The sequence below is a fragment of the Hypanus sabinus genome, chromosome 10 (assembly GCF_030144855.1).
Source record: "Hypanus sabinus isolate sHypSab1 chromosome 10, sHypSab1.hap1, whole genome shotgun sequence".
Classification (NCBI taxonomy): domain Eukaryota; kingdom Metazoa; phylum Chordata; class Chondrichthyes; order Myliobatiformes; family Dasyatidae; genus Hypanus; species Hypanus sabinus.
In genome coordinates, this window is record NC_082715.1 from 98,976,525 (window position 1) to 99,092,429 (window position 115,905).

General features: G+C 40.0%; 1 long non-coding RNA gene across 1 annotated transcript; it reads left to right on the forward strand.

Annotated features, from left to right (window-relative positions):
* Window positions 1-56,993: 56,993 nt before the first annotated feature.
* Window positions 56,994-90,814, forward strand: LOC132400318 (uncharacterized). Its single transcript, XR_009514223.1, has 3 exons — window positions 56,994-57,120; window positions 68,675-68,767; window positions 90,504-90,814. It is a non-coding gene; the product is annotated as an uncharacterized LOC132400318 (long non-coding RNA).
* The last annotated feature ends 25,091 nt before the right edge of the window (window positions 90,815-115,905 follow it).

Genomic DNA, 115,905 nt, shown 5'->3' on the forward strand with positions numbered 1-115,905 from the left:
TTCTTAATTATTGTAATTCATCCTTATACATATAAAAATAAAATGGCAACTGGGTTGGCTCCCAGCAAACCATTCCAAAACATTGGTCTCCTCTTTTTTTTGGTTTAAAATTGCATATTATGTGTGTCTATACCTCTTAAGTATTTTTTATATAAAAATGGCGTTCTTGTAACATACCACATTGTTGGATCTCTAGTTACTGGAGCAATTTCCCATCAGTTTTTCACTGATTCTTTGGTCCTTCGTTGTTTTACTGCGAGAGCCTGCAAGAAAATCAATCCGGTAACGTTTACATAACTTATTAAAATTTACTTTGAGCTTTGAACTTTGAACAGCTAGAATCAACCCCCAATATTTCTTCTTGCAAAATCAAGGATATTTATTGCTAACCAGAGTTTTGAATTAGCTCAGAATGCCTGGTCAATAATCTCTGGAGTAAATTAAACATAATTTAATTTGTAATTTATTTCTTATATTACTATAACCCTAACCCTAGGGAGAAATCATGGAGATTTTATTTATTGTGCATCAACCAAAAAAGGTAACAGGGTATAATCATTGTAAAACTGCGTCACATTGTAGCCTATAGAAGAAGAGTTTCCAGAAAATAAAACACAGAAATATCTGTGTGCGACAACACCCGACAACAATGGCCAAAAAGAAAAAGTCTTGAAAGTGGGTGGTCTTTGTTTATTACAAATTGCAAGTCAATGTCTGGACTTGGAGACCCTTATTTCCCACTTCAAAACTTTTGCTTTGCTTGCTGGTTCACATCATCTGCTTGCTGACCTGGACGTAAATGTTTCTCTGGTGACTTTCCAAAGGAGAGCAAGGTGCTGACCTGCTGTCCCAGCTAATACTTATACCTCAGCCATCACCACCAGAGATATCCTAACATGATCATTCATCTCATGTCCCTTTGATGCATTTGCAAATTGACTTCCTAGACAACTTCCAGAACAGCTGCAACTGAACTTCAAAGGTAACTTGTTGGATTGAAAATACAATGAATGTCTTGAAAAAGTACTTGATAACTAAAAGCTTGTCTGTTTGTTTCTCATACTTAAAGGCCTAGATCCCCTATCATGAATTAGGAACCATTGACAGACAATTGGGAAGACGGTGTTGACTGTGATGGATTTTGTTTCTTGAATTAAAACATTTTTCTATTTATGAATGTAAATGCATAATCCACTGTTTTTATGGTTTATTTCAAATAATAGCAAAAACATTTGGTTTTCCTCATCTAGCCAGATATTCAATTTTAAATTTCCATTCTCTTTGGTTGTAGATGGAACAGATATAGCTGATGCATGCCTTCAGCAGCTATAGCAGGTCAAGCAGAATCTGCCAAAAAAAGCTATTTCTGCACTATTTTAAGTTCTGAGGCCAATGAATTACACACATCCACACAGCCACATACAAACGTACACAAACACATAGAAACATAGAAAATAGGTGCAGGAGTAGGCCATTCGGCCCTTCGAGCCTGCACCACCATTCAGTATGATCATGGCTGATCATCCAACTCAGAACCCTGTACCTGCTTTCTCTCCATACCCCCTGATCCCTTTAGCCACAAGGGCCATATCTAACTTCCTCTTAAATATAGCCAATGAACCAGCCTCAACTGTTTCCTGTGGCAGAGAATTCCACAGATTCACCACGCTCTGTGTGAAGAGTTTTTCCTCATCTTGGTCCTTAAAGGCTTCCCCTTTATCCTTAAACTGTGACCCCTCATTCTGGGCTCCCCCAACATCAGAAACAATCTTCCTGCATTTAGCCTGTCCAACCCCTTTAGAATTTCATACGTTTCAATAAGATCCCCCCTCAATCTTCTAAATTCCAGCGAATATAAGCCCAGTCGATCCAATCTTTCTTCATATGAAAGTCCTGCCATCCTAGTAATCAATCTGGTGAACCTTCTCTGTACTCCCTCTATGGCAAGAATGTCTTTCCTCAGATTAGGGAACCAAAACAGCACACAATATTCTAGGTGCGGTCTCACCAAGGCCTTGTACAACTGCAGTAGAACCTCCCTGCTCCTGAACTCAAATCCTTTTGCTATGAATGCCAACATACCTTTTGCCCTTTTTCACCGCCTGCTGTACCTGCATGCCCACTTTCAATGACTGGTGTACAATGACACCCAGGTCTCGTTGCATCTCCCCTTTTCCTAATCAGCCACCATTCAGATAATCTGTTTTCCTGTTCTTGCAACCAAAGTGGATAACCTCACATTTATCCACATTAAATTGCATCTGCCATGAATTTACCCACTCACCTAACCTATCCAAGTCACCCTGCATCCTCTTAGCATCCTCCTCACAGCTAACACCACTGCCCAGCTTCATGTCATCCGCAAACTTGGAGATGCTGCAGTTAATTCCCTTGTCATTGATATCATTAATCATTAATATATATTGTAAACAACTGGGGTCCCAGCACTGAGCCTTGCAGTACCCCACTAGTCACTGCCTGCTATTCTGAAAAGGTCCTGTTTACTCCCACTCTTTGCTTCCTGTCTGCCAACCAATTATCTATCCACATCAATACCATACCCCTAATAACATGTGCTTTAAGTTTGCACACTAATCTCCTGTGTGGGACCTTGTCAAAAGACTTTTGAAAATCTAAATATACCACATCCACTGGCTCTCCCCTATCCACTCTACTAGTTCCATCTTCAAAAAATTCTGTAAGATTTGTCAGACATGATTTTCCCTTCACAAATCCATGCTGACTTTGTCCGATGATTTCACCTCTTTCCAAATGTGCTGTTATCACATCTTTGATAACGGACTCTAGCATTTTCCCCACCACTGATGTCAGACTAACCGGTCTATAATTCCCCAGTTTCTCTCTCCCTCCTTTTTTTAAAAAGTGGGGTTACATTAGCCACCCTCTAATCCTCAGGAACTGAACCAGAATTTAAGGTGTTTTGAAAAATTTTCACTAATGCATCCACTATTTCTTGGGCTACTTCCTTAAGCACTCTGGGACGCAGACCATCTGGCCCTGGGGACTTATCTGCCTTTAATCCCTTCAATTTACTTAACACCACTTCCCTACTAACATGTATTTCCCTCAGTTCCTCCATCTCATTAGACCCTCGGTCCCTTACTATTTCCAGAAGATTACTTATGTCCTCCTTAGTGAAGACAGAACCAAAGTAGTTATTCAATTGGTTTGCCATGTCTTTGTTCCCAATGATCAATTCACCTGTTTCTGATGGTAAAGGACCTACATTTGTCTTGACCAATCTTTTTCTTTTCATGTATCTATAAAAGCTTTTACAGTCAGTTTTTATGTTCCCTGCCAACTTTCTCTCAATCTTTTTTCCCTTTCTTAATTAAGCCCTTTGTCCTCCTCTGCTGGTCTCCGAATTTCTCCCAGTCCTCAGGTGTGCCACTTTTTTTTGCTAATTTATATGTTTCTTCTTTGGACTTGATACTATCCCTAATTTCCCTTGTCCATCATGGGTACACTACCTTCCCTGGTTTATTCTTTTGCCAAACTGGGATGAACAATTGTTGTAGTTCATCCATGCGATCTTTAAATGCTTTCCATTGCATATCCACCGTCAACCCTTTAAGTATCATTTGCCAGTCTATCTTGGCTAATTCACGTCTCATACCTTCAAAGTTACCCTTCTTTAAGTTCAGAACCTTTGTTTCTGAATTAACTATGTCACTCTCAATCTTAATGAAGATTTCCACCATATTATGGTCACTCTTACCCAAGGGGCCTCGCACCACAAGATTGCTAACTAACCCTTCCTCATTGCTCAATACCCAATCAAGAATGGCCTGCTCTCTAGTTGGATCCTCAACATGTTGGTTCAGAAAACCATCCCGCATACATTCCAAGAAACCCTCTTCCTCAGCACCCTTACCAATTTGGTTCACCCAATCTATATGTAGATTGAAGTCACCCATTATAACTACTGTTCCTTTATTGCACGCATTTCTAATTTCCTGTTTAATGCCATCCCCAACCTCACTACTACTGTTAGGTGGCCTGTACACAACTCCCACCAGTGTTTTCTGCCCCTTAGTGTTATGCAGCTCTAACCACATCGATTCCACATCCTCCAGGCTAATGTCCTTCCTTTCTATTGCATTAATCTCCTCTCTATCCAGCAATGCTACCCCACCTCCTTTTCTTTCCTGCCTATCCCTCCTTAATATTGACTATCCCTGGATGTTGAGCTCCCATCCTTGGTCACCCTGGAGCCATGTCTCTGTGATCCCAACTATATCATATTCATTAATGACTATCTGCACATTCAATTCATTCACCTTGTTACGAATGCTCCTCGCATTGACACACAAAGCCTTCAGGCTTGTTTTTACAGCACTCTTAGCCCTTATACAATTATGTTGAAAAGTGGCTCTTTTTGCTTTTTTGCCCTGGATTTGCCTGCCTGCCACTTTTACTTTTCACCTTACTACTTTTTGCTTCTACCCTCATTTTACACCCCTCTGTCTCTCTGCACTTGTTCCCATCCCCCTGCCACATTAGTTTAAAACTTCCTGAACAGCAGTAGCAAACGCTCCCCCTTGGACATTGGTCCCAGTCCAGCCCAGGTGCAGACCGTCCTGTTTATATCGGTCCCACCTCCCCCAGAACTGGTTCCCATGCCCCAGAAATTTGAATCCCTCCCCCTTGCACCATTTTTCAAGCCACGTATTCAACTGAAATATCCTCCTATTTCTACTCTGACTAGCACGTGGCACTGGTAGTAATCCAGAGATTATTACCTTTGTGGTCCTACTTTTTAGTTTATCTCCTAACTCCCTAAATTAACCTTGTAGGACCTCATCCTGTTTTTTACCTATATCGTTGGTACCTATATGCACCGCAACCACTGGCTTTTCACCCTCCCATTCCAGAATGTCCTGCAGCCACTTAGAGATATCCTTGACCCTTGCACCAGGGAGGCAACATACCATCCTGGAGTCTTGTTTGCGGTCACAGAAACACCTATCTAGTCCCCTTACAATCGAATCCCCTATCACTATAGCTCTCCCACTCCTTTTCCTTCCCTCCTGTGCCGCAGAACCACCCATGGTGCAATGAACTCAGCTGCTGCTGCCTTCCCCTGATGAGTCATCTCCCCCAACAGTATCCAAAACAGTATATCTGTTTAGGAGGGAGATGACCTCAGGGGACTCCTGCACTACCTGCCTACTGCTATGCTGTCTAGTGGCCACCCCTTCCCTTTCTGCCTGTGTAGCCTTTACCTGCGGTGTGGCCAACTCACCAAACGTGCTATTGATGACTTTCTCAGCATTGCGGATGCTCCAGTATGAATCCAATCGCAGCTCCAGATGCTCAATGCGGTCTGCCAGAAGCTGCAGTTGGACACACTTCCTGCACACATAGTCGTCAGGGACACCAGAAGTATCCCTGATTTCCCACATGCTGCAGGATGAACAAACCACGGGGCCAATCTCAGCTGCCATGACCTACCCAATATGTGCCCCAACTTTTGAGACTTTCTCCTTTGAAAGGAACTTACGCTGCCTTATCTCTCTTGGAGTGAAGCTCATCCTCTTCTCATCAAAGCCTCAAATCTTCACAGGCTGCTCTGCTTGAAATAACTCTCTATTTATTTGTTTGAGCTTTTCAAACTGCTTGGTCACCTGACCTCGATTGCCCAATCGGCTGCTTTCTGCTGAGTCTGAGCTATTCAAATCTTGATTGTCTAATCAACAGCTTTCTGCTGAGCTATTCAAATCTTGATTGACTTGATTGCACAGTCCAACTGCCAAAACTGCCAGAATCTCTCAAGTCAAAGCCTCAAATCTCCACTCCTTCACTGGCCCCCTCACTCACCGTACACACATAAACATGTTTAATAAGCAAATTGTTCAGATATTTGAATCATGCCATGAAAACATCACTAATTTGTGATTCTAAGTGGAAAAGTTTTCCATCATCTTCTAACTCATCTATCAGAAGGCAATGCTTTTCCATGCAGATATTCAGGTTGCATGTTGTTCACACATTAACACACAAATTGCAATTATAAAGAGGGAGGGCTATAACAGAAATAACAAATTAAATCTACATTTAGTTTCTGCGGTCATTATTTCAGATACTTAGCAATAAGCACAGTCTGATACTTGCTTTCAAAATATGCACAGATGGAGGATCTTAGAGATTAGGGAAATCCCCAGAGTCCTGGTCCAGTAAAATAGAAAACATTCACCAGAGTTCCCTGCTGATTGGAAGGATTCAGATAATTCTGCTCCTGCAGAATCTAACTTGGCAAAGGAGTCTATTGGAAACATCCTTGACTTGGACTAAAGAGCTATCAATCCTGATTCCAAGAGTAAACAGATGGGTTTTGATATTTGTGCAGAAGAAAAAAAAATCAAATGAAAATTAACCAGACTCATAATCATTTTATTTCATGCCAGTTTAGATAACTAATCCTATATTGTAATGAATGTTGTATTTTTATGAAACGATTGAATAATGTCATCATGTCCTATATGGAATGTATGAGACGAAGATACAACAGAGAACTTGTAAGAGGTTAATTATGAAGAATTTTGGTAGCTAAGAGAGAAACAAGTCTTCCATTTCAAGACGCAATGAAGAGAGGATTTTAATATAAAGATTTCACTAACAAGATAAAAAGTACAAGGATTTTGTTTTTGATAGAAACTTGTTTAAATATGGAATATTTTTCCACAGTGTTTTCAGGGAAATGTAGAAGGGTAGGTTTAGTTTTGCATTGCTCAGGCAAAGAACCAACACAGAAACTGGCAGGTAATGGCATCCTCCTGTGCTGTAAACATTAACAGCTCTATATGAACAATGGTTATGTTGTGTAAAAGAAAGACTTATACTTTTCAAACTATTTAGTGCGATATTCTAGATAGTTGAAAATACGCTTGTCAAAGTGTACACCAAGAGTTTTGTTTATTGAAGATACACTTTAATGCAATTCTAAGAAACATCATTTTACACTTGGCATTTTTAGCCTTTTGGTTTCCCCAAGTAGTAAAAACTTGCAACTGCTTTTATGCATTAAAATAGGGCCCATAAAGTAATAAACCAAACCAATGGAATCCAGATGGTTGAAATGCAGGATATTGACTTCAATATTCATGAGAGGAATTTTAGAAAAGGCTTTAATTGTGAATAGAATTTAATATATTATTTTTCTCTGTGAAGAATAGAACAGTTTATTAGTTTTAGAATAAAAATATATTTACACTTGTGTTTGGTGATGTATTACAATGAAGCAGAATCCTATAATTTGTATTGTTATTAATATGAATAGTACCTCATTTCTGCTGTCTTGCTTGCTGTGATGTAATTATTCACTGTATTTCAGTTTCTCAGAGAATCATAGAAATTTATAGCACTGAGTTTATACAGTACATAATTATATTAATAACTAATGTCCATTTCTAGCTCCTAGTTTATGGTCTTTACCATCAGATGCATCAGGTACATATCCAAATAATGTTTAAATTGGTCTGATGTTTCAGTTTCCAACACTAATACAGACATTGTTTAACAGAATTCTATGATATTCTAGGAGGTAAAGGAAATCTCAGTTCCACTCTATTTCATTCACTTGAAACTTTCCCCTCTTTGCTGAAGAAAGTAGTTTCTATTTCTGTATTTGATTCTTATAAGTTCAGACAGTGACCAATGTAATTGCTTTTCAGCTTCCTTAGTGGCAAGAGAACAACCCTAAACAGAATTTAAAATGCTCCATCCTTATGAGTTCCTTCCACTGCTGCCATACCCCTCCTGTATTATAGTGACACAAATGGTAGACATACCATAGCTGTGACACAATAACAGTTCCTTGAGAACAAAAGAAAATTTGGCCCCTTAAACCTGCCCCTCCATTCAATTATTATGACTAAACTCTCCCAATTCTTCCTTTCTTCTTCTGTGCCAGTTTCCCAAAGCCCTAAATTATCCAGTCTTTCAGAAACTTGGTGTTTATCTATAAATAGATCCAAAGAGCTAGCCTTCATAACTACATGAAATGGAGAATTCACCAGTCTCTTTCATGATGTTCTTGCAATAGCAATTTGTTCTTATATTCTATGCTTTTATAAAATTAACTTGTTCATGGAATGTGATCATCATTAGCAATTATGGTGGTCCCCAGCTTATGTAAGGGTTCCATTCCTGACAACTGGTCTGTACAGTGATATCACAGTGAGTCAGTAACATCTACTTCTGTAACATTCTGTACTCATACTGTAACATAGCGGTTACACTTTCCATTTTTTTTGTCTTTTATCCCCTGTTTCCACCATAATTAAATTCATGCAATATGTACTTCATTCAGTTAATAAATGAATACCAAATACACACTTATTGTTTTTTTTTCTCTCAGCTGAAGCTGGTAAAACCTGAGGTATGGGCATAACTGAGCAACACCCATATTACTCTATTCCATAGATATGTCTCCATTTATAAAGTGAAAGGGAATGGGTTTTTATTTCTACAGCCAGTTTTGGTTTCAGGTGCCCTTAACTTGGAGAACAGATGCTCAAAACAACTCCCAACCTGGGTACAGACGTGCCTGGATTTGCTTCTGTGTTCGTCCACGGGTGGCATTTTATTTCCCACCTGCCCTGCATATCTGTAGAGCATTCTCCAATATTCATTATTTATTTTTGTCTCAGCTCAAACTGATAAAACCCGAGTTACAAGCATAGCCAAAAAACGCTTATTTCTCAATTGTTAGGAACTTTTGGACTATTCTAGTGGTGTTTAGTATTGTAACTCTCTGGAGATTTACATAAATATTGCTGTGTAGGCCTAATTATTTAATGCTATTGTGTAGTGCCTTTGGGATGTCACCAGTTGTAAATATTACTATTGGGCCAATGTATACCCTGTCCATGTTCCCTACTCTTTCAGTTTCCTCTTCTAATCCAGCATATTTCTGGTGTTTAGCACTTACTGATTTCTGTAAGTTAGTGTGTTTTGAATGGCTGTCTCTATTAAGTAAGTTGTTCTTGCTTGTTTATCCTGTAACATTATATCCAGACACTTATTATGATTTGTCTAATCTGTAATAATACAATGGTCAAAATATAATTTGTAGGACTCTGACTCTAAAACCAGATCAGATGTACAGTAAGATATGGCTTCTTTTATGAGCTTTTATTTTAAAACAAGCTTTTGGTGAATGATGTTTGCCACTTGATAATGTCTGTGTAAGTAATCAGATTGAGTTAAACTGCTACAGGACCCTGTAATGTGGGAGGATTATTGTTTCTGCTTTCACTTGGCATTTTCTGCATTTATTTCTTTCAATTTGTTGGTCTTCTGTTATGTATTTTGATTTTTTTGTATTTTAATAATAATTATTAAGAAAAATGCTCTAACAATGTATGGCAGAATCTGTGTAAAGTCAGAATTCTGTAAGTCAGGTCATCTACTTTCTGAATGAACCCTTATAATAGATATTTATATTCCATATTTAATTGCCTAAACCTGAGGAAGTACTTAAGCACTGTCTATTTTGGTAGTCAGTAGTTACACAATGTTTAAGAATGGAAGGTTTCTCTTCCTGTAGTTGATTAGTAATCCCAATGAGTTTCTTGTCATCTACTATTTTATTCTTATCAGTCATTTCTGAGGAAAGCCATTAAAAACAGATTTATTTAATTACTTATATTTAACTTCTCCAACGGCTCTGTGAGGTTTGAGTTCATGTCTCTAGATCAACGGTCTGCTACTCTAGTCACAAATCCAGAACATCATAATTATCCTGTTACACTTATTATTCATTTTAATGAAGGAAACCTTCCTGATTGTATTCTTAAACAGTTTATTCACATGTTTTGTTACTTTCAGGATTTGTGGACATGTGTTTGAAGGCCTACATTTACCTCAGAATCTTACTGCTTATTGTGTAATCCCTGCCCTTGCTTGCTGCCCCCAATTATTAACACACATTGCTCTCATTTGAATTCAGCATCAACATTTTACTGACCTGACCAGCTCGTGTTCTTTTCTTCCGCACCAACAAATGCACTGTTGGTTTTTAACTTCCTTGGAAAATTTATTGCATTAATTGTTGCATTAATTCTCAATCATTAACATAAGTCTCAAGAAAACAGAGTGCTTAATAACAGAACTCTGCATTTGAATTATTGATCTAGTAAAGTCTACAAAAGCCAATCAATCAACTTTGTTAAACCTTTGTCTTTTTAAACAATCCTTCAAGCTAAGGATAACTTGCTTCCACTCTGATGATGTGAGTTCTGAGATATCTGATGAGGCTAATGTGGCAAACACTTCCACAGATGGAGCAGGAGATATGCTGATTCAGGATTGACAATAAATGGGCCCTTACTAGCAGTGTCCTGTACTGCAAATACTTCAAATAATATACTGAGCTCACAATATGACAGAAACAATACCTTTAATTCTCCGTTATAAAACCATGTATGCTCCTGAACTTGGTACTTCCTAATGAAAACTATTTCTCTAAATGCACTTCAAGAATTCTGCACCCTCCATGTTCTTTATAATGATTGAATTCCAACTGATGTTTGAGTAGTTACATTTCTGAAGCCGCTGTTCTCTTAATTTTATCTCAGAACTGTGCAATGCATTTACTCTTCTCACATTTTTCATTGTTTGAAGATTTGTATAAACTGCAGCCTTCTTTTTATTTTTTTTAGTTTCTACAATATTTATTAATCTTTTTCAAAGTTCAATGTAAATTTATTATCAGTTTAAGTATACTGCACATCACTATATACTGTCCTGAGAATCATTTTGTTGCAGGCAGTCACAGTAGAACAAAAAGTACAACAGAATCAATGAAAAGCTATACAAAGACTGACATCAACCAATGTCCAAAAGAAGACACAATGTGCAAATACAAAGGAAAAAAAAACAAATAATGAGAACATGAGCAATAGTGTCCTTGAAAGAGAGTCCAAATAACATGTAATCAGTTGGGGTGAGTGAAGTAATCATGCCTAAGGCTCCTGTGAAGAAGTACTGTGTTTTTCTCTCACTAACTATCTGGCACACTATGAGACATCAGTAGATATAGGGGAGATGCTCACATTTTGTAATCTTTCGAGCAAATGCTTCCTGTTTTAGCAGAAATTCCCCATTCTCTAAAACTGTAGATGATAAATGTTTGAAATTAAACAGAACATTGCTGGAAATATTCACCATGACAGACAGCATCTGTGCAAAGAACAACAGTATTAACATTTGAGGTGGATTACCTTTCATAATTTTATCTCCCCACAGGCATTGCCTGACTTGTTGAGACCTTTTAGCATGGTCTGATTTATTATATGTAAAGAGAAATTTATTTAGCTAGAGAGTGATGAATCTATGTGATTCCTTGCTGCAGGCAGTTGTGGAGGTCAAGACTTTATATATATTAAAGGCACAGGTTGATAGATTCTTGATTGGCCATGGCATGAAATGATATGGGGAGAAGGCAAGAGATTGGGGCTGAGAGGAAAATTGGATCAGCCCCAATGAAATGGCAGAGCAGACTTGATGGGCCAAATGGCCTAATTCTGCTCCGATGCCTTATGGTTCTAGAACTTGCAGAGCTCTGCTTTTGGAAATATCTTAATGCCACTGATCAGTTTAATCTAGACTCAGCTGAATGTCTGTGATAACAACAGGAAGTACTGGAAGGAGTCTGCAGATCAATCAGCTTCAGTTGAGAGAGAAACAGAGCTAATGCAATAGATCAATGAACTCTTGTCAGAACTGAAATAATGAACTAATGACTGAAATCTTGAAATTATCCCAAAAAACATGGAGGGAACTGTTGTGAGAATAGTAAATAAATATGGATAAAGAGACCCTAAATCTGATATCAGTGTATGCACACAGCATTCGCCAGCCTCATCTTACAATGTTCTAGGTATCATTCCATCATTAACTGCAGCCTTCATAGTCTGTGCAATTCATGTTGTGACTTCTGCCTTATTCACCCTTCCATACTTTGCAATGACACAGGTCCACTCACAGTATGGACTTCATTCAAGGCAAACCATTGCCTGCTATCCCTCTACACCAGGATTTTGCTCACCTCTATGGCGGTCATATGTGCCTGGAATAAGGAGAGTTACTTTAAGATCTGATGCTCTTCAAGCAAGCAGCAGGGAAAAAACAGAGCAGAAGTGACTGTTTCAGCAGTTGTATGAGGAACCACTCGGATCCTGTTTCAGCAGATCATTTGGCTCAAGATAGAGATCACATCTGTGATCAGGAAAGCTACAGGTCACATTTCACCACAGCAGTCAGGCCGCAAAACACATTAATGGTTCATTAAGGTGAATTACCTCAATTTTTGCTTATTTTTGTGGTACCTTTGTGTCATTATTAATACTATAAGCAGCACCTGTTTAGAGTACCAAGTGAAGAGGATGAATTCCGATTACTAGGCATAAATAGTACACTGGTAGAGCAGAAATAGTTCTACATTTATAGAGCAGAAATAATCATTCATTTATGGAGAGAAAATGTGTGAGCGGTATGAGTCAGTCACAGATTACATCATTAATGATTCTCTTACTCTGGCCACAAATGCATAAGGATGTTTGTGTGTAGATAGATGTAGTTAAAAGATATCTATTAATCAGTCTTCATCCATAGTTCATAGACTCAAAAATGCTCTGCTGTCGTGGTGATGCATTCTGCTCTGCTCTGAAATTAGTTTCGTTGTTACTTCAGTTGTACCATATAGCACGTTTTATGCTACTAATTGGGAGTGAAGTTTTGGATTTCATCGTATGCACAGAAATATTATTCATCAGTATTAAAATCAATAGACTTAAATGTCAAATTTTAGGAGGTCCATTGATTTTAACAATTACATTAGTTGAAGTACTGGCAAAAAAGTGCAGTAGCAGGTTTGTTATGATCTTTATCATTAATTTAACTGCCTATAACAACATGATAATTATTCAGTGACCTTATATTCATTCTCAAGTAAGTTAATAAATATTTTGGAATGAAATGCAGTAATAACAGATTCAGTCTGTGCAGGTCATTCGCACACTGGCTTTTATCAATCTGCTAGAGGAGAACCCTTACTGTTATTAATTTAGCAAAGGCATGACTGCTGACAGTGACTTCCAAAAGTATTCAGTGCATCTACACTGTGACAGTCTCAGCTTTTTTTAGACAAAGTATTTGTCTATTTGTTATACATACTAAAATTTCCATTGAATTCAACCACCTGCAAATTGACTAAGATGAAATTTGATTCAGTACTTACCTGTGCAATGTAATGATAACTGTCAATAGATTTTAATGAGAGGCACTCAGTGTAAGCAATATTGGCAGGGAAGTTGGGATCATAAGATAGCAGTACAGTGGGTTCAGAGATGATTCATGCTTTGGATTCAGAAACAATGAAGAAATGTCATTTGTTTCCAAGTCAAGATGGGGTGTGACGTGGAGGGGAATGTGCATATATACTGCCTTAAATCTGCTGCTTTCTTCTTTCTTAACAGCAGAGGTTGTTGCTTTGGAAGGTGCTGTCACAGTGGACGTGGAAATGATACACACGACAGCCTCAGTGCAATGATAGTGAATGGAATGAATATTCAGCATGGTGGTTAGGCTGCCAATCAGCAGGCTATTTTATCCTGGCTCTACATCTTCAATATCAAATATTCAATGAACAAACATTTATCTATCTCTCTTCAATTGTTACCAGACATCAATCATAGGATATTCCTGAGGCTACCAACTATGATAAATTCATGCAGCCAGTCCCACTGAAGAATTCTTGTGGACAGGAAAGTCAAAAGCATGTTTGATAAGCTTTCTAACATTTTAAATAATTTATAGCAATTAAAAGCAGAATGCAATACATATTTCAAGATAGAAGCTTGAAAATTGCATCAAGAACACAAGAATACAAGAACATAGGACCAGGAGTAGGCCACAAGGCCCTTCAAGCCTGCCACCATTCAATATGATCATGGTCTCATCTATATTGGCCTCAACTCCTCTTCTGTGCCAATTCCTCATAATCTACAATGTCTCAATCTGTCGGATAGATATCTCCCTCCACCTTACATACACCTAATGATCTGACCTGCACTGCCCTTATGAACAGAGAATTCTAGACATAGAATGAAAGTGATTAGCAGAAAAAACAAAGGTGCCATGGGGCAATTTTTTAACAGCTGGTGTTAATGTACTGCCAGCTGTAATAATAGAGGTAGTTCAATTGCAGTGTTGAAAGTGTGCTGCATAAATATCTGGAAGGAAAGAATTTTCAAGATTATGTATAGAAGATGGCCATTGGGACTAGGTGAATTTCTGTTACGTGGAGCCTACAAAGGACTTGATGGGCTGAATAATCTCTGTTCCTGCTGAAAAGATTCCCTTTCACTGTAACAATAGTTAAAATTGAAGAATATAGACTTAACCCTTCAGATAATTTCTTGCAGTGTATTCCGATGACCATAGCAGATGATCTGTAATTTTGCTCTTCCATTACAGTGGAATAATATAGTTTTAGTTTAATTGAAAATCATTATTTTGCAATTTATTTTTGTATTATTCATCACCAGTTTCTGATATTTGTTCTGATCATAGTCTTTGCCAATATGAGATCCAATTGGTAAACATTAAACCGTAAATCAATGCGAAGCTCTTCAACAAGTAGAGGTATTGAGCAAACACAATGATGCAAGAGTTCCTAGTGCCAAGGAAAGTAGACAGAGGAGGAGGTTGTATCCTTTGCAGCACAATTGATTGCCAACTTGGATTTTCTGGCTTTCAATGAAAGGTAAATCAGCTGCAGTGCGAGACAAAACAAACAACTGATCTGTGCACTGCCTTGTGAAAGGTTTCAGAGTCAGTAAGTAATTGTTAGACATAAATATTCATCAATGTGTACTCAAGTATTCCTTTTTAGGCTCCAGCTGGAGATTCATCCAGAACCAGCCAATTCTCCATCTGTAGATAAAGAACCATTTTATTGTATAGTATAAATCACTATATCATGTTCTCATAACCTGACAGCATTGAAAGTGATTCTGTAATTTAACAACTTACAGTATAACTTCCTCAAGTACAAAGTATATGGTGTGTGCTTTTATTACAGCAACAGAGAGCATGATGCCTTTCTAAAAAATATGAACAAAATTTTAAAAAATGATAAGTGGATTAGCTATTTGCCTAGTAGCCCTAAACATTCTCATTATCTTCTCATTCTTTTTTGATACATATAAAAAAAATGTTTAAGGTTTCTTGTGTCTGTGTTGCTGACTGGTGGGAGGCCACAAGTAATCTTAAAACCTTGTTAAATAGAAGAATAAAGAAAGGCTTTTGTCTTCCCAATATGTAATTCAGAAGACATTTGGCAAGTTACAAAGGTTTTTCTACTCTAAGCAGTCAGAGGGTATGCTCCAGTTTAGTTCTATGTAGGTTTGTCTATTTGTGGTACGCTGTGACTTGAATGAAGCTATGCTCATTAGAAAAAAAACAGCGAGGCTTCCAGGAGTGTTGGCAGTGTGCTTTTGTGATCAGAATGTAAATTCTTGTTGGTAAAAAGAAACTTCTGAGGACTCTAAAAAAAGATGATGGAAAATATTCCAACAGTAATTCTTTTCTTCCTACTCATGTCTTTGCAATCATGACACCATCAACATTGGTGGATTAGCACAGATGCTTTAAGCATAACATTGAACTCTGCTTCTCATCTAAGGACAGCAATTGTGCTTAAAGCATCATTAGTTAGGAGTTAATGTACCACAGAATGACACATAATACTTATCTGATATAAGTTATATGTAAAGTATATATGTTATATACTACAAAATAAATTCATGAATCCTTCAGTTCTTTTCTGATATCCTTTGAGACCATTACTTCACTGGAGCTCCACCACCACTACTTTAACATTTCCTGTCAGAGTCACATCACGTACAGTACCTAGTGTCACATTATGCACATACAATCAGTCTATGTATATAATCTAATCTTATGTATTTATATTTATTATGTTCCTTATGCTTATTGTTTTTAATGCTGCTTCAGATTTAGAGTAACAAATATTTCATTCCTTTTTACACTGTGTACTGAAGAATGACAATAAGCAATCTTGAACCTTGAACATTAGTGGGAGGTGTTTAGATGGACACACAGCTGTTAATACTGTTCTACTAGCTTAAGCAACTTCCACTTGCTGGGAATCATTCCTCCAGCAAACATCCTCAAGGGAGGCTTGACAGGAAGCACCTACAGAACTATCAAGCCAATTCAGAAGGGAGATGCCCACTATGACTCAAAATAGGTACAGAGGTGCTCTGTTCTGTCAAGTCAGAAGTGGTCAGAGCCCTGCAGGCATTTTAGGTTTTCAGTCACTGGCCTGATGTTTCTCCTGTTATTTCAGTTTTTTAAAAATTGTTATTTTGTTCTCAGGATGTGGTCAAGTAATAACATTTCCCATCCGCAGTTGCCCAGAAACATTAAGAATAAAACCACATAGTGGCTCCTAGAGTTGTGTGGGAGTAGGATATTCACTTCATTCATAATCTACATAGTTTTGTGGCAAACATCAGATGTATATCTTTATATCTACTTTATAATAATTTTTTGTTGCTACTGGGTTCATAAATGTGATTTCCATTTTATGCCATGGAAGGAATTGAACAAGATTTTAGTCCAATACACTTTGAACAGTGTTGCCACATGCAGCATATACTTGCCATTTGTAAGCTTCAGAAGTTGGTACAGAATAAGGGCCCGCTACAACCCCACGTGTATGGCTTCAGCGCTCTTGGTTTCCCCCTGATCTGCTGTTAAAGCATGTTCTAATGGTGGGGTTTGTGTAACCGTGGACCATGTTCTTCCTTTGCCTTGTACACATGGATCAAGCCTGATAAAAGTCATATTCTCTTTAGTAGAGCAAAGCAAAGTTTAGGCAAAGTGCTTTCTTATTTTTGAGGACTTGAGGGCTCTAAATGCTCCATTTATTTTCTGTCAAGTAGGCCTTATTTTATCAAGCATTTGCAATTATTCTTGTAGCGCATGAGGATATTGGATGCAATTCATCAACTTGCATTGACTTTCATGCATTCGTTAACACAAGCAGTTCTGCAGATGCTGTCAATCCAGAACAATACATACAAAATGCTGGAGGAACTCACTCAGCACAATGCAGAGGTCTCAGACTGAAGTTTACAGTTTATTCATTTCCATAGGTGCTGCCTGACTTGCTTATTTCCTCCAGCATTTTGTGGGTGTTGCTCAACATTTATTTTTGATTGATTGCTTAGAAAATACAAGTCCATGAAATATGAATTAGCCTAAAGGAAATGTAACAATGTGCTATTACTGGATGTGCCAAAAGTAACAGCAAGGCACAGTAACAAGTCAGACCTGTGATGTAGGAAGTTACTAAATGGAAAATGTCAAGCCTCAATAAAAAAAATACAAAATGTAAAAGTAACAGATCGCATCTTGGTATAATAACTATAGTTAATAAGATTCATATGATACTTACATAAAGTTCTAACCACTTGTTTCTGATAGATCATTGGTCTTTGGTGTGACATGGAGGCAACTTCTGATCTAGAGTTGTTGTGTTGTTATATCATCAGGAACACAGTAAAATGTTTCTGTCCCAAAGTTCCTGCAAAAAGTAATTGCGGAGCTGAAGGTCCATTGGGAAAGAGGAATGAAGTGTCCATAGATTCTTCGATATTGATGTTTAGTAAGGCAAGTAACCGAGGACAGAGCTTCCAGGTAAATATAATTTATTGATTATGAACAAAACTCGCTTTACACCAGTGCCCAACACAACAGTAGATCATGATCGTGACCATATTGTAGTCCTAGCTTTTAAAAGCGTATACACTGCTAATATCCTGTAAGGAAGAATCTAGAGGAGGGGAAGTTCGAGATAATGAAAGCAGTGAGCTGGGGTACTCCAGTCTCAAGTTTGGAGATCAATTCTGCGTAAGGTCAAACTGTGGGAATGGGATTTAATTTGTGGTGCGGGGATCCGATTATGTACCTGGTGATGGCCTTGAGTAAAGATGGTGCTTTGGAGGAATAAGACGATGGTCAGAAGTTGCATACAAATCACAGGAAGGCTTATAGTCGAAATGTTTCGTCTAGGGAAAATACTTGGGCTCAGCTGCCTCACGCCTATTGATGTAAAGGCAGCGACTTGATGGAATCAACCCTTTTTAGTTATCCCCCAGTTCATTGTCAAATTCCCTCGCTAAAATTTCTGTCATTCTAAACCATTTTCAACTTTAAAAACAACTTATTTGAGCAAGCTGTTGGTCATCTCAATGTAATACTTACATTTGTTGACAGAATGAGGCAACAGCTTCATTTATTCCCCATCCCTAGTTCCTACTGAACTGAGAATCTGACAGATTCATGATTTCACTTCTCCTCATCTGGCTCTGACAGATTTTATTTGACAGATTTCCAATGACGTCCTTTGGGGAGATTGCCACAACACTGAGACAGTTGTATTTATTGATCTCACCTGTTTTCAGAGGCCAGGTTCAGTAAGACTTGGGAACTCCTGCCAGCAGTGAATAAAAATAGGCAGGTGGTTAAAATAAAACATGCAGCCCCCTCATTATATTTAAACAATGAATATGTTTTCCACTAGGGGACTGGGCAACTACTGCTCATCTCACCTCCTTAAAACCAGAGTGGGTGGGTTCCATGAGGATTCAGTTCTTGTTTTAAATGTTATGTGCTAATTTAGCATTGGAAACTACCTCCATCTCAATGATTTTGGGAAGGTAATGTTCATTCCACTTTTTAAATTCAGCTATTACCATATCCCACTTTATCTTAGTCAAGATTTCTTTCCATCTATCTTCTATCAATGCATCTTTGATCAAATCATTGAGCACATTTACAAGAAGTGCTGCCACAAGAAAGCAAGACCCATCATCAAAAACCCCTATCATCCAGATCATGCTTTCTTCTTGCTGCTTCCATAGGGCAGGAGGCACTAGAACATTTGGCCCCACTTTGCCAGGTTCTGAAACAGCTATTACCCTACAACCATCAGGTTCCTGAACCAGCATGGATAACTTCACTCACCTCAACATTGAAACTGACTCCACAACCTGCTGACCCACTTTCACAGACTCTACATCTCATTTTCTCACATTTATTTATTTATTTCTGTATTATTGGCAAGATTTGTCCTCCTTTGCACATTGGATATTTGCCAATCATTGTTATGTATAGATTTTCATGAACTCTCTTTTTCTGTAAATGCTTCCAAGTAAACAAATTTCTAGGTGATATATAGTGAAACAGAGAAAATCTGCTGCTGCTGGAAATCCAAGCAACACACACAAAAAGCTGAAGGAACTCAGAAGGCCAGGCAGCATCTGTGGAAAAGAGTGCAGTCAATCTTTCAGGCCGAGACCAAATTTACTTTGAACTTTGATCTTGATAATGCTCAATAATTTCAGTTTGCCACTCTGAAGTCCCTAAATCCTTTGGAGTGGCTGAAGTCAACAGCACTGGGAATTTTACATTAACGATCAAAGAAGGTGCCGATAAGTATTCAACATATAATGGGAATTTACTCATGTTAACAAATGTGATCCAATGTTCCCTCTAAGGAGTATGTGCACACACATTTCACGCTACAAATGCACAAAGGAATTTAAACTATGCACAAAATGCTGCTACCCTCTACCTTGTTGGCATGTTAAGTATATTTCATGATTGCACACAATCACATTTCCTTTTCTTGTTTCTAATGCGGAGGGTGTTAACAATCTGGAGTTTGCAATGATTTGTCTGCAGATTTTAGAATTGGATTCTTTGTACTGTTATTATTGAACAAATTGTTAATTCATTATATTGAATTCCAAAGAAGCAAAGGATGTGAGGTGCAAAATGACTGCTAGTCCATTTAAAGCAGAATGGCTTAATGAAAATGCTACACCAAAAGTTCACGAGGTCAGAAACTTGCAGCTATGAGAAATATAGAAACTGCTGTGCAATACAGTAACTGGAGTGACCTGTGTGTATTGTCGTGATGCAAAAGTTGCTGGAGAACTTACATGTGAGAAGAAGTGGAGAGATATTTGGAAACTTAACTTTTAAGGCATCATTTAGCAAGCAAATCACATATTGACACTGCAAAAGTTCCAGTGAGAAAATTTTTCATTACTTGCAACAGGCCTGCTATGTACGTTTTGTGAGAATGCAGATGAACGAGAGCAAAAACCAGAGGAGATTAAAGTGTTTACGGACAGTTGAAATTGTTGAAATGAATACCTCTATACATAAAATTCAGTGTGGACATGTTGTTGTCACTGGGCAATATATTGCACAACACAAGATTCTTATTCTACTGGTCATTACAAATTAGAAGAAACATCAATGTGATCCAATAACGTTGGCAGGAAGAGCTCATGGAACATTCTTTTACACCTTATGCTGTTCTTAAACTCCATAACTAGACCCAATGGACATTTAGAAAAGTGAAAGGTAGCTTTTATTAAATTCTCAAATGTAATACCAGCATTGAGCAATTTGTGCAAATTACATGTGGATAATCGAAGAATAAATATTTCAGATCAAGTGACGATAGTAAATAGTAGTGCAAAGACATAATTTAATCTAACAGCAATTAGAGCCTCAGGATAACATTTCGGAGGAGAGACAATGAGAAGAGATATACAGGTTTTGGTGTTCAGAAGTTGAAGGAATTGAGCATCTGGACTGGTAAGGATTGGCATGGAATACATGTACATTAACCTGATATTGATAAAGGAAAAGAGCTGCACATACAGCTTGGAACATGAGTTTATCATGTGATTGCAGTAATGGAGACCTGACTTAAACATGAGTGGATTTGAAGTAAACATTTCTGGCTATAAAGTATTAACAATAAAAAGCTGAGTGCTGATGGTGTAAATCAAAAAAGGAAGTGCACCAGGCACTCGAGTCACTCTGTGCTAATATACAGGTTCTGAAGGAAATCAAAAAGGATGGTGGAATTTGGTGTTTATCTCAAAAAGGCTAGAACACAATGGAGGGAAATATTTCTTCATTTGCTCTGAACCTTGACCAGATCGTTGTTGGATCTCCAGATTCAGTTTTGATTATTTACTCTAGAAAGTTAACCAAAGAATCAATGAGCCCAGAAGCAGGTCCTTCATTAAGTTCTCATCTATGCCAATCTCATTTATGAGCACTTAGTCCATTCCCCTCTATGCTCTGGAAATTTAGATATTCATCTGAATGCCTTTTAAATGTTGTGAAACTCTGCCTATCGCCTCCACTACTCCCAAAGGCGGTGTTTCCTTAGATTTGCACAATTTTCCTCTGTTTTTCAATACTTGCAAGGCCCTACCATTCTTTGTATAAGTCCTACCTATATTAGACCTCTCTCTAACTCTATGATTGTATAGGCATCTTTAACTCTATGACCCAAAGAACATCATGAATAAATTCTTCTTCAGCCCTTTATCTTTTCCACCTATCATGTCCCAGCTTCTCACTTCAACCCTCCTCCCCAACCTATCTACCTCCCCTCTCACCTGGTTTCAACTACCACTTGCCAGCTTGTACTCCTTTCCCTGCCCCCACCTTCATATTCTGGCTTCTACCTCTTTCTTCCCAGTCCTGATGAAGGATCTCCATCTAAAATGTCATCTCTTTGTTCCTCTCTATAGATGCTGCCTGACCTGCTGAGATTCCCCAGCAGTTTGGGTGTTGTTTTGGATTCCCAGCAACTGCAGAATCTCTTGTGTTCATAGTCAGGAATAAATTCTATCTACCATTGCTCTATTAAATTGGACAGATAGTATCTCCCTCTAACAATGCCTTGCTGACTACCTTTGATTAATCCCTGTGTTTCAAAGTGTAGGGCAATTCTATTCCTCAGAATTTTTTCCAGTAACTCTTTTCCCAACACTGATACTATCCTCAGAGGTCTTTAGTTACCTGACCTATCCCTGCAGAAAAATTGCCTTTGAGCATACAGGAATCTGGGATCAGGAGCAGCAGCTGGATGACCTTCAGCTCGTACAAGAAAATGAGGAAATCATTGGTCAGGGTTACAGGGAACTTGTCACCGTTAAGTTGCAGGAAGCAGGTAGCTGGGTGTGTGTCTGGAAAAAGAATGGGAGGGTGAATAGGCAATTAGTGAAGAGCACTCCTGTGCTCAATAATAATAAGTTTGGATGACCTCCCAGGGGAATGCCATGGAGACCATGTTACTGGCACTGAGCATGGGTCCGTGGTGCAGAAGGAAAAGAGTGAGAAGAGGGGAGTAGTAATGATAGGGGACTCAACAATCAGAGAAACAGACAGGAGATTCTCTAGACATGAATGGAACACCCAGATGGTACGTCGCCTCCCAGGTACCATGGTCAGGGACATCTTGGATCGCGTGCACAGCATTTTGGAGGGGGAGGGAGAGCAGCCAGATGTCTTGGTACATATTGGTACCAATGACATGAAGGAAAAGCAAAGAGTTCTTCAGGAAAGAATTTAGAAAGCTAGGCAGAAAGCTGTGAAGCAGGATCTCCAGTATAGTAATTTCTGAATTGTTACCTGTACCACGTGCCAGTGAGGGTAAAACAGGATGCTTTGGTAGGTAAATGCATGGCTGAGAAACTGGTACCATGGTCAGGGACATCTTCAGGTTCTTGGATCGTTGGGATCTCTTCTGGAGGAGGTATGACTGTAAAAAAGGGACAGCTTCCACCTGAACCCGAAGAGAACAAATATTCTAGTGGGCAGGTTTGTTAGAGCTATTGGGGAGGGTTTTAACTAATTTGGCAGGGGAATGTGAACCAGAGTGAAAGGACACAGGATAGGACAGACGGTAAAAAGGCAAATATAGAGTACAGTTAGGTTGTCAGGAAGGGCAGGCAAATGATAGGTCAAAATTTCAGCCAGCAGAGTGGGTATCAGTGCATTAGGGATGCAGAATCAAAAAGGGTAGCAAGCACAGTGCTCAAAGAGTTATATCTCAATGCAAAGAGTATAAGTAATGAGGTAGATGGTCTTGTTGCACCTGCAGATTGTCAGGTATGATGTTGTGGCCATCACTGAATTATGGCTGAAGGATGGTTATAATTGGGATCTGAACATGCAGGGTTACACATTGGATCAGAGGGATAGGAAGGTCAGCAGAGGGGGTGGTGTGGCTCTGCTGGTGAAGAATTGTATCAATTCATTAGAAAGATGTAGCATAGGACTGGAAGACGTGAAGTATTTGTGGGTTGAGTTCAGAAACTGCAAAGGTAAAAGGACCCCAATGGCAGTCATATACAGGCCTCCAAACAGTATCTGGGATGTGGACTAGAGATTACAATGGGAAATACAAAAGGTATTGTTAAAAGGGCAATGTTATGATAGTCATGGAAGATTTTAACATGCAAGTAGATTGGGAAAATTAGGGTAGTAATGGATCGCAAGAGAGTAAATTTGTTTAATGCCTACAAGATGTCTTTTTAAAGCAGTTTGTCGTTGAGGGTACTAGGGGATCAGCTATACTGGATTGGATGTTATGTAATGATCCAGAGGTGATTAAGGAGTTTAAGTTAAAGGAACTAAAATATGATTGAGTTCAACTTGAAATTTGATAGGGAGAAAGTAAAGTCTGACATAGCAGCATTTCACTGGAGTAAAGGAAATTACAGTGGTGTGAGACAGGAGATGGCCAAAGTAAATTGGAAAGAGATACTGGCAGAGATGACAGCAGAGTATCAATGGCATGAGTTTCTGGAAACAATGAGAAAGGTGCAGGATAACTGTATTCCAAAAACAAAGAAATACTCAAATAGCAAAATAGTACAACCATGGCTGACAAGGGAAGTCAAAGCTTATGTAAAAGCAAAAGAGAGGGCATACAACAAAGCAAAAATTAGAGGGAAGATAGAGGATTGGGAACCTTTTTAAAAACCTACAGAGAGCAACTAAAAAAATAATTAGGAGGGAAAAGATGAAATAAGAAAGCAAGCTAGCAAACAATATCAAGGTGGATAGAAAAAGCTTTTTTAAGATTGTTAGAAATAAAAGAGAGATGAGAGTGGATAGAGGACTGCTAGAAAATGCTGGAGAAATAATACCAGGGGATAAGGAGATGGCAGATGAACTAAATGAGTATTTTCATTATTCTTCACTGTGGAAGACACTAGCAGTGTGCCAGGTGTTGAAGGGTGTGAGGGAAGAGAAGTGAGTGCAGTTACTATTACAAAGGAGAAGATGCTTCAAAATCTAAAAGTTCTAAAGGTACATAAGCCACCTGGACCAGATGAACTGCACATTAAGGTTCTGAAAGAGGTAGTGGTAGAGATTGTTGAGGCATTAGTAATGATCTTACAAAAATCATTGGAATCTGGTATGGTTCTGGAGGACTGGAAAATTGCAAGTGGAACTGAGGAGGCAGCATTAAGGAAATTATAGACCAGTTAGCCTGATCTCAGTGGTTGGGAAGATGTTAGAATCAATTGCCAAAGATGAGCTTATGGAGTACTTGGTGACACAGTACAAGATAGGACAAAGTCAGCATAGTTTCCTTAAGAGAAAATATCACCTGACAAACATGTTTGGAATTCTTTGAGGAGATTAAAAGTAGGATAGATAAAGGGGATGCAGTGGATGTTGTATATTTGGATCTTCAGAAGGCTTTTGAGAAGGTGCCACACCTGAGGTTGCTTACAAAGTTAGGAGCCCATGACATTATAGGGAAGTTACTGGCATGGTTAGAGCATTATCTGATTGATAGAAGGCAGTGAGTAGGAATAAAATGATCCTTTTCTGGTTGGCTGCCAGTGACTAGTGGTGTTCCATAGGGGTCAGTGTTGGGACCACTTCTTTTTATACTATATATAAATGATTTAGATGATGGAATAGATGGCTTTGTTGCCAAGTTTGCAGATGATACAAAGATTAGTGGAGGAGCAGGTAGTGTTGAGGAAACAGGTAGGATGCGAAAGGGCTTAGACAGATTAGGAGAATAGGCAGGAAAGTGGTAAAAGTGGAAAGCGGCACTGTTGGAAAATACATGGTCATGCACTTTAGTAGTAAAACTAAATGAAAGGACTCTTTCCTAAATGGGGAGAGGGTTCAGAGGAGGTTCATAAGGATGATTCCAGGAATGAAAGTGTTATCATATGAGGGTCATTTGATGGCTCCAGGCCTGTACTCATTGGAATTTAGGAAGATGAAGGGGGAATCTCATTGAAACCTTTTGAATTTTGAAGGGCAAGTAGGTGTGGAAAGGATGTTTCCCATGGGCAGAACAAGAGAGCACAGCACAGGACAGAGGGGTATCCATTTAAAACAAAGATGCAGAGAAATTTCTTTCGCCAGTGAACTTGTGGAATTTGTTACCACAGGTAACCACAGAGGATAGATTGTCACTTGCATTTAAGGTGGAGATTGATAGGTTTTTGATTGGCCATGGCATCAGAGGTTTCAGCGAGAAGGCCAGGGAGTGGGGCTGGGGAGGGGAAAAGAATCAGCCAATATTGAATGGTGGAGCAGATTAAATGGGCCAAATGGTCTAATTGTGCTCCTATGTCTTACAGTGTATAGTCTATGGAATCATTTATTTGGATCACTATTTCATATTGTTTTTACTTATAAGGTGCATCTCAACCTTCCCAAACGTATTAAGCAAAAGCAAAGTGAAAACACAGCATCTAAGTGGCTGGCTTGGTTCAACAGTAACACTGTAACAGTTAATCTGCCCCAGGGGCTACATTCTAATCTAATGGTGAGAAGGTGTTCTTTTCACAGTATCATTGCTGAGACTACATTTTCTACTGCTCAGGGTCATTATGAATTGCATCAGGTTGGACAGTGACTTGACTATCTTGTGTAGGACCTTGTAGGAAGCCATTACAACTGGCAACAGCTACAACCAACTATTCAGAAGCAGCAGAGGGAATGCAGGAGAGTGGTGCTTGCATTACTGACTGTGGCCAGACTTTTAATCCATCCCTACCTGTCCCTTTAATTGAGGAACTTACTAATCCATGCCAGCCAGAATCAACAAATCTGTTTGACCTACTTACACTACAGCTGGAAGAGACCAGGACAAAAAAGGCAATTCTCTTTCACTGCAAGCTGCTCAGTGGTGTCCTTGGCCAGTGAACTCTGGGGTTTGTCAAGCCCCGAGAGGCCTGGTCAACAAGTGTTATTATAGCATGGCAGTTACCACGTGGCTGGAGGTCTACAGGGCTAAGAGCAACATTGAGTAAATTCCCATTTCCACATCCCATTTTACCATCAGGCCACTGGAAAGGATACACTTTGTCATCAATGCAATCAAAATCATTAATTCTTTTACCTTTGTGGTTTCTGAACTCAAGATACCGTCATCAATGCAGGGGAGAACTTTGTTCTTGATGAGTTCCCTGTTATCCTGTCTGAGGGGTAGCATGTGACATCCAACGAGTGGATAACTCTGGTCAGTATGTGCAAGGAGTCAGTCAAGGAAATGGACAGCCTCAAGGGTTGGATGCTCCTAAGGGTTTGAGGCTCGGTAGTGCTGCAGGGCTGTTTAGTATCACAGCTCGTAGAACTGCTTGCTGCCTCACAACATTATGATACCACAAATTATTGCACAAAACTTAGGAATTAAAGTGCTTAGGAGCAATTATAATTCTGGGCATGCAGCGCTATACTCCAGTCGTGCAGCTATATCTAATTACCAACCTAGTGGCTGCCAATTGGTGACCATGGCTCCCTGGTTCCTAGGAAAGCCAATATATGATTACCTGACATCTGGGCCAGACCACAGGGAACTGGGGAGAGGGAGAGAGTGAAGAGAGGGACACAGCAGAGGAGAACAGCAGGATTCAAAATACACATGATTATTGCTGAGCCCCCTGCAGTTTTGTGCAAACTTACAAGTATGAGTGTTTGAGTTGCTACTGAGTCCTCTGAACACAACTATCACCATACAGTCATAAAACAACAGAGCACAGAAAACCCCATTTGGTCCACCTTATCTATGTCAACTACGGTACCTTTGCCTATGCTTGGCCTATATTTTTCTAAAACATTTTCCTCTTGTACTTACCCAAACATCTTTTAGGTGTTATTATTTCATCTTCCTCAGCAATATAACCACCATTCCCTGCATGAAAAAATTACACCTTGCTACTTGTTTTCTTCCAAAGAGTATGCAAAAATTAAGAATGGCTTTATTCATTTTTACTTGGAAAGCTAAACTTGTTTTTTGTCCAAAGGTAATTCAAATCTGTACCTCACCCTTGACTTCTTCCCATTCACTAAGCTGGGTAACCTTTATCTCCCACTAGTACACAGAAATTGGGCATTGGAGCTTGCCAACTGGTTATATATCCCAGCAGATTTTCTTTCCAGTGATTTCAGCCCCAGTCTTTGCTGCCAAGTTGCGCAAAGTAAGAATTACTCCAGCAGCTTTAAGTATTCTTTTTTTAATCAGAAAGTGATTTAATTCTTTACTGTTAGTGCTTTCAGGTAGAGTTATATAAACCCCATTTTTCCGTTGTAAAAACTACAATTAACATATCAAAATTAAATCAGCCTATTCACCTCCATTGGTCTTTTCCAGTCTTCAGAATGCACAGGAGCCCCCTCCACTACTCTCCTATTTCTTTCTTCCACATGTGCTTAATCAACTTTCTCATAAATACGTGGAAGATTGATCAAAAACTGAACATTTGTTGCCCAGTTTTGAAAATGGATAGACGGGATTAAATTCAAGAATTGCAAAAATTTGAAAAGAGCAACAGCTAGAATCTGTGGCCTTTGGGTACCTGAAGTGCCAAAAATTTATGCTCTGGTATGTAATAATTTTAATGATATTAAAATAATAATTTTAATGATACAGAAGCTTTTTTAAAGAGCACAATTTTGACAGCAACATGATTTGTAAATTATCTGTAATTTATTTTGCAATAATAAACTGAGTTATGTGCCTAACTCCTTTATACAATCTCTATTTTGTGTTTGTCCCCTGCTGTCTTTAAGTTGGAAGTTTTTTAAAATTTGTAAAAATGCAGCCAGTTAGAGAGAGGGAGAAGAGCTAGAGTGATAATTTGCTAGAGTCAGATGATGAATTGCTTCAGATTCCTTAAGTGAGGAACTGAATGACATTGTGTCTTATTTATCAGACTTCTGTTAATGACCAAAACTTAAACTGGAGATGATACATTGAATGTCTAATAAAAATCTATATTTGGATGACACTGGTTATCAAAAACTTGCATATAATCTTTCTCTTGAAAGGATATCACAGAGATTCTTGTCAAATGAAGTAATTAGTAATAATCACTTTTCAATAATGTAATTCTATTAAAAAATCAATATGCCTGTCACATCTGGAAATCATATCTTCTTTATGTACTGTAAGTGAGAAAGGGTTTATTCTGTTCAAACCATCATGGTTATCAAATGACATAAAAGAAGAACAATGAAATTTCCCCAGTGCTTTTGGCCAACATTTGTCACTCAGTCAAAAGAACTGTAGATTATCTGCTTGCTTTTGCTTTGCAGTTTACATGTGCAAACTAGTTACCACATTATCTTACATTACCATAGTGACAACACTTCAAAAGTTCTTCATTAGTTGCAAAGTGCATTAAAACATCTTGAGTCTGTGAAAATAAGATTTGCCTTTCTATGAGATTTAATTTCATGCCTACAATGTTATATCTGTATTCTGCTGATTTTAATAAAAGAACTAGGGCAAAATCTTTTATGGCAATGCAAAAGGAAATTTTCTACTTTGAGAAACTTGTGGAGTACAGACATGGAGCAAACACTGTCTAAAGTCCCGTTGTGTGAGTAGAAAGCATGCAGTTGAACAATCTCACCACTGTGCATCAATCAGTATTCAATTACAGAAAATAGAAAAAAAGACTTTCTGTCTGCTGGCTACTGTACTGCATTAATAAATGCAAACAAGGAATGAACAGTCAGGTTAGCTCTACGCAATGGGGATTTGAAACACTGCAATGCATTGTATCTGATGTTAGGGAAGGAAGTCTATCAACTCAGACCTGTCTACACTACCTTATTACCCGTAAATGTATTACGCAATTTAGGAAAAAGTCGTGTCAAGACAGCATATACTGTGCAGTACACAGGCTTTTGCAGGATATGTGTATTTTCTAAAAGTGTTGTCTAGCTGTTACTCCAAAATGTATCTAATGATCACCACCTATTATAGGACGTTATATGTATCTTCAGCTTTATACATTCGTAAATAATTTCATTAGGTTTGATTACAATAATTGAAGTGTTTCAACATCTGCATTAGTTTGAAATGCTTTGTAGGTAGTTTTAATTTTCCTAAGGTTTAAAAAAATGTTCAATAACCACAAACAGCATAATTAACAGTAACTGAGAATGGCAACTCACTGTTTGCTGTTGAACAGAATGTGGTGGATGATGTAAATACGGGCAGTCATCCCTAAAAGAGGCATAATGTCAAGAATTTCTGACACAAGATAAATGTTCCTGCTTACCTTTTGAAATGGCTGTGACTTGCCACTTTACTGTAATGGCCAGACCAGATTCTGTTCTTATTGGAGTATAAAAGTGAGTCAGATTTTAACGTCTAGTAGTTTTCTAGCTACCATTACAGATTTTAACTCCTATTTCTAAATAGATGTCTTGAATTAAAATTTCTTAGCTACCAGACATGGACTGGGCATCAAAATGTAATTCAAAAACTTAAGCCCCCAAACTACCATATCTTGTGACATTTGTATACTGCTGCCTTTTGGAGTATCATGAAGTGCTGGTATTTCTGCAATATTCATTCTATAATAAATGTTTAGAATACTCAAATCCATCCATACTTGCAGTACATTTTTCTATCCACCCTACAGGAGTAAGATACCTACTCGTCTCACTAGCTTATGTGATTAAATGCACAATACAGAGAACTACAGATTCCGCTGGGCAACATTCTTTATTCACATATTAAATAGCCTCATAAGTATTCAGAAGAATGGGCAGGAAGTGCGTGCTCAGTATAAACTGAATGCAAGTCACCAACATATTCCCTTTGAAATTTTTACTCTGTACGCTGGATCTATTGCACTGAATTTTATACATCTCTGTTATGAAAAAAATATTCTAATAATTACCTTATTTATGTTCTGCATGATTTTGTACACATCTGTCTGATTCTGAGCTCAAGCTCTTCTGTTTCATGTAAAACAAATCTCATCTCTCCTCGCAACTGATTCATTTCAAGAAACATCTCAAACATGATTTGCAATCAGTTTATTATTGTCACTGTGAAAAGATTTGTTATACTTGTCATCCATAATAAATACATCAAGGTAGCAGAAAAGGAAATGCAATAACAGAATGCAGAATATTACAATTTAATTTAAGTTATAGCGTAGCTAGTCAGATAAGGCACAAGGGTCTGATAATGTAGATTGAAGATGAGATAAAGGGTTCATCTTCTATCGTACAAAAGTACCTTTCAAGAGTTTTATTACAATTGTGTAGAAGCTGTCCTTGAACCTGGTGGTATGAGTTTTCAAGCTTTTGTATCTCTTTCCTGATAGAAGAGGATGGAAAAGAGAGAATAATTGAAACATTTCATCTGGAATGAGATGAAGAGTCCAGATGGAAGATCTTGACCTGAGACGTTGTCTGTTCATTTCTCCCTAATGGTCTGCCAGCCCTGAGTTGTTCTTCCAACAGCTTATTTTTTTGCTCAAGATTCCAATATTTTCAGTCTTTCTCTCCATAGAACTGGGGTGCCAATGTTTAAAAGTAATTTGTTACTGAAACTTGGTGATTTTTTTTTCTCTTAGAGTATCAGGTGTCTTGATCTCTCTTCCTCAAGGGGCAGTGTAAATAGAGAATGTACGGAGGTATGCAGGATGTGGAGCTGAAGCTGCAATTTGATCGGCCATGATCTTATTAAGCGATAGAGCAGAGAGGAGAGAAGTAGCATAGTCCTGTTCCTAATTCATACATCTATATGAGCTGTAGATGAATGATATCACAAGTACCTTTAGGTTTTGCATAGCTGTTCTACAGTGTGCTGTCAAATATGATGTCCCATATTTTATCCATTGATCTTAAGATATATGGTTTTTAGATATACAAATTGAAACACACTGGTAGGCATTGGCTTTGAGACAATTAGACCCCTCAGAAATCAGGAATTAATATTTGTTACAATTTACTTGAGAAAAGACATAGAAAGTATTTCTGTATTCAAGGTTTTCTGACTGGTGCATCCTGTTGAGTTTTCAACAGTATTTTAGAGATTACTGGAATTAATTTTTCAGAAATGTGATTCCACCAAATGGAACTGGAATGCCTTTTACCCTCAATGAATGAAGTACAAGGATATCAGTCAGGTCTCATTAGTATGTCCTGTACTTTTCTACACACGGAGCTATATCATGTTGCCAAAACACGTCTCCAAATGTTTGCTTATGTCTGAGATTTCCTCCTTGAGGTCACTTCACTTGTGGATCTTTCCTCTGGCTCAGTGATGTGTAAAATCACAGGTGAAGTTTTTGCACAGACTGCTGATAAAAATCTGTTTTATTCAAAGAACTGGAGGTAGTCACCTAATCTATATAAAAAAGCAAGTGATTTCAAAAGCAGGAGAATAATTGTGAAAAATGTGTTTTCCTTCTTTCACTTTGCTTTCCTTTTCACCTTAAAAATGGGCTAAAAAATTAATTTCTCAAAAATTGATCTTTTTAAGTTCAAAGTAAATTTTATTATCAAAGTACATACATTATATGTCACTATCTACAATCTAAAAAACATTTTCCTGCGAGCATAGTAAACAATCTATGGAATAGTAGCTATAACTGAATCAATTAAAGATCAACCAAGGTGTAGAAGACAACAAACTGTGCAAATGCAAATATAAATAAACATCAATAAATACCTAGAACTCAAGATAATCAGATAAAAAGCCCTTAAAATGAAATCATTGGTCCTGGGAACATTTTGGGACAAGTGAGTGTAGTTATCCTTTTATATTCAAAAGCCTGATGGTTGAAGCATCGTAACTGTTGGTTCCTGAGGCTCTTGTACCTTCTACCTGATTGCAACAGCACAAAGAGAGCATAACCTAGTTCAGGGGTCAGCAACCTTTACCACTGAAAGAGCCACTTGGACCCGTTTCCCACAGAAAAGAAAACACTGGGAGCCGCAAAACCCGTTTGACATTTAAAATGAAATAACACTGCATACAACGTTTTGTTTTGCCTTTATGCTATGTATAAACAAACTATAATGTGTTGCATTTATGAAATTGATGAACTCCTGCAGAGAAAACGAAATTACATTTCTGCATGCAACAAAAACATTTTGAACTCCGAAAAAAAGACGTTGGGTTGAAGGTTACTTTTAAGTAAAATACTCAACGTCTATTTGAGTCCTTCTTGTATTTATGAAAAACGCCAAACTTAAATTTGCCGCCAGCAGCAAACCAAAAATAACCTCAGCCAGCTGTCAACCTGAAAAATAAAAGGACTATTTCACTGAACAATGAAAACATATGAATATACGTAAAATAATACGCAATTAAAATATTTATCATACTTGTTCAGGTTGACTCACACCTGACAATGCAGTCGTATTCAGTAGGGATGGATCGATGCTTAGGGGAGTGACCGGGAAGGATAATGTGTTTTTTTCCTCTCTGAACTCACAGAAGCGTTTCCCAAACGATGTTTGCATTGCGATGATTGCAGAATGTAAATACTCCGAATTTATCATGTCGTGACATTGTTTGAACTCTCTCAAATTGGGGAAGTGAGACAATGTGCCTTTCTGTAAATCTCTGGCAAGCAACGTCAACTTGCGCTCGAATGCCAAAACATCCTCCAACATGTGCAGGGCTGTACGTCCTTACCCCGTTGAAGAGCTGTGTTCAGCGTGTTCAGGTGCGCTGTCATGTCTACCATGAAGTGTAGCTTTTCCAGCCACTCTGGCTGTTCCAGCTCAGGAAAGCTGAGCCCTTTGCTGCCCAGGGAAGTTTTCACTTCTTCCAGACGCGCGACAAAGCGTTTCAGCACCTCCCCTCTGGACAGCCAGCGATAAAAACACGTTGTAGCGGTTGCTACACGCAGTCAGTAAACTGCAGTCAAAGATAGCTTTATTCGAACTAAACAACCTTGCTTTTAAGCCTCCCTCAACCCGCCCCCCATGGGCGCGGATGCTGCAAAAGACACGTACTCACAAACCCCCGTAGGCTATCTCCCTTAGCCTGAACGCTGGCTAATTGTGAGCCGGTTCGGATGTGTCAGGAAATGGGTCGCCACAACGTCTTATTTAGATTGTACAAGATCACCATAATCTTCAAATTTAGATTTACATTTCAAAAACTAACAAACTAACATAAAATACATTTTAATTAAATACTGACCATGTAGCGGTGTGCTACACGCAGCGCTAAAATTACGACACGGAGTCGGTAACTGCAGTCGAAGGAAAAAACTTTATTCGAAATCTTCAGCCTCACTTTTAAGCCTCCCTCAACCTGCCCCCCCCCCCAATGGCGCAGAGGCTCCAAAGCTCTGTGCTCGCAAACCCCCGTAGGCTCTCTTATTGTGAGTCAGTTCGGATGTGCCAGGAAAAGGGTCGCCACAACCAATTATTTCCCAAAGCAACAGGGAGCCGCAGCACAGACGTAAAAGAGCCACATGTGGCTTCGGAGCCGCGGGTTGCCGACCCCCGACCTAGTTGGAGGGGACCTCTATTGATGGATGCTTCTTTCCAAACACAGCATTTCATGTAAATGAGTTCAACGGGTGGGAGGGCTTTACCCATGATGCACTGGACCAGATCCATTACCTTTTATTGGATTTTCCATTCAAAGGCATTGGTGTTTCCAAACTGGCCATGACACTCTCTGTTACATATCTATAAAAGTTTATCAAAGTTTTAGATGTCATGCTGAATCGCCGCAGACTCCTGAGGAAGGAGAGGTACTGCCATGCTTTCATCACAATCGCATTTACATGCTGGGTCCAGGAAGAACCTCTGAAATAGTAAGACCAAGGAAGTTATTGCTAACCCTCTCCACCTCTGATCTTCTGGTTCCCTTCTCCTGAAGTCTATAATCACTTCCTTGGTCTTGCTGGCATTGAGTGAGAGACTGTTGTTATGACACCACTCAGCCAAATTTTCAATCTCCCTCTCTCCTGCTTGCTGATTCATCAGGACGCACTGTTCTGCGCACAACGGTAGTATCATCAGCAGGCTTTAATGTGGCATTGGAGCGGTGCTTAGCCACAAGCCATAGGTGTAAAGCAAGCAGAGCAGAGGACAATCACACAGCCGTGTGCTGCCCCTGTTCTGAAGGATATCATGGAGGAGAGGAGACATTATTGTTAATTAGAACTGACTGAGATTTGTGAGTGAGGAAATTAAGGATCTAATTACATAAGGAAGTATTGAGGCCAAGATCTTGGACCTTATTGATTAGTTTTGAGGGGATGATGGTATTGAATGCTGAGCTGTAGTCAATAAAGTGCATCCTGATCTATGCACCATTGCTGTCCAAATGTTCCAGGATTGAGCGAAGAGCCAATGAGATGGCATCTGCTGTTGACCTGTTGCTCCGGTAGGCAAATTGGAATGGATCTGAGTTGACTCTCAAGCAGTAAGAGCTAATATGTTTCATCACCAACCTCTGAAAACACTCCATCACTGTGGATGTAAGTGCAACTGGGCAATAGTCATTGAGGCAGGTCAATACACTCTTAGGCACCAGTATGCTTGAAGCAGGTAGGGACCACACACTGCCAAAGCGAGAGGTTAAAGGGCTCAATGAACACACCAGCCAGAGTTGGTCAGCACAGATCGTTAGCATGTGGCCAGGTACCCTGTCCAGTCTGAATGCTTTTGGTGGATTCACCTCCCCGAAGGTTGTCCGCAAGTCAGTTTTAGAGACTGAGATCTTAGAATCATTGGGCAATGTGGAGGTTTGCAATGGTTTCTCCATGGTCTGATGGTCAAAGCGAGCATCAAGGACATTGCTGTCATCTGGAAGCAAAGTCTTGCTGTCTCCCATGTCACATGATTTAACTTTGTAGGAGATGATAGCATTCAAGCTGTCCAGCATCCCTCACTGATTCAAGTTTGTTCAGGAATCTCCACTTCACTTGTGAGATGGCTTTCTGGAGGTCACACCTGCACCTCTTCTAGCTCCTACAGACTTGAGTGCCTCTGATGTGGCCCTCAGCGGATTTTGGATCTCATGATTCATCCAGGGCTTCTGATTGGGGAAGACAGAATGATTTTGTGGGGACTGTTTTAATAAAATCTGTTACAACTATGGTGTATTCATTCAAATCTCCAGAGGAGTGCATGAACACGGATCAGTCCACTAAGTCAATGCAGTTCTGTAATCGCTCCTCTGCCTCCCTCAACCACATAGTTGTCCTACTGTCTACAGCCCAACTTTTCAGCCTCTGCCTGTATGTAGGGAGGAGAACCCAGTGATCTGATTTACCAAAATCCGCTTTGGGCAAGGAGAGGTAGGCATTCCTTATCTTAGAATAGCAGTGGTCTAATTCGTTGGGACCTCTGTTGCTGCAGGTTACAGGCTGTTTTTTCCTTCAAATATGGCTACTTAGAATCTCTGACTCTAATTTGAATTGTGTTGGGATGGTCTGTTTATTATTTGCAAACAACATCATGCAGAGCCAAGAATGCTTGATTATAGTCAGCCACTGGTGGTATATAACCTGTGATCAGGCTCACGGATGGGAACTGCCAAGATAAATACAGAATGGATGGCATTTGACCATTAGGTGCTACAGGTCAGGGCAACATGAATTCGACTGAACTGCCATGTCAGAGCACCTGCGAGAGAAAACCATAAAACACACTCCTCCTCTCTTTGCCTTACCCAAGTCCACAGCTCAGTCTATTCTGTGAATCATTCTGGTCTGACTGCGACATATCTGTAGATAACCTCTTTTCAATAGAGCAGACTTTCATCTGCCTCCGATACAGCAGTCTTGCCTTTAGATCCTCAAACATTCTCCAGCGACTGCATACTTGCCTGAGATGCTGGGTAGAGGAGGCCTCATCCCTCTGCACTTCAGCCTGGCTTGGATTCTCCCTCTCCTGCCTCAGTCTTGGCCAAGCCAATGTGCCTTAAAGGCACCGCGCCTGACTGACTGGTCCGGGTTCTTCAGTTGATCATGAGATCTGAAGATCATTGAGGTGATTAAAAGTCCAGAGGAATTTTAGTGTCTGCATTGAGGAATACCATTAGCATATATGAGTGAACAGGTAGGTTATCCCATAGCCAGGTAAGACCTGGATAGGTCTTCTCGTGTGCAATCATCCCTTTAGGTAATACCTTTTACCTTATGTGTAGCACTGATTTCCAACACAAAGCAGAGATGATCTGGAATTTCTGATGAAACACTGGGAAACCTGAACCTCCTGAACTTCCTTGGGAAAATGCTGTTCAAAAAGAGAGAAGGAAGAACTGCTATTTTGTATATAAGAAGAGCTGAGCGTTATGTAAGAAGGCCTAACTATTTTTGATCATTCAATAGTTTTGTGTGTTTATGTTTAATTATTTATCATAAAACTTCTTAATTTGTGATTTGCTTTGTCTTGGCTTCAATACTAATGCAACTGGTAAATGCTTAAAGGCTGGTGAATGGCTGCCATTATCATAAACATAAATCATAATTAAACCCAGAAGAAGATTCAGAAGCAGCATTCATTATAGTGGTCAAGCCCCTGCTGGAAGGACAGACACATTGACACTAGTGTACTGGAGGAGGCCAACATGAACAACATCTCCTCTATGAAAATGCAATACCAACTCTGATGGATAGGTCATGTCATCTGGGTGCCCAACACATATCTTCCCAAGCAGATCCTTTACTCCCAGTTGAATGAAGGTCAGTGAGCCCCTGGTGACCGAAGGAAACGCTTCAAGGATAACAAAATCAGCCTGAAGAAATTCAACATGACATCTAAAAATGGGGAAGATATTGCACTCGATAGATACAGCTTGAGGAAATCTGTTCAAGAGGCTGTTCTACATGAGAATGACCTCACTGTGCCACATGTGAATGACCTCACTGTGCCACAGAGAACAAGCAGCAACTGTGAAAAAGACTCAGAAGACTCAACCACTCACCACAGCCACCACTTACTCTTCCCCACACCGCACCAGAACATGTGGATCCCAGATCAGCCTCTACAGCCATCTGAGGACCAAGACAAGGAGAACATCATACTCGACTCGAAGGATTGCACAACTCCTTGTTTTCTCTCTATGTTGTAGTTTGTGGTGGTGATTACTGTAGGGAAGCTGCTCAAGGTAACCAAAATTACCTTTCCAATCATACAGAGCAGGCAGAAGAAAAATATTGATGTAAGATGGGAGAGTAAATATGTCACTGGAAATAATTATTCCCTGCAATTGAATAAAATGAACCATGCCGCTGAAGAAACAAATGTAAAATGCTGAAGAAACTCAGCAGATCAGATGGCATCGATAGAGGGAAATGAACAGTTGACGTTTGGGCCTAGATCTTTCAGTGGGACACTTATGCTGTTGGAGAAACTGGACAAATTGTGTTAGGATGGTCTGACAGGACACCCGAATCCCTAAACAATCCTTCCCAGTGCTTTCTTGAGCAGGGTTCCTTCAGTAATCACCGCCACAGACTACAACATAGAGAGAAAACAGGGAGTTGTGCAATCCTTCAAGTTGAGTATGATGTTCTCCTTGTCTTTTGGCTGTAGAGGCTGATCTGGGATCCACATGTTCTGGTGCAGTGTGGGCTGTGGTGAGTGGTTGGGTCTTTTGGTTGCTCAGTCTTTCCTTTTCACAGCCGCTGCTCGTTCTCTGTGGCACAGCAGACGTCGCTCTCATGAGGTGCAGCTCCCTCTTGAACACATTTCCTCGGGTTCTATCTATTGAGTGCAATGTCTTCTCCATTTTTAGATGTCATGTTAAATTTCTTCAGGCTGGTTTCGACGCTATCTTGGAAGCTTTTCCTTTGCCCACCAGGAGCTCACTGACCTTCTTTCAACTGGGAGCAAAGGATCTGCCTGAGAAGAACATGTTTTTCCATCAGTGTTGGAATTGCATTATCATAGTGGAGGTGCATGCTGTGCATGTTGGTCTCCTCCAGTGTGATCTCGACTGTGGATGGAAAAAATATTCAGCTCATTAAGAGAGTTATAAAGTGTATTCATGGAAGGAATGATCATATTTAATAAATGAGAACCATGCAGCTTTCTCTGCAGTTGAGACAACAGAGGTCACAGATCATTCCATTTCTGGATTAACGTTCTCACCTGCCAATGAGAAGATTATGTTTTCCAAGTCAACTCCAGAGGCCTGTATAAAATGTCTCCACTGGGCTTGTGGAGTACAGCAGAAGAGCTATATTAACAGATGAAAGGAAAAATTAGGCCCAATCTACTCTCTGAGTTGGATATATAAAATCCCACAGCTCTGTTAGGCAGTTGGGGGAGCTGTATTATTCCCAATGGCCTAGTAATTTTAATGTGTCAGTATTAACCTAACTATAGCTTGTGGAACTTTTCTGTGAGGAAATTGCATCATTAGACTGAAAAACAGAAGTTTTGTCATATCATTCCTATTTCCACAAGATGGAGTGAGGTGCAATGGGGTAAGTAGTTGCAGAGGGAAGTTGCTACAGGGCCCTGGTCTCCACTGCACAAATTTGGACCTCATCATCAGATTATAATTTCAATTATTTATCTGTCCAGCTTTCCATTTGCTTGCAATCTTGATTACTTTCCTGGTTAACATTCATTGCTGGTTTATTGCCTCAATGCACAGTGAGGTTTACACTGGGAGATTGATAACTATGAGAGTCTTGCAGCAAGTTTACCAACAGTTTGTTTCTATTTACAAAACTAACTCTTTATCTAGTTCCTATTAAGCAAGGAATAAGTGGACTAGAGTTTACAGGGCAATAATGGAATTAATGTAACAAAAATAGTGAAAGCAAACAAGTAGTTTACCAGTTATCCAAGGATGTGCCACATCCTTGAGAACACACACCAATCTATGTGGTTGAGAGGGAGGTAACTTAATTCAAGTTTATTGTCATTCAACTAGATAAGACCATAAGATACAGGGGCAGAATTAGACCATTTGGTTCATTGAACTTGACCTGCCATTTTATTATTGAGAGCTACTGTTGTTTTATACATGGTGAGACCTAGATGGTGGCAGTGAGAGTAGTCTCACAGCCTGGGTGAAGAAGCTGTTTCCCATCTTAACAGTCCTTGTCCTAATGCTACGGTACCTCCTGCCTGATGGTAGGGGGTCAATCTCAACTCAATCTTCCACCTTTCCCCGTACCACTTCATACCCTGACTAATCATATGCATGTATACCGCCAACTGATAATGTCAATTGGATAATAGTCTATAACAGGAATTTGTTGAATTGTAAACTTGCATACTACATCAAGTGTTTGAAGTCTGAGATGAGAGAGTAGTCCTGTCAGATGTCAAAGGTACTGGCGACCTTAACACATAAAATATTGCTTAACATAAAGTGAGCTTTTTTTTCTGTTGTAAGGAGATCTTTTCTTCCATAATTAGCATCTACTTTATGTCCTTCTAATAACACCCTCCTTCTTCATTGAGAGGCATTGATCATGTGGATAGTCAGAGGCTTTTTCCCAGGGCTGAAATGGCTAGCAAGAGAGGGCACAGTTTTAAGGTGCTTGGAAGTAGGTACAGAGGAGATGTCAGGGGTAAGTTTTTTTTACGCAGAGAGTGGTATGTGGAATGGGCTGCAGGTGATGGTGGTGGAGGCGAATAATTATAGGGTATTTTAAGAGACTCCTGGATATGTACATGGAACTTAGAAAAATAGAGGGCTATGGGTAACCCTCTAAAGTAACTATATGTTCGGCACAGCATTGTGGGCTGAAGGGCCTGTATTGTGCTGTAGGTTTTCTATGCTTCTATTCTAGAAGCCTGTTATTTACCATAAGATGCATTTAGGACACAAGTTAAAATGTAAGCAGTATAATGCTACTGGTGCTTTATACATGGTGAGACCTAGATGGTGGCAGTGAGAGTAGTCTCACAGCCTGGGTGAAGAAGCTGTTTCCTATTTTAACAGTCCTTGTCCTAATGCTACAGTACCTCCTGCCTGATGGTAGGGGGTCAAAGGGATTGTGGGACAGATGGGAGGGGCCCTTGACAAAGCAAAGGGCCCTCCATACACAGTGCTCCTGATAAATATCTCGGACGGGCAGAAAGGGTGTTCCTCTCGACAGTCTTCACAATCATTTTTAGGATCGTATTGTCAGCTGCCTTGCAATTTCCACACCAGACAGTGCTGCAGCTGGTCCGGACACTCTCAATAGTACTGCTGTAAACGTTGGTTAGAATAGGAGGGGTAGAGGGGGAGGTTGGAGAGAGACTTGCATTCCCCCACACCCCAGTTTCCTTAGGAAGTGGAGATGCTGCTGTACTTCCTTCACTGAAGAGGTAGTGTTAAGAGACCAGATGAGATCATCCTTCATTTTGCACTCCCAGGTTCCTAAGGCTGTTATAGCCAGAGGTGAGGATAAGCTCTCATTACCTATAATGTGCTCCAAATGGCGTGCATCTCTAACAGTCTCTGACAACCAAGTCCAACTCTTGGCTTTCACGTGTGGCTTAGCTACTAGGCCTGGCAGAACTGGCAAAAGAAGGGGCAAAGGTGGACCAATGGTGCCTCAAAACCACAGTTGCTTTAGATAGGTGGGGCTCGTCTGCCTTGGACGGCAGCCTGTCTATGAGAAGGAAAACTCTGATTTTAAACCTCCGCTGCCTTGCGGCCATACCCACCCATCAGAAAAGCTTCAGGAGTAAACCCTGAGGAAAAAATCCGGAGCCAGGGTCCCTAAGGCAGTTTGATGTTGTTTACAACTTCACTCTGGCAACCTCTGCGATGACACTGGTGCCAAGCTGTATCAGCACTTGCCCTTCCCTTGGACTACATCAGTGATGTGGAGAGGGGGAACCCACTGCATGGGCAACAGCCGGTTCTTCAAACCTTCCCGACCAGGGTTGCACCAGAGACGCAAACCCGTGGTCCCCTGGGATCGACGGTTGCCTACTATTACACACTCCCCGAAACTTGGTGCTCTTAACTCTCTCTACAGAGGGGCCGATTATGGGCGGTGAAGAGTGGTCAGCCTGTGCCTTTCTAAAGGCCACAATCATCTCTTTAGCGCGTCCACTAAAGTTGTTGTGCTCACCCCATCACACAAGCTGCTCTACCTCGTCTCTGAACAATACCTTGTCATCCATGTTGATGGGGCCAAACACTGTTGTGTCCTCGGTGAACATGATGATTCAATTGAACTGGATCTAGCAGCACAGTCATTTGTCAGCAGCAGGCTGGGCGCACATCCTGGAGGGAACCAATATTCAGCATAATGAAGCTATAGATGTTGCATCAAAACATTATTTATCCTAGTTTTCATATATTACATTTGTTCATTTGCGGATGAGTGAAGGAAGGACTTTTTCTGAAACTGAATATGTAACCTGATCCAGAGTGATGCCACTGTGGTGCCCTATGAGTGATTGAAAGGAAACCTGAAGATATGATATATTTGGATTTCCAAAAGGCATTTGGCAAAGTTTCTCATAAAGGTAACCGTTCACAATATTAAGTAAACTTTGTCGCCATTGATTGAAGGCTGGTTATTATATAAAATGCAGAATGCTGCACTAAGTTGTCAGATGAAGTGGTAAATGCAGGCTCAGTTTTAACATTTGAGAAAAAACTTGAACAGGTACGTGGATGAGAGGTGTATGGAGGGATATGGTCCAGGTGCAGGTCAGTGGGACTAGACAGAAAAATGGTTTGGCGCAGCCAAGATGGGCCTGTTTCTGTGCTGTAACGTTCTATGGTTCTAAGTGAACCTTTTTATGGCTAGAAGAAAATAACTAGTGATACAGTATGTCCCAAGGATCAACTCATAGTCTTCAATTGTTTACTATCTGGCACAGGTAGCAAGAGTGCATGTGCAAGTTTGTTGATGACTTGAAAATATGTGGGAGGGCTTGGTACATTCAGGATGTGGAACTCTGCAACAGGATATAGATAGATTAACTGAGCTGGCAGAAACATAACAAATACGAGTTTAATACAGGAATGTGTGCAGTCACGCACCTAAATAGGATGAATCAGAAGGCAGATTTTTATCAAAACAGAGAGAGATTACAAATAACTGGTGTACAGAAAGATCCAGGTGTTCTTGTGAATAAATCACACAAGGTGTTATGTAAGTACAGCAAGGTGTTAGGGAGGCAAATGAGGTCCAGATTGAAGCCCATTGATCAATCAAAAGTCCAGAAACTGCGGCCATATGGCTGCAGCCCAAGTCTCTGCAAGACCTCTGGGGAAGTTGCAGCCCAGTGTCTGCAAATCTACTGGAGGTTGTAGGTAAAAAAAAATGGCCTATCTTGGGGTTAGAGGACAATGTATGTATGTGGGTGAGTGGGTGGTACAGAGGAAGGAATAAGGCTTGTTTCACTGTTGTTGTCTGGAATGTTCCTTTTTGCTGTATTGTGTGTTACTCTGCTGAGCAAATTGGGCATGTTGTGTTGCCGCTAGAATGTGTACTGGTAGTTAAAGCAAATGATGCATTTCACTGTATGTTTTGATGTACATGTTGTAAATAAATCTGAAACTTTATTTTAAGATATTTGGAGTTTAGAAATGGAGAATTATTGCTACCATTTTACAAGGTGCTGGTGAGGCTGTACCTGGACTACTGTGTACAGTTTGGTCATTTTATTTCACAAAGGACAGTCTTGCATTGGAGTCTATCCACAAGAGATCACTATGCTAATTTTAGGGATAACAGGGTTGTCCTCTTATGGCTGTCAAAAGAAAGTTAGATCTAACATCAGAGTGGCACACTGGTAGAGGCACAGCCCCTCAACTGCAGCAGTTTAGGTTCAATCCTGTCCTTGGGTGATGACTGTGTGTATTCTCCCTGTGACTGCATGGATTTCATCTGGATGCTCCTTTTTCTTCCCACGTGGAGGTTAATTGGCCATTAAAAGTTATCCCTGGTGTGTTGGCAAGTGGTAGAATCTGGGAAGAGTTGTGGTATAAAGAAATCAGTTGGATTACAGAAGGATTAGTGGAAATGGGAAGTTGGTGGGAGGAAGTGCATGAGCTTTTGCTGAATAATTCTGTCACTATATTCTTTAGAGTTTAGAAGAATGAGAGGTGAACATATTGAAACGTGTAAGGTTATAAGAGGGCAAGACAGGAGAGACAGCATACACTGGAATCAGGAGCTGCAATTTGCTGGAGGAACACAGCAGGTTAAGAAGCATTTCATGTCAAACCCAGTCCTGATGCAGCATTTCAACCTGAAACATTAATAATTTTATTGCCGCCACAGATGCCACTCGACCTGCTGAGTTGCTGCAGGAGAATTTTTTGTTGATGACAGGATAAACATTGAGATATTTCCACTATTTGAAAGCCTTGAATAGAGTAGAGAGTCATAGAGTAATACAGCTTGGATACAGACCTGATGGTCTTTCTTCTTGGGCTTGATGTGTTTTTTATGCTCTGTACATTGAGAGTTTGAGCACGATGGTCTTCTTTTTTTATATGGGTTCTTTTGGGTTTCCTTGTTTTGTGGCTGCCTGTTAAGAGATGAATTTCAAGGTTCTATAATATATATGTACTTTGAACTTTGCAACCATTCCCTAAAGCAATATTTGTGCTCACAAGTAAAATATCAACTGCTTTGGCCCTGAAGTCTCCTAGGCTGCACAAAGCATCACATCCCTGTAGTGAGCAATTGGCTTAATTCTTTTCAAAATCAGAGGTAAAGCTGATAATGACATGTTAGGAATGTGTGGCACATTTTTCCATCCAATGCAATGAATGAACATAATGGTGAACAACTGTTTCTGTAGATGATGATGCTGTTTATGGTTACAAAACAAAATTGCAGGCTATCTTTGAGAAGATATATTTATAGGTACTACAGGAATGAAGATGATTGAGGCATTATTTTTTGCCATGATAGCCACCTGCATATCATCACATGCAGAGACAATCTGAATAGAACCCCTGAATGAACTCGATACACCATGTTTGAGATCCTGTAGGTCATTGTGTATAAAAATCTGTATATTTTTACTGAGAGTATACAGCGGTGACGAGGACTGGAAGCAGAGAATCACAGTCATCAAAACAGACAAAACTTTTTTCGGACATCAAGTAACTGCACGGGGAGAGTGAATGTGAGTAGCTCACGATTAAACACAGACTTGAATGTGAAGCAAAATAGAAAGAGAATTTTGTTACAGAATTCAAGAGGGTGATCCTATTAATGGAAATAAGGCCAAATAGTTGAGACCTTTGCAAATTTATTTGTGCCCCATTGGACTATTTACATCCCATTTACTGAAATAACAGAAAAAACTGTTCAACTATTTGAACTCAGCACTGTTGGAGATTTTGTAATGTTACAAGCTTGGAACTCACCACATGAAAGAGGAAAGATGACTTGCATTTGTGGAGTATTTCTGAAAATATGTTGTGTCATTGCAACTTCAACTCATTGTTGGATTGAGCTCCGAGACTTAAATATATGTATGAACTAGCACACATAGTAAAAGATAATTAAAGTTCTACTGCAGATCTAATATTCAAATAGATACGCAAGAGCTATAGATGAGGCTGCCTTTGTAGGAAGAAATTTGAGCTGGCATAAAACATTAATGCAAAATGGGAAATGGACCAAAAACAGAAGTAATGGGAGGTGCTGCAGCATCAAGTTCAGATCAAGTGATCATGTATGATCCAAGAAGATAGTCTGGTGGGAAAACCATAAGACCATAAAATATAGGATCAGAATTAGGCCAGTCAGCTCATAGAGTGTACACCAACATTTCATCATGTCTGTTTTATTATTTCTCACGACCCCATTATCCTGTCTTCTATCCGTAACCTTTGATGCCCTTACTAATCAAGAACCTATCAACCTCTGCTTTAAATATATTCAATAACTTGATCTCCACAGCTACCAGTGGTAATGAATTCCACAAATTCACTACCCTCTAGCTAAATAATTTCCAGCTTATTTCTGTTCTAAAGGGATGTCCTTCCATTCTAAGGCTAAACTCCCCCACATCTATTCTATCAAGATATTTCAATATTCAATAGGTTTCAATGAGATCCCTCCTTCACTTTTTTAAACTCCAGTGAATACAGGCCCAGAACCATCAAACACTCCTCATACATTAATCACATTCTTCCTAGAATAATTTCTATAAACTCTCTGGACTCTATCCAATGCCAGCACATTCTTTCTTAGATCAGGGGCCCAATACTACTCACAATACTCCACGTACAGTCTGACCACTGCCTGATAAAGCGTTAGCATTACATCTTTGCTTTTATATTCTCATCCTCTATAAATAAACATTAACATTGCACTTGCCTTCCTTACTGCCAACTCAGCCTTCAAGTTAATCTTTTTAGGGAATTTTGCATGAAGACTCCCAAGTCCCTTTGCATCTCTGATTTCTGTACAGTATTTGCTCCATTTAGAAAATAGTCAATGCCTTTATTCTTTACACTTCCCAATACTGTATTCCTTATGCCACTGATTTGTTTATTGCCCTAATCTGTCTACGGCCTTCAAAAAAATCTCCCTGCTTCCTTATTTCAGTAATATTGGAGTAATATTGTAAATATATTGTTTGATTTTGCATTCTTTATCTGTTTACATGATTCATTATGGTTCATATATAAAAGTACATAAATGGCATATGTCATTACCCTACCATGTCATATGTGAGCACCACACTATAGAAAATAAACAAGATAGAGATGAATCCCAGCTCTCATGTTCTTCTTTTGATTAGTTTCTGGAGTTACAAAACATTATAGTGGTGATAAGTCAGTTTCAAAATGAAAATGAACCCAAGATGGCTACCTAACTCTTGAAGTGCAGCATATTCTTCTTTGAGAAGAGGAAAGAGAGATTAAAGTTTAAAAAAAAGCTCACAATGTGTTTCTTTGGAAGAGGAGAGAGGCAGTCAAGTTTTTAAAAATGTAGAAAATCAACAAAATTCACAGGTTCATAAACAGTGACTACCAGGTGATGATTTTTTTTTAAAAGCAGAAATGACTGGTGACATCACAAAAATATACACATTCAATTGGACAACAGAGAATTGGATGATTATACTGAAAAAATTGAGCAGGATTTTGAAGGAAGTGAAATAACCAATGAAGAGTGTGTGCCAGTGTTACTGAGTACAATAGATGGAAAAGCTTACAGTTTTCCTAGAAGTTTAACTGCTCCAACCAAACCAGCTGAAATGAGCTTTGCAGCTATCATGAACATAATGCAAGAACACTTAGAACTGAAAGCACTGTTGAATGTAGAACACATTAGGTTTTATAAGCAGAATCAAAAGGAAGGGGCATTCATTCAACGAATGTAGCTGAACTGAAGAAATTGTCCAAGCATTGTTAGTTCAGAGATGGGCTTAATTTTGCGCAGGGAGATCTTTTAGTTTGTGGAATCTTACAAGAAAACAGTCAAAAATGATTCCTAACTTTGGGTCCAGCCACATGCAACAGGAAAGACATTAAAGGTTGAAATAAGCTGTTTTTTTAGATGAATACAAAGGAGTCACAATTTACCGTAATCATGACTCCGCCTCTGTCTAACTCACATTTAAAAGAACAGTTGAAATAGCTGTATTACTGACCTGGCAGATGAATGTGTGGCTGATAACTTAGTCTAGAAGGCAGGGGTTTAGATTTATGTGGATCATTGGGATCTCTTCTGGGGAAGGTATAACTTATTCAAAAGAGATAGGTTACACCTGAACCAGAGGAGGTCCAATATCCTTGTGGGCAGTTTAGCTAGAGCTGTTTGGTGGGCTTAAACTAATTTAGCAGGTGCATGGGAACGGGAGTGATAGTGCTAAAGATGAGGTAGCTGGGTAATAAGCAGAAGCAATGTGTAATGAGACTCAGAGTAAGGAGACACTGATGATAGACAAAATTGCAGTCAACAGGATGAGTTGCAAGGTGGACAAAATTGAAAAGGATGAGTACAGAACTTAAGGTATTATATTTGAATGCACACAATATGCAGAATAAGGTCGATGAACAGATACAGATTGGTAAGAGTGATGTTGTAGGCATCACCGAATCAAGACTAAAAGAAGATTATAGCTGGGAGCTTCATGTCCAAGGATACCAACTCTATTGAAAGAATAAGCAGCAAGGTAAAGGGTGTGGTGTGAAAAATGAAATTAAATCTTTAGAAAGATGAGACATAGCGCCAAAAGGTGTTGAATCTTTGTGGATAGAGCTAAGGATCTGTGAGGGTAAAAAAGACCATGATGTGATATACAGACACCCAAACAGTAGGAAGTTTATAGTCTACAAGTTACAATGGGAATTGGAAAATTCATGCCAAAAGGGTAGTGTTACAATAGTCATAGGGATTTCAACATGCAGGTTGGTGGCAGGATTCCAAGAGGGTGAATTTCTAGAATGCCTACGAGATGGCTTTTTAAAGATCCCCACTAGGAAATCAGCTATTTTGGATTGGTTGTTATGTAATGAACCAGAATTAATTAGACATCTTAAGATAAAAGAACCATTAGGGGCAAATGATCTTAATGTGATTGAGTTCACCTGGAAATTTGAGGAGAAGATAATATTGGATGTATCAGTATTACAGTGGAGTAAAGGGAATTATAGAGGCTTGAGAGAAAGGAGTTGACCAGAATTGAATGGAAAAGAATACAGGCAGGGGTTATTATGGATGAGGTCTCAAGGTACTTGGAGGCACATGATAAAATAGGCCATAGGCAACTTGGTTTCATCAAGGGAAAATCTTCCCTGACAAATCTATTGGAATTCTTTGAAGAAATAACAAGCAGGGTAGACAAAGGAGAATCAGTTGATGTTGTGTACTTGGATTTTCTGAAGGTCTTTGACAAGGTGCCCCACATGAGAAAATCAGGTTTAATAAGTTAAGAGCCCATGGTACTACAGGAAAGATTCTAGTGAAGCGATGTACTGCATACAGAGCTAGAGACAACGATACACAGTCGGTAAATCATTTCGAGACTAGTTTATTCAAACTTCGCGGCGCTGGCATTTAATCCCTAGCGCCCACCCTCTCTGGGCGGAAATTATGTCAGAGGTGCATTACCAAAGTTGCTCCCCGCGTGCTGGCTACTTGTGAGCAGGTTTGTCTGCGCAGAAAGTGAGTCACCACACTAGCATGGATAAAGCAGTGGTTGATTGGCAGGAAGCAAAGAGTGTGAATAAAAGGAGTCTTTTCTGGTTGCCTGCCAGTGACTAGTGGGGTTTCGCCTTTTGTCTTTTACATTATATGTCAATGATTTGGATGATGGAATTGAGGGCTTTGATGCAAAATTTGTAGATGACACGAAGATTGGTGTAGGGGAAGGTAGTTCTGAGGAGATATATTACAGAAGGACTTAGACAGATTAGGAGAATAGGCAAAGAAGTGACAGGTGGAATACAGTGTCAGGAAATGTCTGATCATGCATTTGGGTAGAAGAAATGAAACAGCTGACTATTTTCTGAATGGAGAGAAAATACAAAAATCTGAGATGTACAGGAATTTGTGAGTCCTTAAAGGTTAATTTTCAGGTAGAATCTGTGGTGAGGAAGGCAAATGTGATGTTAGCCTTCACTTCAAGAGGACTGGAATATAAAAACAAGCATGAAATGGTGAAACTTTATAAAGCATTTGTGAGGCCTTGCTTGGGGTATTATGAGCAGGTTTGGGCCCCTTATCTGCTGAAACTGGAAAGAATTCAAAGGGAGGTTCACGAAAATTATTCCAAGATTAAATGGCTTGTCCAATGCAGACCATTTGATGGCTCTATGCTTGTATTCATGGGAATTCAGAAGAATGAGGTGTGACCTCATTAAAACCTTTTGAATAGTGAAAGGCCTTGATATAGTGGATGTGGAAAGGATGTTTCCTATGGTGGGATTGTCTAAAATCAGAGGACACACCATCAGAATAGAGGGACTTCCTTTTAAAACAGAGACGAGGAGGAATTTCTTTAGCCAGAGAGTAATGAATAGGTAGAATTTTTGGCCACTGGCAGCTGTCGAGGCCAATTCTTTATGTATATTTAAGTCAGAGGTTTATAGATTCTTGATTAGTCAGGACATGAAGGGATACAGACAGAAAGCAGGAGATTGTGGCTGAGAGGAAAATTGGATCAGCCCTGATGAACTGGCAGAGCATACTCGTTGGCCTAATTCTGCTCTTATATCTTGAGGTCCTATGGTCTTATCAATGGAAACAGCAGCCAGAGACACAATTGAGTTGCAGTCAGAAATGAAAGTGAGGGTGAATAAAATTGCAATGTCTGAACTGAAATATGCCTGGATGAACAACTTGGGTTAACTTTATAGAAGGGGCTCATGCACACCAGACCATTGCAGGTTTAAAGATGCGATTGCAGAAAATGCAATAAAGTTAGACACATGCAGTACTCTGTAAAAGTCTTAGGTGCTTAGATTTTTTACAGTGTTGTATTTGCCAACATGGCGCAGGGAGCAATTTTGTAAATCTGGCCGGAGTGAAGAACGTTGGGGTTCACAAGGGTGGAGGGCTGAGGTAGGGGTGTGGGACAAGTGGAAGAGAAGGAATGTTGCGGCAGGGGTGTGGTGAGTGCTGCAGACACACCCAGCCCTGAGACACTAGGCTACTTCATTTGATTCCAAACAATTGGTTTACTAAATATCACAGAATGCCTCCCTGGTGCTTCCTGATCCCTCCTTGTCCTTCCCTTTTCTCCACAAAAATCTCCACTCTCCCTGCCCCCCCCCCCCCACTTTCAGTTCACAATAGACACCCATGTCAAGATCACTCATATATGTCACGAAATTTGTTTGTTTTTTATTGCAGCAGCAGAACAATGCAATACATAACCTTAATCCTGCAAGAGCATGTCATGCAGACAAAATAAATGGACTGTATGTAGAAGAGAAAAGTACCAAAACAGTATTTTACAATGCCCGTCCAGTTCCTTATACCATCTGTGATATAATAGCCAGTGAGCTAGATTGTATGGATGCTGAAGGAGTTCTTTCCATGGTTGAGCGGAGTCCATACACAACATTAATTATCCCATTAGCCAAGTAGAATGGATTTGTCAGGATCTGTGGGGATTTTAATGTCACCACCATCCCATTTCTGAAAATAGATCAATACCCTCTGCCCAGAATGGAAGGTATCCTTGCTGACCTTTCTGAAAGAAAACACTTCAGCAAAGTAGACTTAACTGAGGCCTACTTATAGATGGGGATGGAAGAAGAGTTCAAAATGTTTCTCAACATAAACACTCCCAAAGATCTTTATCACTATAATAGGTTTATTTTTGGAGTAGCATCTGCCCCTGCACTCCGGCAGAAAGCTACAAACCAGATGCTGCAAGGCTGTCCAGGCTGTCAGTGTTACCTGCATAAGATTATTGTTTATAGTGAGGATGACAAGGAACATCTCCAAAATCTCAAGACAGTGTGAAAAAAATTAGAAGATTTTGGGCTCAGAGCATGATGTGACAAATGTGAATTCTTTAAACCAAGCATCACTTACTATGGTCACACCATTGATGCAAAAGTATTACACAAGTGTGCTCAGAAGATTCAAGCAATCATGGATGCCCCAGGGCCAATGGATTTGTTACCACTACAGTCCTTTTTTAAAATTTGTCAATTACTATAACAAGGTCCTGCCAAATCTGGATACTATGCTATACCCCTTGAACTGATTACTGCTAATCAGGAAGAAATGGCAATGGACAAAGCAGTGTGAGGTGGCTTTCCAAAAGGCAAAGGAAATGATAATAGACACTGCATCACACATTATGATCCACATCATGCAGTGAAGCTTGCTAGTGGCACCTTGTCTTAAGGTATAGGTGTAATTATATCACATGTTACATCTGATGGAAGTGAACACCTCAAAGCTTTTGCATCACATTCCTTTACCATTGCAGAGAAAAATTATGCATGATTGACAGAGAGGCCTTGAGTCTGCATTGGGGTGCAGAACGTTTCAACCAGTACTTGTTTGGGTGAGTGTCTACCACCATCAAGCACTAGTGTCCATTTTCAATCCACAGAAGGGTGTTCCACTAACAGCACCAGCCCAGAAGCAGAGTATAGAGAGATTGGACCTAGTTTACATAAACATCCCCGACACATACCGGGCAGAGCCCTGCCCCCACCTCGGATACTCAGTCCACATCTCTGTTATGCTAATCCCAGCATACAGTCCGCTGGTCAGGCGCGCCAGACCAGTTCTGAAGCAGGTGAAAACCTGGCCAGCAGGAGCCACCTCTGCTCTTCAAGACTGCTTTGAGAACACTGACTGGCACATGCTCAGGGAGGCTGCAACCGATGGCGACTCTAACAACTTAGAGGAGTACACAGCATCAGTGACAAATTACATCAGCAAGTGCATTGATGATCTTACTCTGTCCAAGACCATCACTATACGTGCCAATCAGAAGCCTTGGATGACCGCAGAGGTGCGTACGCTGCTGAGGTCCCGCGACTCCACCTTCAGAGCAGGCAACAAGGCAGCTTTAACAACAACAAGGGCCAAACTGTCCCGAGCCATCAGAGGGGCAAAGCATGCACACGCCCAGCTAATCCACAGTTACTTCCAGGACAGCAGCGACACACGGCGCATGTGGAAGGGCATCCAGGACGTCACCAATTACAAGACATCATCACCTGACTGTGCAGGTGATACCTCCCTCCCAAATGCGCTGAATAACTTCTATGCCCAGTTTGAGGTGGAAAATGACGCAGCAGCGAGGAAGTCCACCCCTCCTACAAATGGTCAGGTGCTGTGTCTCCCTGTGGCCGACGTGAGAAGAACCCTGTGCAGGGTCAACCCACAGAAGGCTGCTGGACCAGACAACATCCCTGGTAGAGTGCTTAGAGGATGTGCAGACCAGCTAGCAGATGTTCTCACTGTCATCTTCAACATCTCCCTGAGCAATGCCACCATTCCAGCGTGCTTCAAGGCCGCCACCATCGTCCCCGTGCCGAAGAAGTCTTCAGTGTCCTGCTTAATTGACTACCGTCCCATTGCACTTACATCCATCATCATGAAGTGTTTCGAGAGGCTCGTCATGAGGCATATCAAGACCCTGCTGCCCCCCTCACTGGATCCCCTGCAGTTTCCGTAGTGTCCCAACTGCTCAACAGATGACACCATTGCCTTCACCCTCCACCTGGCCCTAACCCACCTGGACAAAAAAGACATATGTTCAAATGCTGTTCATAGACTTCAGACCAGCATTCAACACAATCATCCCTCAGAAACTGATTGGAAAGCTGAGCCTACTGGGCCTGAACACCTCCCTCTGTAACTGGATCCTAGACTCCCTTACTGGGAGACCTCAGTCATTCCGGATCAGGAGCAGCATCTCCAACACCATCACACTGAGCACGGGGGCTCCCCAGGGCTGTGTGCTCAGTCCACTGCTGTTCACTCTGCTGACCCATGACTGTGCTGCAACACACAGCTCGAACCACATCATCAAGTTCGCCGATGACATGACTGTGGTGGGTCTCATCAGCAAGAACGAGTCAGCTTACAGAGAGGAGGTGCAGTAGCTAATGGACTGGTGCAGAGCCAACAACCTGTCTCTTAATGTGAACAAAACAAAAGAGATAGTTGTTGACTTCAGGAGGGCACAGAGCGACCACTCCCCACTGAACATCGACAGCTCCTCGGTAGAGATCGTAAAGAGCACCAAATTTCTTGGTGTTCACCTGACAGAGAATCTCACCTGGTCCCTCAACACCAGCTCCATAGCAAAGAAAGCCCAACAGCATCTCTACTTTCTGCGAAGGCTGAGGAAAATCCATTTCCCACCTCCCATCGTCAACACATTCTACAGGGGTTGTATTGAGAACATCCTGAGCAGCTGCATCACTGCCTGGTTCAGAAATTGCACCATCTCGGATCGCAAGACCCTGTAGCGGATAGTGAGGTCAGCTGAGAAGATCATCAGGGTCTCTCTTCCTGCCATCACGGACATTTACACTACACACTGCATCCGCAAAGGAAACAGCATTACGAAGGACCCCATGCACCCCTCATACAATCTCTTCTCCCTCCTGCCGTCTGGGAAAAGGCTCCGAAGCATTTGGGCTCTCACAACCAGACTATATAACAGTTTCGTCTCCCAAGCTATCAGACTCCTCAATACCCAGAGCCTAGACTGAGACCTTGCCCTACTGTCCTGTTTATTATTTATTGTAATTCCTGCACTGTTTTTGTGCACTTTATGCAATCCAGTGTAGGTCTGTAGTCTAGTGTAGATTTCTCTGTGTTGTTTTTTGTATTACGTAGTTCAGTCTAGTTTTTTGTACTGTGTCATGTAACACCACGGTCCTGAAAAACATTGTCTCATTTTCACTATGCACTGTACCAGCAGTTATGGTCAAAATGACAATAAAAGTTGACTTGCTTGACTTGATTTAGAGGACACAATTACAAGATTGAATTCAAAGTGACAACTAATTATGGTAATACTGATAGATTATCCCATGTACCCTTGGAAAAGGAAATATCTGAAAATGTACAAAAGAAGCATTCTCCCTAATGCAAATTGAAAGTCCTCCAACTATGATAGAGATGATCCAACAGAAATCCAGAAAAGACCCCACACTGTCTCAGGTCTACATGGCAATCTAAAATGGCTGGACTGTGCAGCAGAAATTCCAATTATCCCATTTTTACCAGCACCGTTATGAACTTGCCCTTATGTGGAAGGTTCACCTTATGTGGAGATTGAGAGATGTTGCACCATCCAAGCTGAGAATTGGTTTTGGAGGAGCTATGTGCTGGTTACCTAGGCGTGGCCAAAATGAAAGCATTGGCTCAAAGCTTTGTCTGGTCACCTAGGATATATCAGCAGAATGAGCAGTTTGCCTTGCAATGTTTATGATGCCAAGATGTCCAGAAGATGTCGAGAGCAGAGCCTCTCCATTCCTGGGAATTTACTGCATTGCCCTGGCTGAAGAATCATGTTGACATTGCCAGACTAGTCATGGGCATAAATTTCTTGGTAGTAGTGGATGCAGCCACAAAGTGGCCAGAAGTGTTCTCAATCATCTCCTCTACAGCCTCATACACTGCTAATGTGTTGAGAAGCCTCTTTTGAAAGATTGGTGTTCCAGAACGCTACAGTGACAAAAGTTCACTATTTATTGCCGAACGGTTTCTGTCATCCCTGAAATTGAATTAACTAATTCATATTGCCACTACAAAATGACTTGGTGGAAAAGTGTGCCCAGAGTCTACAGAACACACTGCAAGCAATGCCAGCAGAAGACACCACACTAAAACTCAATCAGCTCAGCAATCATAATGCATATTCTTGCATATCATAATGCAAAACATTCTGCAACCAACAACTTACAGCTATACAGTCCCTGGATCGTCCCTTGCAGTCACACTTGGATCTCCTCAAACCCTATCTTCAATAGGACCATGCAGGACAAACAGCTGAGACAAATTGTGTGCTCCTCAAACAAGGAGTTTCGATGTTTCACATCTGGACTAGCAGTCCTGACAAGGGACTAGGAGGTAATCTAAAGTGGGTACTTGGAAAGATTAAGAACAGAGCTGGATCACTCTCCCACACAGTGGAGATTGTGCCTGAAGTCACCTGGAGACAACATCTCCATCAGGTGAGGAGAGCAGAGTCAAATGTTGGAGAAGAAAGGTGTCCAGAGCTCTCAGAATCACTTCCTGCAGTCCCAGAATGAACTCCTGCAACCACCACAGAGGAGGCCCAAAACCTGAGATTGTTTCACAGCCAGAAGTCTCACTTACCAAGCTGAGTACAACCCCCTTACCACACCCATCAGAAAAGACATTATCCCACAAGAGTAAAAATCTTCCACACCAATTAATTCATTAGGCCTGAATGGACCACTAGTCACCAGCAGCCAACCAGAATAGGCCTACTTTATTTCCACTCTTTGCTTTCTGCCAGTAAACCAATCTTCTAACTGTGATAATATATTTTGTGTAATACCACGGGCTCTCACCTTGTTTAGCAGCCTCATGTGTGGCAAGTTGTCAAGGGCCTTCTGAAAATCCAAGTAAACAACATCCACTGACTCTCCTCTGACTATCGTGCCTGTTATTTCCTAAAAGAATTTCCCTTAAGGAAGCTATGCTGACTTTAGCCTATTTTATCATGTGCCTACAAATACCTTGAGACTTCATTCTTAATAATGGACTCCAACATCTTCCCAACCATTGAAATTAGGCTAACTGGACTGTAATTTCATGTCTTTTTTTCTGTTTCCCTTCTTAAGACTTTACTTTTGCATTATTCCCTTAGCAGTGGAAATTGTGGTGTAGAGCAACAAGATACTTTAAATGCAGAAGTATTACTTTTGTATGGAGTGGTAAGTGGAGTATCGCTGTCAAGAAGTGTCCCAATTGAATGGAGTTTACATGGCATTAAGAAGGAACGTATTATGTGTATGTATCTAACTATCTGAGAATGTATGGTAGGTGGCATATTCATGAAATAAATAAATCAGTGATTCAAAATTAAAGATTAATAATCAGGTCATTAATATTCCAATTATTCAGTCACAGAAAATGATAGGAATGAACTAAAATTTGGTTAGGTGCCATTTATCAAGAAACATGTTAAAATTAAGAACTTTTTTGGCTGAGAACAAAATAACGTTAGGGAGAACTGTAAAGTAGGAGAACTTGACTAAGTGAACAACATTGCCATTAAGAAATTACTGAAAATATTGAGGATGCATTAGAAAACTACTTTCAGCAAGAGTATGTCTTGAACAAGTTGAGGAAGCATCTAGAACTATAAAAGGATATTGTCAAAGATTCATTTCCTGGCTTAAAATGGCAACAAGCTCATTTCATTATCAGTCAAATGGCAAGCTGACCTATAGTAAACCTAAATTAATACTGCACGTGCAGAAAGCTCAGGCATGGCAGGAGCTTCACTAACTGCAGAAACACAACCATTGGTGAAACAGCCGTGGGGTAGCAGCACAACATCTTTCAAAATCAAAAGGCTATCTAGCTCTGTAAAGATTTTAAATGGACCCTGAGTAGCGTGGTGACACACACTCTGCTCAAACCTGAAGATTCACACAACAATCTCTTTCCAGGGTGGAAATGGTTAATACAAGTGGGCACAATTTTATGGTGATTGGAGGACAGTATGGGGAGGGAGAGTTCTTTACACAGAGAGTAGTAGGTACATGGTGCATCTTTCCAGGGGAGGTAATAGAGGCAGTTATATTAAGGCATTTAAGAAACCTTCAGACAGGCACATGGCTGATAGAAAGTTTGAGGGCTACATGGGGAGGAAGGGTTAAATTGATCTCAGAGTAGGTTAAAGGGTTGGCACAACATCACAGCCTGAAGGGCCTATACTGTGCTGTAATATTCTATGCTCTGTATTCAAAGTAGCAGGATCTTCATTTAGACAGTCAATTAGACTTGCAGGGGTGGGAATCTGGATCAAAACCAGACTGTATTAAAGAAACTCTTAGGCAGGCACATGGATGACTGAAAATGGAAGGCTATGTAGCAGGGAAGGCTTAGACTGACCTTAAGAGTAGCTTTAAAGTTCTTCACAGCATCATGGGCTGAAGATACTGTACAATGCTATAATGTTCTAAGCTCTATTTTCTATATACTTTCATTTCTCTCCTTTGTTCACATTTCTTCCTGGAAATCAGCTATGACTAATATGCCTTATCCGCCACTTACGTCATTCAGTGTCTTGGGCTCCACCCTAATACAGATGTTACCTTTGTTTTTTACACCACTCCCCTTTGTTACAGAATAATGTGGTCTCTAACATGCCTTGTTCCATGAAAGGTCATTAATCAGAAATGCTAATTCTGTTTCTCTCTCCCCACAGATGCTGACTGACCTGAATACTTGCAACAATTTCTGTTTTCAACAGCTGCATCACTAACACTTTTAGACAATTGTATGCACACGTCAGGCACGTGTATGGGGGAAATCATCACCAAAAATATTCCAGGTAATTATAGATGAGATAATGTTATGACTTGTATTGAACTGCTGCTGCTAAGTTAACAAATTTCACATCACATGCCAGTGATAATAAACCAGATTCTAATTCTGATCTATCTTCACTGTGGAAGACATTAGCAGTGTGTCTGAGGTCAGTGAGTGTCAGGGAGCAGGAGTCAGTGTCAGTGCTATTACAAAGGAAAAAGAGCTAGGCAAACTCAAAGATCTCGATGTGGTTAAGTCACTTAGACCCAGATTCCTGTGAGAGGATGCTGAAAAGATAACGGATGCATTGGTCATGGTCTTTCAAGAATCACATGATTCTGCCACTGTTCTGGAGGACTGGAAGATTGCAAATGTCACACCACTCTTTAAGGAAATAGGCAAAAGAAAGGAGATTATAGCCCAGTTAGCCTAACCTCAGTTGTTGGGAAAGTGTTGGAGTATTATTAAGGATGAGGTTTTTGGGTACTTGGAGATTAATGATAAAATAGGTCAAATTCAGCATGATGTCTCTGAAGGAATATCTTGCCTTACAAATCTGTTGGAATTCTTCAAGGAATGAATGAGTAGGGTGGACAAAGGAAAGGCAGGGGATGTCATTTACTTGGATTTTCAGAAGGTGTTTGGTAAGGTGCAAGGCATGAGGTTGCTAAATAGGGTACAATTTTGTGGCATTACAGGAAAGATACTAGCATGGATGGCAGAATGTCTGACGAGCAGGAGGTAGCGAGTGGGAATAAAAGGGACTTTTTCTGGTTCACTGCCAGTGACTAGTGCTGTTCCTTAGGGGTCTGTATTGGGACCATTGCTTTTCAAATTGTTTGTCAGTGATTAGATAATGGAATTGATGGCTTTGGGGCAAAGTTTGCGGATGATACAAAGATAGATGGAGGGGTAGGTAGTACTGAGGAAGCAATGTGAGTGCAACAGGACTTAGAAAAATTGGAAGAATGGGCAAAAAAAGTGGAGAATGGAATACAGTGTTGGGAAGCGTATGATAATGTATTTTAGTAAAAGGAACAACAGTGCAGACTATTACCTAAATGAGGAGAAGGTTCAAACATCAGAGGTGCAAGGGGACTTGGGAGTCCTCGTGCAAGACTCACAGAAGGTTAATTTACTGGTTGAGTCTGTGGCAAAGAAGGCAAATGCAATGTTGGCATTTAGTTCAAGGGGAATAGAATATAAAAGCAAGCACATTGGCCTTTTCTCCTTGAAGCAATGAAGGATGAGTGGTGACTTGATAAAGGTGTATGAGATGATAAGAGGCATTGATCGTGTGGATAGTCAGACTTTTTCCCAGGGCAGAAATGGCTAACACAAGAGGGCATAGTTTTAAAGTGCTTGGAAGTAAGTACAAGAGAGACGTCAGGGGTAGGTTTTTTAATGCAGTGGGTGGTGAATGCATGGAATGGGCTGCCAGTGACGGTGGTGGAGACGGATACAACAGGGTCTTTTAAGAGATGCCTGGATAGATATGTGGAGCTTAGAAAAATAGAGGGCTATGGGTAACCCTATGTAATTTCTAAAGTAAGCACATGTTCGACACAGCGTCGTGGGCCGAAGGGTCTGTATTGTGCTGTAGGTTTTTTTCCATGAGACAAAAAAATCAGAAGCAAAATACTGCAGATTTTTTTTTAATGTAAAGCAAAATCCATTGAAATAATCAGCAAATCACTGAGGTTAGGAACCCACTGTATTCAGTATTCACAGTACCTTGTACTTTTAAGGAATTAATCAAGTCCATTATTTTTAAAAATGAAAAAGTAAATCTTAACACTAATACTATGTACCTGGTAATACAAAGTTTGATTAATAAAAGGTAATCTGAATAAAGAATATTCTGCCTAAGCTTTAGTCACGTCTAATCAGCGACGAATTGAAAAGTCAAAATTTTCCTTCAAGGGTACATAATACTAACATAATGATTACAACAGACTCAATTAACCCAGGCCATTTCATTAGAAACTAAGCTATTAAAGATGGCAGAAACAAACAATACCACTATAGTGAAAAATGTATTATGTTTAAATATTGTCTAGCATAAGATTGTGTCATTTATTTAGAACAAACAGGCAGCTTGTGCCCTCTTTTAATTTACTTACTAAAATGTGGATATCAGAATGTCATAGAAATCCAAAGTATTCAGTATGTACTATAGGAATGTGAATCTGCTTGTCTCACCTGGTTTGACTTTTCCACAAATGCAATCCAACAGGACAACAAAGTTTTAACTGCTGCAGCGTGAAACAAAATTCCAAGCCAACCTCAAAAACTGGCCATGCTGGTGATAACCATGCTCTGAAGATAATTTAAACAAAATTATATATATGGAACTTAGTTTTAGTCTTTTGAACATTTTTTTAAAAGATTCTGCATAATGTAATAATCAGCACATTCCAGTGAATAACTTTAAAAAATAAAAGCAAAAGTATAAATTCTCTCTCATTATATAGAACCATGATATCATCATCACATAAAAGTTCTTTGAATTGCTGCAAATAAATTAGAGAATTCCAATCAATAACATGGGAAAGATTCTTAGGAATAGAATCTACTCACATATGGAGAAGCATAGACTTATTGCAGATAGTCAACATGGCCTTGTACAGGAGAGGTCATGTCTTACAAACTTGATTAAGCACTTTGAGGACATGATGAAGATGCTTCATGAATGTAGAGCAGTGGATATTGTACTATGCATGACATTTAGTAAAGCTTCTGACAAGTTTCCTCATGACAAGGCTGATCCAGAAGTTTAAGACACAAAAGACCCACAGTGAATTATTATATTAAATTCAATATCGATTTGGCCATAGAAAACAGAGAATAGTGATGCTTTTTCTGACAGGAGGTCTATGGCCAGTGGTGTTTTCCAGGATTAGTGCTGGAACTTTTGTTGCCTGTGATATATATAACTGATGTGGATGAAATGCAGGTGAACTAATTAGTAAGTTTGCAGATGATACAGAAATTGGTGGAGGTTTAGAAACTGAGGAATATTATTCAAGGATTCAATGAGATAAAGGGCTTTGTAAATGTGTGTTGAGGATTGGCACAGGGAATTTAATTGAGACAAATGTAAGGTGTTGCACTTTGGCAGGTCCATTAGGAGCATTGATCTATAGAGCAAACTTGGGGTATGATTCCATAGCTCCCTGAAAGTGGTAACTGTCAGGATGCTGGAGCAGGGATCCAATCGCAGACCCTGTACTGTGCACACAGTGATATTAATTGAATATCAAATCCTGAGGTGCAAACAAAGTCGGCGTCAAAGTTCAGGCAGAGATCAAAAGATCTAGAGAAATCCAAAAACCAGAATCAGGCAGTCAATATTCAGATGGACTAAGTACAGATATAAATGCTGGAAAGGCTCAGGAAAATTCACTGGCATAATCTGACCAAAAAAAACAGGGAAAAATAGAGGACTGAAGCAATAAACAATAGAGGCAGATGATAGGTGGAGCACAATGAGACCCAGGTGGCAGCAATACAGGTAATAATGAGAAGCAGATGAGAGGCGGAGTACTCAGTGATACAGGGGCCGGAGTAGAGCGGAATTGGGGTCAGGAGCACACGGCAATACAAAACCACAGACCGACAGCTAGGGGGAAGCACACAAAAAGACAGAGTTCACCTGGAGGTACTGATAATAACACAAGTAGATTGGGTGGCAAGGAAGGTATATGGCATACTTGGCTTCATCAGCTGGGAAGATGAATATAAAACTTGTCAATTCATTTTGTAGCTGTATAGATCCTAGGTCATGCCATATTTGGAGTACCATGTGCAATTCTAGTCACTGACACACAGGAATGAGGCAGAGGCTTTGGAAGGGCTGCAGAAGAGTTTCAACAGGAGAAGGCCAGGAACTGAGGTCGAGGAGGAGAAAAAAAAGGATCAGCCATGATTGAATGGTGGAGCAGTCAATGGGCCAGATGGCCTAATTCTGCTCCTGTGTCTTATGGACTTATGGTCTTGTTTGTATTAGAGAACATGAGATATAATGACATTTGGACAGATAATTGCTTTCTCTAAACACGAGATTCTGCAAATGCTAGAAATCCAGAGCGACACTCATTAAATGCTGGATGAACTCTCTGATTCTCTGGAGCATTGAAATCTAAGAAGCAATTGATCAAAGTGTATGAAAATATGACAGATCTTAAGATTATAAGACATAGGAGCAGAATTAGGCTATTTTGCCCATCAATTCTACTCCGCTGTTCCATCATGGTTAATCCCAAATCCCACTCAACCCAATATGCCTTCTCATCATATCCTTTGATCCCTGACTGATTACAAAAATATCAACTTCAGCTTAAAATATACTTGTCCTCCACCGCAGTCTGTAGCAGTGCATTCCACAGATTCACTATTCTCTGGCTAAAAAGTTCCTCCTTACCTCTGTTCTAAGGGGACACCATTCAATTTTTAGGCTGTGCCCTTTAGTTCTGGATACCCCCACCATAGGAAACATCCACTCCACATCCATCTTATCTAGGCCTTTCAACATTCAGTAGGTTTCAATGCATTCTTCTAAATTCCAGTGAGTACAGGTTCAAAGCTGCCAAATGCTCCTCATACATTACCCCCTCTGGGCTCCCCCCAATGACAACACATCCCTTCTGAGATTTGGGGCCCAAAACTATTAACAATGCCCTGTGCGACTAGTATCTTGTAAAGGCTCAGCATCATCTCCTTGCTTTTATATTCTAAAACCCTTGAAATAAATGCCAACAATGCATTTGCCTTCTTTACAATGGAATCAACATGTAAGTTAACCTTCTAGGAGTCTTGCACGAAGACCCCTAGAAGGTGGAAATGTCAAACACTGTCAGGGGAAGTGATGGAAGCAGATATGATAGCATCATTTACACAGGCACATAAGCAGGCAGGGTATGTTGGAATATGGACTGTGCAGGCAGATGGGGTTAGTTTGGATTGGTTAGCATAGACTTTGTGGGCTGAATAGCCAGTTCCTGTGCTATGCTCTCTGTTCTGTGTTCTTACACCGATTGGGAGCTACATAGCACATAGCACATGCTACATAGCATGAAGTTTTACAGCTGAGAATTCTTTGAACTAAACATAGAGGTGAATCCTTGCAATAAACATGGAACTGTGAGATAGGTATTTAGAATAATGGAGACTTACAGAACAAGGGGAACTTATTTAGCCTATTGTACCTATTGTAACTCTTAAATGGTGCAAACACATCTGAGACATACATGTATGTTGCAAATTTTCTACATAATCAAGTAAGTTGCATATTTTACTATTTCCAATTCTATTTTAGCATTAGTCAATGAGTTTGCTCCAATTATTTGGGCAGAGAATGTAAATCTCAAAAACTCTGAGTGAAAACCTTCTTCTCTCTTTGCCTTCATATCTTCTGCAATTGCTTTTAAATCAATGGCCAAGGATGACCAAGTTTAGGTCCATAAATCTGAGCGGCTTTGCTTTCATGTGGAGCATATCATGTTTCTTCCTGCAATATGTCAAAGGCCACAAGGTGGTCTTTGTGATTGGTGATCTCACCTGAAAAGCAGCAGTACTGGGCATAGCTTTCCAATTATAGTAATTTGTACATATTCAGCATAAACTCAGCAACTCTGCACTCCATCTTCCTAAGAGTGCTAGCATGAATTCCAGGATCTCATGTGGTTTCAAAACTGTACACAATATTCAAGGCCTTGTAAGTGCTTGATGCAGCTGAAGGAGAACATCTCCTGACTTGAACCCCACTGATCAGATTATATAGCCCAACATTCTATTAGCCTTCCTAATCGTTTCTGTGTGTAGTTAGAAGTCTATCAGGATGCCCAAATCAATATACAGTGTACATTCTAACTCAGGACCGCCCCTCCCGCAAGATAACATTTATATCTAATATTAATCCACTTTCTTTATGCAATATTTTTCATTTCCTTACATTAAATTTCATCTGCCATTTAGCTGCCCACATCTGGATTTTGTTTAGATCTAACTGCATTGATTCTGCTGCCTGAATGTTATCAGCCCATCCCCTTAATTTTGTGTCATTGGCAAACTTTACTAGTTTATTTGTTATGTGCTTTTCCAAATCATCAATGTAAATTAAAAACAGCAGTGGTGTCAAAACTGATCCCTGCGGAAACCCACTTTTAACATCTTCAATGTGTGAAAGTGATCCTCTCACCATAACTCATTTTCTGTTTTTGAGCCAATTCTGCACCCATTCGCATACCTTACGCTGAATCCCACCGGCTGTAATTTGATTATTAACCTCTCGTGGGGTACTTTGTCAAAAGCCTTTTGAAAGTTCAAGAAACTGATATCAACCACTCTATTTTATCATAAATTTTAGTTGCCTCTTCATAGAACTCCAGATTTTAGTAAAACATGATTTCCCCTTTCTGAACCCATGCGGGCTTTCTCCTAATATGCCTGCTCTTATCAGCTGCTTTTCCATTTCATTCTTTATTATTGTTTCCATTATCTTGCCTGTGATACACATTAAGCTTACTGGTCTATAGTTATTAGGGTCAGTGCAATCACCCTTTTTATACACTGGGACAATGTTAGCCCATTTCCAGGCCTTAGGGATTTCACCAGTCTTTAATGACTATTGAAAAATACTTATCAGGGGTTTGTATATATAATCACAGACCACTGGATACATGTTGCCTGCCCCTGGAGATTTATTAACTTTCAGCCTTTTCAGCTGTAGCAGGACCTCACATTCTAAGATCTCTAAATCATTTAAAACAACCTTATTTTTCTGTACACTTACTGGCATAATGCTAACATCTTTGCAGGTGAATACTTCAGTAAAATATGAGTTACCAGTATCTGCTATATCCTTCTCTGCATAATTTAACACCCCACTATTATTCCTAATACACTTAACTTCCTCCTTGATTGTCCTTTTATTACCAAATTATTGAAAAAAATCTCTTAGGGTCAACATTAGCGTTATCAGCAATATCCTTCTCAACGTGCCTTTTGGCAATACGAATTTCCCTCTTGACTATAGCTCTCATATTTTCATTTGCCCTACAGTTAGCATCATTACTATTTTGTCTGTATTCCTTATGCTGTTGTCATTTCTTCAATAATTTATTATGTATATGTTTATTCATCCATTAAACAGATGTGCACCTGGCTCCCTCTTTTCCTGCATTCTATTCTGAACTGTGTCATTTAGTCTATATCACCATTCCTTGTGTTTTCTGCCAAAGTATATCACTTCAAACTTCTCTTTTTTTTAAAATTCCATTGGCACATTGAATTTTAAAGCAATGGTAAATGACATTTTTGAAATCTAAGGAATGGAGTGGAACAGACAGAATAGATGCTGAGAGGTTCTTTACTCTTTAGCTGGAGAGTTTGAAACTAGGATAAGGGATCAGCTTATTAGAAATTAGAGACAGAGAGACGTTGTAGCAGAAAGTGTTATAAACCTTTGGAATCCTCTTCCCCAGGAGATAACGGCCAATTGGTTAATGAGTGTATTCAAAGCTGAGATCAATAAACATTGAACTTCTATAGACCTGGGATAGCTTTACCCACAAAACCTATGCCACTTCCTTCTTGAGAATCATAGAACATTACAGCCCAAAAACAGGCCCTTTGACCAACTTTGTCCTTGCCAAATTGTTATTCTGCCTGATCCTATCAACCCACACCTGGATGATAGCCCTCCATACCCCACCATATCCATGTCCATATCCAGAATTCTCTTTTAATGTTGCAATTTAACTCATATCCACCACTTCCACTGGCAACCTGTTCCATACTCGGACCACCCTCTGAGTGAAGAAATTTCTCCACAGGTTCCACTTAAATATTTCACCTATTAGCCTGAATCTATGACCCCTATTTCTAGTCTTACTCAACACCAGTGGAAAAAGCCTGCTTGAAATTGCCCTATCTATACCTTTCATAATAAGATCTCCTGTCATTCCCCGGTGATTCAGGGAATAAAGCCCTATCCTATTCAACCTTTCCCTATAACTCAGGTCCTCAAATCCCAGCAAAATCTTATAAAGTTTCTCAGGATCAAGTTCGAGTTCAAGTTTATTGTCATCTGACTGTACATATAAACAACCAAGTGAAACAATGGTGCATCTACAGCACATAACACAAAATATTCCCAAAAATAATTTAATAAAATATAAGATATAATTCAAAGCATATGTAGTGCTCAGCACAACTAAACAGTAAGCAGCAAACAGTCGCGTATACAGTAAGCTGTTTGCTATCCTAGTGAAGAGACCTTGGTGTTGCTGGGTGTTCATTAGTTCACAGCATGTGAGATGCAGGCATTACCCAGTCTAGCAGTCCTGCTCCTGATAGTCCTCTACCTCTTTCTGATGGTTTTGGGTCAAAGGGCTTGTGGGATGGGTGGACGAGATCCTCAGCAATGCTTTGGGCCCTTAGTTTACCATGCTCCTAGTAAATGTTACAAATAGGGCGAGGGAGACCCCAATAATCCTTTCAACAGTTTTTAGTATCTTCTGTAAGGTCTAGAGGTCAGGTGCATTGCAAATTTAAATGATGCAGCCAATCAGGACACTCACGATGATGGTCCTGTGGAAAGTTGGTAGAATGTGAATGGGGAGTTCCAACTCTATTGATATCTTTACTGTAGGTAGGTGACAAAATCTGCGCCCAAAACTCCAGATTTGGCCTCACCGATGTCTTTTTCAATTTCAACATAATAACCCAACGCCTGTATTCAATACTCTGAATTATGAAGAGCAAACTTATCTCCAGTTGTTTCCTCATGCATAAGAGCCTGATGGCATTTAATAATGAGTCAGAAAATAGTAGATAATAAATAAATCATGATGGTATGTAAAGCAAATAAAATGGTCAATATTACATTCCCAGTTAAAGTCCAATATACCAGTTTTAGAGTTGATTTGGTTTATCAGTGCACACAGAATTGAATATTAAATATATGTACATGCTAAAGTGTAGATGTTCAGATGGGGAGTACTGTCACTGTGTAGAGAAAAAGTTGGTAAGTCCAGTAGACAGACCAAGCAGGTAAGTGATGGGAGGGGATTACGAAATGAAATAGTTACAAGCAAGGAGTCTAACAGTGAGGTAAATAGTCAAAAGTTTAATTGAAATGCAGGATTATGATATTGTTGCCATTATTGAGATATGGACTGGCAACTCAGTATGCTGAGATTTAGCAATTTTAGGCATGACAGAGTGTGAATGTAAATGTCGATTTGCACTATTAATCAAAAAAGTGTTAATTCAGTATTGAGTGAAGATATCACAGAGGGCTCATCAAACAAGGCCTCATGGCTCAAAACTTGGAACAACAGGGTGGTGACACTTTGCTGCAGATGTATTACAGACCTCCTAAAGTCAGCAGGAGATAGTGGAACAGATATGTAGACAAGTATCAGAGAAAATTAAACAAGTTCAAGAAAGATAAAATAGTTTTATAGTACAGGGTGATTTTAATTTCCAGAATATTAACTGGTATTGGCTTATAGAAGATCAGAAGAGATCTTTCTTAGGTCCAGGAGAGCTTTTTGGCAATTGGAACTTATCTTGGGGAATGTAAATGGTCAGCCAGAGAGAGTGTGTGTAAAGGAGTTTCTTGGAGGCAGGTACCTGTAGGTCCAAATATTTCAACGTGACTATGGAAAAAAGACAAGAGATGGATCAAGAATAAAGATCTTAAATTAGGGAGAGGCCAATTTCATTAAGATATGCCAGGACACAGCAAAGATTATCTAGGAGCATCTACTTGAGGCAAATCTACATCTACATAGTAAAAAGCATTCAAAGGAGGAATAGCAAAAACATCAGGTCCAGCATGTCTGTTGTAAGGATAAAAGCCAAGGGCAACTAATGCAGGAAACTCTAGATGTTGAAGATATCAAGGGTTGGATAAAGAGAGAAAAACGAAACCTATGAAAGGTATAGAGAACTAATATAGGAAAGGCCCTTCAAAACAATGAAAGCTTCTTAAAAAAATTAATTACTTTTATTTGTATATTAAGGGCAAAGTTAGGACCCATAAGCAATCTGAGAGTGGAGCCAGAAGGTACAGATGAGGTCATAAATGAATGGTTATTGTGACACACCATTTGGCCTGTTTTCATCTTGCATGGCTTTATTATTATTAAAACTCATATGACATGATATCACTTATCCACATCAGGTATACACGAGCACATCAAACTTGCAGGTTGAGTAGGTAGTAATGAAGGCAAATTTCATTTCCAGCATTCATTTCCAGCATAGCATTCATTTCCAGAGGAAAGAAAACTAGAATATGAAAACAAAGGTGTAATGTTGAGATTTTATAAGGCATTAGTCAGGCCATATTTGGAGTATTGTGAGCACTTTTGGGTCCCATATCTAAGAACAGATGTGCTGGCATTGTAAAAGGTCCAGAGGAAGTTTACGAAAATTATCTGGGGAATGAAGGGGTTAACATATGAGGAGTGCTGGATGCAGCCCACTCCATAAATGGCAACACTTTCCCACCGTTATTTACATAGAGCACTGCCACTAGAAGGTGACATACACCATCAAGGTCCCTCACCATTCAGGCCAAGCTCTCTCTTCACAACTACCATAGGTATAGACAGAGGAACAGAAGCCTTAGATCCCATACCACCAGGTTCAGGAACAGTTATTACACCATAATGATCAGGCTCCCAAAACTGCATGAATAGCTTCACTCACCAGAACTATGAACTAACTCTACGTCCTACAGACTTTTTACAACTCATATGTTCAGTTGTTCATAGAGTTCTCAAGTTGGCAAAGTGTTTTTTTTTAAGCCTTGGCAAGTTGCCACAGTGCATCTTATGATCATGATGGGCTACTGGTGGAGAGAATAAATGTTTGAAATGGTGGAGGGGTTACAGAAACTACAAAACTGGTCCCTTCACCTCATCCCTTTTCAATATCCAGGGACCCAAACAATTCTTCCAGGTGAAGCAACAATTCACTTGCACTTCTTTCAGTTTAGTGTATTGCATTTGGTGTTCACAATCTAGCCACTTGACAGTGGAGAACCCAAACACTGCCTGAGTAATCGCTCTGCAATCACCCGCATTCAGTCTGAAGGAGTGACCCTACACTTCTAGTTGCTTGCTACTTTAGATCAATGTACTACTCCCTCTCTAACCATTCTGCCTGTGGCTTTCTGCACTGTTTCAACAAGGCCCAACACAAGCTTAAGGAACAATATCTCTTTGTCTATCTGGGCACATTGCAGTCTTCCAGACATTGTACTGAATTTTGCAGTTACACGTAGTTCATTCATTTTCTATCAGAGCTGGCCACTTCTACAAGTCATCATTTTGGGATCTGATTTTCTTTCTCTCTTTGTATAGCCTGGCCATCTAGGCCATGTCCTGTAACTTTGGTCTTAACAACAAATGAGTTCAAAGAGTATTAAACTGATTAGAACTGTAATTCCAAAGGCTACATTAAGTCATTTAGTCTCAACCCTGCCAGAGATATTCCCTTTGTTCTACCCCCACCCTCCACCACTCACCACTGAAAACTAAAGTGCTTTTTCTCTTTCACAGGGGCCCAGAAATATCATTTGGTTGTCTTTCTACAGTTGCTGGCTGATCTGCTGAGTGTTTTCAGCATTTTCTGTCTTCACTTCAAACTTCCAGGTAGCTGTGGTTTTTAGTGTTCATGATGGTATTGCAATAGGCTATGCTATCTAGACTGTTTTGAGCCTCGCGGTTGTGCTAGAGCGGTACTCACCTACGTAACTCTATCACATAGGCCTTGTTAATAGTGGGAGGCCTTGAAGCATCAGGAAATTAATCACTTCCAACAGGGTATCCAATGTAATAGTAATGAACACAGAGGAACTGAAAAACATTGTATTATGATTACCTGGTCAGTAAAACCTGATTTATTTGCAATGCGAGTCGAGCGAAAATAGGTCTCTCCCTCCACAAAGGTAAGGGTGATTATCAATGTATGGGCTATGTGGTATTGCCACTACTACAGACAGACTCCGATGACAGTCTGAAGAGGAATGTAAATTTAGATTAAAAGAAAAACAAAATATTTAAATACTGGAATGAGGAAACACAAATATTGAGTCAAAACATGAAGTGGCTGGTTGCTAAGGAGATCCGGAGAAGATCAAGGGATATAAAGACAAGGGCTATGGTCAAATATTATGTTAATGAAGGGATCATGACATTCCCAGAATTCTTGATTATGAAAGTTGGAAATATCAACAAGTAATACACCTTCAGTTACATAACAAATATCATAAAAGTCATGGATTTTACTGCTATCTGCTAGAAAAGGGTGAGCGCTTTTCTACTTTTATGCTGATCAGCTATTGAACCAAATATCACATTACAATGACAGCAAAACACTAGGACAGAAGGTTTCTGTTACAGAGGTTCCTGCCATGGCTAACCCAAAGCTGGGAATGAAACCTGCTGAGCAAAGCAATATGATTATCAGAGATTTAGAGCAGGCCAAGATATCCTAGACTGAAGGACAATCTACTAGGAACAGCCTGAACCCATGGCCTCACAGGAATAATAATTTAGCATTCTCAGAGTAATGAAAATAGTTGCAATCATGGTTAGTAGTGATCTGTTGGGACTGTGTAAGTGGATCAGTTCACTGGGATATCTAAACTATGGTCGTGGCATAGCATAACATAATATAGAAGGCAGATGACTCAGTGTAGATCCATTAATAAGGCAGTTTCACTTGTGACTATAGAAAATGAAGCAACATGGTTTTTTTGGGAAGAGCACTGTATCATCAAAACTTACAGAATTTTCTCTTGGATCAACTTTCAATGGAATTGCATGCACTAAGGGAGGATTGGTTGCAACATTACTAAGATCCCACTACTGATAGTACCTTGGACTAAGTCTCAGGTTAATTTGACAGATTGTAATCTGACTACAATAAAAGCTTGAAAGTCATTGTAGAATCAAGAATCTTGGAAACAGTATTGAGCAGAAAAGCCAGGGGAGATGACTTCATGAATGAGGGAAGGTCTGGGGTCCTTCAGGAGTCAGAAGGTGACTTAGGATGCAGCACAGAATGAGAGTAGAAATTATTGGCATGATACAGAATAACATGCCAAATACAATGTATAATATTTACTACAACAATTAGTAAATACATCAAGCTTAATGTTAACAGTTTAGAGAATATGCAATAAAATGTGTTTTTGTAGATATGCATAATAATGGAAACAATTCTGTTAATGCAACAGTTGTAGTATCAGTTATGTCAGTTGTGTAGGAAGCCTATACGAATTAGTGATCCATTGGAATCAACAGGTGTGCAATAAATGAAGAATTTATAGTTGAAAAGACAAAGGAATTGGGTGAGGTGACGTTTTTTGTTTGGTTAAATTTATAGTTGTATGTAAATATGTATGTCCATAAATAATCGGTCAATTATATAATTGCATGCCTACAAAAATAGCTAGCTGATGGTATAATTTTATGTTTGTAAATAGTTGATAGATTTATTAACGTCAAAGCAATGTGTCATAATCAAAGCTTAAATGACTTTGCTTGGCCAGCTGGTCGAAGCTGTTTCTTCTTGCGCAGAGATTCTCTGTCACACCCATTTTATAGCATAATGTTAATATAAGATAACAAATTTAGGATCTAGACAATTTTGAACAGCAAGTGGCACTAGAAAATCTGGTGAAGGTAGGTTTGCCTTGTAGGTAAATGTATGCCTGGGTGATCATGGAATATATGACTACACCAAGCTTTATCTGGCACAGACCCACCTAACTGAATTCCTAAACTTAGTCAATGCTCACTCAGCAAATGCTTGGTCTCCAGCCTTCAGTGATCTGCCTTACTTGCATATTTTAACCAAGATGCAGAATCAGACTGAGTCTGTTGGTGCTCTACATTACAGTAACCTGTTTGTTTATGGTGAACACTAGCTTCTTTGATCTCCTTATATTCCTTTCTCTTTCTTCTCTTTAGTTAGCTTTGCTCTAAGCCCAGTCTCTTCAACTACATTGTGAGATTGCAAGTTCTACCTTCTTCCCGCTTCCATGTAAAGAAGTACCTTTTGATTCCTCAGAGTGGGGACTCCAGGAGCTTCAGGGCTGAATGAACGTGCAGCTGCAGTGTGATGGAGGTTGGCACTGGTGTTTATGTGTGGAACAAGCTTCCAGTAGAAGTGGTAGAGGCAGGTTCGATACTGTCATTTTAAAAAAATTGGATAGGTATATGGACAGGAAAGGAATGGAGGGTTATGGGCTGAGTGCAGGTCAGTGGGACTAGGTGAGAGTAAGCATTCAGCACGGACTAGAAGGGCCGAGATGTCCTGTATCCGTGCTGTTATTGTTAAATGGTTATATGACATGTTGATATCTGATGTACCATCAATAACTCTCTCTGAGACGTAAAGGCGAGATATCGGCTTTTGTTGACTGGAAGAAGGAACAAGCAGTGGTTGACCACCATACTACATCCTGGAGACTGAGAGGCCGGGCTCAGGCCTCAATCGCCTTTATACCAGGGTCTGTGGGAGGAGCCACAGGAGCAGTCAGCAGGGGGCGTGTCCAGACAGGTATATGTAGTTCACCACAATATCTACTCCGATTTATCCAAATAAGTCATATTATATTGAGGAATTGAGGGCATTGAGGAATGCAAAGGAACAGAGAGATCTAGGAATAACAGTGCATAGTTCCCTGAAGGTGGAGTCTCATGTAGATAGGGTGGTGAAGAAGGCTTTTGGAACGCTGACCTTTATAAGTCAAAGCATTGAGTACAGAAGTTGGAATGTAATGTTAAAATTGTACAAGGCATTGGTAAGGCCAAATTTAGAATATTGTGTGCAGTTCTGGTCACCGAATTATAGGAAAGATATCAATAAATTAGAATGCAGAGACAATTTACTAGGATGTTACCTGGGTTTCAGCACTTAATTTACATAGAAAGGTTGAACAAGTTAGGTCTCTATTCATTGGAGCGTAGAAGGTTGAGGGGGGATTTGATCGAGGTATTTAAAATTTTGAGAGGGATAGATAGAGTTGACGTGAATAGGCTGTTTCCATTGAGAGTAGGGGAGATTCAAACGAGAAGACACGATTTGAGAGTTAGGGGGCAGAAGTTTAAGGGAAACACGAGGGGGTATTTCTTTACTCAGAGAGTGATAGCTGTGTGGAATGAGCTTCCTGTAGAAGTAGTAGAGGCAAGTTCAGTTGTGTCATTTAAGGTAAAATTGGATAGGTATATGGACAGGAAAGGAGTGCAGGGTTATGGGCTGAGTGCGGGTAGGTGGGACTAGGTGAGATTAAGAGTTCGGCACGGACTAGGAGGGCCGAGATGGCCTGTTTCCACGCTGTGATTGTTATATGGCTATATGCAATTCCAGGCAGCCTCCAAATCAATAGCCATGATGCCACATCCAGGCCCAAGACAAGGAGGTATTGAATCATTTCCATTTCCAAAGGCAGACGTAAATATGTAGCAGCTAGCCTCTGGGAAAATTCTTAGAGCCAGCAGTAATGGCACATGCATCATACATTGCTAGATAAAAACATTGCACGTACTTTCAAGTATGCCCCCGTCCCAAAACTTCATTCTGGGATCAGCAATGTTGGTAATGTCAGTAATGTTTTGCGCCTGACTGCAATGTGTCTATGGGCAAGTTGTAGAACTGATGGCCATACTAGCTATTTCAAGACCAAGGAATTGATTGTTATCTCAGGAAGGGGAAAACACACTTAATGTCATTGAGTGGTCAGTGGTAGAAAAGGTGAGCAGCTTCTAGTTCCTGAGTGTTAGCATCTCTGAAGACCTAATCCTGGGCCTAACACATTGATGTAATCATGAGGAAAGCAATCAAGAGATTCTACTTCATTCGGAGTTTGGGGAGGTTTGGTAATTCAGCAAAGAATCTTGCAAATTTCTATAGATGTACAGTAGAAACTTTCTGACTGGTTGTGTCAAAAGCTGGTTTTGAGGTCCCAATGCAAAGGATCAGGAGCAGGCTATAGACTCAATCACCTATATACTCTACAATTTGGGAACAGCTTCTTCTTCTCCACCATTGGATTTCTGAATGGTTCATGAATCACCTTGTTATTGCTTTTTTCCTGCTATTTTCTGTTGTAATGTATAGTAAATTTTGTCTTTGCACTGTATTTCATGGCATATGTCAGTACTAATAAACTTGATTCTGATTAAATCCTGTAGCCTGTTAGTTCTTACCTTACAACCTGTTCTGAGTGGAGTCACAAGAGGTAGCAGACACTGGAATCAGGAGCCACATACATGATGCTGGAGGAACTGAGCAGGGCTATGGATGGAAATGGATAGTTAACATTTTGGGTTGAGGCCCTTCATCTGGGATGGATTTCATCTTTTCTCAGTCGCCATTTGGCTGTGCAGATATGCCATTCTGATTTCAGGAACTGGCTTCTTTGTTCTCTTTCACCCCACTGCAATTTTTCTACATGTTTTCATTTTCTTTTTGGAGTGACCATCAAGGATTTTGTGAGCTGTCTCTTCAGGTATTGAACTGACATGCCTGACCAGGTGATTGGAAGGAATCAGTAGCATCAACATTCAAGATAACATTAACAAGACACAGTCTTCTAATCCTACGGATTCAGATGTGTATAGAAGCAAAGGCCTCCATGATGAATTGTACAACACAGAAATATCCTCGTTGGTCTTCATGTCTGTGTCAACCATGATGCTAATTTAAATGCCATATCTGCTCCTTTGTGCTCTATGTCCCTAAGTTAGGATACTATTCACTGAAAAGAGGGACATTTCAAAGACTTCTGTTTTAGCCTCATTTCAAAGCTCTTTCAGTTACTGTTGCAACATTAGAAGCTCAATAGCTAATTTTCATTAGAAACATTGCAAAAATGGCCAGAGAAATGATGAAATTCACTTTCACCTTCAATATTCCACCTTGACTGTCTGAGGCAAGTAATTTCTGAAGATCCAGGCCTTAATCTTGGCATAAAGCTCTTGGTCTATAGGCCAGCTTTATATTTCTGAGACCTGAATTACCTACCCCAGACTCTTTTAAATATGGGCTGTGATTTAGAGTTGACTGACATGGCAAGACTCAATGTGACCTTTTTATTATATCACACACAGCGTAAAAAAAAACAAAATATTATCATAAGTAAGTTAATAAAAATGTAAGTCATGCATAAGCACAGGTAAACAGTACAGTAAGCAGTAAACAGCTCAAAGTCCGAATGGCAAGAGCTCAGTGGTGGCTGGGTATTGATTAGTCTCACAGCCTGATGGAAGAAGCTGTTACCTGGTCTGGTAGCCTGATGCTTCTGTACCTCCCTCCTGATGGTGATGATGATGATGGTCGGCTGGTGGCACAGTGACATCAGCACCGGACTCTGGAACGGAGGTTCCAGGGTTCGAATCCAGTCGGGCTGCTCCCGAGTACACTTTCCAACTCGACCTCATAAAATAAAGAAAAATATTGTGAAATGTCTGTGTGAGGAGTGGCATGCCACACAGTCTTTCGTTCTGTGCCTTGTAAGGCATGAAAATGCCCGGTGCTGGCCTCACAGGCTTAAGTCAATGTCATCATCATCATCATCATCATCATTATCATCTCCTGATGGTAGCGGATCAAAAAGATTGTGGGATGGGTGGTAGAAATCCTCAACAATGCTTCAAGCCCCTCGAATACAACACACCCAGTAAATGTCACAAATGGGGGAAGGAGACACTGGTAATCCTCTCAATGTTTTTTAATGTCCTCTCTACAATCGTCCAGTCTGATGCCTTGCAGCTTCCATACCACAGAACAATACAGCCAGACAGGACACTCTTGATGGTGCTCCTGTGGATTTTTAGAATGGGGACGGAGAGATTTGTACACCTCAAACTCCTCAGAAAATGTAGATGCTGCTGTGCCTTTTTGATTAATGAGGAGACGTTGCAGGTCCTGGTTAGATTGTCTGTTACATGCTCACCAAGGAACATTGTGCATTTCACTCTCTCCATGGCAGAACCAATGGAGAGTGGTCGATCTGTGATTCCTGGTATCCACAATCATCGCTGTTGGCTTATCTGTGGTGAGACTCAGGTTGTTGTCCTTGCACCATCTGACAAGCCTCTCTACCTCCTTCCTGTATGCCGACTCATCTCTGTGACTGATGAGGCTAGCCACGGTTGTATGGTCAGCCAACTTGATGACGCAGTTTGAGCTGGATCTGGCAGTGCAGTTGTGAATCAGCAGAGTGAACAGTGGCAGGCTGAGCACACATCTCTGGAGGGCTCAGTGCTCAGCGTGATGGAGCTTGAGATGTTGCTGCCAATTCAGGCTGACAGGGGTCTTTCCTTCAAGAAGCCCAAGATCCAGTTACAAAAAGTGACTTCGAGTCCCAAAGAGGACAGTTTACCCACCTGCCTCTGAGGGATTATCGCGCTAAACTCCATCCAAGCTGAAATCGATGAACAATGTCCTGCGTATGAAGCATAATTTTCTAGTTGGACAGGATGGAGTGGAAGGCCAAGGCTGTGGCATCAGCAGATTGAGCAGTAAGCGAACTGAAAATGGTCCAATGTGGCTGGAAAGTGGGATTTCAACCCAATACAGCTTGTCAAAGCACTTCACAATTGTTGAAGTCAGTGCCACTGACATTTAGGCTAGTTACCGTCATTCACTTGGGTACCATAATCATGGTGGCTGCCCAAAGTCTGCAGGGGCAGTTGGCTGTTTCAAAGAGGTATTGAAGATGGTCGTTAAGACTTCTGTTAGCTGGGCTGCATGGTCCCTCAGCAGCTGACTAGATAGTTGTCTGGTCCCACAGCAATGTGTGGCTTTACCCTACCTAGGCTATGACCAAACAGGGCACCTATTCCTCAGGTGAAGAGGGGTTTTCCTCATTGTCACATCATTCCATGTTAAATCGTGTACAGAAGGAATTCAGCTTATCAGAAAGGGAGGCGTCATTGTCATAGACACCCAGGGTAGTCTTGTAATCAGTTATAATTTGTATATCTTGTCATGTGTGCCGTGAGTTTCTGGTGTCACAAGGGTGTCTATGAATTTTCTGTCAGTACTCACACTTTGTCTTCCAGACGGCACGAGAGAGTGCAGCTCTTTCTGACCTCAGAGTCATCCTGTCCCCCAGTAAGAAGGCAGCATCCTGATCCCTGAGCAGTGTATGCACGTCTGCAGTCTGGTTTGTCCTGGCAGTGTAGTGTTTAATTACAGTAACATCCTCGAAACACTTCACTATGTAGCCAGTCACTGATCCTGCATATTCATCGATGCTGACATGATGGTTGTGGGTACCCACCATCCTGTTTGAAACAGGCTTCCAGTGCTGAGGTGGCACCTTCAGTCCAGGTGCTAATCACCCTGTACTTGTTTACCCAGTAGACTACATACAGGGATTAGCAAAATGAAGTGACATGGGGGCTCCACAAGCATTAGTATCACCAGGTCTAATATATTCTCTCCTCTGGCTGCAAAGTTGACAAGCTGGTAGAACTTTGATGGGACTGTTTCTAAGTTGGTATGATTGAAGTTACCAGCAACAATGAAGATACTCTCAGGGTGAATGGCTTTGATGCCACAATACAGCTCCTGCAGTGCTTCCCCAGCACTAGCACGGGTGGGGGGAAGGTAAACTGCCATAATCACACAATGGCAGTGAACTCCCTCAGTAATTAGGAGGACTTGCACTTCACCATTAAAAACTCTATCTGTGGTGAGCGGTGGATGTTCACACACTAGTACTTACAGAGACCTCCTCCATTGATCTTACTGGAGATTGCAGCATTTCTGTCCACCTGAAAGGAGATTAGGCCTTCTAGCTGGATGGCCGAGTCTGGAGTGGTGTCCTGGGGCCATGTTTCTGTCAGAACGAGTGTACAGCATTGCCTTATCTCCCAATGGTTCAAACGCAGGCACAGGTAATCCATCTTATTTTCTTGTGATTGGATTAGTGAGTAGAATAGTTGGGAGCATGAGCCTGCAGGCTTTAAGTCTCACTCAAATAATGGTGTGCTTACTGCTCTGCGTTTTTGAGAACCACTTCCACCATCCACTTCCCCAAGAAGCTGAAGCAGGCTGTGACGCAGGGTGAGGGCCTGCTTCACGCATTAATGAACAGTACCTTCATTATCCTGCCCGTTAGCGAGGCAGCCTTGCAAATGTTAGTGTTCTTCATCTTTAGCAGTGTTTTTCAATCATAGAAAAGTTAAACAGGACAAAAAAATGTCACCATTGGTTGGAGCCAGAGAGGCTCCTGCAACTATACATGTGATGTCAGAACTTGTCTGGTCCCACAAAATTTGTAGCTTCCCAAGATACACAGCTATTTCTTGAATCCATGTACAATGAACTGACTTGGTTGAAGACTGGCTTCTTTGATGTTAGGGATCAGGAATATTGGGGCTCCAATCATACTCAAGCAGTTCCTGTGGGAAGATCAAATATTCATTCAGATACCCGCAACAACCACTCTACTCCAAGCTCCATTATGGCAAGAGATTTCTGGCAGGAGAGAGAAAATGCTTCCTAGATGTCTTTAAAGTTTTCTTGAAGAATGATGCATCATTGTAACTGATTCATGACATTTCCTGACTTGTTCAGGGGTTATTCAATTTGTTCAGGGACTATTCAATATGAGGGAATGGCATGCTGTACCCCTCAAGACCCTGGAATGGAAGCAGGCAAAAATGGCCCACATACTCATGAAGCACCTCCTACCCTTCTGCTGGCAATTTGTGGATACCCACAAAATTTTTCAGCCACTGAGCTGTAGTGGAAGCCACTCTTTGACTGGCAGAGGAGAAAAAAACATTTTTGCATGTTAGGTACAAGAACCACAAATGATGGATGTTTGTGCGACATGAAGCATGCAATCATTTCTTTCCCACCACAAATTTTTATTTCTTTTCCTGCCTGACAAAATAAACATTATCTGATCCAATTGTGTTGGTAATGAATAATCATAGATGGAGGAAGGAGTGTATAAATTCCACGGCAATCTATTTTGAGTGCCATGAAAGACGTGTTTACAACCAGTTGCAATTTAAACACCTTCCTCCTTGCACGTCTCCCAAAGTTCACTGTGTAACCTTTGGACTTTGATCAGTAAGATCAAACCATGGACAATAAAATATTGCTGGTGTTGGAAACCTGAAATAAAAACTGAAAGTGCTGGAAATATTCAGTCATCAGAAAGCAAAAGTAGAGAGGGAACAAAATTTTTATCGGATCAATAACAAAGATTCAATAAAGGAGTGTTCTCCATTTGTACATTTCTTTTCACCATTTTATATGCCATTTCAGGAATGTATCTCAGCCAATGATTACTCTGTCAGGCCCAAATCGGCAACTGAAAAGTAAATATATTTCAGATAAAGGAACACAGCTAAAAATTTGTTTTTTTTTCTCTCGGTAGATTTTGAGTTGTAACCAACACTGTTAGTCCCAAGCTAGTATTAACATATTTCAGCATGTATGTTTCCATATCCCTTGATTCTAATAAATATTCCTGTTCTACGACATGCAAGATCTGGAACTACTCCAATGAATCTAAAATAAACAGTGTCTCACAGAATAACTCATGAACAAGTAACACAAAAGCTTACTTTTGTTTTGACAAACCAACATAAATCTGGTTCTTATTGACAGATACTAGATATAGAGAAAAGGACATTTCATCAGGATTAGTGGGAAGCTGCGTGGGGAGTTAAGTGATCTTACAAGAAACATAAAAGCTGTGAAATAGGCACCACTCTCCTTCTTTATGACAGAAGGTATATCATTGATGAAGCCAATGAGGATATGTGGACAAGCGCCTTGTATCAGAGACAATGGCACATTTTCTTTTTGAAAATGGCAGATTATCCCATTGTGCTCTTAACTTCATGCTCATTATCTTTTTAAGAATCAGTTTATAGTAACTAACTAGATTTTAATTCATCCAATACAGCCGGATCTGACTTTAAGCACTTTATTGGACTTGTGGCCAGGTACCAAAACCAGTATCTAATTTCCATGCTGATTGTCCTTGGCTTGTTGGTGTCAGCCACATTTCTAAATTGCTGCAATCCTTCTGGTGGAATTGCTGACATAATAATGTCCGAGTCTGTGAATCTCGGCAAGTCCTCAGGGGAAGTCCAAGTCCAAGTCCAAGTCTGTGTCTGCTTGAGGCTAAAGATAGCCTGTCCTGCCGTTAAAGGTCTGTATATGTGTGTGGGTGGGAGGGAGGAATTGGGCTTGTTTTGCTGTTATTTTATTGCTTGTTGTTCTGCCAAGCATTGTGGGCATGGCTATATTACCACTGGAATGTGTGCCAATACCTGACCACCGCTCTCTGCACAACCTCAGGTGTGCCAGATGTTAACACAAACAACACATTTCACTAAATAAATAAACATGTTTCAATAAATAAACTTGAATTTTGAATCATGTCAGAGCTCCAGGATATATATCTAGCAATGAAGAAGGAATATTGATATAGTTTTAGCTCAGGATGATGAGCAAGGTGCAACCTTGAAGGAAATGTATAAGTGGTGTTACCTTGCAGCTTTTATCCTGCCCTGGTGGCAATGATTGCAGGTTTGGGGGGTGCTGTTGGAGTAGAATTGTAGATGGTATGAACTGAAGTTATGGGTGGTGGGGGAAAGAGTTGTTGGTTGGTAGGGAGGGGACTGCGAGGGCACTGATAGTGGAAGGAATGTATGTTTAGAGTGATAGGTGGCTATTGGTGAACTTCCCAGCCCTGGAAGATGGCAGTTCTGGACTTGATGATGGCAATACCATTGAATGTTGAAACTGGTTATCATCCAGCATTTCTGTGGCAATAACCTTCCTTGCCATTTATCAGACCATGTTCAAATGTTGTCCAGACTTTGGCACATTCTTGTACAGACAGCTTCACTTACTGAAGAGACACACTTCATCTGAACATTGTGTAATTGTGTGTGAATGCCCAGCATCCGATCTTTTGAATAAGCTGTTGCTGCTTCTCTGGATTATTCAAACTCAGCATCCACCTCAACAAGATTACAAAAGGCCTCTGCGTAACAACTTATGCCTTTGACATCCAGTTTCTGGGTGCATATGGGCACTGCAAGATGCCATTTGATGCACACCTGTTGTCTTAAGAAGATCAGACACATCATCATAAAACATTACAACACAGTACAGGCCATTCAGGGCACGGTGGATTGGCAAGTTTACTTATTGTAATAAATCAACCTAAAAATGACCACCAGTGGTACTTAATCTACAATAAGCAGCACAACTCACACATAAAGCAAAAAATGCAAAAAGAGGGCTTGATTTTTAGAGGATAGATTTTTATTATGTATCGCCACTGTCAACCTTTGATTTTTGATTATGTATGACAAAGGAAATCAATTGTTGTAAATGGAAGTCAAAATTGTAGAGTGGGGTGTATCAATACAAATCGGGCTGCCCTCTGATTCTGAAAGCTGCTATGGAGGTCAACACTGACTGCTTCAGATTAAATCTTTCATTTTTTTACTCAAATCGGTTCAAAAAAGAAAGTACCAAAAATGTACATTCATTAATTATTTTCTTCACTTGCCTGAGGTTGTGACATGCCAGCACTGCCAAAGAATTTTCATAACTAACAGCAGAGGCAGGGTTGTCTACAGTCGATCTAGGGCTGACATGCAACAAGGCAAGATCTAACATGAAGGGATGTTCGAGAGAACGAAGAAGCACTCTCTGGGATTCACATTTTCTTTGACAGAGACTGTGCTGCCAAGAGACAGTTTGGATTTTGCTGAATTTTATACCCACAATAGGTTTAAAACGTAGACTTCGTATTGGAACAAAAGTACTTTGGAGATTTGACAGACTCTTTCTTTGTCCTTGGCTTCAGAACCTCTGAGATTTTCTCTATGGATAACAAGTTTCACTCATTGAGAGCAGAATACCCAAAGAGTCATTAGAGCAGAAACATGAGAACATATCAAGACCACTGGAATAAAAATAGATAAAATCAGACTCATTCTTGAATGCTGGAAAACGGACCAATGGTCAGAGAATTTAAAAAATCTACCTTGCTGATAAACTGAGGCTGCCTTTTAGCCTGGGATAGGCAAGCTTTAATCAGAAGATTTTTGTTAGCAGCCCTACAGGCTTCTATGGAATGATGAATGCCAAAATAAAATTAAAACCTACAGTGTGGGGGGTCATGGGGAAGGGGGTGAAATTGGTAAGTGAAAATAAAATTGCATTAGACATAAAATGTGGCAATTTATTTTCTGACATCCGTGTTGTCAATCCCTGATAGAGATTTAATGCTCTCATTCACACCTGTGAGCATTACATGTACATGTTATGTGTGCTTGATTCATTTGTTAGCATTTTTGGAAACTTAATTATATTTTTAATGAATTCAATCTTCATTTTAGTTTTCAGCAACAAATACAGGAATGAACTGACAGCTTCTGGTACCTGGAATTTATTTATTGAGCATATATTAAGGATATCCAGTTAATTACAGATTACGTTTGTGAGCGACAGATCCCCAGGCATAGATCTGCCACAAAAAGAATATTGTGTATTGCTTTATGAGGCAAAAAAAATTAAAACCTTCCAGATATGCTGTCAGTGAGTTTACTCACGTTCCACTGACACACTAGAATTTCAATAGGAATCTATTTAGAAACTCAAGGATTAAGATAATCAGGATTAACGTTGTATTGGGTCTGCTTGTGACTGTCTTTCAGCTCCAAGCTTCCTTTATGAAACTCGTTCAATACGCAGCACCCAGAGTATCATATGCTAGGGCCAAAACCTAAACTACTTTCAGTATGATTTACAGAAGGATCTGGTTAGCATTTTGCATTCTGTGTTCTAATCCCTTTGTTAAATGAATAATATAGCCTTAGAGATTCAGAGGCTCTATAGGCCACATATTTATTACAAACTATTAAGCGAAGTTTGGCTTTTATAATATACCTACAAATGTTATAATGTTTATTTCACTGACTTTGTTTTCAAATGATTTGGATTACTGGGTAAATTTTCATGGGAATAGTTTAGTTTGAATAATTTCAACACAGACATATAAAAATCTCAAATTAGCTCACTTATTTGTTGCAATTAACACCCAATGCCTGGAACTAATTTTTCAAAAGTGGGAATGCAGTTCAACCACAATGAGCTGAAGTGTAAATTATGTGTTTTCACAGCAGGCTATTTTGCAAAATACAGAGCATCGTAGTAAACAGTCAATTATGTAGGAAAAGCCAAACACTGACTGGCAAAAAGAGAAGCAGAGTTAACATTTCAAGCTGAAGACCTTCTGTTCTGACAAAGCCTCTGCAACATGAAACATTAACTCTATGACTACTCCCAATAATGCTGTCTGGCCTGCTGAATGTTCACCACAACTTCTGTTTTAACTTCATCCTTCCGGTATCTGCACTTTTGTCCTATCTCTGTCTCCTAGAAGTACCCAAAGGATTTGTCTGTTTCACTTTCAGTTCTATTTACTAATGCTGCACATAGAATTGAGAGTGAAACAAATAATACTTTAGGTTAGTGACTTTTCACTAGAACGATTGGTTTAGCATGTTTCTGCTCATTGTTCACTGTTAGTTGCAGCTTAATCATTGCAGATGATTAAGATTCAAGATTATTTATTTATTCTTCAGTATACAAGTGTGAAGGCAAAATTATTGTTACTTTGGATCCAACAGAGCACTAAAGAAAATACAATAAACATAAAGAATACAATAAATATAAATATACAAAATTACCTTATGTACATAGACTGATTGTATGTATAGCACATAAAGTGACGCTTGTTCTGGGAGCATCTTGTGCCTATGATGACTTTGACAAGTGGTGGTGGGTTAATGGGTATTGATCAGCCTGATGGCTTGGGGGAAGTGACTGCTTTTGAGCTTGATGGTCCTTGCGTTGAAAGTGTAACATTGAATGCTTCACGAGGACGTCTCAGTTGTTTTCTCTTCAGACAAATCTTTCATTGGCTTTGATGCCAGCTATTCTGTAAATGGCAACAACCTTGTTGTTAAGAGCCAATAGGCAGTTTTAAGTTAAAGTTCAGACCGCTGAGAGGACAAACTTGGAGACAACAACAATAAACACAAGATACATCAGGTACCTCAAATACAATGCAGCGCACTGCAGTTCTCCGGGAGAATTGCTACTTGTATCACAGAAGGGGAATAGTGGCATCTTTTTGTCCTGCTGTTCATTCCACTCAAGCTGGTAGTTGACATGCTACCATGGTATGATTATGGTACCTTCCTGGCAAGCAAGATTTCATATTGAGCGTGTGAGTGCAGAAGAAACAAATACAGCCTTGTATTTGCTGAATGGGAGAGAGGCAGGGGAAATGATGGGAAGGAATGGTGGGGTAATTGGTAAGCAGCGAGAATGGCCAAGTAGAGACATGCTGATAGCCAAGGTAGGAATTTTCCTTGTTGCAACCAATTTACTTATATGTTCTGTCATTCATGAGAATTCAGTTTCAAATGTACATTTAATATCAATGTATACAGTAAACAACCTGGAATTCATTTTCTTCACATAAGTCCACAGAATGATAGAAGCATCGCAGCCCCAAAGCCACCCCTCCCCCCATTGCACAAACAGCAGCAAAAGCATTAACCCCCCCCCCCACTCCAACCCCATTACACCAGCAGAAGCACCAAAGAGTCCATCAAACTACAGTTCACAAACCAGCACCTCCATATCTCAGACAGGCTCCGTCTCTCCAGTAAGGGAGGGAGAGGTTGCTCCTGCAACAGAGAGAGCAGAGATTTTCAACTTGCTGTTCCAATGTTACAACCTTCCACATTACTTCTCCAAGTTCATCCCCCCACCCCCATTTCGAGAACTAACAGGCACAGAGAGAGAGAGAGAGTGAGAGCGAGAGCGAGAGAGAGAGAGAGGGGAGGGGGATTACCTGAGTACAGGGGCCTACCTCTGACAGCAGCTGACGATTAGCAAACACGTCGCCTGTTGTCTCAGTGTTCTAGTCTTGATGTGTTCCAGAATTATTTGGAAGTCTAAAGTATTACCGGTACACTGATTCCTACACTACCATTGTCCACCATAGAAAGGTTTAATTTTATTTTCAATGTATGATTAATTGCCTTGAATATTGGCTGCAACTTTCCATTTTGTGCCTTGTCAACAGATAATCTTCTCATGAGAAGCATAAATATATGAATTTTATAAGCCCCTTGGGTTTTATGGTCTACATCTAAATTCTCTAAAGAAATGGCTGTGTTTTTGGTATATATCTGTATGTACTGGAGAGGTTCTAGTAGATTGAACACCTAGTCAGGAAAGGAGGAAGTAAAATGTGGGAACCTACAGGTTAGTTCTCCTGATATGTCATTAAGAAAATATGGAATTCATTATAATATCAGTCGTGAGTTATTTAGAAAACCATAACAGCATTAATCAGGGTCAACATGATTTTATTCAATATTCAAGATCGTTTAATGTCATTTCCTGTACACATGTGTACGGAGAACAAAATAATTGTTACTTCGGATCTGATGTAGCACCAAAAAAAACAAAATATAAAGGACACATTAATAATAATAAACACACAATAAATATAAATACTATACATAAGATAGCTTGTATACATAGATTGATTGTATGCCCTTTAGGTGACACTAGGCTGTACATAAGGTGAGAGATGGGAAATAATGATGTAGTGTGGAGTTAGTGGGTGGGGTGTTGATCAGCCTTACTGCTTGGGAAAAGTAACTGCTTTTGAGTCTGATGGTCCTGGGGTGGATGCTACGTACTGTGGCCTCCTCCTTGACGGGAGTGTGGCATCAAACAGTCCATAATCAGAGTGTGTGGGATCCTTCGTGATGTTACTGGCCCTTTTGTGGCACCTTTCTGTACATATGTCCTTGATGGCAAGTACCAGTGATGTGCTGCATAGCTTTGACCACCCAGTACAGAGCCTTCCTAACCATTGCCGTGAAATTTCCATACCAAACACTGATACAGCTTGTTGGGACGTTCTCTACTGCACATCTATAGAATGATGTGAGTGTGATTATACAAAGTCTAGCTCTTTTTGGCCTCCTTAGGAAATAGAAGCTTTGGTGACATTTCTTGAATGTGTGGGACGTGCTCCGAGACCATGAGAGGTTCAGGAAAGTGAAACCATGTTTGACAAATTTATTAGAGTTCATGGAGGATATAACAGGCAGAACAGAATAATAACTAATAGATGTACTGTGGTATCTTTGGATTTCCAAATAAGATATAAAATAAAAAGGTTAATCCACAGAACAAGAACTAATGATATTTATAGCTATGTATGAGCACTGATAGAGAAATGACTACACAATTGAAAACAAAGAGGCAGGGATGATAGCCCATATATTTGTGTTGCACAAACACTACTTTTCAGGTGCTATCCCACACCAGTTCCTATTCAGACATTTTAGTTGAGAGAAAAATCAGGTCAAATACCTTAATTTACTTTCACACAATGCCAAGTGAGAATACACCCGCAAGGTTTTAAATTGCTTATTGACTATAAGTAATAGCATTATAAGAATACAAAGGACAGGTAATATGATTTGAATTATTGAGTAATGAATCCATCAAATTTGATAGTTGAGTATTGAGTCATAGAGTTAAACAGCACAGAAACAGATCTTTCAGCCTAACTCATTCATGCTGGCCAATTGCCTGAATTTAGCTCATTTGCCTCTAAACCTTTCCTATCTATAAAAATAAATGTCTTTTCAAAATCGTAATTGTAGCAGCCTCTACCACTTCTAGCAGCTTACCCCATATACCCACCACCTCCTGTGTGAAAATCTTGCCGCTCAATTTCCTTTTAAATATTTCCTCTCTTTAAACATACCTATGTCTTCTAATTTTAGGCTTCCCTACCCTGGCAAAAAATCTGTGATCATCTACCTTATCTGAGCCCCTCCTGATTTTATAAGCTCAAGGCTTAAATTTCCTCATTTTAGTTAAAACAGCTTGTGGATCGAGCATTATCCAGCGTCTCCCCACAACTCAAACCCTCCAGTCCCAGTAGCGTCTTTGTGGAAAACTTCTGTATCCTTTCTGGCTCTACTCACAGATAGCCAAATGACCATTAAGGGGACTTACTCATTCCCTAGTTACCTATTTTGCTCTTAATATACCTATAGAATTTCTAAGGATTCTCCTTTACATTATCTGCAACACATATTTGCTTTATTATTAATGATTTTAATTCCTACCATACACTAAATTTCCAAATGATAGATTGAAATGAGTGAAGTCTGCAGAACCAACTTTTCATCAGAAGGTAGAAGCTTTTTTGTAAAGTGGTTGATTCTGTGTAATAACCTAGCCTCATTATAGGCTGCTTTTAAAATCAAAGCTAAACCCAAAATCTTCTAAACAGTTGAATCTGTGCAAACAATGTATGTTCTTTCTTTGCATATAGAAAATGCATCTCCACAAATTCTTCAATGGTTTACAGTTCTACCAAGTTCTTCAAATTTCCTGCTGTGACTTTGCTGTTCATTAAAATCTTCAAAAGAAATGAGACGAACATCCACTCTCAGCCACTTGTCTGCACTTCTCTCTCAATAGAGCTACCCAAGATGCCGAATATTTTTGGCATTTTGTGTTTCTGTCTTTTTTTATTTTCTCTCCATCAGCACTTTTCATAGCTTTAAGCAAAAACAGTGACAGTGAAATATCATGAATCACTTCATTCAACAAATTATAATTTGGATCTTGCTTCTTGGAAAACTGAAAACAACATTCATTCGGCACTAATTTGTGAACTGTCACAAGATGAATCTCCAATTAACCTGAATTTTGGTGATTCTGATTGTGGGAGGAATTATTCAAAACCTGTTTACATCAGACTCCAAGTCCCTCTAGTGATTTTTCCACCATCAGTGTTTCAGCTATTTAAATTCCTAATGTGAAGCTTTGAAAAATAAATGTTCTACTTCTGTGCTGCTGGCACACATCAGAGCAGGCCAGAAAATTGTGGGCTTTCAGGCTGATTTTCCATCCTTTAAAATTAATGGACAGCGCAACAGGACAGAGCTATGCATGCTGCCCCACATGCATTCCTAATATGCGGATGAGGAACACTGAAGGGAATTTTACATGCTGTTGCACTATTAGGGAATTTGCTGGTATGGGAATATGTGGTTTTCAGTAAACATTTCTTTCCAAAAACAAACAAAGAGACTATACAGTAGAACATTTATAAATTAATGTTTCCAGGTTCTAATATGCAGTTTCTTCAAGTCTAAACTTGTATCTGAAGAAAAAAATATTAGGAAATTCAACATTAAAATGCTCCTCAATGCAAAAATATAAATAATACATCAATACCATAGTAAAGCATCTGAAAATGTTTTAGGAACTGTGACCAAATAATAATTATTCATTGCCTTGTCTCTGTAATTTGGGAGGGAAACCATGTAGGCACAGGGAGAATGTGCAACCACTATGTGAAATGCACCAGAGGTCAGAATCTGGCCTGGGCTGATGGAGGTCAGAGATAGCTGCACCACTTAAAATGTGTCATCCCCTAAACTGGAGTGCAAACATATCATAATCTAATGAGAATAAAACTAAAATTAGCTATTACTTGTAAACAAAATAAGGGGAATCAAAACAATGAAAGATGAAGACAGTTGCCTAAGTTGGAAGAGTTGACCACAAACAATTCAAGGTCGCCATAATATCAAGCATTGCCATTAGCTGTCTCCGCTTTCTCCAGCACCTTTTATCAGGCAAACATAAGACAAGGAAGGGAAGGGAAGCAAATCATCAGGGTGACCGGTGGCATTGACTTCCCACATCATGAAGACCCTGGAGAGACTTGTTCTAGAGTAGCTCCGGCCTATGGTTAGGCCACACTTAGACCCCCTCCAGTTCGTCTACCAGCCCTGACTAGGAGTTGAGGATGCCATTGTCTACCTGCTGAACCATGTCTATGCCCACCTGGACAATCCAGCAAGCACTAAGATCATGTTTTTTGCCACCTTCAGAAGTTTTCTGAAGACTCTGCCATAGTTGGATGCATCAGCAAGGGAGATGAGGCGGAGTGCAGGGCTACGGTGGGAAACTTTGTCACATGGTGTGAACAGAATCATCTACAGCTAAATGTGAAAAAGACTAAGGAGCTGGTGGTGGACCTGAGGAGGGCTAAGGCACCGGTGACCCCTGTTTCCATCCAAGGGGTCAGTGTGGACATGGTGGAAGATTACAAATACCTGGGGATATGAATTGACAATAAACTGGACTGGTCAAAGAACACTGAGGCTGTCTACAGGAAGGGTCAGAGCCATTTCTATTTCCTGAGGAGACTGAGGTCCTTTAACATCTGCCGGACAATGCTGAGGATGCTCTACGAGTCTGTGGTGACCAGTGCTATCATGTTTGCTGTTGTGTCCTGGGGCAGCAGGCTGAGGGTAGCAGACATCAACAGAATCAACAAACTCATTCGTACGGCCAGAGATTTTGTGGGGGTGGAACTGAACTCTCTGACGGTGGTAACTGAAAAGAGGATGCTGTCCAAGTTGCATGCCATCTTGGACAATGTCTCCCATCCACTCCATAATGTACTAGTTAGGCACAGGAGTACATTCAGCCAGAGACTCATTCCACCGGGATGCAACACTGAGTGTCATAGGAAGTCATTCCTGCCTGTGGCCATCAAACTTTACAACTCCTCCATCAGAGTGTCAAACACCCTGAGCCAATAGGCTGGTCCTGGACTTATTTCCACTTGGAATAATTTACCTATTATTATTTAATTATTTATGGTTTTATATGGCTATATTTCTACACTATTCTTGGTTGGTGTGACTGTAACGAAACCTAATTTCCCTCGGGATCAATTAAGTATGTCTGTCTGTCTGTCTGTCTGACAACAGGAGTGCTAAATGTTGATTCTGAATTCATAGTATTTCTTGGCCTCGAATGAAACATGAATAATAGATCTTCCTGATCATCATTGACCAGCACTTCCTTTAAGCCCATGAAAATTTCCCTGTAAAATATAATTTTAGGAGAGTGGATTGAGGATGTCAAGAGAGTGGAAATTCAATATCCATCACAAGATTAGCTTAGTCATTATACAGTCAATTCAATTAGCCAAATTCTGAAGACAGGGCCCACAGCAGGTGGTGTGGACCACAAAGCGGAAATGATTTACTAATCTACTGGTCAGAGTAACCACCATGTAACCTTTGTGGAGATAAAGTTATCCTCCTTTTAATGTCCTACGGACAATGTGTAAAGCCTGTTAGAACCAGAAGAAACGTAACAGTTCAAACTATGCATCCAAGGGATACAGTGGGTCACAAGTAGATACAGAGCCTCATCACAAGACTATCTGTAATCCTATGTATTGTCGTTGTCTTTTCCTTCAATTAAAATGCAAAAAATTAACAATGGTTCAATGAGAATTATAGATGTGTGTGCCAGGAACAGTACCAGGAATATCTGAGAATGGGAACCAAACTCATACAATGAAGGAGTGTGCTTCACTTTAGCATACTTTCAATAAAGCCAAATGATTGCATAAGTTAAGCATCCACGTTATTGGTATGTCCCATCAGAAATTGCAGGAGAAAGCAGCTCAATAAACTTCCCTGTTCCCAGTAAGGTGGCTCCCAGCAAACAAGTCCAAAGGCTAAACCTAGTGAGATTAGAACCATCTTCAATTAGAAGTATGGATTATATGATTCAATCTCCTCACAAGGCCTTCCCCCACCAGCACAGAAACCAGTTGTTTGATGACTAAACCTCATGTGGCATGAAAAGATATGGGATGACTAAACAGGTATGATGCCTTACTATCAGCTGTCTGCTGTACTGTAGACCCATGATCCAACAAAATTAGCAAAAGGACTTGCCCAGATAATGATAATCAGATGTTCACTTTATACATGGACATATCCTGTCCTCAAAAGAAAGGGATAGAGAGGCTTCGGAAGTCTCCAGAATAAAGAATAAGGAAAATACTCATCTTAATCATCACTCTACAGAGGACAGTTAAAACCGGCGAGAGGAACACTGGGGTCTCCGAGGGGTGATTGATAAGTTCATGGCCTAAGGTAGAAAGAGTCAATTATAGAAAACCTAGCAGATTTATTTTTTTATTTTTAACATAGATTTATTTTTCAACATAGTCCCCTCCTACATTTACACATTTAGTCCAGCGGTGCTGGAGCATACGGATCCCTTCTTTGTAGGAGTCCAGAAAGTGGTCCACAGCAGGGGTGTTTGTGGCCTGAGGTAAAAGGAGATGAGTTATACAGCTCTCGTTACATGCACGAGCAGTTCAACTATTTGAGTAATTATGCAGGAAGTTTGAAGTTAATAACTTTTGTGGTATTTCTGTTTCAGATAATTGAAAATTGCAAATAAGCACTGTCTGAGAAAATGGACAACATCGGGCTTCGTGCAATTCAAGGGCTTATCACCCGAGGAGGTCCACGAGGACATTATTGCAACACTAGGGGAGGGTGAAAAATAAATGTGCTAGTTTTTCTAAAACTGACTCCTTCTACCCTGGGCCATGAACATCAATCACCCCTCATATATATGTACAGTCAGATGCTGATAAACCAGGGCTCTATTTGACTCAAGTGTGTGTTCTTTCAATATCACTTATTAGGTTTAGAGTACTAGTTGACCCTTCTGTTGCTGAAATAAAAACTGACAAGTAGGAAGGTGGACCCAAATAAATTGAGTTTACACCCAGTTTTGAAGAGAATTAGATATGTGTGGAGGTTGTCTGACAGAAACAGTCATGGAATTCTAAGTCAGCAGAGTTTTTCTACATACTCAGCATCTCTCTCACATTCACCACGAGCAGCATATCAGAACACACATCACCTGATACTTGAGGTGGTAAATTTAACATTTTGCTCACTTTTGGGTTGCAAAGAATATCACCTATGTTGGAATAGAAAACAAGTTTCTTCAGAATTTACCAATGTCCCCAGAGTTCCTCTGCCTCAGATCACTAGCTCTGTCAGCAGCTGCATATCTCACTTACTACTTTAAAATTATTCCATATGGAAATGTATAACTAGAGACCCACTTCGCTACATAATTAGAAGCCTCACAAGAAGAATTTGGTGAATTAATTTTTTATTGTCACCTAGTGAGGCGGAGTGAAAAATTTACCTTGCATACAATTCATACAGATTGATTCATTACAACAGTGCACTGAAGTGGCACAAGGTAAAACAATAACAGAGTGCAGAAAAACAATGTGTTACTTTTACAGAGAAGGTTTGGTGCAGGATTCGTAATTCTTAGAGATACAAAATTAGATTTAAATGATAGATTATAATCGATATAATGAGTGGATCTGCAGGCAGCAGCTTACAGTGAGTTACCATACTCCAGCACTATCATGCTAAATGATTCCACTTACTACTCCTTTTATTAAAATGGATGATCTGTGATACAATGGATCTGGTTGTGGAGCTCACTTATCCAAAAGGTAGGTTGTGGATGCAAAGTTGGAGTTCTAACCCTGATTTGCACAAGACAGAAGGGATTGGAGTGCCAGTGGAAAATTAAATTAAACTAATTGACAATAAATTTGAAAAAGGAAATTTTCAACCAAGCATTAAAATGCACAAAATAAAAGGGAACTAAATAACAATATTTCTTGATGAAAATCATAAAATGACTCAGTAGTACCAGCTCAAAACTTAGTTTGTTAGAATTTAATGCATTTGGGCTAAATAATATATTTATAATAGCTTTACAAGTAGTCGATAAGACCATAAAACATAGGAGCAGAATTAGGCCATTCAGCTCATTGAGTCTGCTCTGCCATTCCATCATGGCTGATCCCGGATTCCACTCAACCCATACACCTGCCTTCTCACCATAAACTTTGAAGCCCTAATCGATCAGGAAACTATCAACTTTCGCTTTAAATATACCAATACTAATCACAGTCATAACAGTTTGAGCCTTCGATCTATATGGAGTATATTGTAGAAGGATAAAGTTATTTATAGTGACAGTCTGTAAGGTACAGTTCTGCAGAATATAAGGATATAACAATAGGTATACATCACCCATAATGGGCTGCACAGAAAAGTCAGCGGCTGAAAGTAGAGACGAGACTCTCGTCCATGTCTACTATAGCTGTTCAGCAGTATCCCTCACAACCGTTTCATATTACAAAAACTGTTTCAAGATGCATGTTCTACTTACATACAGGGCTTGTCATGCTTGCTGATGCTTTTTTGATATGCAAATCCTAAGCTTAATCTGTACCAGCCAATCTTTTGGTGACCTCCAGAGTTATCTACAAGAAACTAAATGAGCTAAGCAATCAGTCTTAGCCTGTACAAAGGGTAACTGGAACATGCTTGCAATTCGATAAGGACTACATAGCACAATAACAAAACAGATCAGATGAGTGCCAAGGACAGAAAAAGAAATTTGCATGGCTCATTTCTAAAGCCTCTGGTTACAGAATATAGTATAACACAGGAGCTGGGCCTTCAGTCCACGATGTTGTTCTGAACTAAGAAACCAAAAGACAAAAAGTACGTGAGTAGACTTTACAATCTATGCACAAATATAATAGTCTAAAGCAAATAGAAGAAAAAAAAACTATTCCAAGATTTCAGCTCATTAAGCAGCATCTGTTGGGGGAAAAGAATTGTTGATATTTTGAAATAAGATCCCAGATCAGGACTGAGAATGGAGAAGGGAGACAGTCAACAGGAAGAGGAGAGAGGGAGGGGCAATACAGGTGCCAATGGGTGATGGCAGACTGAGCAGGGATGAGGGATGATGGGAAGATGGAGCCATGTAGAGAAGGGAGAGTGATGGAGTTGATAGAGGCAGGTGGGTGACAGATGGAAGCAGTCAAGTGGGGAAAAAGGTAGAAGGACCAGGTTGGGAAGAGGGGGAGGGATGAAAGTGGAAACAGCTGCTGGAGGGTGATAAGTGGAGACATCAAGATCTGGACTTATATGAACAGCATGCAAGACAACCTTTTCACTGCACCTCGGTACATGTAACAATAATAAACTAACTTACCAAAATCTTTTTGGGAGAATTCCAATTGTATAGAGAAATGAATCTATAGTATTGGAATGTAACAAGTAAGGAAGGGGATAATGGGAACCATTAAGGGAGAAATGACGGGCAGCTGGTCTAGATGGGGGGGGGGGGAGATTCAATGAGTGAAATGTGTAGGTAGAAGGTAGGTAGAACCAGGAGGGTTTGGGAAACAAAAAATGGGTGACAGGGTGGCTGGAGGGGATTATAGGAACATTACAACACAGTACATGCCCTTCAGTCCACTACATTTTGCCGATCTTTTAACATACTCTAATATCAATCTAAGGAGGGAAAAGAAAAGAGGAGGACAGGGTGTATATCAGAAGGACGGGAAAAGGGCATCACAGGAGGTAAGGATTATCTGAACATACAATCTTTAAAGCATTGGTTTGTGAACTAGGTGAGATATGAGGTGTTTTTCCTGTAGTTAATGTTGCACCTCACTCTAGCAGTGGAGAAGCCAGAGTACCGATAGGTCAGTTTAGGAATGTGAGGGGCAGTTAAAATGGCTGTAATCAGAACTGTGGGTTGGCCATTGCAGTCAACTGTGGTTGTTCTGCCAGTTGGTTGTCTAGCTTGCACTTGGTCTCACTGAAGTAAAGATTCAAAGATTCTAAGTACATTTATTATCAAAGAATGTGGACCAGACTCGATGGGCCAAATGGTCTAATTTTCCTCCTATATCTTATGGCCTTAATGTATAAATTATACACCTTGAGATATGTTTGCTTACAGGCAGCCACAAAGCAAGAAACCCAAAGAACACGATTAAAAAATAGGCCATAACCATAACCATTGCACTGAGAAAGAGGAAAACAAAACACACATACACACCATGCAAACAATAGCAGCAAACACTAGCATTCTGAGCCAGGCTGGGCCATTAGATCCACTCATGGGAGCCGCCATAGTAGGCCCAAGCCTCAATCTCAGTTTGTCACATTAGTGGGGCAAAAACTGCAAGACTCCTAGAGATGACAGACCTCGAAGCCCACAGTGGGAGCACTAAGTGCAGTGGAAGAGGCTGGAGGAGCTGCACATAAAGCTTTTCCTTACATAGAAGTGCTGTTTAGATTCTGGGATGGTGGTAAACTGGGGGGGGGGGGGGTTGTTTATAGGAACAAATTTTGCATCTCCTGTGTTTGCAGAGGAAAGGGCCAGGGGTCAGGGAGGTAGATTGGGAGGGAAGTGTAGACCAGAGAGACTGAGAGTGGAAAGCGGAAAGTCTGGGAGGGAAAGATGTACCTGGTGGGGAGATCCCATTGTCAAAGATGATATGCTGGATGTGACCACTTCTAGGGTGACTGCTGAGGACTAGATGAACTCTATCAGTGTTCCGTCTGGAGGGAGGTGGGGTGAGAGCAGAAACATAGGAAGTGGAGAAAGCATGAGATTGGGCTCCATCAACCACAGAGTGTGGCACGGTAGTGTAGTGGTTGGTGTAATGCTCTTACAGCACCAGCGGCCCAGGTTCAATATCTATATTCTCCATGTGAGCTTCCTCCCAGTGCCGCCCGTTTCCCCCCGCATTCCAAAGACATACGGGTTAGCAGATTAATTGCTCACATGGCTGTAATTGGGCAGTGTGGTTTCTTTGGCCCAGAATGACCTGTTACCATGCTGTATCTCTAAATAAAAATTTTAAAAAAACACAAAAGAAGGGAAGCCTTGTTTTCTAAAAAAGTAGGATAGTTCAGACATACTGGAAGGAAAAAAATCTCATCCTGAGAGAAAGTGCAGTGGAAATAGAAACACCAGGATAAAGGAAATAGACATAGTGGGGGGGGGGGGGGATAATCTAGGTTGCTCTAGGTCTCAGTGGGTTTATAATAATTGCTTGCAGATTTGTTTCTTGAAATACAGATAGGGAGATCCAGAAAGGAAATATTAAAGATTGAAAAGGAGCACAAGGAGTAATTTTTTTTTCCACAGAAAAGGTGGTGAATGTATGGAATAAACTGTCAGAGGAAGTTCTAGAGGTTGGTACAATACAATATTTAAAAGAGATTTGGAAGATTAATAGAATGAAAATGTTTGGGGGGGGGGGTTCCTAATCCTTGGACCCCTTGCTTAATGGCATTGGTCTATGCTGTAAAAAAATGTTGGGCACCCCTGGTTTAGAGGGAAATAGACCAAATACAAGCAAACAGGACTAGCTCAGATTAACATCCTGGGCAGCATGGACAAGTTCAGCTGAAGGGCCTGTTGCCATAGAGACACAGACTCTGTGAGTCCATGATTCTACAAGTGATGTGTCAGAATGGTCTAAGTGAATTTGAGAGAGGCAGAAGTTAGTAGTGTAGGTAATAAAACTGACAAATTCCGCGCTGTTGCAGAGAGCGGCATCAATGCAGTTGCTGAGCTGACAGATAAAGCCATGAAACTGGTACCAAAAAAGACTTGAAAAAAAGATTGTTCCATGTAGCCAATGAAAAGATATTATGGCTGACAGAATTTTTTAAAGCAGTATTTATTGATGTTTAGGATTTCATGTTTATCCTCTGCTTCCTAAACTTTACCTGGTAATGAAATTGTAAAATACAGTATACAAATTGTGTTTTTTATTAAATAGTTTCAAGGCTTGAAATTATCTTTAATCACTGATGTAGAGATCATAGGGCAAAGCTGAAATTTTGAGCTATTTTCAGGAAAACAGAATTCACAAAGCAGGCCATGGTACTTATCTTTCGAGTAAATGAACTACAATTAGCTAGTCAACAGTCATATGATGGAAGAAATTGTAGCATTTGAACCATAGCTGTACTGGCGACACAGTATTAAATAATACTTGCTGTAGATACAAGATAAGGGATTGGTCATTTAAAATGAAAGGCAGTAAAAAAAATCTTCTTGCAGAAGGTGCAGTATTATTGATATTCTCTGCATTCGGAGTTGAGATTTTATTATTAAAAATATTTAAAGTAAATGAACTTATGAAATTTGGGTGACTGAGATCTACGCGGAGCTGGCTCATAGAGGAGTTGAGGCCAGAATAGATTTGTCATGATCATGTTAAAAGCAAGGCTATCTTGAGAAACTGAGTAGCCTAATCCTATTGATATTTTCTTCTGAGAAGAGGGCCATTTGATTCCAAAGACTTATTCCATTGTTTGTGGTCCACACAAATCTTTTCCCACAACACTTTATTGCATATTCTCCATCATGATTGTAATTATTATAACTTATGGATTTAAATAACATTTATTGCTGATGAAAATTAAAGATGTCAGTGCTCCCAGTTCAGAAAAGAAAATACAAATAGATTCAGCATAACGCTCACTGCTCTACCATAACAATGGCTTTAGTGAAAGCTCAGACTAATGCCTGCTCTACGAGGGGTGATTGAAAAGGAGATGAGTTATACAGCTCTCGTTATTGCACATGTAGCTCAACTCTTTGAGTGATTATGCAGAAAGTTTGAAGTTAATAACTCATCAGGGGTGATTGATAAGTTTGTGGCCTGAGGTAGAAGGAGATGAGTTATTAACTTCAACCTTTCTGCATAATCACTCAAAGAGTTGAACTGCATGTGCATGTAGTGAGAGCTGTATAACTCATCTTCTTCTTCAAGCACCTTAGGCCATGAACTTATCAATCACCCATGTTGTGGACACTTTCTGGAGGTCCAAGATCCGTATGCTCCACAACCGCTCGACGAAATATATAAATGTAGGAGGGGGCTATGTTGAAAAATAAATGTGCTAGGTTTTCTAAAATTGACTCCTTCTACCTTAGGCCACGAACTTATCAATCACCCGTCGTATGTACTGACCTGCACAAAGAAGAAACTTGGTTAAGACTATCCAACTGCGTTGATCAAGAACCAGATAGAATTCCATTGTTTCAGCCCTTGGCCAAGTTAAAAGCTATTATCCAGACTTGAACAACTGTTTGAATCTTTTTTTTGTGAATTAAAAGGGTAAGAATAATTGAATAATTAAGAACATTTGAGGTAAGACCATAAGACTTTGGAGCAAAAAAAGGCCATTCAGACCATTGAGTCTGCTCCACCTTTCCATCATGGCAGATCCCAGATCCCACTCAACCCCATAAACCTGTTTTTTCACCATATCCTTTGATGCCCTGACCAATCAGGAAACTATCAACTTCCAAATTAAATATACCCACGGACTTGCCCTCCACTGCTGTCTATGGCACAGCGTTCTACAGATTGACTTCTCTTTGGCTAGAACAATTCCTCCTTTCTTCTGTTTTAAATCAGCCTCATGAACCTCCTCTGGACTCTATCCAATGACAAAACGTTCTTTCTGAGATATGGAGCCCAAAACTATTGACAATACTCCAAGTGCAGCCTGATTACTGTCTTATAAAGCCTCAGCATTATTGCCTTGCTTTTATATTCTATTCCCTTGAAATAAATGCCTACATTGCATTTGCCCTCTTTATCACAGTCTCAACTTGTAAATTAATCTCCTGGGAGTCTTGCATGAGAACTCCTAAGTCCCTCTGCACCTCTGATGTTTGAACCTTCTCCCCATTTAGATTATATTCCATACATTGTTCCTTTTAACAAAATGCGTTATCGTACATTTCTAAACGCTGCATTCTTTCTGCCACTTTTTTGCCAATTCTTTCAACAATTTGTCTAAGTCCTGCTGCAGTCACATTGCTTCCTCAGCACTACCTGCTCCTCTATCTTACTTCATATTATCCACAAATTTTGCCACAAAGCCATCAATTCTATTTTCCAAATCATTGACAGCCAATATGAAAATTAACGGTCCCAATACAGACTCCTGAGGAATACTGCTAGTCACTGGCAGTCAACCAGGAACTTGCATTCATGTTAGACCCATCATCTACTTGTAAACCTGCTGGCTCATCCTCAGCTCTATCATACTGTTTGCCATCCCCATTAGAAGTAACAAAGCCAGTAAGGGCATGAGACTGTCCTGCTCTGGTCTCTTGGTGTGTCGATCTATCATTTTCCACACAGTATCCTGCCGGTTTTCTAAAAGCAGGCTATGGATAGGAATCCTTGGCTGCAGTGTGAACAGTGGGAAATTATGGAAACGATTCATTTCAGGATATATTGAGAATGTTGGCCCACTTAAGTAAATGTCAACAGGCCAACTGAAGTCTGAGGCTAGGTTATATAAATATGATACAGAGCTTAGTACTGCCTGGGGGAAGAAGAGAACTGAAGAACTTCTTTTCTGGGGGACGTTTGGTGTAGGAAGAATTGCAGAAGGAAATGTTTACAAAGAAATACATGTTATTATTATGGCTGATTGAGTCACAGCATATCAATCTTATGAATGAGCAGGGCTCAAATATCAGTCTCTTTGTTGTGGGTGTTAAACAGTTTACCCAGTTAACCATACATCTGAACAAAACTGTCAGTACAAGTGAACTGGGAGCTTTAAGCAGGTGTACGACATCAGCTTAATGTTAGTGGCCATCCTTAGGATCAACAGGCAGTAAAAGAAGGAAGGGAAATAACAGTTGTTGCCCACTTGACCTTTGCCCATACTATTACACATGGAAATCATGTGGTCATGCAAGACATTGTGATAAAAACAACAAAGTTAACACATGCTTGAAAGCTGTAAAGAGCATCTGCTGAGATTGAAGAAAATTTCTGAACCTTTTGAAGTTTAGCAGCACCGATTTCAAATCTAACAATGATCATTCCTTGTCACCTTGCTCAACCTATTTTTGAGTTCAAGGTTTTGTATTCTAAGAGTCAAAAATGTTGATTTGCTTAACCATTTCACTGATTGACGGTACTTTACTTGTCTTTGGCAAATAACAAATGTAAGCCATTTAATTATTATATTTCTATCCAATCAAGCTAAAGCAATTAGAGGAAAACTTGTCTGGCTTTCAGGAGACAGTATTACAATTAGCTCCAGTAGAGACTTTCTTCAAACATTGGCCCAACTGCACCCATAAGGAACATAACTGTTATTACCGAATGGGTTGCATGGTTAAAACTAGAAAAATGCAGATGTAACAAACTTTGATATCTGATATCTGACTGGATAGGCTCAACAGATATCTCTGTATATTTCTGCTGCTTTATTCAAATGTGCCCATATTTCTGCAAGCCTTAGCTGCTTCAGTAACTTTACTCTTTCTGTAGAGGTAAGCCACGTTTTGATCTGCTGTAGGCTTTTTGTATTTCCAGAGTACTATTGGACAGGGGTTTCCAAGATGGCTGCAAAGGTCCATCAACAACAAAGAATTATCTGCACGTCAGATTCAGAGGGAAACATGCAAGTGATAGTACTCCTTTTCTTGGTGGTAGAAGACACAAATTTGGAAGATGCAGTCATGAGCAAATGCAGTGAATTTTGAAGGTGGTATGCACAGCAGCCTCTGTGATCCAGGAGTGGAGTATAAGTGAAGCTCAAAGTTCAAAGTGCATTTATTATTGAAGTATGTATAATAGATACAACCTTACATTTTCTTACAAGTCGCACTTATCCAGGTAAGTGAAATGTATTCCATATGCCCCTGACTTGTAGAGAGTGGAAAGAGCTTGCTTTCTATATAGGAAGCTTCGGGTTATAACAGGGTTCCACCCCTGGGAACTTTAGCTAACCAGACCTGTCCACAATTTTGAAGTAAACACAAAACATTTATTGAGTGCCCTTTGGCCAGGCTACCGAAGGATGTAGGCCAGACTCTGCAATTTGCACTCAGTTTGTTTCAGAGATGACAATCAGAATTTACCTTAGCTATTCAAATCTTAAAATCTGAGTTTCTGTTTTTCAAAGTCTTAGTTCTGGCTTTAGATCTCTTCATGCCCTCACCTTTCTTTAAGCCTGTAACTTCAATCAAAGATAGAACTTCTTCACTGCCCCACCATCAACTTAGCGACCTTCACTTCTCAGAGTACAAGGGATTAGAACATCTGCTCCATCCATTTCCAGTTTTCGCAGTCGCTCCTTCTTTAAAATACTCCTTCAAACTTACCTTTCGCAAGCTTTATTTCATCTAGTAAAATCTCCTGGGTGTTTCACCATTACATATGTGTATTTTCCTTTGATAATGGAACAAAGGAGCATCTTAGGTTGCAGAGCTGCAGTTAAAAGTTGTTTTATTAATGGAGATTGTTGTTGCTTTTTCTGCACCACCATTAATTTCAGCAATATACTCAAGTGAACTTTCTCACCCTCCAGCTTAAATACGTGGCTGACTTTTTACTGATAAATAAGGCAGACTTTGTCCTCACTTCTGTGGAATTTATTGTCGCAGAAATTGGCTTCTAGCAGTTTACAAACTTTAAAGAGATAGGCTGGTTGGATGTATTTATTTTGCACAATTATTTTGAGATAGTAAGTACATCCATCACGCAGGTTTATTATCATTCAAACCATTTATTACTTTGATGAGGACCTTTCCATGCAATCAGAACTATATAAAAGAAAACATATGTTTATACCACCTTTCAGGAATTAACAAGATTCCAAAGTACGTTTGCCACGGAATCGTCATGAAATAGGACTAGTGGATGCAATTGTGTTCAGTCATCAACACACAGCAATGTGGTCATTGCAATATTGACAAAAATGACTGAAGGGCAAATATCCTCCAAGATGTTGATGGTGATTATATTTAGTTAATTGCTGTAATGGAATTTTTGATATCCATCTATAGGACAGATGAGGTCTCAAATGGTTTCATTCTCTACTGGAATTATTCAAAAATTCCATGATTTAAATCTGCAGCTCTCTACTGAAATTCCATCTAAGTTTCTTCTGGGCAAATTTCTTAAAGTTGGATTTAAAGCATCAGCCTTCCTCCTCAGAGGTCAGAGCTACCAACAGAGCCACCATTAACACCTGCATAAATCAAAAGGGAAAGATTTTGTTTGAAATTTTGGTACTTACTTTTAAATGGATCATTTCCCTCATTTTTTTTCAATTAAGTGTTGCGTTTTTTTCTGCTCTACTTTATGGTTCAGGCCATGGAAGAAATGTTAACATAATGAGAAAAACAGCTGAATCTGTATTACAAATCTTGCAAAATTCTTTCTGCACAGCAACTCTTTCCGAGATTTTCACAGAACAGGAAAGGGGCCCCAAAATTCCTTGGACCTCAATTCCACCAATTATGCCAGGATTTCCTATACTGTTGACCTCCATCTCTGATGTGAATTGCAAAACCTGGGATTGCTCACCCCGTCAGTCTCAAAGATGTCTTCTGGCCTTTCCAATAGATGTCAATCTCACATACAAACTGGAAAGCACAGCTTAAAAGAACATTTTTGTCTATGAATGTCACATATATTAAAAGTTCACACTTTCAGTAGTTCAAGCCTCGGCTCTATCAAGAACCTTGAGGTGAATTCTTTGCCCAAGGTTACAAGAATACTTCCTGTATTCTTGCTGGATTAGCAAATAAGGGAAGCAACAGTCTCCACTCCAACAGTTGTCACTCCAGTCATTGTTTAGAGTGACTGATACTCCATGCTAATCCAGGTTATTGGAATGGACTGGTCATCAGAACCTGCAGAGAATGGTAAACATTGCCCGGTTGCACACGGGCTTATCACATCCTTCCATCTTCATCTCCCTCCCATCAGGAAGGTTTGCCATCCTGGCCTTTTTTTTTACCAGCTTCATGATACAGGGGCTTGAAAGCCTGGACGACCAAACTCGAGAACATTTTCATCCCCAATACTCTCAGTGTTCTGAACCAATTAATTCCTTTAAACCCCCTTCCCAATGGTGCTACCATACTCTCAAATACTTTAGTTCTTCTCTTCCATTGTCGTCACTTTAGGGTTTCTATTTGCATTATCTCCATTTGCACTATGTGGTCATTTTTCTTGCTGTATGTATAACCATGTACACTGGTCACATAAGCAAGGAATCTCATTGCACCCTGGTTTTATGATATTAAACTAATTTGAATCAGATAGTGCTACAGAGATGACCAATCACTTCTCAGCTCAAACAATGTACATGATACAGTTTCATTGTTGAAATCAGTAGAACTAAATATCAGCTGGAAATTTCATGCTATTAATTATATTACTTATGGAAAATTATCCGTGGTGCAGATGGATGGCAAAATTGGGGGTTGCTTACAGACACGTGAGCAAATGGGCTGAAGGGAAATAAGTGGACAATGGGATTGATAAGATTGCTCTGAAACTTGATGGGTTGAATGGCTCCTTTTACGTCATAAGAAAAAATAACATACATTTTGCATGATCATATCCAATTTCATACCATTTTTCTTATCCTATCATCATGTGCCTTGCTAATAGAGCTAATAGAGCCACTTTGTAGCCTTCTATTTGGTGCACCTGCAATAGGAATATTGCAAGTTACTAGCTCTGTTAAGGCCCTGAACAGTGGCTAGAAAGACTCATGTTTATCACAAAGCTTAATGTCTTTTTTTGCTGGTAGAAACATTTTGGTGGTTCTGTTCCTTTAAAGTCCCAAGAACTAATCACAGAATTAAAATGTAATCAATTCAAGAATTTCTGATGGAGCCAGACATCGTAGACTAGGTGAGGATGACGAATTTTCCTAAGTGCATAGTGTTAGTGAACTAGATGAGTCATGGTCATAGTTACTGAGACAAGACTTGATTTCAGAAACATCCAGGAATTATGTAATTATCAGCTGCTATGTTGGAGTTCAAACTCATCTCTGCATCAGTTGTCTCTGTCTGCTCACCCAGTAACTTAGCCATTGAGCTGCCATAGCCATACTCTAGTAACCTCAATCTGCTTGCACTAATTGTTTGATCTGCAAACTACCTCTGAGCCTCCTCATTGAATTGTGCAAGGCTATAGTACATGAGTGCTTGAATACTCCTTGGTTACCAAACAAATATTTGAGGCTTCCCTCTGCTGACCTTAGAACACTGGATGCCAGGCTCTAACAAGCACTCTTTGTGTCCAGTGTTCACACATCATAAGAAATGCAAGAAGACATCATTTCTCCAAATTCAACTGTGAAATTGGGAAGTGGGAAAAGTTTCAAAATAATCAACGCTACTAATTCAGCAGAAATGGAGAGAACAGAAGGAAAGGTTTAGGTCATTATTTTCTTATACTCTCAATAACTTCATATGAAAACAAATCTTCAAGTAATTTTAGACCACAGAAGGAAACTGAAATAATTTTAACTTTACTTAGTTAGGTTATGATTTATTACTCCCACTTTCAGAATAAATCAGTATATGTAAAATGTAATACAGCTTGGCTATTATTATCCCCATCTCATGGGTAAGCACAAACATAGAACTGGTAAGAAACTCTTTTTGAAATGTTACACAAGATTCACTCAGGGACGGGCATTCCACAATTTTAAAAGCCTGAAGCAGAATAAGGAATTGGCTTACTGCCATTGCCTGTCACCGGTGTTAAGGTGAAAAAATTCAGTAGCATTGTGTTGACTGATTGTAACAGCTTGTTTTTTCATGTGTTTGGCTCCTTGGTTATGTGCAAACTGCAATAGGTGTGGGCAGTTTATCACAGGAATACCAGTGTCAGAAAAGCTTTGCAGTAGGATAAATCAGTCAAGTAAGATTCCATTACAGTTATTGTGATCAGATAATATGGTACAAAGCCAAAAGGGCAATGTCAGATTAAAAGCATAAATCTTTTTTAATTGGATTAGCTATTCACTGGGATCTACACTGTTATTTGGCCTTTGTGAATACTGAAAAGAAAAGAGTAATCAAAAATAAGAAGCCAAACCTTCATTCAAATTTGCTTTTCATAAATTATGTTAACATTTTTTTCCAAAAAGTTACCAAATTCCTGAGATCTTTCTTTGATTAATCAATGAAAATTGGCAATGCAATTAGCATCCACAGTTACAAGGGTGTAGTAGTAAAGTGATTAAATTACTGGTTTATAAACCATAGGCTTGTGGCTAATTGTCTCAAGAGTCTGAATCCCTGCATGGCATCTGGCAAACATAAATAAAACTGAGGAACCAGCATCGGTGACAGAGAGCAAAAATGTTACTAGCCTATCATTAAAAATGCCTATTGGGGGAGGAAGTCTGCTGTTTAGCTGGTCCACTTATACTTAACCATATACTGCATTGATGACAAAGAGTTAACAAGCCCTTCAAGTGAGAGACCAAAATATGGTAGCCTTACTAACAACATGCATGTCCAGAGTTCAAATAGGAAGTGTTCTTTAAGAAGGGATCTAATCACCACAGAAATATTTTTTTAAATTAACAAAATGTAACATTTTCATGTTATTGGGATAATTAATGGTAGTGTCTTGAATTTCTGCAAGATAGTTTCATCAATAAGGCTTAGGCAATAGCTGGGCAATTGAATAGCATTTAAAAGGCATAAATAACAAGTTAAAATTTGAATTGGCAAGTTGGCTTGATATTAGCACCTTTTGGAGAGGAGGAGGCTTCCCCACACAGAAACTACTGAACTTCTACACAGAATAAATGTTACGGCTTCCTGTGGTGGCATACTGTGCACAAGAAATGTGTTCCGAAAACTTGCCTATTAATTGCAGATAAAGCCCATACCATCAGCATGACGCATTGAACCTGAAGAGCAAGCATAAAGGAAATGATTAAGTCAGCTTGCAAAGGAAAGAATACAGAACAACGTCAAATGTTAAGCACCAGGGAGCTCCAAATCAGTTAAGTCACAATGAATTTGATGGAACTTTCCTTGAACTCCCATATAAATATAGAACCATAAGATATGCAAAATGGGTTTTGATTTGAATCTGCATTTGATGCCAATATGTTGAAGTGTTTTGATGTTGAAAATACTCAGAAAAGGTGGTGGCCAGGCCCTGCAAAAGTAGTAAATCAAGTGGGATGGGCAGCTTCATGAGAAACTAGACATGGTGAACTTGACAAACTAGACATAGACATAGACATAGTCTACCAAGGGTATGATAACCATCATGGCGGTGGCTCACACTGAGCCTCTGAATCACAAAAGAACATTCCTCCTTTATGTAGACCTTGAGAAAAAATAAAGTAATTCTTCATCACATAACCACCCAGCACTATCTGGGATTAGAAATCTGATTAGGAAATATTGATCCATGCTACAGCTGTAGCTAGAAGGCTATTGTCACCAACTCTGCAGATGTACTTCTAATGCAGGGGTGGGCAAACTTTTTGACTTGTGGGTCACAAAGGGTTCTAAAATTTGACAGGGGGGCAAGACCAGGAGCAGATGGACGGAGTGTTTCGGTAATACACCTCATAAGAGAAAATGAAATATCATGGGATATGTAGAAAACATGTGCTTTAATTTCAATTGAAAATGAACAAATGCATTACAACAAAATATCTGTCTTTGAAGTCCCATGGTATTTAGCTATTTATTGAAATGACTCTTAAAACACCAAAAATTAAATGAATAAAATACAGCTTTTTTTTAATAGTAACAGTTATTATTTTAAAGCACTGAAAATTCTGTTATCCTTCAAGATATTATCATCATCACTCTCCTCCTGACTGTCTTTATTTCAAAAACGGTAGGAGATGCAGGTCTACTTGTCCTGCTCCTTCTTATTCAATTGTCCCCTGTGCCAAAACTCAACAACAACCCTCACAATGACAGAACAGTGAGAATGCGCCAGTATGCGGAGCGCGTTAGTTGATCTGGAGCGCATTTTTTATTTTGAGAACATACGTGCACCTGTGCACTACTCATGTCCATCACTTAACAGAAATGACATGTAACATGTAAGGCTTATTGAAAAAAATATTTTCAAATGCATTTTTTACATAACACAACGAAGAAACTTATTTTTAATTTCAGTGGGAACAGTGTTGTTGGTCTCCCTTTTTAGCCAGCGCATCAAAGTCTGGATTTAGTTTTGTTGTGGCGATTCTCAGGATGGATCTGAGGTGTTGGTCAGTTAACTTGGATCTGTGGCTGGCTTTGTTGATGTTCATGACGCTGAACGCCTGTTCACACAAATAGGTCGAGCCGAACAAAGAGTAAAGCGCAAATGTGGAGTAATACGCTGCACCTCAACAAAGGTCAATGTGTAGCGGTGTGCTACACGCAGCGCTAAAATTATGACACGGAGTCGGTAACTGCAGTCGAAGGAAAAACTTTATTCGAAATCCCCAGCCTCACTTTTAAGCCTCCCTCAACCTGCCCCCCTGCGCAGAGGCTCCAAAGCTCTGTGCTAGCAAATCCCCGCAGGCTATCTCCCTTAGCCGGAACGCTGGCTAATTGTGAGCCGGTTCAGATGTGCCAGGAAATGGGTCGCCACAAATGTATATAGAGTGCGTCATCTATTGGGAAAACGCCAGAATTGCGGGGAAAAAACGTAAACAAGGTTTATTAATATAATTTCATCAAGTTCTGCGGGCCGGATTAAAAAGCTTAACAGGCCGTAGTTTGCTCATGCCTGTTCTAATGTCATGGATCAAAGGCCTCAAAATTCCCTTTGCAGTGTCTAAACATGCAAGTTACAATTGTTTTTTTTGTTTGCAGAGCAGACTGGAAGAACCAAAATGGAGCAAGCGAGATTCTATGGACCCAGTAACAAACAAAAATCTTAATTAAATTGGAGGATTCCATCAACAAAGGTGTTGGCTGCAGAAGTGGTAATATCTCCTGCCCCAAGCTCAAAAGTTAAAGTGTACTTTATGTGATATGCACAAGTACAAGTATATACAGCATCACAGGCACATAATATCCTTTCAGTTACATATACAAAAATGACATTAATTATATATAATGTTTACAAGCAAGAACAGAATCAGAACAAAAATAATCAAAATTCCAGACTAGATTGAGATAGGCTTAAGCAAAGCATCATGCTGGTCGCTCGTTAACAGTCCTATAGTTGTTGGTGGCTCTGACGCACACTCTTCATGAAGCCTGATCATATCACACCCTAACTCCAGCTCCCAGACAACCCTAACCTACTGCAATTCCTCTCCCACTGAAACAGATCAATGGCAGACACCATATCCCTGTCTCAACATTTACCCCTGCATCATCTGGACATAAAGAAACCTACTTTAGACCACTGATCATTGATTGCAGCTCTGGCTTCAGTACTATAATTCGAATAAAACTCATCACCAAACTCTGAGGCGTAAGAGTCAATACCTCCCTCTGCAATTGGATCCTTGACTACCTGACCAACAGACCACAATCAGTATTGATAGGCTGCAACACCTCTGCCATGAATATTATCATCACTAATGCTTCACAAGGTTTTTCCCTCAGCTCTCTACACTACTCCCTGTATACTCATGACAATGTAACCAGATTCTGCTCTAACTCCGTCTACAAGTTTGCAGATGATATATCATAGTGGGCCACATCTCAAATAACAATAAGTTGTACAGTAAGGAGATAGAGAGCTTAGTAACATGATGTCATGTTTTCAACTTTTTCCTCAGTGTCAGCAACATGAAAGAGCAGGTCATTGCCTTCGGGAAGGAGGGCAGTGCATATATAAATGTCTACATCAATGATTCTACAACTTATAATCTCAGTATTTTTAATTTTTTTTTATTTGCATAGTTTGTCTTCCTTTGCACATTGGCTGGTTTTCAGACTTCGTGTGTAGTTTTTCATTGATCCCATTGTATGTCTTTGTTCTGCTGTGAATTCCTCAACAAAAAAGAATCTCAATGTAGTATATGGTGCTTGAGGCTTTCACCGCAAGTGACCTCTAGTGTTCAGGTAAAAGTACTCTTAATCCGTCCTGACGAAGGGTCTCGGCCCGAAACGTTGACAGCGCTTCTCCCTGTAGATGCTGCCTGGCCTGCTGTGTTCCACCAGCATTTTGCGTGTGTTGTTGCTTAATCATTTTTGTTCACTAGTTCTTTGGACATTTTATAAGTGCCATATCAATAAATTCCTTTTCTTGGTACTGCAGAATCAATGTATAAGAGGAGGATATGAATCAATACCTGGAATTAAAACTTCACTCAAGTTTCTTACAAAAGAATGAGCAAGCTATCATGAATCTCAAGAATCTTGATTTAATGCCTGTTTTGCCATGGCCAATTATAGGAATATATAATTACAGGTTCTGCAGTGCAATGACTGGCATAGATGCAAATGCCTGGTTTTATATTTACACAAGCCTGTTTTGTGTGGTAACTATTTACATTGGCTACACTTTTAACAGTTAGTAAATAATTGCTTCTGTTGATATACATTCAATAAGGTAGACTTTCAAACAAATGAATGGAAGGAATCTTGGCACTACCCTCAATATTTAAAAGCCACTCCCATTGAGAGAAGTTCCAATGGTTCCTGGTTCGGCTGCCAGATTCTAGGAGTGTCCTGCTAGAACAGGAACTGAAAGAAATATTGGCACGACAGCTTTCCTTTTCAGCCAGCACGACTACCTTTGAATAAACTAGGAAAATCTGACTTGGAGAAAATGACAGCGTGCTCCATTCCTTTTCCTCTTGGGTGCTGAAAGGATCAGCTCAGCAGAGAGAGCATTATGGGATGAACCACAGCAGGAAAATGTATTTAAAAGGAAAAGAATGAAGCGCACTGAAAAATGTTAATAAGACAACTGACATAAGTTTATTCTCTGTTTTCCATTCATAGAATATGTACCAACATTGACACTTATAAATAACACAAATGTAGTTGGTCTTATCTCTAATAACCTGCTATCTAGAAAGGAGGTAGTCTGTCTTGTAGCATGGTGTGCCCATAACATCTTGGAGCTTAATGCTATCAAGACTGTAGAAATGGTGATTGACTTCAGCTGACAACCCCTCCTTGCCTCCTCTCTTTGGAAATCGATCTGTGTCTGTGGTCGAGTCATTCAAATTCCAAGTGACTGCCATTACCAATACACATAGCGGGACATGCATTTCACATTCATCACTAGGAAAGCCCAGCACAGATTGTTTTTCCTATGCCAGCTTAGGAAACTTAACATCTCAGAGCATATTCTGATGAGTTTTTACTCAGTCATCATTGAGAGTATTATGATCATCTCTATCACCGTTTGGTTTTCTGCTGCCTCTTTCTTCTCCAAGTCCAGGTTGCAGTGGGTGTCCACTCGGCAGAGAAGATCGTTGGCAGCCAGCTACCATAATTAAAAGACCTGTTCATCACAGGAGCGAAGAAAAGCTCTGGAAAAATAACTGCTGACTCCACCAACCCTAGCAATCACCTATTCATTAAATTGCCATTAGAGAAATGCTACAAGTCCATCACCATCATGTCATTTCCAAAGCTTCTTTCCTGTAGCTATGAGCTTCTCAACTAAACTCAGTCAGGTGTAATACCCCAACTGGCCCGGCACACCATCCGTTAAATGGTCTTTCCTGCTTTCCTTGTTCTGTTGACAATTATTGAGTTGTTTCCTATTTATTTAAGTGTGATTACTGACGTTTGCACATGGGACTGTTCTGCATATTGTTGATTGCTCATGGATGTTTGCAATACAGCCCTGTAAATTGTTGGTTGCTATTGTGTGTTGTCTCTTATGGTACTGGCCTGTGTTCTTAACAACACTGAACCACAATCAATTCTGGTATAGTATTTTTCACGTACCGGCAATAAAGTCTTATTCTAACTTCTGATTCTGATAAATCTTTGAAACAAACATTCAGCACATCACGTAGCATCCGTGATAAGAGAAACAGAAATAATATTTCAGGTCAAAAACGCTTTTACTGTTCCTGTTCATGGAGAAATTCTGAGGAAGGGTCATTTTTTTTTAAGTGTGTCACGCCAGACGATTCAGCCATTCTTGTCTGGCGCGTGGTGTCAGGACTGGTCTCCTTTTGGATTAACTGGGTCACGACATGACCCTTGTATTTTTTAAGAAGCAGAGTGGTTAGCTCAACGCTCAACCTGGCATGGATGGAAAGCGTGCTCGGGGTTTGGGGGAGCCGAATGGATTCGAACTCGGGAGCCTTCGCTCCAGAGTCTGGCGCTGATGCCATTGCACTGCCAGCCATCCCAGAGAAGCAAGCAACCAGCGAAGGGCATATATTGTCAGTATTTCCTATCTAGCCAGATGGTAACTGGCCTGTTGAAAATATTGCATCTACTTGTATGTCAAGTGAAAGTGCTATCGGAATTGTAATAATATAATTTGAACTTGATTAGGGAACTTCAACAAAAAAGAGAAACAGACTGTTGCAGAAATTTAAGAAACCTGCCTTCTGTTTTATCTCCTCAGTGTCCATCTTTCTAATTGACTGCTTCCTTGGTCCAAAGTCAAAATATTTGTCAGTGGTCAGTGTACTGTACCCAATCACAGGGTGGAGTACCAATCCAGTACTAGAGGTGGAAGTAATTCTAGTGACTTCGTTTTTTTATAATCAGTGCAAAGAATCTATTGGTGGGAAGAACTTGCTGGTGGGAAGTTTTGTGGCAGGAGATTGAGAGGCAGTGGGATCGAGGGAAACATTCCTGCTCAGTCAGGCAGCACTATACAAAGCTCTTACCTTATACTCAAGTCCCTTGATCAGCAGCCTGATTCATAAGGCTGGGAAGTTGGAAATCAAACTTAATTCAGAAACTCCCAGTCTTATGAAAATAAAATAATTAACCCTTAACCTTGTAAAATCCAGGGAAGTGATTGGTTGCAATAGTAGTACAGAATTTTAACTTTATAGCGTATCCTGGGAAAGGAAGGTCTGTTTTTGATTATAAAGCTTCCTTGGTGATTCAGGGCCTATTGTTTTCCTCAATGTAATATTATTCACTTTGAGCTGGCACAAGCATTGTCATGGAGAATCCGCAGTAACGCAAGCCTACTGTCTATTTCCGGATGCTTCATTACATGCAGTACACTTCTCATCTGTCCGAATCCACGCAGTATTTACTTCACAGAAATTAGAGTTAGGAGCCATAGTGACATGTGGATACATTTTAGCCTGAGAACAACAACATAGTTTCACAATATTATTCTTCCATATCATGCTATTGTTTATATCATTTTTGAATCATGTTTCTTGCAGATGCTTACATGCCAAAGTAGGACAGATAAAAGAAGCAAATTGTCATAGTTAATGGTGGCTCAAGAAATTGGGATTGATTCTCTTGAAAAAAAAAATATTGGTTCTGATAAACGTACCAAAAGCTTTCGTTAAGACCCTATCTGCCTGTGACATCACTTTCAAGGAATTATGGACCTGTATTCCTAGATAACTTTCAGATCACTCCTCAGTGCATGACCACTCACTGTGTAAGACTTACCTTAATTCGTCCTCCTAAAGTGCAACACCTTACACATGTCTACATTAACCATCAGCCATTTTTCAGCCCATTTTTCCAGCTGGTCCAGATCCTGCTGCAAGCTCTAATAGACTTCCTCATTATCCACTAAGTCACCAATCTTGGTGTCATCGGCAAATTTGCAGATCCGGTTAACCACATTATCATCCAGGTTAATGATATAGATAAAAAAAAGCAACAACTGACCCAGCATCAATCCCTGCAGAACACCACTACTCGCATTCAGACAGAGAAGCACTCATCTGCAACCATTCTCTAACTTTTCCCATGAAGCCAAAGTTTAATCCAATTTACTTCCTCACCTTGATAGCCAAGTGACTGAATCTTCTTGAGCTCCCACTGGGGAACATTGTCAAAGACATTGCTAAGTCCATGTAGATGACAACCACTGCCCTATCTTCAACAAATCTCCATAAAATCATATGACCAGAAGGCATAGGAGCAGAATTAGGCCATTTGGCCCATCACATCTACTCTGCCATTCAATCATGGCTGATCCTTTTTTCCCCCTCCCAAGCCCCACACCCAGCCTTCTCCCAGTAGCATTTGATACTGTGTCCAATCAGAATCTGTCAACCTCTGCCTTAAATACACCCAGTGACCTGGCCTCCACAGCTGCCTGTGGTAACAAATTCTGCAAATTCACCACTCTCGACTAAAGAAATTTCTCCACATCTCTGCTTTAAATGGACACACTTCTATCCTGAGGCTGTGCTTTCTTATCCTAAACTCCCTGACCATAGGAAACACCCTTTCTACATCTACTCTGTCGAGGCCTTTCATGATTCAAAAGGTTTCAATGAGATGCCCCCCATCTTTCTAAATTCCAGTGAGTACAGGCCCAGAGCCATTATGTTCCTCATATGATAACCCTTTCATTCCCAGAATCATCCTTGTGAACCCTCTTGAGTGCCAGCACATCTTTTCTTAGATAAGGAGGCTAAAACTGTTCACAACACTCAAGCTGAGGCCTCGCCAGTGCCTTATAAAGCTTCAGCATCACATCCCTGCTCTTATAGTCCAGACGTCTTGAAATAAATACTAACATTACATTTGCCTTCCTCACCACCAAGTCAACCTACAAATTAACTTTTAGGGTGTTCTGTACAACGACTTCTGTACAAATTTTCTCCCCATACAGAAAATAGTCCACATATCGTGCCTTACAAGGCGCAGAACGAAAGACAATTTTGCAGTAATTTTCTTTATTTTGTGAGGCCAAGTTGCAAGCTCAACACTCAACCCGGCACAGATGGAAAGTGTACTTGGGAATGGCCCAACTGGATTCGAACCCAGGAACCTCCATTCCGGAATCTGGTGCTGATTATTTCTTATACCAAAGTGCATAACCAGCATTGTATTTCATCTGCCACTTTCTTGCTCATTCTTCTAATCTGTCTCCAAGTCCTTCTACAGCCTTCCTGTTTCCTCAACACTACCTGACCCTCCATTAATCTTCATATCATCTGCAAACTTAGCAACAAAGCCACCTATTTCATCATCTAAGTCATTGATATACAGCATAAAAAGGAGCAGGCCCAACACCAACTCTTATGGAAATCCACTAGTCACTGGCAGCCAACCTGGTAACTTATTTGAAAAACTCTATAACGTTGGTTATGCATGAACTGCCACACTCAAAGCTACATTAACTGTCCCTAATCAGTTCCTGTCTATCCAAACTGTTATATATCCAGTCCCTTAGAACCCCTTCCAATAACTTCCCACTATTGACTTCAGAATCACTGGCCCTTAATTTCCTGACTTAAATTTAGAGCTTTTCTTCAACAACAAAACAACATTGGCTATCCTCCAATTTTCTGGCAGCTTACCCGTGGCTAAAGATGCTTTAAATATCTCTGCTAGGCCCCCTGCAGTTTTTGAACTAGCCTCCCACAGGGTCCAAAGGAACACATCGTCAGGCTTTTGGGGATTTATTCACCCTAATTTGCCCCAGAAGAGCAAATACCTCCTCCTCTGCAATCTGTATACACTCCACAAGACCAATTTTGTCCCTTGATATTATTTTGCTCTCAATATATCTGTCAAAGCAGTTAGGATTCTCCTTCATGTTGTCTGATAGAGCAAACTCCTGCCTTGTTTTAGCCCTCCTGATTTTCTTCTTAAATGTTCTCTTGCATTTTTTATACTCCTCGTGTATCTCATTTGTTCTGAGCTGCAATGCTTCTCCTTCTTTTTGTTAACCAGGCCCTCATTATCTCTTGAAAACCGAGGTTCCCTGAACCTGTTAATCTTGCCTTTTATTCTGATAGGAACGTACAAACTCCGTGCTCTCAATTGAGATTGTGAAGGCCTCCTTCCCACTTACCAAGTACACCCTTGCCAGAAAACAACCTGTCCCAATCCACTATTACCAGATCATTTCTGATACTATAAAAACTGTTCTTTCTTTAATTTAGAATATCAATTTGAGGACCAGACCTATCCTTTTCCATAATTACATTGAAACTAATGGCAATATGATCATTAGATGCAAAGTGTACTCCTACAAACACTATGTAACCTGGCCTGTCTCATTCCCTAATATCACACGCTCTCTAACTGGAACTTCTATGTACTAATTAAGGAAACTGCCTAAACACATTAGTCAAACTCTTTCCCAACCAGCCCGTTTTCCAGTATGGGAGTTTTAGCCAAATAAATGGAAAGAAAATCACCTACTACAACCGCCTTATGTTTCTTGTCTGCATTATCTCTACAAATGTGCTCCTCTAAATCTCACAGACTGTTGGATGGTTTATAATATAATCCATTAATGTGATTATCCCTTTCTTATTCCTTAGTTCTGCCCATAAAGCTTCACTAAATGTGCTCTCCAGTCTGTCCTGACTGAGCATTACTGTGACATTTTCCCTGACTAGTAATGCCTCCCCTCCCCATTTAATCCCTCCCACTCTATCACATCAAAGACAACAGAACCCTAGAACTTTCAGCTACCTTTCCTGTCCCTCCTGCAAGCAAGTCTCACTAATGGCTAGATGTTGAGTGAGGAGGGCCTAAGAACTTCATACAGTGACATCTTCACCTCTTCCTGGAGGAAAGATAAGCTTTCACGTATGTAGCCATCCATTCATCAGGTCTCAGATGAGAGGGGGGATCTGACTTTGTTTATCAACTCACTGCAAGGTCTAGATGATGAAACTGCCGCAAATCTGTGTAAGCGATTTTATGAAATAAACTGTAAGAATGAGGTTGACAATCTACCCAATGTGACAACCATTTATCCATCTCATCTTTTCATACAGTATCTACCTATCCCACTTCACCACACATTTTAAATAAGAGTGACCCCAGCTTAAGGTTAACTCTATCAGCCAGTTCCACCCTTTGCTGTGCTCTAGCATCTCCATACTACACTTCTCAAACATATACGCCACTCTGCTGTCCACTTCTTACACATCATAGCCAAAATGATAATGACAACCAGTGAACAGTCTAAACCTATATCCCTTTCTCTTTGCAAGACAGTTTGATGTGTGCCAGAAAGTGGCTGTCCTGCCAAATGATCAGAAACAGGCACTTCACAGCCTAACAACGATGACAGCTCTTGGCTCATGATGTTGTGTGCTGGAAGGTAAAGTTGGCACTCTTACCGTCACATTGCCAGTGATAAGCCCCTAATATAATTCTATGGGAGCTTTTTGTTCTGGCAGAAAACCCAGTTTGCCAGCCTCTTTTAAAATCAAAGCTTCTTCACTGGGGAAACATGTAGACCCATTCTAACCTTTTGACTTTCTTCTTAGATGTCCCGCAAGATCAAAAATGACTTGCCTTCAGCCCATTTCAGGTGGAGTGGAAGCTGCCCGTGAGTGAATTAATTTAATATAAAATGACATGACAGACTGAAGATTTGACAAGTAGTGAGAAGGTCTAAGACGACTAAAGGCTGGGCTTGCAAGACTAAAATCTTGCAAGACAAGCCCATGCTCACATTGAGCTAAAGAGTACTTGCAAAAACATGAGGGACAGTGAGACTGGAAAAAAGGTTCAGAAGTTCATTTTTTTGTCCAAGTATGCACGTACAACTCTTCATATTCGTCTTCTCCAGATAACCATGAAATACAGAAAAATACACAACATGAAAATAAAGAAACAAAACTTGCAAATCCAAAAGCCCCCACCCCCCCCACTCACAAAACTAATCAATCATCCACACTCCCAAAAACCCTGAAGTCCACAATATTGGAAGATACGTAGTATCACCAATCAACATCAGATTGCATAGAGTTTCTGGTACAATGTGATTCAAAGAACACCTAATTTGTTCTATCTGCATTCTCAGAGACACTTGAAATATTTTCTGACTGCATGACATCCAGCTGTTCCAAATTGCTGATGGAGATCTGTTTATCTTTAGCCATTAAGACCATGTGTACTCTTTCATGGAACATGCAATTTTATTAACACGACAGAGAAAATATGCAGTTGTGTACATAAATTCTGTTCCAACTCACCTAAATAACAATACAGTAGATACATTGTCTTTATGTTTTGATTGAAA